This window comes from Oryza glaberrima, chromosome 11 (assembly GCF_000147395.1).
Source record: "Oryza glaberrima chromosome 11, OglaRS2, whole genome shotgun sequence".
NCBI classification, from domain to species: Eukaryota; Viridiplantae; Streptophyta; class Magnoliopsida; order Poales; family Poaceae; genus Oryza; species Oryza glaberrima.
In genome coordinates this window covers 19,582,041-19,716,171 of record NC_068336.1, presented here as the reverse complement: position 1 = coordinate 19,716,171, position 134,131 = coordinate 19,582,041, and the positions used below count along the sequence as shown (strand labels likewise).

Here is a 134,131-nt window from a genome sequence, read left to right as displayed (position 1 = left end):
ATTTTGGTCACCGGTGAGTTCGCCGTCTCGTCCGCAACGCGTAGGTGTCCTCCGTTTGCGCCACCGCGCCGTCGATCACTGGCGAGCACGCGAGGCCGAGCCGTCGCCAGTGATGACGTCATCGCCGACGTCATCGTTGCCATCCGCCGTGGTCCGGTCGTGGACCGGCCGATCTCGGACGTCCGTTTCCGTGAACCGTCGCCATGCACCCGGTCCACCATAAACCCGACCTGCTGACGCAATAAATCCCTTTTCCTTTTCAAAAATAATTCATTACTGCGTCATAATTCAATTAAAATCCATATAAATGATTTAATCCGATTTAATCTTTGAAAATTCATAACTAATTCATCTTAGCTCGGATTTAGTTGGTTCAAGTCTCTAAATTTTTCTAAAATTGAGATCTACATGTTAAAAATATCCACATGTACTGTTCATGCTTGTTTATGTACTGTTTTGGTGATTTTGTTCTTTTCTCTTTAGATTCCGACGTTCCCGGAGAGTCCGAATTTGCAGGAGAAGACTTTGAGGATTTCCAAGGCCAGCAAGGCAAGTCACACAGATCCCAAACAACCCTTTGAGTATGTTGATCCCGTTTAAAGCTATTGTTTCTATTCAAAGTCTGCATTTATTTTCGAATGTAATTGGGTGGAATTAACCTATTATTTGTTATGGCCCTTTTGTTCTTGATTACTTTATTCCTTGATACCTTGGGTTATTATAACTTGACTAGTTGAGTTTTATATAATGGTTTAACTAGATATTAGGCATAATTGCTTAGCCATGCTTAGAAACATTAGCACACTATTGGGATAACTTATGCCTCACTATTATATAATGATGGCTTAATGATACCTCATGAAGGTTAATCATGAATGGTTACTTAATTAATTTGTCAACTAAAACTTGATAATGGTGGGTTGTGAGCACATGGTTTTGATGGTCGTGCTCATGACAATTAAGGACCGGTTCACGATTTTCGGTTGTGAAACATTTACCGCGCCAACCACAAGCCAGCATGGGCAACGACTTTACTTTCTGTATAGTATGGTTCATAGTAGAGCACCAGACTGTGAAGTGGCGGAGATAAGCCCACGGGGGTCGCTGGGGAGTCCATACCTTGTTTATAAGGGGGTGATTATGATCCGGGAACGGTGCACTGCTTTGAATTGTATTATATAGAGGGTATTGTCATATATTTTCATATTTTATTTTTAAAAGATAGTAAAATGGGAGCATAACTCTACTCCTCTTATAATATTTATTATTTTTTTAAATTCCGAATTTACATTTTATATTTTTTTTACTTCTACATGGACTCGAACGACAATTGTTAGGAGGTATTGTTAAACTAAAAAAGAGATTGTTTTGATGTTAGAAATGGTTGGCTAATGTGTTTTAGGCACTGTTTAGTTCCCACATAAAAATTTTACACCCAGTCACATCGAACGTTTAAACACCTGTATAAAGTATGAAATATAGGGTGAATAATAACTAATTACACAGATTGCGACTAATTTGTGAGACGAATTTTTTAAGATTAAATGCTTCATGATTTTATAATTTGGTGCTACAGTAAATATTTGCTAATAACGTATTAATTAGGCTTAATAAATTTGTCTCGCAGTTTACTAACATATTCTATAATTAGTTTATTTTATTAGTACCTGAACATCCCATGCGATACCGTATATAATACCCGATGTGACACGCAAAAACTTTACACACCTGTATCTAAACATCCCCTGGAAAAATATGTTTTTTCTATTGAAAATAATAAATGGATAACTCAAAAGATTATTGTTTTTTACTGTTTTGAAAAAAAAAGCAAGTGAGATATTGGATCGATCGCTGTACCTAGCGCACAAAAGTTTTGAACAAAGCTGACCATTAAATAATCCTTAGATTGCTTGCTTAATACTCCCTCCGTATTTTAATGTATGATGCCATTGACTTTTCGACTAACGTTTGACCATTCGTTTTATTCAAAATTTTCGTGCAAATATGAAAATATTTATATCATGCTTAAATAACATTTGATGATGAATCTGGTCAGAATAAAATAAATGACAATTGCATAAATTTTTGAATAAGACGAATGGTCAAACGTTGAATAAAAAGTCAACAGCGTCATACATTAAAATATGGAGGTAGCAGTATAGTGATTACCCATAATAAGAAGCAGTAGTTGTTAGTAGTAGTAATGGTGCTACATTTAATACAACTAAATAGTGTCAAATATCCGGCATGACATGGATTAAAATTTAGTGCTGATCACCTTAGTCATTGAAATATTTATTACTGAAACTTGTATGTTTTTAGACCCTATGAGAACATAAAAAAAAATACAGATGTACCCTTGAACTTCTATGACCCACATGTCAGCCCAACCCTTCTCTCACTGATTCGCTTCTCTCCTCCCCCATCGAACGCATCGATGCGGCGCAGCCCTCTCTTCCCCGTCCGAGCGGCGCCGCCCTTTTCCCCTCCCCACCATGTCCCCTTCTCCGGCCGCCAGCGCGCGTCCCCGGCACCGCCGCTAGAGTGGATCGAGGCGGCTCCGTCCCCGGCCGCCACCGTAGCCGCGGATTGAGGCGGCTCCCTCCCTGGACGCCATCGCAGGCGTAGATCGAGGCTGCTCCTTCCCCAGCCGCCGACGGCGGGCGTCCATGGCCGCGTCGAGTCCTGATCTTCTATGGAGCTTATGCACGTGCTAGCATCGACGCATCCTCCCCCAACAGCCTCTCAACTCCTCTCCGGATGGTGAGCGCTTCAGTGATTCTTTTTTTTATTTTTTTAATGATTTTTGCATTTCTGGAATGTCGGCTTAATCTAATCCTGTTGGACTTAGATAGGATGTGCCAGTCCGTTTTATTTCGCGGACCTTGTTCTGCATGTACGGACTTCATCCATTAATAGCATATCAAAACTCATAATCTCATCTGTTGCAAAATTTACCGATTCCTACATTCTCAATATCGCTTTGATTCTCCATGTTTGACCTTTTGTTGTCAACTCACTAATCTTCTTGTATGCCATAGTGATTCCAGCAAGAACAATTCCTGGGTGCCTTTTTGATTGACGAAGTGGATTCCGGTGAGAACTTCTGGCTTGCAGATTTGTGGCGTGCTGGCGAGAAGTTTGAACGGCAAGAACCCGGTGAAATTGCTAATTTGTGGCGTGCTTGTTGATGATCACGGCGACGGTCACTGCAAGAAGTTTTTTTTTTGGCTTGTTGAAGATTTCTGGTTTGCTTTGGTTAGCTTGTTGAAGTATTTATTGACATGACAAGTACTTATACGATTCGGAAACGGCAAGAGTTTGATTAGAGTTTAATTAGGATTGGTTTGTCTTTCAATGTTTCTAAAAGTGGTGTGAACATGCGGATTCCCAAAACATTGTCAGTTTCCAATGTATTGTATGACTCGGTTTTCCTTATTTTCATTTTGACTGATTGTCCGATTAATCTTTTTTTTCTTCAGTTTTTAACTAATTCTAATCCTAATCTAGTTCTATTTTTCTTTTTCCTTATTTTTTTGGATTAATCTTATTTTCGTTTTGACTGATTGTCCGATTCATCTTCTTTTCTCCTTTCTTTAGTTTTTAACTAATCTTAATCCTAATCTAGTTCTATTTTTCTTTTTTCTTATTTTTTTGGATTAATGTGGGAATTTCTAGGTCGTGAGAGCGAACGTGGAGGTTTCTTTTTCTATTATAGATAGATAGATAGATGGTTATGGTAAACACAGCACGATATAACACACCAGGTGCTATGAGCGCATAGTGAGTAAAATGAGGAAATTAGAAAATTGGGAAGATACGTAAAACGAGATAAGCTATTAGTGTGTAATTAATTAAGTATTAATTATTGTAAACTTGAAAAAATAGATTAATATGTTTTTAAAGTAACTTTTTTTATAGAAAGTTTTTCAAAAGACCACGTGAAAAACGATGCTCTTTTTCTTCTCTTTGTGCTGCTCTCAAACGCATCATCAAAGGATGACATACAAGACGCATCATCACGATGGTGGTGTTGCAGATCGAACACAATCGTCGGTCGGTGTAGCTATCCAATCAAACTGTTAATTAAACGATAGGCTATGTTCCTCCCCCTTCTTTCCCAACTCACTTTCGCTAGTTTTTTTCGCGAGCACGCTTCTCAAACTATTAAACGGTGCGGTTTTTTCAAAATAAATAAATTTTATATAAAAGTTGTTTTAAAAAATCATATTAATCTATTAAAAATGACTAATACTTAATTAATCATGTGCTAATGAACGCAGCCTAGGAAGAGAAAAAGCTTCAGAAAATATACCAGATGTATGTTGGATATCATGTGAACCAGAAGGAACGCTAATTTCAATATCGTAACAAGCACACTGTTAGGACATCTACAATGTAGTATAAAAGTAGTCCATAGGGAATAAACTATTCCATTCAGCCACCTAGTAACATTATGCAACTAGTCCATAGCAAGAGAATAATAAAAGATACCCATAAGCATATGGGCTGCCCATAGAGAATAAAATATGTTATTTGTCTCTACTTTCTCTCTCCTCCTAATTCTACTTTCTATCTATATACATTGTGAAGGTTACAATAGTTAAAGCTCATATATGTGGGTCCTATCTATATGGATTGGTTTTGCTATATACATTGGTGTAGCCCTTAGCACTACAAACATCATGCTACCAATTGACACAGAGGTGAGCTATTCCATTTTCTGAACAGGGAAAAAATGCAGGTATATGGAAGCAATTTAGGAGGTGCATAACTCGTTTGCAGACAAATATTATTTAAACTGACCAAATAATTTAAATCTATCTATTATATACTAAAAGTCCATTAAACTTCCTACAAGCGCTCTCAAGTTGTCTCATCGCGCTCTAATAAATTAGAGAAAATCCTAGAAATTCTAAGAAAAAAGCAAAACATCTACTCCTTATTTTTCACTTAAATTAGTGGGTCCAATATTATACACCGTTAAATGAAATTGATCATAAAACAAACAAAATGCTATGGGTCCCACCTCTCCTCTCTCCGGTGCGTTCTCCCGTGCACAGGTGATCAAGTACGTACATGGGTATGTAGTACGTACGGCTCCCTCCATTTTTATTCATTTTTTTCTTCTTTTTTCTATTTATATAATTGATATATATTTTTTAAAATTTTAAAAACAAAAAATATACCATCATATAACTTTTATAAACATATGTAACTAATTAGCGCTACAATCTTTTTTTTGAACGGAAAACGACACAAGAGTGCGCCTTTTCAAAGGAGAAAATACAACCCCTAAGGGTAAAGCAAAAAAGATTTTAAGCTATAAACTATACAATGCGTGGGACGAATTCGCGCAATCTTTTTGCCCCTGCTAAGGCCCACAGGCTAGCCTCCTCTTTTATTTTTGCTAGGAGAAGGCCTATCGCCATCTCTTTGTGATCGAAAATCCGCCGATTTCTCTCCTTCCAGATTTCCCAGACTACTAGTAGGATGAGGGACCGAAGGCCATTTTTAAGGATGTTGGGGGTATTTGCTAGGCTTTCCCACCATTGGCGGACTGACCGGGCTTCCTCCCACTGGGACGGCTCCAATTGATGATATCCCACCCATCCGGCAACGTGGTGCCAGATTCTCTTTGTGTATCTGCATGTGGCGACAAGATGCAATCCCGTCTCAGCTTCGCAACGACAGAGGGGGCAATGGCCATTGTTCTGCCAACCTCTCTTATTGCAAGTCGGTCGGACGTCCAGACTCTATTCTAGATGATGAGCCAGGCATGGAATTTGCATTTCCCCGTGGCCCATGCTTTCCAAATCAAAGAGTTGAGGTTTGTACTTGGCGCCCCCAAGCACTGTGCATGATAGGCCGAAGAGGCTGTATAATGGCCATTGCCTGTGAATTTCCAAACAATCTGATCCGGCTCTTCACTGACTAACTGCACATTCTGGACCGCTTCCCACAAGCGGACCAGCTGTTCCACTAGATTGACTGTGATGGTTGAGCCTGCGTCGAAGATCAGGTCATGCACCCATGCGTCGTCCTCTTTCCCTTGGTGTAGGGACTTTTTCCTATTTTTGGAGATCGCGTAGACCAACGGCATAAGATCTTTTGGCCTGCGCCCATCAATCCAAGCGGAATCCCAGAAGCGTGTCATATTCCCATCACCGACGGTTATCTTTGTTGAGGCAGCGAAGAGGTCTTTGTCGATTTCATCACAAGGCGTGTCCAAACCCACCCATGGCTTGTTCGGATCTTCCATTCGTGCCAAAGCCATCGCACTCTCAAGGCCCTTGTGAATTTTTCTAGGTTCAGGACTCCCAAGCATCCCTGGCTAGTCGGCAAGCACGTCTTTGTCCAATTGACCTTGCATTTTCCTCCAGTGATATCGCCTGTGCCAGCCCAGAGAAAACAACGTCTCTGCTTATCAATTTGCTCCAGGGATTCTTTCGTCACCTTCAAGGTAGTCAGGAGGTAGATTGGCTACGCTGAGAGCACAGACTTGACTAGCGTAGTTCTTCCAGCTGCTCCCATGTTTTTCCCCCTCCAACTTGCGACCTTTCCTAAGATTTTGTCAAAAACAGGTTGCAAGTCCGTCTTCCGCAATCTTCCAAGAACTAGCGGGAGGCCCAAGTATTTTAAGGGGAAACTTGCCATCATTGCTGGGACACCCTGTAGCACGTCTGTCAGATCTATGTTATCACATCTGATTGCCGCAACTTGGGATTTCTGGAGGTTGGTAACGAGCCCAGTAGCTATACCGAAATGGTGTAGGATGTCCGCAAAGGCCGTGACATCGTCTCGGGTGGGATTAAAGAAGATGACAGCATCGTCCGCATACATCGAGGTCCGCAACCGAGTCGTTCTTCCTCGCAACTTTGAAATTGCGCCCAGCTCTGTTGCCTTGGAGAGGATGCGCTGCAGAGGGTCGATTGCCAAGATGAAGAGGAGCGGCGAGAGGGGGTCCCCTTGCCGAAGTCCTCTTCCATGTTTGATCCGCCGCCCTGGTGAGCCATTGAGGAGGACTTGAGAGATGGAAGTGGAGAGTAGGGCCGCCAGCCAGCCTATCCACCTGGTTGGGAAGCCCCTGTGCTGCAGTAAGGCCATAAGATAATCCCATCGCACCGAATCGAAAGCCTTTGTTATGTCCAATTTGAAAAGCAACATTGCTCGTCTCAGTCGGTGAAAACGTCTGGTCATGTTTCTGACGAAAAGGAAGTTGTCATGAATGCTTCTTCCTTTAATGAAAGCACTTTGGTTGACCGGGATCAAGGCGTGCATATGGGACCTCAGTCGTAAAGCAAGCAGCTTGGAGAAGATCTTGGCAATACTATGAATTAGGCTAATTGGCCTGTAGTCCGAGACGCCGTCGGCCCCATCCTTTTTGGGGATTAGGTCGATGTTTGCTGAGTTGATTAGGTTCAGGTGCGTACATCTGAGGTCATAGATGGAGTTGAAGACCAGGAGGATGTCCCCTTTGATGATATCCCAGCAAGCTTTAAAGAAGGCCCCGGTGAAGCCATCCGGTCCCGGTGCTTTCACCAAGCAAAATAAATCTGTGTAGGAGATTTCGAGATATTCCAACTTGGAAAGGATGCTGCCACCCACGTTTCCTAACCAAAGGCATCTGTTTAGGGTGCTGGGTGCTGCGACTGAGAACCTCAAGGACGACAACTCGGCAAGGAAGAAGACGGGCTACAAATCGAAGGCGGAGTTCCAGATTACGCCAAGGCAAGGGAGAAGCGCATTAGTAAAAGCAACACTAAATACTGAATTTTTATTATTTATACATATTTTTATTAAAATATTTACAAAAATAATTTTTTTGTTTCGAAAATTTACAAATCTAATCGCCTGCCGCCCTGTAAAGGGCGATTTTTAAAAATCGCCCTCCCAAAGGGCGGCAAGGGACCTAAATGCAAAACTTTTATTTGTGTTCAAATCCTTTCCACCGGTTTTAATTGTTTAAAAACTAATAATGCTTATTCGATACTCCAAATGATTTTAAATGGAAAAGTGATAAACTACAAAGTTATAGATCTCATCAAGATCTACAACTTTTATATAAAGTTTATCTCCATCCAATGTCGTTTGAGATGTAGATCTGAGATTTTTTAAAATGTATTTTTTATTTTGTAACGAATATTTGAATATCTAAAACATCTTAAATGAAAAAGTTGTTAACTACAAAGTTGTAGATCTCCTTAAGCTCTACAATTTTGATATAAATTTTTATTTCATCTGACTTTATATAATATAATTTTAAATTATAAAATCATAGAGCTAATAAGTTGTGCTGAAAAATTTGCATTTAGGTCCCTTGCCGCCCTCTGGAAGGGCGATTTTTAAAAATCGCCCTCCCAAAGGGCGGCAAGCGATTATATTTGTAAATTTTCGAAACAAAAAATTATTTTTGTAAATACTTTAATAAGAAAATGTATAAATAAAAAAAATTCACCGTGTAATGTCTTGGGCTTGGCCCGTTCTGTACCGAGAAGAAAGTCTAGGCGTGAGTTGGAACCTGGTGGCGACGGTGGAAATCAATTGGTTCCATAATCTATCCTTGTGTTCTTGTGTTCTTCTGAGAATCGAGAGAGAAGGGAGAACCTAACAGCATCCTTTTCTCTAGAGCATTGACCCTCCCATCGTTTGCTAAAAAGGGCTGGGCTAATTTAATATCACACTGTCATGCAAAGGCAGCCTGTAGAATTAGATTAGCTGATTAGGTCGATTTCGCGGTTTGGTGTGAATCACTCCCTGATTGGTTGTTAACTTCAGACATCTCAAAATTTCAATATATAATTTTAGCACATAGCATGGGTATGCATCAATATTGAAATCACACAAATACACTACTGTGTACTCCTACTTAGGTGTGTGGTTGTTCTGAGAAATACAACAATAGAACAAAGACATGATCTGATGGGCAGATCAGGAAATAGCTACAAACCAAGCAGTCACACACTCACCCTTCACATTACATTACAACGAAATACTCCAACATAACATCAGCATGTCTCACATCTTCACATGTCGGATGACATCGAGAGAGACTCTTTGATGGCACGCAGTTCATTGATGACATCTCCGGCTTGCGTTCTACTCGATGGCAATTCCTGAGAGCAAGACAGCCCAAGTCTAAGCAGTGAAACAAGGCATTCAGTAATACTGCTGCATGGCGAAACATCTCGAGCCTGAAGCCATTTCTCGGAATCCAAACCAAGCTTCCTGTCAACAACATCCATCAGTCTACCATGTAGACCCGGTTCAACATACTGACGGAGGCTCAATCCAGTTCTGAATGTACTATCTGCCGGCCGCATCCCGGTTACTGTTTCCAACACTAGAATTCCATAACTGTAAATATCTCCATGTGTCGAGGCAATGTTCCCGACACCATACTCTGTTTTCCAGAAATAAAAATTATTTCATAGTCATAAAACATTAAAGAGAAGAAAACAAACAAAAAAATAGATTTGCTACGGTCGAAAAAAAATATCTCGAGATTCTGATACCTCACGGTCACGGTACCAAATCGTTTCCTGATCGTTGGATCTAACAATGCAATGATCGAAAACTATTTAGTACTGTGAGGTACAAGTATCTGTATCTTCAGGTATTTTTTGTAGGACCAGAGCAAATCTAAAAAAAACAATGAAAGGAGGTAGACATAAACAGTTTAGGATTAACCTGGTGCTGCGTAACCAATTGTCCCCCTGATTCCCATCGAACTTGTTGACTGTTGCATCAATGAGCTTCCCTCAACAAGTATTCTTGCAAGTCCAAAGTCTCCAACATGAGCTACCATATCAGCATCTAACAACACATTGCTTGATTTAATATCACAGTGTACAATAGGTTCAGGGCCATGGAAGTGAAGATGGTCCAATGCACATGCAACATCAAGTAATATGGTCACTCTCTGATGCAGATTCAATTGCCTTTGCTCTGCTTGATCATTTGTTTCAGGGTGTAGCCAATCTTCCAGACTGCCATTGGGCATGAAGTCATACACAATTGCTTTGAAATCATTCCCTCTGTTATCGATGCTCGAGCAAATCGTAACTATCTTGACAAGATTCCGGTGTCGAGTATTTCGTAGTGTTTCGCATTCGGCCGTGAAACTCTTGAGTGCCTTTGGAGTTTCCAGCTTTAGTACCTTCACGGCGACAAGACTTGTGATTTCACCATCTTGACTATCAAATTCTCCTTTGTAAACAGAGCCAAAAGATCCAGAACCCAACAAATGGCTGGACGAAAAACCATCCGTTGCTTTTACCAGCTGCTTGTAAGTGATCATTGGGTGGCCTTGCATGGATGTCGTTGCAGGGACTTCTTTCTTTCTTCTCTTATGACAGGTTAGAAGCATGTAGAGTAACGAAAAGACGGCAAGTGTCGAAACGAGACAGATAACAACCACTAACAGCAGAATTTGATGTTTCTTTTTCTTTCTTGATTTTAAGGAACACGTCGGAAGATGTAGTTCAGGTATGCCACCGCAAATATGGGCATTGCCTTGGATGTAAATTTCAGAAGCATTTGCAAAAACACCATTGGTTGGCACTTCACCGTGGAAGCTGTTGAACGAAAGGTTCAGCGAGTGGAGCAGAGGCATGTCCCCTAAGGACATAGGTATCTGACCTGACAAATTGTTGCCTGAGAGATCAAGTGTGTCCAGACCTTTCAACTGAGTCAGAGCTATTGGGATGCTACCATTTAAGAAATTGTTTTGCAGGAAAAGATGCTGCAGAAGTTGGCATTCACCAATGGTGCTAGGGATCTCACCCGATAATTTGTTCGAATCAGCATGGAATTCGACAATATTTTTAAGTTTCCCTATTTCTTTTGGTATTGATCCCTCCAAGTTATTATGGGACACATCCAAAATTTCAGAGAGTGCGGGAATGCTAAATATTTCAATGGGAATTTGCCCTATAAAGTTATTGTGGTCAAGATTTATTTGAAACAGCTTGGTCAGGTTTCCAAGTGTGCTTGGTATTGTACCACCGAAGGCATTAAATTGGACCTCCATATTAGTTAGTTGTGTAAGATTACCGATGGTCAATGGGAGAGAACCAATTAACTTGTTGTTATCTACAGTGAGACGACGTAAATTTTTAAGCTTGCTGAAGGAAGAGGGAAGGGATCCTGTCAAGGAGTTGTTAGCGAGAGAAAGATATTGTAAATTAACGAGATTACCGATATCTCTAGGTAAGCTCCCTGAAATTTTGTTATCTCTAATGGAGAGAGTTACAAGCGAAGAGGAAAGATTGGAAACAGAATCAGGAAGGACACCACCAAATTTACAACCTCCCAGTTCCACTTCTTGAAGATTGGAGCAATTTGTCAATGCCGTCATGAATTTCCAATCATTTGTTTCTTCAGCTTCCAAAAGAGTTTCTGGAAGCTCTAGTCTCTGAAGATTTCTCATCCTTCCAATCTCCGGTGGAACAACACCGCTAAAAGAGTTTAAACCAATGGTAAATTTTGAGATGCTGGAAGCATTACCAATCGATGCAGGGATAGGACCATGAAAATGGTTGTAGTACATGAAAACCTCCTTCAGATTAGGAAGATTACTGAATGCATTTGCAGGCAGTGTACCAGTTAGGTTGTTGGACACGACTTCAAATATGGTGAGAGAGGAGATGTTCCAAATAGGATCTGGGATCGCTCCACTTAAGTGGTTGAAGGCTAAGCTAAGGAAAGATAATCTGCGCAATTGGCCGAAAGACGAAGGGATGGAACCAGACAGCATATTTTCAGCCAGTGCAAGATTATAGAGGCCGGTGAGCTTGCCCAGAGATGAAGGGATAGAACCAGACAGTGTATTGTTAGTCAGCTCAAGAACGAAGAGATTGGTTAGATTGCCCAAAGCATCTGGAATCTCACCCGATAGGCTGTTGAAATTCAGTACCAGTTGTTGGAGCCTGCTGAGACTGCTGAGTTCCGGGGGTATCTTGCCGGACAGGTGGTTGTCGCTGAGGTCCAGCGTCCTGAGGAAGGACAGGTTGCCCAGCGACGGCGAGATGATCCCGGAGAGGTCGGACGAGTTCAGCAGCAGCTCGACCACCCTGTGTGGGTGCCGGCGGCCGCCGCACACAACGCCCACCCATGTGCAGTGCCGGCCGTGGCCGTGGTCGGACGTGTTCTTCCAAGATGCCAGCGACAAGCCCCCCTGGTGTAGCAGGGATGACTTGAAAGAGAGCAGCGCGAGTTCGTCGCTGCTGCTCGAAGGGCAGAGCAGCAGCGCAGAGAACAACAGGACGAAGAGCAATAATGGGAGTGATATCATCGTGCAGAAGTGCAAGGCAAGACAGCGAGAGATGTTGGTTTAGCTCATGGACTAGACAGATTATATAGAAGAAAAAGTGCTCACGCGAATTCTGAAAGAACACACGCAAACGGATGGAGTATTAAGAAGTTCAAGTGATAACTTGCAAAATTTACAATGAGAGTGGGTGGGATGACAGATTTACTGTTACCACCATTATTTGTTTTAAAGGAGTATGCATGGTACACACAACACGATATTATTACACACCAAGGTGTAGCAGTCGGTCTTCTCGTCAAGTCTTCTGCGCGAGCAGGTACTATGGTAGGGACTCTATGCTCTTTGTCCCTAGATGCCATACAAAGATGCATCGAACACGGTCTCGTCGTCGGCACTTCGGCATGGAATATATGTAATGATTATGCTAAACAAAGCACGATATAACACACCAAGTTGTAGCGGTCGTCTTCGTCAAGTCTTCTATCCGAACGAGCAAGTGCTATGAGAGCATCCAATGCCGTGTTTGAGAAGAAAGGAATAGCGAAGATTGACAAGATACGTAGAACGAAATAAGCTGTTAGTGTATAATTAATTAAGTAGTAATTATTTTAAACTTAAAAAATAGATTAATATATTTTTTAAAGAAACTTTTCTATAGAAAGTTTTTTCAAAAAACACACCATTTAACCGTTCTGAAAACATACGCGTGAAAAACTATGGTTTTTCTTCTCTTTGTGCTAGCGGCTCTCAAACACATAATCAAGAATGGGAAAATATATAGTGCAAACCACATATACATATGTAATGGAAACTTGGAAGCTATCGTTGGATTGAGAAATGGATGTCCGATATTCGTCCACGTCAACATGAGTTAAAATTTAACTCTCATTAAAATTTTAACTCATAAGTGAATCTGCGAGTTAAATTTTTTCTCTTGGTGACGTGGACGAATCTTGGACATCCATTTCTCGATCTAACGGTAGTTTCCAAGTTTCCACCACATATGTGGTTTTCACTACGTATTTTCTCATCAAGAATAACACACAAGATGCATTATCACGATGGTGGTGGTGCAGACACTGCTGGACTACTAATCTTTGCTCGATCGGCAAAAACAACAAATATCTCGGATGTTTAACAAAATTTTTGGTGAAAATATTTTGGTTATATTATACAAATCGAGGAGATCTAAAAGGTTAGCAACTTCATCCCCTATTGATGCAAGGTGAACATTTACATTTCTAGCTATGTTTATATCCATTATTATCTCAAAAAGATATATGGAAATACGATGAGAGAGAAAAATTGTTTAGGGAAAATTAGGGTACTTAATAAAATTATAAATATTTGTATAAAATTGTTAAAAAGAGACAACAAAGGGCAAATATAGAAAATGAAGAATAAAAATAGAAAACTAAGTCCATTTGAAAATCTTTAAAATAGTTAGAAATAAGTAGAATGCATTAAAAATATGTTTAGAACTTTTAAAAATAATTAAACAAGGATAATACATGGAAAAATATATTTACAATTTATTGAGACAGATAAAATTTATAAATAGTTAATCATGACTCCGATTAAGTCCATTTAAAACTCGTTAAAATCGTTAGAAATAAGAAGAATACATTAAAACCGTCAGTTTTCAATTTAATTATGATATTTTAAATTATTATATGATTATTTAAGTAGTTTCACTTTTGTGGACTTCCTTTACAATTATTATCTCCTAATGTAGATGAATCGGCAATGGATGTACACCGCAGAACGACGGTCGAAGGAGTTTATTGATGACGTGCATTATTTTTTGAGTGTGGCCAATGCCCACAAGCCTAAGGGTTTTATATGTTGTCCATGCAAAAGTGCAAAAACCAGAAGGAGTATTCTACATCTAAGAAGTCTTCATATCCACTTGTTGGAATCGGGATTCATACCTGGCTATAATTGTTAGACCTTGCACAGAGAGTTAGGGGTTGCAATAGAAGAAAATGAATAAGAAGACGACAACATTTCAGACCGGGCTCAATATGATGGATTTGCAGAAAATACAATAGGCGAGGCGGACAGAGCTGTTGAAGAAAACGGCGGTACGGAAAATCTTGGTCAAATGTTGTGCGATGTAAAAAATGACTGCAAAAGTGAAAAGTTGGTCTAGAAATTGGAGCGGATGTTAGCATACCACAAAACGTCCTTGTACCCAGGTTGGGAATAGGAGCACAAAAAGTTGGGTACCACACTGGAATTCTGACAATGGAAGGCAAAATATGGTGTGACTGACAAGGCATTTGGCGAGTTATTGAAACTCGTAAAGAATATTCTTCCCGAGGGAAACGAATTGCTCGAAACAACGTACGAAGCTAAAAAGGTAATCTGCCCTCTCGGACTGGAAGTACAGAAGATACACGTATGTCTGAATGATTGTATCCTCTATCGCGTTGAGGAGTACGAGAACCTAGAAGCACGCCTGGTTTGTAAGGCACTACGATATAAGATTAGACGAGATGACCTAGGTGATGTTGACGGACATCCTTCGAAGAAGAGAGTTCCTGCTATGATCATGCAGTATTTCCATTTAATACCACGGCTAAGGTGTTTGTTCAGGAACAAAGCGCGTGCTAGAATGGTGCGCTGGCACACATAAAAACATAAACAAGACGGGATGCGAGACACCCTACAGATGGGTCGTAGTGGTAAAACATCAATAAAACATTTCAAGACTTCAGAAAGGATGCACGGAACATAAGGTTCTGTTTAAGTACGGATGGCATGAATCTATTTGGAGAGATGAGCCGCGATCATAGCACTTAGCTGTGACCATGTGTATCTACAATCTTCCCCCTTGCACGAAGCATAAGTAGATCATGATGCCGATTATTATTCAAGGCGCTAAAGTGAATAGCTGTGATGCGCCACCGCCTCCCATCTCGCCACCACTGTTGCCTACGCCGGGACGCCGCCCGACCACCGCCACGCGCTACACGGAGAGGCGAGAGAGAAAGAGAGAGAGAGACGAGGCGATAAGGACGAGACTGATATATGCGTCGGCCTGGATTGGCTCGACTCGACAGCTAGGCTCGGTTTGGATAGGTGCCGGTTTTTTTAAAAAACCGACACATATAATTTATTATTGGTGTCGGTTTTAAAGAAGAACCGACACCTATATTATATTAAAGGTGTCGGGTTTTTTTAAAAAACCAGCACCTATACTATAGGTGTCGGTTCTTCTTTAGAACCGGCACCTATAGTTGCTTAAAGGTGTCGGTTTTACGTGCTTTGAGTCCACGGAGGAGGGAAAAGTATTATAGGTGCCGGTTTTAGCTGTTCCGGCACCTATAGTGCCGATCTCTATGAGGTTTTTTTACTAGTGTTGACCAGTAGATAGTAGCGATCTCTCAACACCTAAAGATTCTTCTTCAGGTGATCGAGAATACGCCTACACCTGATCTTCGACCAGTAGATCGTAGCGATCTCTCACTACCTCTGCGATTTGTTGAGTACAACTATATATCTGGTCTTTGCCTAGTGTGGTGGTTGTCTCATCATCTACATCAACTTCTGTAAGTTTTATATGTGCAATATTTGTCTGTTGATCCCCTCTTATATCGCCTCATCTTGAAGGCAGTCCTATTGTCCCTTTACGCTGTTCTGACAGGCCTCCGAGAAAACTAATGGAATTTCGGCTGGGGACGCCTAGAGCAGATAAGGTCTTGTCAGATTCTAAGAGCCGAACGAACATGTAAAACCTGGTCATGTTAAGAGCACTAAATGGTTGCGTATTAACCAATTTGTGTAATCGGAAATTGATTTTTCCAACTTCATGGCTAGGGGCTAGGATTTGTCAGCTTCAGCAAGGTTTGTTATAAGATTCAAGCTGTCTTTGTGGAAAATGGCAGCTGGGGCCTAGGAAGAGTACCAAACTCCGTTTGCTGAGGGCAGCTCTAGCAAGAGTACTCTTTTATTGTCACACACAGATTCAATTTATTTCATTTTTTCCATACATATGATAGCATGTTACCCTTGAGCATTCGCTCAGGGGCTATTGCTATCTAACAACTTGTTCTGAGTATTGATTTCAGGGAAGTCATATATCGGATCAATTAAGTCAGATTTCAAGGCTTTGTCGCAGATCTTGGACCTTCTCGATTATCCGAGAACGGTTGATGGAGCTCGACAAGGAATACGGAATGAAGCGACGGTGTACCCGCCGAGATGAAATTTCTTTACTTCAATCCAAATTCTCAATTATAGTAAGACAGGAGACTTAGTGGTATGTTCTGTAACTTCTCATTTAACATCGAAGATTATCCTATACAAACCCAATATAGTGCCTACAAAGGCCGATAAGAGGAATCTAGCATTATCTCTAATTTCACCGAGAACAGTCAAGCGAGCGCGACAATAGTTGCTCTAAAGTCTTCGGTCGAGAATCTCAACTCGTTCATTTGCATTAAAGTCGGGCTACTGTCAGGGTTATGGATACCACATACCCAATAGTAATCGACTAAGCTCGGCGAGGCCCACCACATACCAAGTCTTATACGGAAACATACCTCATATATAGAAGGAGTTCCGGATAAGGAAGGACAAAATAGAGTTCTATATAGAAACGACAAGTACTACTCGGATTGTATCCATATTGGTCTCCCTAGTTCTACTTGGACAAGGGGAAATCTATGAGTCTAAATCCAAGCCCCCATAGGAGGAGAGGGGACACACAACATAGAAGCCACAAGACACAAGCCAATACGCCGCCAAACATCGACATCTGAGATTAGCCTAGACACACCCCATCCGGTACCTGCAGAGGCTGGCAAGAGGGATCTAGCAATATCTCTAATCTTGTCGAGTTCACATTCGAGGAGAAAGGCTACCCCGTCGTCGACTACGAGTTGGTGTTCGTGCCGCCAAGTCGACAACGGCTAGATAGGTTATCCCAATTGTTGTATTCTGTGGTTTTCTATATCAATCACATATAAACAGGATGTAGGGCTATTACCTATCAGATAAGGGGCCCGAACCTATATAAAAATCCCTATCTCCATCTCTTTTACCTCAATCTCGCATATACCCTGATACCGATGATCCCCATACCATCCAAATACCCTAGTCGTGACTATCAAATGTCGACAAGCTTATTATGGAATTATATTTAAATGCTGCACGTTGTTGCACCAAGTATATTGGAATTGTTTCACTAAGTAGATCGAAAATATTTCAATCGTTTAAATCGGGCGCTGTTTCACCTTATATAAAAACAATGTTTCAGCAAATAGCGAAAGAATGTTTCAAGTCACTGCAACATTTGATCCATACATAGTGAAACATTACAAGTACACTAGGTGAAACATTTTTAGTGGAATAAAAAATGAAACGAATTCCCTTAATAAAGGGTTTCCATAATATATGGGTAATTTATTGCAAAAGAATGTTTCAATTCACTGCAAAATTAGATCTATACATAGTGAAACATTGTGAGTACACTAGGTGAAATATTTTTGGTAGAAAAAAAATGAAACGAATTCTCCTAATATAGGGTTTCCAAAATATATGGGTGATTTGTTGCAACGGAGTATGTGATGGGGACACGTGGCAGGTGTTTACAACGGCACACGTGGTGCGTGGTGGGGTGGCGTGGCATGTGCGCGTCGTGGGGCGGGGGAGCGCTTGATTTTTGCTCCCCCCGATGGTCGACCGATCCCTGGTGTTTTCCCCATCCTATGCACTCACGATTAATTGTCACTGCGACCTTTCAACAAGCCAGAGTTTCTTAATTAATTACTTGATGCACACACGATTAATTGTAATTGGAGAAGAAATGAGCAAAGCTTAGTGTAGTATACACTGAATGCAGCTGAGCTACGCGTGCAATCGAAATCAGTATAGTACAAAAATCTGTACCATCACAAGAAATTAAATTAGCACTATATAAGCAGCTGCCTCCTCTGTTATTGCAGCGGCTTGGTATTTTCTGTCTCCAAATTATGTCTCAAAAGTGTGACCGTATTTTGCTCCTTCCATAGCATATCCAGGTCAGGATCACTATTAATTGTGTCAAAAACTCCAAATCCATGTAGGCTGTCTTCCAGATAATTTATTCCAAGATATATAGATCGGTGATTTTATTCATCTCCACAGACAATACTTCACTAAATTTACTTATGAAACCAGTGTACCAAACAAACATGTCAACCCTGGGTCTCTTTGGATATTTTTGGGCCATTGCTAGTAAATTTCAAAGTGACCTTGGTATAGCTCCTCTTATATTGTTGCTTGCTAAATTTAAAATATATAGGCGTCCAAGATTTGTGATGTTGTCAAAGAAAATCCCCACCGAATATGTTATGACTAAGCTCCAAAAAATCGTAGGTTCACCAAGTCTCCAATCCATGATGGTAATGTTCCGTAGAACTTGTTCCATGCAAGATCTAGAAAGACCAATGTCGAGCTGCTTTGCAGTGATGATGGGAACTTCCCAGAAAAGTTGTTGTTACTCAAAAGTAGGAAAACCATCTTGGGCATTTGAAAACTCTCATGAAGTTCTCCATCCAAAAGATTGTTGGATAAATCGAATGCAAGCAAGCCATGCAATTCACAAATAGATTCAGGAATATGACCAATGAAGTAATTGGAGGATAGGCGAGGCGAGATCGATGACTTTCCCCTCCACCACCGCACCGTGGGGAGCGCAGCCACAGGGAAGGAAAAGGGGATCGAAGTGTACTGGCGTTTAAATCGCTAATTACATGATTAGCAACAGTGTATCACAGCCTTAATGCTTACGAGCCGTTGGATTTGGTGTGGCACTTGAGGCCATGATCTGGACCATCGGATTCAACTTAGGTGAATTCGGTGAACCGGTATGTCTTACTCTATTCCACCAACCCTGCTCTGAATAATTTTTTCTTCAGTTAACTCTGAATCTCCATTTCTGAACTTCCTTCCTTCAGTAGCTTTGCCCAAGAGGAAGTATAGAGTATCTTCAGAGAATTGAGTCATTTCGATCGAACCATGTCACGATGATGGCGATCGAGGGTGAATCGTGAAGAATTCGGCCTTGCCATGGGGCAGGCATGCTGCTTCGCCTCAATTGATTTATAGCAGTGGAATGGATGAAATCCATGAATTGTGTAAGTGTGCCATGTCAACAGAGGATATCTCAGGAACAATGTGATTTGAATATGCAGAAAAGAAACAGTACAAACAGATACGGAAACTGTTCCATTTTAGATAAACCTGTTATCCGTTTATTGAAAACAGTTGAGATGAAACTAGAGGAGCAGAATTGAGCAACAGACGAGCTCAAATCATCATTCTGATTTCAGAAACCATGGGAGGTTTGGGAAATGGAGTGCTTTCACTCAATGTACTGGTGCTGGATTTTTGTATACTACATCCCATGTACTAAAGGTCGTCAGAAGAAAATCAATTAAGCATTAGAGAACATTTATTTTCACATCACCGACACGAAAACAAAATAATTATACAGACTAACAGAGTTTTTGAATGCTTCTCCTTCATTTATTCATTTCGTGTAACAGCAGACGAACCAGCATATGACTTGGATATTTAATTTCTAGTTGCCTGACTAGCAAACCTAGCCCATGTAACAACCACAAACACATATGCTTTATCATATAACTTGTCAAACTGACGGAAATAAGCAACTCTCCATGATGTTCTGAACAGTATAGCACAGAAAACCACCCAAAGGCCGACCACAAATCCTGACACGAGTCCAAAGTAAAAGAACATTCTTGACTCTAAATCATTCACGCTTGTCTTTTGACTGTCATGCTCTGCTGCGTTATTGCCTGAACAATTCCTTTCAAAAGGAGGTCCGCATAGACCACTGTTTCCATCATACATGGATTGTTCATTATCATAGAGTGTGTCGAGTTGGCGTCCCCACGGTATTCTTCCTACAAGATTGTTATATGAGAGGTCCAAGTAGCTTAAAGATGTTAGGTCTGATAAGCTTAGTGGAATTTCACCAGAAAGATTGTTCCTTGAGAAATCAAATGATTCTAATGCTTTTAAGGCCCCAATATTCTTTGGAATTCTCCCGCTCAACTGATTCCATGATAAATTTAAATTCACCAACCCATTGAGAGAAGTTATTCCGTCTGGAATCAAACCTGTTAAGTTGTTTAGTGACAAATCAATGCCAACCATATGAAAAGCTCCATTAGCAAGATACTTGAGTTCTTGATGCTTTATCACCAGAGACAAAACATCTAGTGACGAATCACGTACCCCAGTATTGTACCAATCAGTCCCAAGTCTTTCCGGATGTTTTGAGGTCATTCCAATTAAATTTGACAAAGACAGAGGAATTGATCCAGATAAGTTGTTGCCTGCTAAATTCAGAAGTTGAATTTGTTTAAGATTTGTGATATTGACTGGAATATCTCCATAGAACATGTTATGGCTTATATGTAGTAATCTCAAACCAGCTAATTCTCCAATCCATGTTGGTATTGTTCCTTCCAACTTGTTCCATGAAAGATCTAGGAAAACCAATGTTGAGAAGCTTTGGAGCCACGATGGGAACTTCCCTGAAAATATGTTGTTACTTAAGAGAAGGTACAACAAGTTTGGCATACTGGGAAGTTCTCCATAAAAATAATTATTTGACAAGTCCAAGTAATGCAAGTTTTGCATGTTAGAAATAGATCTAGAAACATGACCAGTAATGTAATTGGAGGATAGAACTAGCACTTCGAGGTTTGGAGCTCCAAATTCAATTGGCAAATGTCCTGAGAAGTTGTTCATGGAGATGTCCAAATTCATAAGATTTTTCGGTAGCAATGGTATCTAGCTAGTTAGTCGATTGAGAGATAGAAGGAGTGACTCCAAACTAGTTAGATTCAGAACACCTGGCGATATAGTTCCACTTATGCTGTTGTTAACAAGTGCAAGCCATTCTAAGCTAGTCAAGTGCTCCATCATATTTGGCAGCTCTTCAGTAATATTATTGTCATCCAAAGACAAGATTGTCAAAGTGCTAGAAGAACATTTTGGCAATTTGTCTATAAACTCTGTTATGTTTCCATTAGAGAGACTGTCAGCAAGTAATAGTAATCTCAATTCACAAAGGTTTTTCAAGTCCACCGTCATGGTGGCTAAGTTGCCATTTTCACTAAAATATAGCTCTTGGAGGGACGTCATTGCTCCTAATGCATCCGGGAATGGACCATCAAGATAGGTTCCGTCAAGGGAAAGGTATTTGATGCCTTTTACCTCCCAAAACCAGCAAGATGCAATTGGATGACAAAAATAGTTCCATGAGAAGCTCTTCAAGTTTAGTTAAGTTTAAGTGTGCAAGGGATTGGTTTGCACTTTGAAGTGAACACCCTCTAAGGTTGAGAACCTTCAGAGATGGAATCATGTTCACCACAAGAGGCCAATCAGTTACTGTGCTGAGATTTACTCTCTCCATGTGAAGGTACTCGAGCTGTTGAAGATGGGTTAACCACGAGATATCAGTTGAGTACATATCTGGCATGAAACCGAGGCCAAGGTGTCTCAATTTTGAAAGGTTACCAAGCTGAGGTGGCACTCCACCTGACAATAAGGATGTCCGAGTGAGGTCAAGATATCTTATGTTCTCCATTGAACCCAAGAACTCTAGGGCACTACTTGTACCAAGTGGATTGCCAAAGTCGTTATGTGAAACATCAAGCTCCACAAGTCTTGTGAAGGTTTAGTTGTGTCATCGATTGGCTTCTGCCTGGAAGCGAGCATGGAGGGACTCTAGAGATGGAATATTGCTGATGACAAATGGCCAATCTACTGCCATGCTTAGTTTTATATAATTCATGTCGAGATATTCAAGGAAATGCAGATGAGCTAACCAAGAGATATTTGTCGCATGCATATCTGAAAACCAGGAACCAAGGTCAAGTTGTCGCAAGTTGGAGAGGTTTCCAAGCTGGTGGGGCACTTCACCTACAAGTAGTAAAATCTGTGTTGGTGAGGTCAATAACTCAGTTAAGAGATATTCCAAACTTTGGAAGGGTTGCTAAGCTGATGTGGAAATGTACCAGTGAAATCATTGGACGAGAGATTCAGATATCTCAAGTTCTTGAAACCACCCAAGAAGGATGGGATAGAACCACTGAACAAAGTCCAGCTGAGATCGAGGTACTCCAATTGTTCGAGGGAAAGCAGAGAAGGACTTATCTGGTCATCCAAAAATGAACCACCAAGATCAAGCTTGGCGACATGGCCGGTTCGGTTGTTGCACGTGACGCCTCTCCACCGGCAGCAGTCTTCTTCTTCTTCCTGGCCTCGTCGCCATGACGCGAGGAAGTCGTCGTAGTCGAAGTTGATGCCTTGCTTGAAGGCCAGCAGCGCGTCCCTCTCATGCGGCAAGCAGCTTTCGCCGGTATCATCTGGCCGGAGCTGCTGCTCTAGTGCATGGGCGGCGCCGGCTGTGGCTGCTGCCGGCGGGGAGAAGCAGCAAGCAGCAGAAGCGGTGGCTGCCACGACAAGCATCACGATGCGATATTAGGGCAGTCCCAACCCATAACACTAACATGGTTTCCATAAACTCCACATCATCAAGAAACTAGTACTAGGCACTACTCTTCCAATACAAGCACCACTATTTCATACTTCAATTTAATGCTACTTATCTCACATGATGTCTTGGATGTTGTGTAGACATGGTTTTCTTCTCTTTCCTCATTTATTCACTTATAAGACATGGTTTTCTGCTCTTTCCTCATTTATTCACTTGCCACATCATTTTTTTTCTAGTTGGCAACTTATTTAATACTATGGACACCATCCTAACTATTGGGTTGGGAACGCCCTTAGTGAGCGCAGCTAGCTAGCTTGAGAACTGAAAGGCGCAGAAATTAAGATGAAGGTGAAGAAGCAAGCACCTCAGCGTGGTATATATATATTATGATTATAATTATGCTACACACAGCACAATACTGTCGACCATTAGTGGCCCAATGGCGATGTAACAGCATGCTGTCGACCATTGATTAGACAGACGAGGACCCCAATTTAATCGGATGCTCAGCGTGGGCTTCCATATGTGGGTTATCACTTTTAATTTTCTCTTTATCATGTACTCCCTCGTTCAAAAAAAAAAAAGCATTCCTATCATCCCAATACAAATTTATAGAGGAGTAAATATGACCAAAATATTCCTTATTATTGAAAAAAGTATTAATGGTGATAGGTAGGTAAAGGATATTTAAGGGATAAAGCTTTCTCTTTTTATATGCTGGGAGTAGGTGGGATGGTAGAAATTGTTTTTTTATAGGACAAAATTTAAACTACAGAAGTTGACTTTTTTGGATGGAGGGAATACTAATTAATCAAAAGTTAATATGAACATCACATTATTTATAGCACACTTGCTCCAATCCAACAAAACTCCAAATTAACACCCCTCCCGGCCGCCATCGGAAGTATAGCGGTAGAATGAATTACATTCCTAAACTAGAAGACCAGACATTTTAAACTCTCAACTTTTCAACCGGACGAATTACCCTCAACACTATTTTGGGTAGGCTGCCTTACGTAGCATTTCCAACTTGGCAAAAAATATATTAAAAAATAATCGGCCCATCTATCAGTGCTCCATATATCTCTCTCTTTCCGCTTCGTAGCGAGGGCAGTGGGACTATGGCGGTGCTAGAGTGGGAAGAGGTTGTGTAACATCCCGGCCTAGGGCTTAATAGAATTAATAGAATACTAGATGCAATCTCTTTTCCGGAAGCCGATCTCCAAAGAACTCTGAGGTTAAGCGTGCTTGGTCTGGAGCAATTTTGGGATGGGTGACCGACCGGGAAGTTTTTCCCGGGTGCAGGCCGGGAGCTCCTTCACAACCTCTTCACAGCCGCTGCAGCCGTGGCGATGAGCTGTTGGGCATGGCCAGTGTGCGGCTGCGCGATGACGGAGGAGAACCCTGACCGCCGGTAGCAACAACAGTAGCTAGCTGAGTTCGTGGAGCCCCCTTCCTCCCTTCCCGCTCAAATTGGCCCTCACCGCTGGCGCTCTCTCCTCTGCTCACCAATAGAGAGGCAGAGTAGAGGGACAAAAAAAAAAGCAGCGTGACAAGTGGGCCCCACCAGTTTTCATTTATTTTTGCTAATTGTATTGTCGCGCGTCTGCCACGTAGGCTGAAAACACTCCAGATCGATTGAGTGGGGTAATTCATCTGGATTTACGAGTTTGGGTGTCGAATGTCCAGTATTGCTGTTTGGGGGAAATCGTACTACCGCTAGTTCAAGGAATAATTTGGACTTTTTCCTTGTTTATATCGATCTACTATTCTAAATATCACGCCGTTGAGAAATTATAATAGATCTGGTTGAGCTCTATGTTATATATATAGGGCATGTCTCCATCCGAGGTCATTTGAAAAAAAATATTTTTTTAAAAAAAATAGATCTCATCACTTGTAATGCATATTCAGATGTAAATGATCTCTATTGAAAATATTGTTAGCTATAAAGTTGTAGATATCGTCAAGATTTATAACTTTTATATAGGGTATGTCATTCGAGATTGTTTGCAAAATTCAAAAATCTAAATTTTTCACTCACCCAGGAAGAGGTCATAACTATCACCCGTCAGAGATAATGTTATCTTTTTTTTGCGGGGAAAGAGATAATGTTATCTGCGAGACGTGTGGTAGTTAAGACCCATCATAGTCGAGTGGTCTCATCTATGACGGCTCACAACACTAGCACCGATCACAAAATAGCATATCATCTATGACGGGCCATAGTTTGTGACCCATCATATAAAGCATGTCATCCAACGAATCAGAAGCGAAGCCAGCTAAAAATATCGTCGGGGTCATCTCCATTACATAGTATAGAAAAACATGGATCGAAATAGTGTTTTAGTAGAGATTTTAGGAATTTCATCGTGGTCGTCCGACCCCGACGAACAGGCCTAGCTCCGCCCCTGCCAAGGACAGGTTACAACTACGACCTCTCACATATTACCTCACATCTATGACATACTTTTTCAACAGTTATATCTTAAACGGGATATTTTTTGATCCGTCAAAGATGAGCTATCTCTACCGAGCATGGATGTTCGGATCTATACTAGTGATCTGTAAAATCAAAGTTGTTTTTTATTATTATTCTGTGATGAACAATTGGGCATTGGAGATTATTGGTTTTGTTATTTGGAATTTATTCTCGAAGTGGTTTTGGAGATGATTGGAATTCACAGGTGAATCTACAGGAAATCGCTGTTATTTCATGTGACCGGTCAGACCGGGCAGGTGTTGCCGGTCAGACCGGCAGTGATCGAGCGGTCGGACCGGCCAGCCCGTGGTCTGACCGGCCGACGCTGTGTCGGTTTCTCGGTTTCGGTTTCGGGTTGTTTATTTGGATATCCGTGATTATTTCATGATTATGGCTTCTAGATGGATACTATACGTATGTAATACTGTTGTTTGCTACTAATGAGTCAAGTTGGAGATAGCTTGGTCTCGGAATATGGTTTCTTTGTTTGTTCCATGTGTAGGTGACTCGATGTCTCGGGAGAGTATTTGTGGTGATGGACCGGGAGTCGGCTTGGGGATAAGACGACGTCCGTGGTGGTCAGAGATCATGCGGGATACTACGGCTAGAGTTGATGCACGTGGTTGATGGAGATTCCATATGGCATACGATGGAGTTATTGTGTACGTATGGGATGCGGAGTCGAATTTGGAAGGAGTCCAAATTTGGTACGATTGGTTATGTAAAGTTTCTTTCTTGTACTAGAGGGTTCCTTAAAGTGTTTAGGACTCCTAGTATGAGTTTGGTTCGTGGCTTTAGGCTGCCTACCTCGGGTATAAATAGAGGGGGAGCGTGAGGCTTCCTGGTATCGCTTTTGAGAGCAATTGAGTTGAGTTTTGAGTTAGGTTTCGAGTTTAGTCGAAATTTTTGTAAGGAGTGTTGTTGGTGCACTTTGTAAACACAGAGAGAAGTAATAAAGTCGTCATCCACTTTAAGAGTTCTTCGATGTGTGTTTCACCGGGTTTCGGCGGTCCAACCGGCGACATACCGGCGGTTAGACCGGTGGCATCGCGGCGGTCCGACCGACGGGAGTACGGCGGTCAGACCGGCGGCGGCAGCAGGCATGGCAGGCGATCTCGGCGGTTCGACCGATCGATCTACATCGGTCAGACTGACGTGTTCCAGGTGGTCAGACCGGAGCAACAACTTCGGTCAGACTGTGATCCGTCGATTTCGAGGGTAACTTTTATTTCCGCTAAAAGTTTTCGGTTTTTGGGTATACCAACCATTCACCCCCCTCTGGTTGGCTTAGTTCTTGCTATTCGATCCTACAAGTGGTATCAGAGCCTTGTTTTCTTCTTTGGATTTTTATCGATCTAGAGTTTTTGCCATGGCTACTCCTGCTAGGTTTTCAACTAAGCCTCATGTTTTCGATGGAACGGATTTTTCTCATTGGTGTAGTAGGATGCAATCTTACATTATGGCTGAAGATTATGATATTTGGAGAAAAGTTTCTCATCCTTATGTGATTCCTGAAGCTACTAATACTGCTGCTGAAAAAACTGCTTTTGAACAAAATTGCAAAGCTCGCAATATTCTTTTGAGTGGTATTTCTCGTTCGGATTATGATCGTGTTGCACATCTTCGAACTGCTCATGAAATTTGGAATGCTTTGAGTAACTTTCATCAAGGAACAAATAACATAAAAGAACTTCGTCGTGATATTTTCAAAAAGGAGTATATTAAATTTGAGATGAAACCTGGAGAAGCTTTGAATGACTATCTTTCTAGGTTTAATAAAATTTTGAGTGATCTTAGATCTGTTGATTCTTCTTATGATGCTAATTATCCACAATCTGAGATTTCTCGTCACTTTTTGAATGGTCTCGACATGTCTATTTGGGAGATGAAAGTTACATCTATTCAGGAGTCTGTTGATATGTCTACTTTGACTTTGGATTCACTTTATACAAAATTGAAAACACATGAGATGAATGTTCTTTCTCGAAAAGTTGATTCTAAGTCGACTGCCTTGGTTTCTTCTACTTCCTCTTTGGATGTTGATGCTTCTTCATCTAAGCCTTCTTTTCTTGCTGTTTTTAACGCCACATCCGATGATCAACTCGAACAGATTGAGAAGAAGGATTCGGCTTTGGTTGCTAACCGTATTGCTCGAGCTATGAATAATGCCAGGAACAGGAAAAGAGGTGGTCCAAATCGGTGTTTTGAATGTGGTTCAATTGATCATCTTCGTTCGCATTGTCCTAAGCTTGGGAAAGGCAAAAGAGAAGACAAAGATGGTGAGAGGACAAGCAACAACAAGCCCAACAACAACAAGCCGCAGGGTTCATCTCAAGCGAGGAAGTTCAAGGAGAATCTTAGGAGAGCTTTTGATCAAGTCTATGCCGCTTTTGAGCCATCAAGTGATATAGATGGTGAGAGTGGAGATGATGATAAGGGAAAGAACATCTCCAGTGTTTGCTTCATGGCGCGTGGTGAATCGGATATTGAGTATGAAGATCATGAGGTAAGTGCTTTTGAAGAAGCTATTAATATCTTGAGTGCAAAAAATATGAAGTGTGAGAAGATGTATAGAAAATAGGAATTTATCATTGAATCTCTTAAATCTGAAATTGATAGATTAAAATCTCTTATTCCTAATGATGATGATTGCTCAAATTGTGAGGTTTTAATGAATGAGATTTCAAAAATTAGAGATATTAATGCTGCACATGATTTGAAAAATAGATATTCTCTTGCTTGTAGTTTTGCTTTGCATACACGCACTTTGGATGTGTTGTTTTTAACTAAAAAGTTGTTGCAAAAATATCAAATTGCTTTTCATGCTAGTTTGATGTATAACATGATTTCTTCTAAAAAGTTAAAACAACCTCATGATGTTTTGGATTGCTCAACATGTAATTTGAATAAGATGAAACTAAAAGATGCTTTAGGTCGTGTTGAGTACATGGAAGATGTTGTGAAAAACAATGAAGTGCTTTCTTACCCCAAGTGTCGTAAAAGCAAAGGTGTTATGGTAGATTGTGAAAATTGTGCTAATTTGGAAAAAGAGGTTTCTTATTTGAAAAATTCTTTGCAAAGATTTTCTATTGGTAAAAAGAACCTCAACATGATTTTGGATCAATCTAAGGTTAGCACACATAATCATGGTTTAGGTTTTAATCCATATGCTCATAATTCTAGACATCCTCCTGTTGTGTTGGGTGTTGATGCTAGAAGTGGTGAGATTTTGGTTAAACCTGATGCTAATAAAACTGTGTTTAAAACTGTTGGTATCATGTCTACTGTGAATGCATCTTCTTCAAAATCCAATGTCGTGCATGCAAAACCTCTTGTTTCTGCTTGTGTTGCTAAATCCACTAGTTCTAACAATGTGTCTAAACAACGTGAAAAATATACTTGTTCTTTTTGTGGCAAAGATGGACATATTGTTGGTTTTTATTTCAGATTAGCTCATAAACAGAAAAAGGAGAGAGAGATTGCTTTTGCAAAATCAAAGTGGCAAAAATCTGGTTTTCCCTCGAGGAAACCGGTCAGACCGCAGTGGGTCCCGCGGTCGGACCGGCGACCGGTCAGACCGGCTACTGTGCCTCGGTCAGACCGAACACCGGTCAGACCGTCTGTGAAGCCTCGGTCAGACCGGCCTCGAAGGAATTTTTCTGAAAATTCTAAAATTGATTTTGCACGTGGATATATGCCTATTGGATCTACTGGTCATATGTCTCAATACTGGATTCCTAAATTTTTATTATCATCTAACCCCAGTACTGAGGCTTTGACTTCTACTTGTGTGTAGGCTTTAGTGGCAAGGAAGGAGAACGTGTGGATTGTGGATTCCGGTTGTTCGCGTACATGACTGGTGATAAAAATTGGTTCTCCTCCCTCAAGAAGGCATCCAAGACTGAATCAATTATCTTTGGTGATGCTTCTACAAGTGCCGTTCTTGCTACAGGTTTGGTAAAGGTAAATGAAAAATTTGAATTGAAGAATGTAGCTTTAGTTGAGGATTTAAAGTACAATTTGCTTTCGGTTTCACAAATTGTTGATGAAGAGTTTGAGGTTCACTTTAAGAAAACTGGAAGTAAAGTTTTTGATTCTCGTGGTAATTCTGTGCTGAATATTTCTCGGTATGGAAGAGTGTTTAAAGTTGATTTTGAAAATCCTGTTTCAACTGTGATAACATGTTTGGTTGCTAAGTTTGATAAAGATGTGATGTTTTGGCATCGTAGACTTGGACATATTGGTTTTGATCATCTCACTAGGTTAAGTGGTTTGCCTAAACTTAAGAAAGATCTTGATTTGGTTAGTACACCGTGTCGTCATGCTAAGATGGTTTCTACTTCACATGCTCCTATTGTTTCTGTGATGACGGATGCACTGGGACAACTATTACACATGGACACTGTTGGTCCAGCTAGAGTGTAATCTGTTGGAGGAAAGTGGTATGTGTTGGTTATTGTTGACGATTTCTCTAGATATTCTTGGGTTTTCTTTATGGCAACTAAGGATGAAGCTTTTCAACACTTTCGTGGTTTGTTTCTTCGATTGAATCTTGAATTTCTTGGTTCTTTGAAAAGAATTCGAAGTGATAATGATGGTGAGTTTAAAAATGCTTCCTGTGAACAATTTTGCAACGAAAGAGGTCTTGAACATGAATTTTCTTCTCCTCGTGTTCCTCAACAAAACGGTATTGTTGAAAGGAAAAACCGTGTTTTGGTTGAGATGGCTAGAACAATGTTGGATGAATATAAAACTCCTAGAAAATTTTGGGCTGAGGCTATTAACACTGCGTGTTATATTTCAAATCGAGTTTTCTTGCATTCTAAACTTGGAAAAACTTCTTATGAACTTCGATTTGGTCATCAACCCAAAGTTTCACATTTGCGTGTTTTTGGTTGCAAATGCTTTGTCTTGAAATCTAGAAATTTGGACAAGTTTGAGGCACGTTCTACTGATGGATTGTTTCTTGGTTACCCCGTACATACTCGTGGCTATCGTGTACTTATTTTAGGGACTAACAAAATTGTTGAGACTTGCGAAGTTTCTTTTGATGAGGCTAGTCCAGGTACTAGACCCGATGTTACAGGTACACTGTCACAGGTTCAGGGGGAGGATGGTCGTATTTTTGAAGACGAGAGCGACTACGACGACGACGACGAGGTCGGCTCGGCCAGTCAGACCGGGCGCCAGGCCGGTCAGACCGCCGGCACACCTCCGGTCAGACCGGCGCAGGATGTGCGGTCAGATCGGCCAGGGTCGTCGGCTGAGTGTTCTGTTGATGCTGATCGAGATGGTCCTCCGAAAATTACTACTTCGACCAGTACTGATACAGAACGTGGATCAACTTCAGAAATCACTGCTCCTTTGTACATTCAACGACGACATCTGCCGGAACAAATTATTGGTAATATAGGTGAGCAGACTACAAGGTCTAAGGTAACGACTCATGATGTTTATGCAAATTCTGCATTTGTTGCTTCTTTTTAACCTAAAGATGTGTCACATGCATTAACTGATGAATCGTGGATTAACGCCATGCATGAAGAACTTGAAAATTTTGAGAGAAACAAAGTTTGGACTTTAGTTGAACCACCTTCTGGACATAATATTATTGGAATCAAGTGGGTTTTCAAAAATAAACAAAATGAGGATGGTTTGATTGTGAGAAATAAAGCTAGACTTGTTGCTTAAGGTTTTACCCAAGTGGAGGGTTTGGATTTTGGTGAAACTTTTGCTCCTGTTGCTAGAATTGAGGCAATTAGACTTTTGTTGGCTTTTGCTGCTTCAAAAGGTTTTAAATTGTATCAAATGTATGTTAAAAGTGCTTTTCTAAATGGTTTTATACCGGAGGAAGTTTATGTCAAACAACCACCAGGTTTTGAAATCCTGATTTTCCCAACCATGTTTTTCGATTGTCTAAAGCTTTGTATGGTTTGAAACAAGCTCCTTGGGCATGGTATGATAGGCTTAAGAACTTTTTGCTTGCGAAAGGTTTTACAATATGAAAGGTTGACAGAATGCTTTTTGTTCATAAGCATGGTGATAATCAACTGTTTGTTCAGATTTATGTCGATGATATCATCTTTGGTTGTTCAACTCACGCTTTGCTTGTAGATTTTGCTGAGACTATGCGCAGGGAATTTGAGATGAGCATGATGGGTGAGTTATCGTACTTTTTGGGATTGCAAATTAAGCAAACACCTCAAGGTACTTTTGTGAACCAAACAAAGTATACGAAGGATCTTTTGAGACGGTTCAAGATGGAGAATTGCAAGCCAATTTCAACACCAATTGGTTCTACAGCTGTGTTGGATCCTGATGAAGATGGTGAAGCTGTTGATAAAAAAGAGTATAGAAGTATGATTGGATATTTGTTGTATCTAACTGATTCTAGGCCAGACATACAATTTGCTGTGTGTTTGTGTGCACGCTTTCAAGCTTCTCCTCGTGCTTCACATCGTCAAGCGGTCAAGCGAATAATGAGGTATTTGAATCATACAGTTGAGTTTGGAATTTGGTATTCTACTTCATCTTCTATATGCTTGAGTGGATATTCCGATGCTGATTTTGGTGGTTGTAGAATTGATAGGAAAAGTACTAGTGGAACATGTCATTTTCTTGGTACATCATTGATTGCATGGTCTTCTAGGAAACAATGTAGTATTGCTCAATCAACTGCTAAATCTGAATATGTTGCTGCTGCTAGTTATTGTTCAAAGATTCTTTGGCTTTTATCTACTTTGAAAGATTATGGTCTTACTTTTGAGAAAGTACCTCTCTTTTGTGATAATACAAGTGCTATTAACATTGCTAAGAATCCTATTCAACACTCACGCACAAAGCACATTGATATTCGTTTTCACTTTCTAAGGGATCATGTTGAAAAAGGAGATGTTGAATTGCAGTTTTTGGACACAAAGTTGCAAATTGCTGATATTTTCACTAAACCTTTGGATTCTAATCGCATTGCTTTTCTTCGTGGTGAATTGGACATAATTCATCCTTTTGGAATGGTTTGAGGGGCAGTTTGTACCTCATGGTTTTGTCAAGCAATAATATGATAATGAGAAAAATTGATAAAAGAGAGCTTTGTTTATGAATATGGTATTTTCTTGTGCATGCTAGCAATACTTTGAAGGTTTATTTGTCTCTAGTATAGTTTGTATGTATTCTAGTCTTTTCATGAGATTTAGATTTTGCTCTTAAGGGAGATGATGCATGACACTTAAATTCTATACTTGAATTAAGAAAATATGCAATGTTGATGCTAGCATATGGTTTGATTTATAAATGCTCTATATATATGCTTTATTGATTTGTTATTCCTCAAATAGATTTAATTGCTCATTGTGTAAAAGAGAATAAAAATATGAAAAAAATGAATACCGACTCCTTGGAAACAGTCTTGACGACAATGACATATTCGATGTGAGCAAAATAATGGGTGCCGAATCCCTGGAAACTGTCATGATGACAGGGACGTACCCGGAATAAAAAAAGAAAAATATGAGCAAAAAGGCTCAAGAAAAGAAAAAGTTAAAAAATTCTCTTTGTTATTTTGTGCTAAAGGTTATTTGAGAAAGAGTGATAAATGCAATAGGTATATGTGTTTAGTGTTTATTCTTCAACCTATGTGCTTGTTAAGATGTTGCATTATAAGTCGTATGAAATCATGAATTTTGATTGTTGATTCATGCTTAATTGTAAAATCTTTGGTTTATGGTTATACTTTAATGCATGCTTGTTATGTTATAGATGGGTTCATCTTCTTTTTAGTGCAACACATGACTTGATATGCTATATGTATGCTAAGCTCTTGAACATTAATAAACATAATTCCTATGCTTGATGAAATCATTGTCAAAAGGGGGAGAAGTAATGTGAATTTTTTTTTTGGAATTTTGGTGAATTTTTGGAAAGTTGTTGAGAAGAGCATGTTTTTGGTTCAATTGGGATTTTTTTTGTTTTAAAAAGGTGGAGAAGTATTCTTTTGGATTTTCGAGCACTTTTGGATTTTTAAGCACGATGTGTACGTTTGTACGAAGTGTGCTTTTTACCACTTTTGTTTTTATTTTTCCAAACACCAAAACATTTTTAAAGGGTTTGCCAATGTGTTCATCAAGGGGGAGATTGTAAAATCAAAGTTGTTTTTGATTATTATTCTGTGATGAACAATTGGGCATTGGAGATGATTGGTTTTGTTATTTGGAATTTATTAACGAAGTGGTTTTGGAGATGATTGGAATTCACAGGTGAATCTACAGGAAATTGCTGTTATTTCATGTGATCGGTCAGACCGGGCAGGTGTTGCCGGTCAGACCGGCGGTGATCGAGCGGTCGGACCGGCCAGCCCGCAGTCTGACCGGCCGACGCTGTGTCGATTTCTCGGTTTCGGTTTCGGGTTGTTTATTTGGATATCCGTGATTATTTCATGATTATGGCTTCTAGACGGATACTATACGTATGTAATACTGTTGTTTGCTACTAATGAGTCAAGTTGGAGATAGCTTGGTCTCGGAATATGGTTTCTTTGTTTGTTCCATGTGTAGGTGACTCGATGTCTCGAGAGAGTATTTGCGGTGATGGACCAGGAGTCGGCTTGGGGATAAGACGACGTCCGTGGTGGTCAGAGATCATGCGGGATACTAATGCTAGAGTTGATGCACATGGTTGATGGAGATTCCATATGGCATACGATGGAGTTATTGTGTGCGTATGGGATGCGGAGTCGAATTTGGAAGGAGTCCAAATTTGGTACGGTTGGTTATGTAAAGTTTCTTTCTTGTACTAGAGGGTTCCCTAAGGTGTTTAGGACTCCTAATATGAGTTTGGTTCGTGGCTTTAGGCTGCCTACCTCGGGTATAAATAGAGGGGGAGCGTAAGGCTTCCTGGTATCGCTTTTGAGAGCAATTGAGTTGAGTTTTGAGTTAGGGTTTCGAGTTTAGTCAAAATTTTTGTAAGGAGTGCTGTTGGTGCACTTTGTAAACACATAGAAAAGTAATAAAGTGGTCATCCACTTGAAGAGTTCTTCGATTTGTGTTTCACCTGGTTTCGGCGGTCCAACCGGCGACATACCGGCGGTTTGTCCGGCGGCATCGCGGCGGTCCGACCGGTGGGAGTACGGCGGTCAGACCGGCGGCGGCAGCAGGCACGGCAGGTGATCTCGACGGTTCAACCGATCGATCTACATCGGTCAGACCGACAAGTTCCAGCCAGTCAGATCGGCGCAACAACTTCGGTCAGACCGTGATCCGTCGATTTCGAGGGTAACTTTTATTTGCGCTAAAAGTTTTCGGTTTTTAGGTTAACCAACCATTCACCCCCCTCTAATTGGCTTAGTTCTTACTATTCGATCCTAGATGATCGACTACTTGACAGTAGTCACAGCTGACGTCTTTCCACCGGCAGCAGCCTGATTGCCCTGCTGCAGGTTGCCACGAAGCGATCGAGGAAGTTTCGTGTGTCGCTGGTGATACCGTGCTTGAACGGCAGCAGAGCGCGGATCTCTCATGCATGCGGCCAGCAGCCGGCACCATTTGGTCAGTGTACGTTCCAGCAGTGCACCGGCGGCGATGACGGAGAAACAGCAGCACCGCGGTTCCTACCTACTAACTTGGCAGCAAGAACTTGGCAGTTGATCGAGCTACGCGTGGCGGAAGAGTGAGCTAGACTGACAAATCCATATCCTATCTTACTATAAAATTATCCCCCACTAACTCCTTAAACTTAATATACAAAGATGCCACATGGTCATTCACTAACAAGATGCCACATCATCATCCACTAATTAACAAGATGCCACATCATCATCCACTAATAATCATCACATTTAAACATCATGCAAACATGCTATATCTTTATAGTTTTTATAATTTAAGAGCTTTTCAAATACAAACATGTTAAATTATCATCCAACATAATTCACATAATATTTCAATGTATATCTTTATTATGTTTTATGATATCCTATATACTTATATAGTTCACCCTCTTTTAGTTAGTGCTTAAATGATTAATCTATGGTCCAAATTATCTTTTTTCTTTTTTCTCTAATTAAGTCATATCACATCAATTGTTTTTAGCCTTTAGATGATTAATCTACGGTCCAAACTATCTCCCTACTTTTCTTCTTCCATAAAGTCATACCACCTTACTTTTTAAGTTTGAATCACCATTCTGCATACTATTTAAATTTAAATTATCATAAACCACATTAATTTACTTAATATGATGTTATACAGCTATCTTACACGTTATTTTTTTATTGTTATCATACTAAATTTCCGCAGCAATACACGGGGTTTCACCTAGTATTAATTGTTTATAAACACACTAGCTAGATGCCAGATTTTGCTGTGGAAAAAATAAACTACTAGAAACAAAATGTATAGATATCTGAATTGACTCGCCCGGCCGTTCGCTGGCAGAAAATTGCCTACCGTGAAAGGTGGGCACAGAGGCCCGGTTCAGATCCTGCACTAAAATTTTTCACCATATTACATCGAACATTTGAACAACTGTATGAAATATTAAATATAGGCTTAAAAAAATAACTGATTATACAGATTGCGACTAATTTGCAAGACTGATCTTTTAAGCCTAAATACTTCTTGATTTGACAATGTGGTGCTACAGTAAACATTTGCAAATGACGGATTAATTAGGTTTAATAAATTCGTCTCGCGGTTTAGTAACGGATTCTGTAATTAGTTTTTATATTAGTGCCCGAACACCACATACGACACCCTATATAATACCTGATATAACACGCCAAAACATTAGCACCCTTTATCTAAACACCCCTACAGTATATATACTCGTCGCTAGCTCTGAATGTGGCTGACCCATGCGAAGCTCATGCGACGATGGGCCACGGACAACCAACCAGTCATCACACATCCAATCGGCCAATGCACGCTCGCAAGTCGTACCGGCGTACCCAATACGTTCGGCTTCCCGTCTCATACAAATCAAGGGTTTGAACTTTCTGAGTAGTATAAGTAAAGTCCGGTGTTCAAGTGCTAAATTTGGAAAATTTTCAAAATCCATCGGAAATCTAGAACAAGATTTTCAAGTGCTAAATGGCCATATGTTACAACGAAATTCAAGAAAGAGAACTTAATCATACGTTGTAAGGCCTATATACATATAGAATTTATTAGAATAACTATCGATTCTCCGTCCACCGAGTTTCTCGCCACCGCGCCTTGCCGCCGTCGCTTCTCCTGAGTCCGCCGCCTCGTCCCCAGCCACCGCGCCGCCTCCCGCCTGCTCCCGGCCGCCACCTTGTTGGCGGCAGCGCCGAGCCGGTCGCCTCTCATATGCCCCACGCACTCGATCGGAGGAGAGGAGAGAGAGAGGTAGGTGAAAATTTTGAAGCGAGTGAGAGGGAAAAGAGAGAGGTATTTTTGCGTGCGGACCACTTAAGAGATCCTCCTGTGAAAATAGACTCATTTTCACGTGCGGTCGACTTAATAGGCCCACACGTGAAAATCGATTTTTTCGTGCGGTCCTCTTAAGGAGCTGCAGATGAAAATAGAGGATGATTTTCGTAGACGTGACCAGTTACGACCTGTCTGCAATCTAAAAAAATCCTTGTATAGAAAAATCGTTTTTATAGGTGCAACCGGCCCAACCCAAGCATCAAACTCAAAATACAACAGAACATCGGAATTGTGGCATATCCTGGTGGCCAGGCTTGGCACCTCAGCGATCTATCTCTGACTTCCCTTCTTCTTCTACTAGGTGTCCTTGGCTTTCAAAACATTCTAGTAATTTATATCCCCTTGCTTCTGTTAAAGTTTATACCGAATACGTGTATAAAGTTGGTTATTATTTAGGACTTAGAGTTTTAATAGGTGTAGGGTAGAGATAGAGTCGGACTTTGTCTTAGTCTCTTTCTTAAATAGAGATGCGGACATGTTGTAACCACATGGTGACTTAGCTTAGGCGAGAGAGAACGGACGCAAGCGGCGTCTTGCCAAGGGTTGTTTTAACTCTGATATGATATAATTATGTTGGATCGGGGAGGAATGTCCGTAATTAGTGCCCCAGAGTTGTAGGCTACGGTTGAACTCTGTTATCAAATATCGTGCCTCATTGTCGTCACCGGTGTGGATCTTCTATGGATTTTCATTCGCGTTTAGTTACTGATGGTGATTTCAAGCCGGTTTGATAACAAGTGGTATCTGAATATGCCGGAGCTTTATGGTAGACATACGAGGGAGGTGGTTTACAACGCAACAACTACATAGGATGTCAAATGACGGACATGGACACATGGTGGAGCACGATAGCGACCAACGGAATTTGATCAGTTGAATCGAACACTTCAGACAGTGGTCTGAACTGTTCAATGGTTGCTTTCAACAGAGACGACTAGACGTGGTGCTCGGGTTAATGGTGGCGAAAGTGATTGACGATCCAATTGGTGCAATTAGATACTTTGGGCGAGTGACTCGAACTTTCTGGTGAGCTACTTCTAAGTCGTCATACAGTTATAACAGGATCGTCTCTCTGTTCAAGAGAGAGCCTAGGATAGAGTATAACTCTAACTCTACCCTACACCTATTACTACTCCCAAGTCATAAACAATAACTACTTCGTACACATATTCAGCACAAACTCTAGCATCTTCCTCTTTCTCAAGTATGCTCAGAATATGTTCCTGTGATTCAGTGAAGTAGGTTTCTACTAACAAGGAGTGAACTCATAACCACCAGAACAGAATATAAGTGAACATGCTCTGAGCATGCTGATCCTCGATTCCTTGTAGCTCAGGAATCTGTGATGTAATGTAGGATTGACACTACAAATTGATCTGAAAAGAACAGCAGGTTAATTTATCACGACTGACTATTCAAATTAACAACCTACAACGAGATACAGATTAACAACGTACAACACTATCGGTGATGGAAACACAATGCATTTCTAGGACTCCGCATGGATCGATGGGCGTAGACCGACCTCATGCCGCTAGTCTATGCGATCTCTAAAAAGGAAGGAAAGTCCTTACGCCAAGGAAAGAAGAACTACACTTGGGTACAAGATTTGACCCTCGAAGCAAACCCACCAATCATAGTCAACCTCGTTGACCACCTAGTCGCCTTGTGGGAAGCGGTTCGGGGTGTACACCTAGATGACGAAGAACCGGACCAGATTGATTGGAAGTTCACAAGCCACGGGCGTTACACAGCCTCCTCGACCTACTGCACGCAGTGTTGCGAGGCGCCTAGCACAAGCTTCAACTCTTGATTTGGAAAGCTTGGGCGACAGGGAAATGCAAATTCCATGCTAGGCTTATCATTCAGAACAGGGTCTGGACATCTGATCGGCTCGCGATCAGAAAACATTTATTTATTATATTACTTCAATGCAAACTAAATCCTCAAACCTAACAGAAGCTGTAAAATGTTCATCCACCATCATATATAGGAAACCTGTGCTCTTACTCTGAAGAAATGGCAGTAGCATGAACAGTTCTAGTTAACTTGCAGCTTTCATTCCAGTTAGGCTACCCCAATTAACAACCACAAGCACATATACTTTGTCATAAACACTGTCGAAGAGGCGAAAATAAGCAATGCTCCAAGTTTTCACGGACAGCAGGGAAAAGAACACAACCCAGGAACCTACCACGAAACCAACGCCACAGCCAAAGAGGAAGAACATTTGGTCATCAGAATGTAGTTCGGGTATCTGCTGATCACCATGCTTTTCTTTAGAAAGATCACCATTCTTGGATGTGCTATTGCCGGGGCAACTCCTTTGAAGAGGAAACCCACAAAGACCATTGTTACCACTATACATCAATGGGTTATACGTGTACAGTGTTTCAAGTTGCCCGCCTGATGGTATTGGTCCTGTCAGATTGTTGTAGGACAAATCTAAAATGCTTAAATATGTTAAATTTGATAAGCTGGGAGGAATCTCTCCTGAAAGATACTAAAACCTTGGTATTTAAGCTGTAGTCTCTTGGTTATTACAGACAGTTTACCAAGCCTAAGTCGATAAAAATGAATTGAGCCTGGAGGATATGGATTTGCTGCACTATGTTCATATACCATAGCAGTTAGTGTCGAAACATGAATTTGGCAATAATAAAAGGGGTAGCGCACGAGACCTAAAAGTGGATGGATGCGGAGACAAGAGATTTAGACAGGTTCAGGCCCTCTCAATGAGAGGTAATACCCAACTCCTGTTTGGGGATTTGAATCCGCCGAGTGTATTATAGATCTGACGATCTAGTTGTCTCATGCCCCCTAGAGGGCCTCCTGCCCACCTTATATAGGATGGGGGCAGGATTACAAGATAGAAACCTTAACCAACACGGTATCGGTTTCCTAAATCTACTTTACAATCTTATCAAACCAGGACTTTAGGCCGTTCCATAATATACAGGGAAACGTAATACCCAAGTCATGATCTGTTACATATTCCATAGATATAAGTTATCCCCTATAACTAGTCGGATAACCATGCCGTGTGGGTATGGGGTACCCATAATCTCCACAGTAGCCCCTGAGACCTTCACAGTCGAAAAGATAATCTTCTCTCGAACTAGATTACTCCAAAGCCAAGTGCTTCAATCATCTTCGCCATGATCTCCCGAGTACTTTTTCCAAATCAGAAGACTGTGGAGGGCTGAAAAAATAAAGTCAGGTGCATCGACTAGATGCACCTAATAGGTGTTGCCCCCGACTATATGGTTAATTGAACAAACCAAGCATATAGTCAAGGAATAAATAATCTAACCAACCGAGTGGTTTCGATAATTGTAGTCAACCAAGTGACTTAATATTAATATATAGCATATGCGGTGTGAATCCCTGAATAATATGATCCAAGTGATATACCGACTGCTTTGTAAAATATGATGCGTGCAACCTAAAGTCGACTACATCATTGAAAATTCACATAGCAAAACAGCTATAAAGAAGCTTGTATGTTGTGAATAAAGAAATTTCTAAAGTATTGGGCATACGCCATGCGCACACTGCTTTAACAGATGTGCTTAAGTCCCTAAAAGACACATGGTTTCACCACACCTGAAAATATATGGCATATGTGGTGTAAAATCCGAGTAAAGAAACTCATAAAGGATTTACCAACCGCCTGGAAAATGACCACAATATATAATCAGCCTAAGCCATAATATTGGTCAATAAAAATGCACACTTACGTGGCAAAAAGCAATGATATTATATCTAATCAATTGCTTAAAAACCCAAACAGCACCTTGACTTTATATAAAAAAGTCAGCGGGACAGCTATATAAAGCTTTACTATTTGACACCTATTAAGATGCATTGTACCAACTCCTAAAAAGTTGAGTAACTGCGGTATAAAAGGATTTTAAGGTATTGGGCACTTGATCACGCGCACTTTGGCCTAAGCAAAAAGTGCCTAAGTCCCTAAAAGAATGTGATAGGCCACACCTGAAAATATGGGCTGCAGACATATTTGGCCTAGGCCAAAAAATATGCCTTCGACACCCTTTAAAGGATGACGCATGTAACATGCTCCCGAGTAATAAATCTTCCGGGTGATATAGACCAAGTGTAGCTCATATGAATAGCTTCTGATCTAAGTGATTATCCCTTATGGGATACTCCAAAATAGATATAATAATTGAATCCTGACTGACGCAAGTATTCGGTTGATAACCCTTACGGGGAATAATAAATAGTCCAGTCTTTGAGCATAGAAAATAGAACCATGATTATGAATTCATGTTGCACCTATCCGGAACAAGTCCAAATTGAAGGTATGATACTTGTGTTTGAGCTAGTAAGCCCTTGAGCATATAGCTTGTCCTTCTGTCGTAGTCACAATTGTTCATTGATGGTAGCTGATACAGTTGGTATATAGACAAGACGACCAATATAGAGATAATATTGCCCACCAGAGGTGGCAAAAATATTGGTGGTAGTGAAAATAGTGATACCAATCAAAAGTAATGAAGGCGAAGAAACCAATCGGCGGCAGACAGATCAACTAACAATGAAGATGAAGGCGCCCAGCGATAAAGTTGTGTAGCCATGGCAGCGAAATAATCAGTCGGTGACAGACGAGGCAGATCAAAGGCGATGACGAAATCCACCAATCATGAAGATGAAGAAAATAGTCGACGACGACAAACGCAACCAACATGATGAAGATGACAATGTCGGTGATCCAGTCAATAGCAGTGTAGCAACCAATGATAATGACGAAGACGCTCATCAGCGTTTGCATAGTAGGTCAACCGTGAAGGCGAAATAACAAGCCGGCAATGACGGAAGCAACCGGAGGCGAAGACGTAGTCATCCATTAGCAACGGCAGAGATGTCAGGGCCAATGAAGTAGATGTGCTGGTGATGAAGTCAGTAACAATAATCCATCAAATTGGTGTTATAGCTGTTGCAGATGCTTCACTTGGAGGAAAGTAGATGATGTTGTCCAACCCGTCTAAACCGAAATATTTAAAGTTGTTGAAGTAGAATGTCTGCTCCGAAGCAAAGATGAAGATAATGACTCCTGGAGTTGACTCGTTGGCTGATTAATTGATTTCTTCAGCTTGACATAAAGCTTGTCGAATTTTGAGCCATGTATTTGTGTAGCCCCCGACTCTTTGATTAGTTGGAAAACAACTGAACATAGAGTCGAGAACTGTAGCTTCTTGTCGTCGAATAGTCATTGCTTGATTGAAGATATGTGTTGAAGATGTCCAACTAGAAATTCTAAATATTGGAGAGCCACTTGTTGTAGTAAAATAACACGGCATCGCATGCCAAGATGTTGAGGTTCACAAAGACGTCGTGGTTGGTGAAGTAGCAAAACTTGCGAAGTAGCAGCAATAGAGTTTGCCAGTGCCGAAGATAATAAAGATGAAGTCGCTCCACCATGATGACAAAGTTGCATAGCTGTGATGAATTGAACACGAGTCGGCGGCAACAGAAGCAAACTAGTGGTGAAGACGCGCAGTTGTGAAGATAAAAGCACCAATCGGCGGCGGCATAACCAGTCGGCGACGGAAGACGATGATGTCCATCAGTAGTGGTAGCGGTATAAACCAGACGTAGAGGCGAGGGCACTAGTCAACAGCAGACGAGATGACCGGCGGTGAAGAAGATAAAGTCAATCAACACTGGCAGAATCATGCAGCCATGGAAGTGAATAAACTAGTCGGCAGCAGATGTAGACAGCTTGCGTTGAAGATGATAATGCCTATTAGCGGTGACGGCGACGTAACCGGCCGTGAAGAAGATAGCATCAGTTGGCGTCATAACAGGCCAGCTGTGCAGGCGGAAACACCAGTCGGGGGCGGACGAGGCGGCCGATCGGTGAAGAGGTAGACGCCCAACAAAGGCGGCATAATAGGCCAGCCGTGCAGGTGGAAACACCAGTCGGCGGCGGACGAGGCGGCCGGTCGGTGAAGACGTAGACGCCCAACAATGGCGGCATAATAGGCCAGCCGTGCAGGCAGAAACACCAGTCGGCGGCGGACGAGGCGGCCGGTCGGTGAAGACGTAGACGCCCAACAACGGCGGCATAATAGGCCAGTCGTGCAGGCAGAAACATCAGTCGGCGGCGATGACGGCAAGCCGGTGATGATGTTCTAACTGATCCATTCCTGGAGCGTAAGAGATAAGCTTAAAGCCATGAATCCCTTTTGTGCATATCTGGATCTGGATCCTGCAGAACAAACATATAGCATGAGTAGTATCTGATATAAATATAATACTCGAGGAAAATTCAAACATTTTAAAATGTTTATAAATATGTATTTCTCCTCTTGTCAATCTTGATTTCCCCGAAAAGATGACTCTTTACGTTTAAACACTCTGCCCGACTAGTCATAGCCACCAAGCACCGGGAGTCGGCCTAGGCACTTCCCAAACATGCATATGAGTGACATGAGTTTGTCATTAACGGAACAAAGTTTCACGAATCAAAATTTACTACTCGGGTACTTTTGCAATTGTTAAGAGAAGAAAATAGATTTATCTTATCTCTATGCTTTTGATTTATTCTGAATAATACTTAGCACCTTGCGTTGCTCGGTCCATCCAACGAGCCCCCGGGTGCTAGGAATCGGCCCAAAGGCAACTATCCATCAACAAACCAAACGGAAAGTATAGGAAGATAGAACTCCATAACTCGATAGGCACTTTTGTACTCAGATTATGTCGCAAGCAATCAAGATAAATATTATAAAAAATATTTAAAAAATATGATATAACATCTTTAGCCCTCGACTCACTAGTCAACGGCAAACCAGTTGATGTAGTGAGGCAGAGGAAAAGGAAAATATCATATAAAGAATAAAATAAATGATGACTTAGCTTTTTGGTATTCTCCTTAATAACAGCAGAGGTGGCCGATGTGAGAACAAAATCATCCATCAATGGTGACGAAAACACCAACCATGTAAGCAGCTGAGGCGACCGATGGTATAGGTAAATAAATAAATGCCCATCAACGGTGGTGTGACCACCAACCGTGGAGGCGAAAACACCAGTCGGCGGCGGTGAAGGCCAACCGGTGGCGAAATCGTAGACACCCATCAACGGCGTGTGACCAACCAACCGTATAGGAAGGACACCAGTCAGTGGCGATGAAAGCAGGCCGGCAGTCAAGTCGTAAACGCCCAACAACGGCGAAAAGGCCAGCCGTGTAGGCGGAGACACCAGCTGTCAGTGAAGTCCACCAACCGTTGCGGTGAGAAGAAACCAGTCGGTAACAAACGAGGCGACCGACGGTGAAAATAATGTCGCCATCAGCAGTAGTGAACCCCACCAACTGTGGAGGAGAAGGCACCAATTTTCAGGTGCTGCTCTTGACTCGTTGCAGCTGAGAAGGAATTATTCCAAACAAATAGTTTGCATGAGGCCTTTGGCTCTTGATCCGACTCGGCCGTCAATGATGTTTTGGAAGCTGTAGTGTATACGTAGCCATATTTCCCAATCGTCGGATATATATCAATGTGTGCAGGTTGCCAATATGCACGACTCGATGTGTGCATGCACGTTGATTTCTCAGGCTAACAGAAACAGGACACGATATGGAGGAGAAATCACGCGCACAATGAATATATGCTCCAATTTCACAGAAAATTGCTCCCTTCGTTCTGCATCTGGCTGCTTGTGCTAAATCGGAATCAGGCCGAGTAAATAATAGTTGTCGGATCCGACAGTATGGCAGAGACTTCGGTGGTGACTGACGCCCTGTTGTAGATCGATTTGATATCTAGGCTCGTAGGGCACGCTGACACCGATTTGGATTAATAATTGAATCTCGCCGGAAAATTTGATACGAACAAGAAAAGACACCGGCAAATAGGGATGTAGATTAATATCACCGAATTGATTGAGCTAGCTGAATGACGATAGCTGCAGCCTTTAAGGAAGCCGATGAGCCGACGAACACGGCGATGAGAAATTTGACCTCACGGACAAAGTTGATTGATGATAACAATTCCTTCGATCAACAAAGGGAATGCACTGATCATATTAATCGGGGATAATCTGTTGGTAGCTCCGGACTGTTTGGCCAGATTCCCATGCACGGTCATGCGTGTGTATATCAGATGGTAAAACAGACTTGCACGCGATTGGTTGTGGAGGCTTCTGGTCTTCCTAATCAAGGAAATAACTCAGCGGCAGCGAAGATTAAATCCATTAAAATTGCCGAGATTAATCCTCCCAATCTGGAGCGAAGAAGCCAATAACTTCAATTTCTGATGATCAGGGGACCACTCGACGACGGACGTCCGGTTGACTGGCTTGATCCAGTCGGAATTGTTTTGGCAACGATCGCTCCAGCCTCTAGTTGAGAAAAACTTGCCCGAGATGAAGGTGACGCTGGCGGCAGCCACCGGAGATTGAATCTGACGACTCGTTAAGTAAATTGAATCTGACGACTCATGAAGTTAATTCCATCACACTTCTCGACGGAAAGCTCGACGCAACCCCTACCTGGCGCGCCAACTGTCGAAACATGAATTCGGTAATAATAAAAGGAGGTAGCACACGAGACCTAAAAATGGATGGATGCGGAGACAAGAGATTTAGACAGGTTCAGGCCCTCTCAATGAGAGGTAATACCCTACTCCTGTTTGGGGATTTGAATCTGCCGAGTGTATTATAGATCTGACGATCTAGTTGTCTCATGCCCCTTAGAGGGCCTCCTGCCCACCTTATATAGGATGGGGGGCAGGATTACAAGATAGAAACCTTAACCAACACGGTATCGGTTTCCTAAATCTACTTTACAATCTTATCAAACCAGGACTTTAGGCCGTTTCATAATATATAGGGAAACGTAATACCCAAGTCATGATCTGTTACATATTCCATAGATATAAGTTATCCCCTATAACTAGTCGGATAACCATGCCGTGTGGGTATGGGGTACCCATAATCTCCACGGTTAGATTCGATAGGTATGGAGGTATCATACCAGATAACCGATTTTCCGCAAGATTCAAATGGCGAAGAACTCCTAGTCCAGTGATAGAGCCTGTAATATGCCCATGGAACATGTTGTTGTTCAGTCGTAGAAACTGCAGCCATGTGAAATTCCCTATCCACATTGGCAACGTTCCAGAGAATTCATTCCATGCTAGATCCAAAAAGGACAGAAAAAAGCATCTTTGCAAAAATGATGGGAACTTGCCAGAGAAGCAGTTGTTACTTAACATAAGAAATTGCAAATGTTTCAACTCAGCACATTCAGCAAGGTCCCCTTCAAAGTGATTATTGGCCAAATCTAACGCATAGAGACTAAGGTTACAGATCGATTCCGGAATTCGACCAGTGATGTTGTTGGAAAATAGAATCAACGTATCTAGCATTGGAGTTTCAGACAAATTTGATGGCAGATTACCTGTTAAAGAGTTGCTTGAGATGTCCAAGGTGATAATGTTTCTTGGCAATGAGGGTATTTCGCCGGTAAATTGGTTTGAACTCAGATAGAGCTGTTCCACTGACATGATCTCCCAGTTTGTTGGCAATCCCCCACTGATCTGATTGTTGGAAATGTCCAAATATATGACCTTTGAAAGGGAGTTGGAGAACCAATCTGGAAGCTTGTCAACTATAACTGTGCTTGTAATATCAAGGTAAGAAAGATCCACCTGCCACTGAAGCCATGCAGGAAACATAGGACCCATCTGCAGGCAGTTTGTAAAATGTGCTTCTTCAACCTAAAGGGAGGTGAGCCCAGCACAATCTTCAATTTATTGTGAGACAAGTCTATATACTCTAAGCCCTTTAGACCAACAAAGTGTTCATCTGTGATGAGGCCATCCAAGATATTGTTGCTTAGATCCAACCTGGTCAAGTTACTGAGCATACTGATCTGGGATGGCAGATGCCCTGTCAGTTGATCGCCAGCAAGATTAAGGTCCCTTAAATCAGTAAATTTCCCAAAAATACCTGGCAGAGGTCCAGTAATGTTGTTCATGGACAAGTCAAGGATGACCAAACTAGTCAACTGCCCCAACCAATTTGGTAGGATTCCTGTGAACTGATTCCCTCGCAAAGACAGTTCCTGCAATTTGCTAAACGCGCACTGTGGCAAACTCTCAATTAGCTCAGATATGTTACCGTATGAATATGACTCTCCGAGTTGTAGGATCCTCAAATTGCACAGGGTGGTCAGATTTGTTGTTTTCATGGTCATTTCATTTGATGATAATACTAGAACCTGGAGTGAAACCATGTCTCCGAGCACATTTGGAAATAGGCCATGCAAGCCAATAGCATCAAGGTTGAGTTTCTTGAGGCTCGTTAGGTTCCAAAACCAACAAGACTCGATTGAGTCCAAGTAGTTGTAGGAGAGGTCAAGCTCCTCAAGATTCGTAAGGTTAAGGTGTGGGAGGGATTGGTTGGCACTAGTGAGTGAGCAACCACCTAGACCAAGGACCCTCAAAATGGAATCATGTTCACCACTTGAGGCCAATTGACCACTGTACTGAGATCGATTTCCCCCAGGTTAAGGTGCTCTAGCAAAGGTAGACGTGTCAACCAAGAGAGATCCGTGGAATACGGTTTGGTTGCATCTAAGCTTAATGAAGATTCACTGAAATGTGACATGCCAGAGATGTCGAGATACCGTAGTTTTGAAAGATTACCAAGCTGAGGAGGCACCTTGTCTGAAAACGGTATTCCAGAGAGGTTAAGGTATCTTAGGCTCCTCACAGAGCCTAGGAACTGTTGGAAATATGGTCATATATCGGCATATTTTAATCCAAATTATTAAGACAATAATCATAATCATGGCATGAACAATGTGGGGTGATCTAATGACAACATGTAGCATAACCAGTAACATGCTTAAGGTATCATGAGCATCATGCACATACCCATACCAAGGACGCAATTGACTTGCGACTAGCATGACTAACAGCGGTATCAACAAATGAATTAACAACAGGAGGACATACCCCGAGAATGGCCCTCCGCTGGATTGTGAGGCAGAATTGCCTTTGTTGGTGTTGACGTTCGCAACGGCTCCGGCTCCCGGCGCGCCATCTCCAGAGGCAGCAGCGGCGCCGGCGGCAGCTCCGGCTCCAGGCGCAGACATGGTGGATGAACTGAGCAGTCGTGCGGGAAGCACTCCCCAAAAACCTGATTACCCGCCTACCCGGTGCATATCTCAGGCGAAGGTATGGTTCTGGAGGCCTGCACCTTCCGATCTCTCGTGCGCGCAAGCGATCAGAAGCGAGGAAGCGAGACAGCACAGGCGCGCGCGGAGGAGGAAGAACACCAGGGAGAAAAGCAAGCGAATCGTTCTGATCAGACTAGCGGCCTCCTTAGATAGCAGGAGAGATCCCGCCAGTTGCAACACACGCGTCGTGGGATCGTGGGATCGTGCACGCGCCGTTACGGAGGCAGTCGTGGGAACGTGGGATCGTGATTGCAAAAGAATAGAGACGTGACGTGACACACGCCCGCCAGCCACGCCTCACCTTGTCCTCGGCCCGGCCCGGCGCGCGCGCGCGCGCGTGGCTTTCCGACTCCCACCTCAACCGGTCAACAGGGAGCCTCCAATAACTCCCTAGTTAGGTTGAGATACTCCTCGCTTAAATCCTGAGGTGGTATTATTATCCTTAACACTTATTATGGGCCTTTGAGATTTTAATAGAATAAATCGAGTCTAGCCCAATTATTCTAACAATCCCCACCAAATTTCAAGGCTCAGAAGAAATGTTCTCAAGGTTGTGCCTGTTTGATATACCAGTGTTTTGGTGGAGACTGTTAAGTTGAACTTCCACCTAGGAAATGAGCTACATCAGACCACAACTGAACACTGGACTATGCCTCGAATTGTCAGTCTTGTGTGATCAGGTTTCACTCAAACCCTTAACTGGTACTGGGCTGCCGTTCGCATCCCCTCTGTTTGGAGCATATAAGTCAAACTCCAGGCCTTTCATGAGTATCTAGAGATCGCCCAAACCTCATAGATTGTGACTAGCAGTCGAACTCATATAGGTGTGTTCCTTCTGAGATGTTCTGCAGGTCAACATCTCTGCTTGGAAAAGCCACTCGGATCACATTAAGGTATAAGCCATCCTACCATGCAGAAAAGAAGAGAAGTACATCATGAAAATGAGCCTTTTTCAAGGGTCTCTTCTCTCAATCACACAATAGTTTGTTTCGCCATCCAAATTCACGGGATCTCCGATCACAATGGACAGGTTTCCACTATTGTGCAACCTTAGGTGGGTATCAATCCCATTTCCATCAATGCACTGTCTATCACATTACGTGGTAGCCCCTTGGTAAACTGATCTGCCAGATTTCTAGCCGTTTGGACATAGTCCAATGCTATCACTCCGGAGTTTTTCTGCTTTCTGACAGATTTCAGTCTTCTCTTGATATGACTAGATGACTTCATGTTGTCCTTTGAACTGTTCACTTTAATAATCACTGTTTGATTGTCACAGTTCATTAGGATAGCTGGCACTGGTTTTCCAACCACCGGCAAATCTATCAGGAGTTCACAAAGCCACTCGGCCTCAACTGTCGTAGTGTCTAGTGCTGTAAGTTCTGCTTCCATTGTTGACCTCGTTAAGATGGTCTGCTTGCAAGACTTCCAGGAAACAGTGCCACCTCCAAGTGCGAACACATATCCACTTGTGGCTTTTATCTTATCAGCATCAGATATCCAGTTTGAGTCACTATACCCTTCTAGTAATTTTGGATACCCGGTATAGTGAATTCCATAACTCATAATGCCCTTTAGATAGCGCATTACTCTTTCCAGAGCCTGCCAATGATCATCTCCCGGATTTGAGACAAACCGGCTCAGCTTGCTTACAGCAAATGAGATGTCAGGCCTCGTTGCACTAGCCAAGTACATCAATGAACCAATTATTTGGGAGTATCTCAGTTGATCCCTTGCTATTCTTCGGTTTTTCCTTAATAGCACGCTGGGATCATAAGGAGTAGAAGCTGGCTTGCAGCGACTATATCCAAAGCGACTCAAAACCTTGTCCACATAGTGGGATTGCACAAGTGTAATCCCACCCTCATCTCCTCTTTATAGTTTAATGTTAAGAATAACATCAGCCTCTCCCAAATCCTTCATTTCAAAACTCTTGGACAGATAGTCCTTGACCCCCTCAATCACATTGAGGTTGGTCCCAAAGATCAATATGTCATCGATATATAAGCACAAGATCACTCCTTTTCCCCCACCATAGTGATAGTACACACATTTGTCAGCTCCGTTCACAACAAAGCCTGCAGATGTAAGCGTGGTGTCAAACTTCTCATGTCATTGCTTAGGTGCTTGCTTAAGGCCATACAAGGATTTCAACAATTTACACACCATTCTCTCCTGACCTTCTAGTACATACCCGTCTGGTTGATCCATATAGATCTCCTCCTCCAGCTCTCCGTTTAGGAAAGCTGTCTTAACGTTCATCTGATGGACGAGAACACCATGAGAGGCTGCCAGAGCAAGTAGTACTCGAATCATTGTCAAGCGAGCAACTGGTGAGTATGTGTCGAAAAAATCCTTGCCTTCCTTTTGGGTATAACCCTTGGCCACAAGCCTTGCCTTGTACTTTTCAATTGTACCATCAGGCCTAAGCTTTTTCTTGAAAACCCATTTGCATCCTATAGGCTTGCACCCATATGGACGCTCAACGACTTCCCAAGTATCATTAGACATAATCGAGTCCATCTCACTGCGTATTGCTTCCTTCTAGTAGTCAGCGTCAGGAGATGAATATGCCTCTTCTATGGTTCTTGGGGTGTCATCCACGAGGTATACAATGTAGTCATCTCCAAAGGATTTTGCAACCCTTTGTCTCTTACTCTTACGAGTATCTACAATGTTGTCCTCCTCAGGATTTTCCTCAGGCGTTTGATCATTGTGTTCTATCGGTGCAAAGTGCTTATGGGGCATGACAGTTTCTTGACTAGAAGTGCTAGGTGTATGTTTCATGGGAAATTCATTCTCAAAGAATGTAGCATCTCTGGACTCAATAATTGTACCAACATGCATGTCGGGTACTCTAGAGTTTACTATTAAGAATCTATAACCCACATGTGAATAGCATAACCAAGGAACACACAATCAACAGTATTTGGTCCAAGTTTCCGCTTTTTGGCTATAGGTACATTTACCTTGGCCAAACAGCCCCATGTTCGTAGGTATGAGAGATTTAATTTCTTCCTTTCCCATTCCTCGAATGCTGTTACTTCCTTATGCTTCATTGGAATTTTATTCAGGACATGACACGTAGTCAAAACTGCCTCACTCCACCATTCCTTGGAAAGCCCCGCAGTGTCTAACATGGCATTCACCATCTCAGTTAGAGTACGGTTCTTTCTTTCGGCCACCCCATTTGATTGGGGTGAATAGGGAGGCGTCCTCTCATGAATAATTCCAAACTCTTCGCAAAAGGATGCAAACTCATTGGAAAAATACTCCCCACCTCTATCAGACGTTAACCGTTTGATTTTCCTTTCAAGTTGGTTTTCTACCTCGGCTTTATAGGTCTTAAAGAAATGCAATGCTTCATCCTTTGTTTTCAATAGATACACATAACAAAATATAGTGCAATCATCTATCAGTGTCATGAAATATTTCTTTTCCCCTTTAGTCAACACGCTGTTCATTTCGCACAAATCGGAATGAACAAGTTCTAGAGGTGCCAAATTCCTCGCCTCAGATGCCTTGTGAGGCTTGCGAGGTTGTTTCGATTGAACACAAGTATGGCACTTAGAACCTTTGACCAAAGTGAATTTTGGAATTAAACTCATGTTAGCTAAGAATAGAGAGCCGCCTAACACATTTATTGGATTCAAACACAAGTCTAAAACCTTCTCTACACAATAGAGAGCCGCTAACAAGATTCTTCTTTATTGAAGGGACATGTTGCACGTTCTTCAGCTGCACGGTCTTTCCCGAAGTAAACTTCAAATCGACCGTACCAACACCATGAACAGCCGCAAGCGACCCGTTTCCCATCAACAAGGAGGAACCTCTCCCGACCTGATAAGAAGAAAACAGAGAAATGTCAGCACACACATGAATATTAGCACCAGTATCCACCCACCAATCAGGTGAGTGAAAAACAAAGAGAACTGTAGGTAATATTTTACCGTACCACGATGTTCCTCCGCCCTCGCTAATGACCATGTTGGCAGACTTCCTGTCTTTGCGCTTAGAACAGTCCTTGGCCCAATGCCCAGACTTGCCACACACAAAGCAGTCTCCCTTTGCCTTTCCCTTGCCTTTCTTCTTAAAGTTGGTTGCAACCTTGGGTTTGACATCAGGCTTGACTTTCTTGTTGTTGTTGCGGGATACATGAGGGTTCTTCTTCTGTACCATATTGGCACTAGAACCTCCCTCAACCTTTTTGCCCCGGTTGTCCTTTGCCCTCGCCTTCTCCTCAACACCCAAAGAGCCAATGAGATCAGAAACACTGATCTCTTGTCTCTTGTGCTTTAGAGAAGTGGCAAAGTCTGACCAAGAAGGTGGCAATTTGGCAATAATGCCACCCGCCACAAACTTGTCCGGCAACTCACAGTTGTTGTTCTCAAGTTCCTTAGTCAGCATCTGAATCTCATGAGCTTGTTCTACTACAGAACGGTCATCGACCATCTTGTAGTCATAAAGCTGCTCCATGACATACAGCTCACTGCCGGCGTCAGAAACTCCGAACTTGGCCTCAAGTGCATCCCACATGTCCTTCCCGGAAGGCATGTGCATGTACACGTCCACTATGTTGTCAGCGAGTACACTGATCAATGCTCCACGGAACAGTCAATCCGAAGCCTCGAACTTAGCCTCTTCCTCAGGAGAAAGAGGTGGTTCACTTTGTTTGCCCCGTGAAACATAGAAGCATTGCATCGCTGTCAACCACAATAGTGCACGTGCTTTCCACCTCTTATAGTTAGAACCATCAAAAGTATGTGGTTTCAGTGCAGCAGCAAAGCCAACTACCGAAAATGACCTATCAGGTTTTTGGATTGTTGGAAATATGGTCATATATCGGCATATTTTAATCCAAAATATTAAGACAATAATCATAATCATGGCATGAACAATGTGGGGTGATCTAGTGACAACATATAGCATAACCAGTAACATGCTTAAGATATCATGAGCATCATGCACATACCCATACCAAGGACGCAATTGACTTGCGACTAGCATGACTAACAGCGGTATGAACAAATGAATTAATAACAGGAGAAGGACATACCCCGAGAATGGCCCTCCGCTGGATTGTGAGGCAGAATTTCCTCCGTTGGAGTTGACGTTCGCAACGCCTCCGGCTCCCGGCGCGCCATCTCCAGAGGCAGCAGCGGCGCCGGCGGCAGCTCCGGCTCGAACGGCTCCGGCTCCCGGCGCGCCATCTCCAGAGGCAGCAGTGGCGCCAGCGGCAGCTCCGGCTCCAGGCGCAGACATGGTGGACGAACAGAGCAGTCGTGCGGGAAGCACTCCCCAAAAACTTGATCACCCGTCTACCCGGTGCAGATCTCAGGCGAAGGTGTGGTTCCGGAGGTCCTGCTCCTTCCGATCTCTCGTGCGCGCAAGTGATCAGAAGCGAGACAGCACAGGCGCACGCGGAGGAAGAACACCAGGGAGAAAAGCAAGCGAATCGCGGAGGAAGAACACCAGGGAGAAAAGCAAGCGAATCGTTCTGATTGGACTAGCGGCCTCCTTAGATAGCAGGAGAGATTCGGCTAGTTGCAACACACGCGTCGTGGGATCGTGGGCCGTTACGGAGGCAGTCGTGGGAATTTGGTTGCAAGTTGCAACACACGCGTCGTGGGATCGTGGGCCGTTACGGAGGCAGTCGTGGGAATTTGGTTGCAAAAGAATAGAGACGTGACGCACGCACGCCCGCCAGCCACGCCACGCCCTCGGCCTCGGCCCGGCGCGCGCGCGTGTGTGGCTTTCCGACTCCCACCTCAACCGGTCAACAGGGAGCCTCCAATAACTCCCTATTTAGGTTGAGATACTCCTCGCTTAAATCCTAAGGTGGTATTATTATCCTTAACACTTATTATGGGCCTTTGAGATTTTAATAGAATAAATCGGGCCTAGCCCAATTATTCTAATAGGAACTCTGGGATAGGACCCTCTCCGGCTATCCTGAGAAATCTCGGGAGAGCTTGGAGGTTGTTCTCCGTTAAGAGTAGGAGAAATAAGTTTGGCATTCTAAAACAGAGGGGGAAGTTCTCCGTCAATTAAATTATTTGACTAGTCCAATATATACAAGTTTTGCAACTTGCAAACAGTAATATGATTGCAGGACAGTATTAGATCTTTAATACATGGAGAACCAAATTTTTATGGCAAATTCCCTTACAAGAAGTTCATGGAGACATCCAATTTCCGGAGTCTTCTCGGCAGCTCTGGTATCTGCCCAGTTAGTTTGTTTGAATTGAGAAATAATGAATCCAACCAAGTCAGATTCTGTATACCTACTGCTATAGGCCAGTGGCGATTTTAAGGGGTAGGCTCCATCAGGCTCTAGCCTACCCTCTGATTTTTGCAAAAAAAAAATTAATAGATAGCTCAATCTTCAGGGAAAGCCATGGCAGAGTTCTTGTGGGGAAGAAGATGACCAGCTACGAAGCGGCAGCAGGGCAGCGCTCGAAATAGAGACGAAGCGGTACGCAGCGCAGCGCTGGAAAAAGATTAGGCCCAAATGCTCAACTATGGCCCAGCCCAGAGACGAAGGCAGAAGCAACGCCTGATGCGGTGACGCCCCCAATTCGGCAAGCCAATTCCCCAACCCTACCAGGTGACGACGAGACCGGGCGGCGGCGGCGGCTGCGTTGCGAGTTGCGACGGGCGGCGGCAAAAGTGAGCAGCAAGGGCGCAACCGCCGAACGGCCGAAGGCCGGCCGCAAGCGGCGGCACCGATGCGGCGTGGGCACTGCCGCACTGGGTAGGCCATAGGAAAGCAGCAGCAAGGCAGCAACTAGCAGAGCAGCATGCGCTAGCGATCCAGCCGATCCAAATCCAAGTGCCGAGCGCGCCAGCGCGGTGAGTCAATCACTGTCATTCCATCTTTTATTTCTTTTGATTTAAGCAGCATCAGCAGTTAGATGATGGGATTTTAAAGAATTGAGCCTCACTATTTGATAGTTTGATTCATTGATAGATTAGCGATGGAGAAGAAAACAACATTGTTAAACTTTCAACTGATGAGAGTAAAAATCAACCAAAAAGGCCTCAAATATTCAAAAAAATTGATGATGATGCAATCATGAATAGATTTCAAGCATTGAAAACCCGCAGAATATCATTGCCTCGTAATTCAATTGCAGGTATTTGTAGACTAGTGGTTGGCCAAATCTTTTAGTTATTTTTTTTACTTTCCTATTGTCACTAATTTTGCTATTATTATATGCATAGGTGGCTGCTCACTTTAGATGGTTGATGCCTTGATGCAAATATGCAATCACTCATTTCCCGTTGGCAAGGTACTTCTATTTCATCGTTTTTTTAATCATGTATGTGTTGAAAAACTAGTGTAACGGTAGTTTTCATGAACTTAGTACTTTGAGGTTGAGCCTATCCTCAATTTCTATCCTGGATTCGCCACTGGCTATAGGTCCACTAATGCTGTTGTTTTTAAGATTGAGAAAGCTTATGCTCTTTAAGTGAGATATCTCATTTGGCGACATTCCAGTCATGTTGTTGCCTTGCAAACTCAAGTATTTCAATGGGCTTAAATAACATCGTGGCAACTTCTCAACAAGCTTCGTTATGTTCCCAGATGATAGCCCCCCATCAAGTAACAGTGTTGTCAATTCACAAAGATTTTGCAAGTCTACTGTCATTGTGGCTCTGTTACCGTTATCGAAAAAATATAGCTCTTGGAGGGACCTCATTCCTCCTAGTGCATCAGGAAAGGGACCATCAAGATAGGTTTGAGAAAGGTCAAGGATCTTAAGGCTTGTTACTTTCTGTTGGCGGATGGCATGAGGCCCTTTGACTAAATCTGCCGAAACCCGTGGCGAAGGCTATGGAGCAAGAACGGCGTGAGGCAAAGAGTCGTACGAGTGCCTTGCCAGGCTAGAGGCGTCTCGGGCGAAGGGTGCAAGGCGAAGACTATCTGCCGAAGGAAGACGACTTCGCCATGGCAAGTTCGCCCCCGCGAGGGCCGAGGAAGCCTTTCCGGCCCATCAAGCCTAAGGCCTACAGGGTCGGCGATCGCCAGACGACCCATTAGGGGCCCATGAGCCCCTATAACATTATGTACCCCTGTAAATGTCCCTTTTGTGAGGGTAATCATGTAAATTCCCCTATACAACCTAAACCCTAGTAGTAAGAACCTGTAATGGGGTTATAAATAGTCCCCTAGGGCCATGTAATGGGGGGATCCAAGAAGAAGAATTCAAAAATTCAATACACTTCGTTTCCTTCCAACCACTGTTGAGTAACCACGTCCTTCGACGTATGCAGTTGTCATTTCGACAACACTTTCCAAAACCAACCTGATGCGATTGAATGGCCAAAGTGGTTCCCAGAGAGATCAAGCTTCTCAAGTTTTGTCTGGTTTATGTGTGTGAAAGTCTGGTTTGCACTTGAAAGTGAGGAACCCGAAAGAATAAGAACCTCAAGGGATGGAATTGTGTTCACCACAAGAGGTGATCGATATATCATTTACTGCGCTTAGGTTTACGCTGCTCATGTCAAGGTACTTAAGTTGATGTAGATTGGTTAACCATGAGATATCTACTGAGTACATATCAGTATCCATGAAACCGAGGTTAAGGTGTCGTAGATTTGAAAGGTTACCAAGCTGAGGAGGCACTCTACCAGACAATATGGATGTTTCAGACACATCAAGATATCTTATGTTCTTCATTGAACCAAAGTACTCTGGGACATGGCTGGCTTCAACTGGATAGCCAAACTTGTTAATAGAGACATCAAGCTCCATAAGTTTTGCGAGGTTTCGTTGTGTCAATGACTGAGTTTTGCCTGGAAGCGAGGAGCAAGAAAGATGGAGGGCCACCAAAGATACCCAAGTATCACAAAGGTGGAGCGACAAGGAATCAGGGTAGTACAACCTACACGAATTAGTGCGACTACTGGGTAGGTCCGTCGGTTTGGCACGCAAACCGAGGCCAAGCAAGTTAACGTGTGATTCTAATAAAGCAAGTTGCAAACAAAATAATAATGATTTTCTAATTATAGGGGCAATTGGTCAAAGGGTGACTTGCCTTGCTCAAGGTCTTCACGAAGCTTCACGAATCTTCCAGAAATCCACGATTGACGAAAATCCGGTAACTGCAACTATACGCAAACAATCGAAATCCTAAACAAAAGACCAAAAGAAAGATCCTATTTAGACTAATTAATAGTTCCATTGGATAGATCTCAATTTTACGGAATTATTGGAAGTGGAACGGAATCAATCGGTGTTACGAATCGGGAGATATGAATTTTCTAAGGATTATTTGATTTTCTGTCTAAAGGAAAAGGAATTATTAATTCCCTTGAAAAAGATAATGGAGGAGGGACCGGAATCAGACTTTTAGGCCAAGCGTGAGGCGCGGCCCAAGGAATTTGCGTGCGCGGTCGAGGCGAGTGGGCCGGCGCGCGGGAGTGACGGCCCACGGCCGAGCGAGGCGCGGCCCAAACGGACAAGACGCGCGGCAGGAAGCCGGTGGACCTCAGTCCACGACGCGGGGTCCCGGGATGGGGCCCACCTATCGGTGGCCAGGTTCACCGAGGAGAGGTTTTATGCGGCGCCGCACTAGGGTTTTGGTGGGTGCGGTTTGCACGGGGTGCACCGAGAAAGCCAAATGGCGGTGGGCCCACTTGCAGCCGCACGGCTCTTGTGGACCGCCTGCACCAAAGAAAAGGGACGAAGGGGGCGCTGACCGATCTTGCTGACCCGGTTGCGACCAATGTGGCGCCGATGTGGCACCTACGTGGCAGCTACGTGGACTGGCGAGAGGAGAACGAAGGAGGCTGGCGGGGAACGGACAGCGGGAGGCGGCGGAGTTCACCGGAGCTCGACCTCGACGTGACGTCTTCGGCCAAAGGGAGCACACTGGTGTGAAGAGGGATACGAGAGGAATCGATCCGAAGGCTCTAATTCGCCGGAAGGAGTTTGACGGCGGCGGATTTCGACGGCGATCGTCGGCGGTGAGCAAAGGGGATACAGCGGAGGGGAGACAAGGATTCAATCCAAGGCGACGAAAGCATCTCCGGGGTTCGAGGGACTCGTTCCCGGGCTCGGATGGAGTGAGGGGACTACGAGGGAGGCTGGCGACCAGCGGCGACCTCCGGGAGCGGGCGGCGACGGCGGCCATGCCGATCGGTGGCGCCGCTAGGAATTAGCTCCTACGTGATCGGGGCGACAATGCCGAGCTATCTAGCGAGCTAGGAGAGGTCAAGGGATGGGAACGGAGGGACTACCGCGTCGGGAAGAGGCGCCGGAAGATGGCCGACGGCACGGGGCGTCGGCCTCAGGCCGGGGAAGAGGAAGGAGATCGAGGGCGCCCGGAGTCCTCGTCTCGCGTTCACGCATGCACTGGCCTCCGACGCGTGCGACGGGCGAAGAGACGAAGGCAAGAGGTGGGAGAGGCGGCAAGGCGTCAACAATGGCGCGACGGGTGTGAGGCGAGCGAAAACGAGAGAGGAAGGGGTTTGGGGTGGCCTGGGTTTTACACTGTTTCAATTAAGAGCGAAATGCAAAAGTTCTATCTTGTTGTTAGTATTGCAAGTTTATGCAGCAGATGTTGCAGTCATGGCATAGAACAAATAAATGTATATATGACTATATGAGCACAGAGCTCTTCTAGACTTATGGTAATATACACTGTTAGCCTCTTGCCTTTAGTTCAGGAAGCTCAGAAAAAACAAATCAAGAGGATAACCTTATCTGGAACAAGAAAACAATATATGCTAGCTCTGATGACGGCTGATTATTACAAATTATCCAGTAATATTGCGTGCATTACAGCTGGGTTCTTTTTTAGGGAAAACAACATCATGAGCAGGTTCAAAGGAGCCCTGACAAGAAATCCTATCTTACTACTATAAAGTTATCCTCACTAACTCCTTAAGCTTAACATGCAAAGATACCACATCATCATCCACTAATAAGATGCCACATCATCATCCACTAATCCACTAATTAACAAGATGACACATCATCATCCACTAACAATTATCACATTTAAACATCATGCAAACATATTATATCTTTATAGTTTTTATAATTTAACAGCTTTTCAAATACAAACATGTTAAATTATCATCCAACATAATTCACATAATGTTTCAATGTATATCTTTATTATGTTTTATGATTTCCTATATACATATATAGTTTATCCTCACTTAGTTAGTGGCTAAATGATTAATCTATGGTTCAAATTGTCTTTCTCCTTTTTTTTTCTCTAATTAAGTCATATCACATCAATTGTTTTTAGCCTTTAGATAATTAATCTACGGTCCAAACTATCTCCCTTCTTTTCTTCTTCCATAAAGTCATACAATCTTACTTTTTACATTTGAATCACCATTCTACATACTATTTAAATTTAAATTATCATAAACCACATTAATTTACTTAATCTGATGTTATCTAGCTATCTTACACGTTATTTTTTTTATTTGTTATCATACTAAATTCCCGCAGCAATGCGCGGGGTTCCACATAGTGTTTTATAAGATAAGGACAACCAAATTTTAAGGTAAAGACCCTCACAAGAAGTTCATTGAGACGTCCAATGCCTGGAGGCTCCAACATTTAATTTCTTTAAATTTCTTCAGCTTTCTATACTGTTCTATAGGCATTTGAAACGGCATTTGGCTATCCACATATTCTAGCTTCATTGATACCTTATTGCACAAAGGACTGAGTTCTGCAAAGTGCTTGTCCTTCAATCTTTTAATCTGTTGATGTATATAAAAAAAAAATCTGTCGAAAAGGCTACATGAATGGGAGTACTGGAATTCAAAAATAAATCTTTTCAATGAACTTTAGGAAGGCGTTTCTAAAATAACATGAACATTGGAAAGTTCCAACAGAGTGCAGTTTGATATAAATCCTCTTGCCAGTCACCTGTACCTGGACGTCCAGTTTGAGCAGTGGAGTCTACAAATACTGCATCAAGAGCAAGGCTGTCAAAATTTAACAAAAAGAAATGGAAGTCATCAAATATCAAGCCAGCAAAAGATAGCGAGGGATGCCACTAATAAGTGGAAAAATTGCTGTATATGTTAGAGTTCGTGTCGAATATGTGTACGTAGTCGGTTACAGTTTAGGACTTGGAGTTGTAATAGGTATTATGACTAGAGTATGAGTCGGACTCTATCCTAGTATTTCTCATAAATAGAGGGTCGTGCCTATTGTAACCGCATGGCGACTTAGCATAGCGAGAGGGAGCGGCTGCCGGCGTCGACCGGCTGTGAGTCGTTGTAACTCTGATATACTGTATATGTTGGATCGGTGAGGAGCGCCCATAATCAGTGCCCCAGAGATGTAGGCTACGGCTGAACTCCGTTACCAAATATCGTGTCTCGGTGTCGTCATCGTTTTGGATCTCCTATGGTGTTTTCTTCCGCGTTTAGCTATCAATGTCGATTTCGGGGCTGGTTTTATAACAAGTGGTATCAGAGCCTGCGGGAGGTCCATGGTAGAGGCGCGATGGAGGTGCCCCACACTGCGTAGCTTGCTTGTAATGTCCAGGGAGGGGCATTGGCGCAAGGTGGAGCACGGCGGCGATCAACGGAGTCTTGATCGGTGGATTGAACACTTCTGGCGGCGGCCAGAACCGTCGATGGCTGCTTTCAACAGGGAGATGACTAGACGTGCTCGAGTTGATGGCGGCGGAAGCGATTGGCGATCCAATCGGTGGGTCGGACACTTCGGGCGGGTGGTCCGGACTTTCTGATGAGCTACTCTCGACAAGGAGATGTGCGGCCGCACGCTCGGACTGATTGAAGCTGGAGGCGATCGGCGTTCTCGATTAGTGGATTCGAACACTCTGGGCGGGGTGGCCCGGGCCTTTCGATGAGTTGCGTTCGACAGGTAGACGGCTAGACATAGCGCTCGGGTTGTTTGGCGGCTGGGAAGACGACATGCGACTTGTCGACTTTGGCTCGCGACTAGATTGATGGCGTTCAATTGGAAGTCGGAGGGGGTGGATCCTGTAGGCTGTTTTGGAGGTGTTGACGAGGTATTTGCACTTCAAAGGCGGCGTATTAGCGATGGATGGCAGGACTAAGCCTAGGGCATCTAGACTGTCATCTGGTGCTGGTTCCAACCCTAGACAGGTCTAGTTCAACTGTTTCTAGCACAAATCAAGAAAATCACGATGACAACAGATCAGTGGCACTAGTCATTGCTGTAGTCGGCAAGTGGTGTTTGGCGGTGGTGCTAGGTTCCGCTGGAGATACGAAGAAGCCTAGAAGGTCAGGGTCGCGGCGGTGTGCGCGTTTTGCGTCGAAGCCGAGCCGGCAGCGGAGATCAGGGTGATGCCGAGAAGGAGCGGGCTGAGCTAGGACGTGCAAGGTTTGGTGTTTCGTGATGCAGAGGAAGACTTGGCCATGGAGTTATGTATGTGTCGGTCACGGCATGGACACGACCGAAGACAAGCTGGATGGATACCGCGTTCGACACAGGAGGGAGTTTGATACGGATTCGATTTGGACTGGAAATCGGACACGTTGTTTTCCCAATAAACGCACCACGGGATTGCGACAAAGCAATCGAAACAAACCACAAGGCATGGGCGAGATCTTACCACCGATTTCGTGGGCAGCGTGGTTTGGGGCGGCGAGTTCACGGGCGGCTAGAGGCGTCATTGCAGGCGGCATGGTACTCGGTGGCGTCCGTCGGAGCTCGAGCAGGGGCTTGCGGCGGCGGTTACCGGCGTGGAACCGGAGCCGGACTTTGGCGACGGCCGCTCCCAGGTGCGGCAGGCGACGCGCGGCTCTAGGGCTGGATAACGAGCCAGCTCGTCTCGTTAAGGCTCGGCTCGTTTGAGCTCGTTATCTTAACGAGCCAGCTCGGCTCGGCTCGTTAATGTTAACGAGCTATAAGGCTAGCTCGGCTCGGCTCGTGAGCTGGCTCGTTAGGCTCGTTAACGAGCTATATCTTATTAATATCATATTAATAATTTCAAATTTAACATTTTATTATATATTAACATAATAATAAACACTAACTAATATAATACTTACTGAATATGAATAGTTTTGATGTAACTAAAAGACTAAGCACTAGTCAATAAATACTAAGTTCATGAAAATTTGGTGATATTTTATACTAACGAGCTAAACGAGCAGCTCGCGAGCTAGCTCATTAAGCTCACGAGCTAAAAGGCTAGCTCGACTCGACTCATTAAGACTACGAGTTTGAGTCGATCCGAGCCGAGCTTGCTACGAGCCCATCCGAGCCATGAGTTTCGAGCTTTTTGTCCACCCCTAGGCGGCTCCTCGCGGGGTCGGCGCAGGTGACGGCGGCAGGAGGCGGCGGCGCCACAGGCGGTTTCCGAGGCAGGCGGCGGTGTTTCTTGCGGGGCCGGTGGCGCAGAGCGGCGGCGTGAGGAGCAGGAGGTGGCAGCGCATCGGGAGATGGGGAGCGAGAGAGGGCCGAAGGAAGGAGAGAAATCGATCTGATTCCTTTGACCGCTCGGTTTGACTGGTTTTTTGACCCAAAAATAAAACCGAACCGGTTTTTTTGGAGAAAAAAGGGGTTGGTTTTGTCCGGCTGGTGACTGTGCAAGTTTAGTCGGTGGGTCAATTAAATCATGGTAGATCAATTTACTCAGGGCGACAGCTGATCAAGTTGATTATCGTTGATGGCGGCGACGGTGGTTTCCAAATTTGAGGTGGTGAAGTTCGATGGCACCAGGAATTTCGTTCTCTGGCAGATGAGGCTGAAGGATCTGTTGGCTCAGCAGGGGATATCCAAGGCTCTTGAGGAGACGATGCCGAAAAAGATGGATGCTGACAAGTGGGATGAGATGAAGGCGCAGGCAGCTGCAACAATACGTTTGAGGCTCTCGGATTCTGTCATGTACCAGGTCATGGATGAAAAATCACCAAAGGAAATTTGGGACAAGTTGGCAAGCTTGCATATGTCCAAGTCGCTGACGAGTAAGTTGTATCTCAAACAACAGCTGTATGGTACTATGGTTTGCAGAGGCAAGAGGAGTCAAATCTTAGGAAGCACGTGGATGTCTTCAATCAGTTGATTGTGGATCTAAGCAAGTTAGATGTGAAACTGGATGATAAAGACAAGGCCATAATTCTTTTGTGCTCGCTTCCACCGTCTTATGAACATGTGGTGACTACCCTGACGCACGGCAAGGATACTGTCAAAATTGAGGAGATAATTTCGTCGTTGCTTGCTCGAGACTTGGGAAGATCAAAGAAAAATGAGGCAACGGAGGCTTCTCAGGCTGAGAGTTTGCTGGTCAAGGCAAAGCATGATCATGAAACGAGGGTGCCGAAGAGCAAGGAGAAGGGGCACGGTGCTATAAGTGTCATGAGTTTGGACACATAAGGAGGAATTGCCCGTTACTGAAGAAGAGGAAAGGTGGCATTGCAAGTTTAGCAGCTCATGGTAATGATTCAGATAGCAACAGTCATGAGATTCTCACAGTGTCTAACGAGAAGTCTGGAGAAGTGTGGATGTTGGACTCAGCTAGTTCCTATCATGTGACATCAAAGCGGGAGTGGTTCTCTTCATACAAATCTGGTGATTTTGGTGTTGTTTACTTGGGCAATGACACGAGTTATCGTGTTGTTGGAGTGGGCGATGTCAAGTTCAAGATGTATGATGGAAATGAAGTGCTACTTTCAAATGTGAGACACGTGCCGGGACTAAGGAAGAGTTTGATTACGCTTGGGAGCCTACATGAGACAGGTTGGTTGTATCAGGTGGATTCTAATAGGAAGATCATGAATATCATGAAGGACGACAAGACTATTATGACTGGTGAGAGGACAAGCTCATGTTTGTACAAGTTACAAGGGAGTGCTGTTGCAGGTGGAGTCATGGAAGATGGGTATGCTGGTATTGCTGTGCACAATCCTGAAGGCGGCGAGCCTAGCGTAGGCTCATTGGGCGGCTCGGCGTGAGCGGCGGAAGAACCAACTCAAGTCCTGGTACACGGAGGTTCAAGCAAGTAATAGATTCAAGTTGGCGTGACATATTCGCCAAGGTGGAGTTTGTTAGAGATTGTATCGAATATGTGTACGTAGTTGGTTACAGTTTAGGACTTGGAGTTGTAATAGGTATTAGGACTAGAGTATGAGTCGGACTCTATCCTAGGTTCTCTCATAAATAGAGGGACGTGCCTGTTGTAACCGCATGGCAACTTAGCATAGCGAGAGGGAGCGGCTGCCGGCGGCGACCGGCCGTGAGTCGTTGTAACTCTGATACACTGTATATGCTAGATCGGGGAGGAGCGCCCGTAATCAGTGCTCCGGAGATGTAGGCTACGACTGAACTCCGTTACCAAATATCGTGTCTCGGTGTCGTCAACGTTTTGGATCTCCTATGGCGTTTTCTTCCATGTTTAGCTATCGATGTCGATTTCGGGGCTGGTTTTTTAACAAGGGTTGCCTCTAACAAGTGGAAAAATTCCTGGATATAGCATTTACATAAATATAAGTACAACCGTCATGCTGCTCCAAACCTTATGAAGGTTGCTGCTGCTGTGAAATGTTAAATCCAGGAGCTTGCCAGGCCGTTTGATCAGACTGTTGGTGTCCTTGTGTCTGAACACGTCTCTTTGTTTGTGAATTTAGAATACTGACATTGGTGGAGAAACCGTTTGTAGTCCCGGTTCGTAACCCCCCTCTAGTCCCAGTTGTCCAACCGGGACTACGAATCCGGGACTAAAGATAGCGATCTTTAGTCCCGGGTGAAATAACCGGGACTAAAGATCAGTGTACCATTTTTTTTATTTGCATGGCCCTGTTTGCTGCATGGTTGATTATATATATATATATATATATATATATATATATATATATATATATATATATATATATATATTACAATACATATATATGCATATATATAGAATACATATATATAAATATATGTATGTGCGTATGTGTATATGTATAAATACATATATTACACACATATTTATAATTTAAAGCACTTAACATTTTATGTGCATATATGTTACCAAAATATATATTAACACTAAAGTAAATGTACGTACATATATAAATATATATATATATACATGCATGTATAGTACAATTCATTTGCTCACTAGCTATAGCTACGACTTCGACGCCGGCGTTACGTCAGAAGAGGAAGGACCGACGTTATGAATTGTCGATCCGTCGTAGTAGAATTCACCATCGGGATTAAGGACTTCTTCATTGATGAACCCCATTAGTTGTTCTTGATAAAATCCTTGTGTGGGAGATTTTCCCTCATGTGAATACGCTATCATTCGAAAAATAATGACATATCAATATATGAAATTAATAAACAACTTAACAAATCGATACACAATGAAATTTTGAACGGTTTATGTATACGTACATCGAGCTCTCGTGTGGTGTATATTTGGTTTGATAGGCAGTGGGCATACTCGCATACGTAGTAGCCGCATAAGTTAGTTCCCTGGTCCTGCTTTGCACACTACATGAGAAACGATGAGAGATTTAATATACTCTTTATATTAACTATAATTATAGATTCAATTCAATATAATTTTGGATCATGCATGTACTCACTAGAAAATAAAACCTTCGTCAAGTTTTTCTTTCCAAGTCCCGCGGACCAATTGACGGAACCGATCCCAAGCCCTACATGTGCAGTTGCAAGCTATGATTAATTAATTATTACCCGAGATCAACATAATAGCAACAGAGTCCCGCGACTTTGGAATAGATGGCATTATATTACCTGTCTATCAGTTGGAAGACCTTGTCAAAAACCTTCTCCTCTTTATTCATTGAGTCGTACACAGTGACTCTGCATGCGTCCAAGTCGAAAAATAATAGGACCCAGTGGAATCTGGAATATGCGTGAGATGATATAAATATCAGAATGTACATGTTATATGTATGGGAATGAAATTTGTTCGAATGACAATAAAAACTCACTCTGTGTTGTACGGCAGTAGTATGAACGTCTTGAAATGCTGCTGCGTTAGGAGATGGACGAGATTGTCCTTTGTGTCTTTCTCGTACTTGTCGATCATTTCGGTGTTGATTTTCCGAGGGTCGATGAACCCAGTATCGTAAACCCCCCGCCGTCGGGCCCTTTGAATCTCCATTCTACAACGATGAAAGGAAATTATTATTGCTTACATATATGCCAGGAGCTAATTATTGAACGAAACAAATCGAACTCAAAGATACTTACAAAATCCATGCGCTCAGAAGAGAGACGTTGAGGGCGTCCAGATGGTACAGATCGAAGACATCCTTGAAATGGATCCATAGAACATCTTCTCCTTGCAAGAAGTCGGGGTTTCTGATCCTCGCTCCGAACATCTCTCTACCCTTGGTGCTCATTTCCATGTACCGTTCATGGAATTTGTACATTTGTGTCAGTAGGGACTACAGCTGCTCAGGCCTGACAAGCGGTTTACCGAGTTCAAACTTATAAGCCACTTCCGCCTTCGGGATTGGTGCGCCTCCAACCAACTGAGCCACAGTTAGACCGGTGTCCGAAATGAAATCCGTTATGCCAAAGTCTTCGCCGGTCACCAATGGCTTGACCTCTTGGTTTGGTTGTTCTCCAAGTTGAGGAACTGGTTTGGACTTCTTGTAATAGGCTTTCCTAAGTGTTCGGTCATAGTCCGATAGCTTTAAGGCCTCCTTGTTTGTGGTGGACATTCCCTTGAAGAACTTCTTCACGCTCAGGTCAATAGGTATCTTCTTTTCAGGACTCCGAGGCTTGAGTTGCCTCTTCACTTCTCCTGCCACATAAGCGTCAAGCTCCTCTTGACTGCAATAGTACGGCGGCTCCTTGTTTTTGGTGGCGTCAACTTTGGCCTTCTTCATTGCCCTTGTGCTGGCAGGAGGTGGAGCTTAGCGAGACCTTGTCTTGGGAGGTGCAGGCGAACACGGTGGAGGTGGAGGTGGAGGAGGCGGAGGAGCTGGAGGAGATGGTGCAGGAGGAGACGGCGGAACCGGCGGAGATGGTGCACGAGACGCCGCTTGTCGCCCAGGGAGGATGATGTAGCGCTTGCACCATAGTATAATGGCGTGGCTTGTGTCTCGTAGATGCGTCTCACCGTCTCCTCCTGGGTAGTCCAACCCGAGGTCCTCGTACGCGGCTTCCACCAGCTCAACTTCGACCCTCGAGTATCCTGCTGGAATCGGCCTGCAGTGGTAAGTCCCTAAAATGTCCGTTGGGATGGCCATTCCCGACGCCACCATCACGTGATGAGAGGTTATCTATTAGTAATCAACCTAAGCAGCAACTTGCGGAACGTACAAGTCAAAAATCATAAAACTACGAGCATACCTTGATTGATAAGTTCTTGAAGGGAATATGCTGCTCACATGGTGTCTGCTAGTGATCTCATCAACGAGGCAGGTGGTTTCGTCCTGGGTTTGCATGGCGTCCATGCTCTGTGATCCTACCTGCCCCGTTGAGGCGCAGTTGCTACGATTGCCTGATGGGCTGACCATTGGAGGAGGTATGTACGGCTGGGGATCCTGGGACCGATGTGCTGCCATGCGTTCATCCACCTTCCTTGCCACCTCCTCTTGCATGCTGAGCTCGTAGCTCGATACCCTGTACTCAAGATCTGCAATCTTCGCCTCGGTATCTCTCTTGCTCCTCATCCAACTCCTGTACGTGTGGATGTCCTCCTTGAATCCAATCTTCCAGGGAATCATGCCTTTCCCTCGTGTTCGTCCTGGATGCTCGGGAGTCTGTAGGGCGAGTGACAGCTCGTCCTTCTCTCTGTCGGGTCGGAACGTGCCCGTTAGTTGATTGGCAGCTTCGCGTATCTGATCGCTGAAGACCAGGGAGCCATCAACTGGGTTAAGCGTTCCACCGTGAGCATAGTACCAGAACTTCGATCGATCCGACCATTTAGCGGTGGCCGGTTCTATAACCACCTGACCCTAAGTGGTGATGGTACTTCTTCTTGGCGGCGTTTTCCTTGTTTTTGACCATCATCGCTTGCCCTTGTTGCCCTGTCTTGTAAGCAATGAACTCGTCCCAATGATCCCTTAGCTTTGGGAATACGTCGAAGTTCGGTGTTAGTCCCTTCAGGATGTATTTCTTGTACAGATCTCCCTTGAAGCTCTGGAACTGTTCGGCCATTTTCTTACGAGTCCAGGGTTTCACTATGTTCTCCGTACCCGCAGGGAGCGTGAATGTCTCGAGCATTATGGTCCATAGCATCTCCTTCTTTGATTCCGGGACAAAGCTGTCATTATCCCCGCGTGCCCTTGTTCTGCGCCAGTACACCTTGCTGACAGGCATGTTATCCCTCACAACCCAACCGCTGTGGCGTACAAAATTCTTGGCTGCTTCTGCCGGGGCACTAGGTCAGCCGTCTGTGTCCACCTCAGTTATGACGTGCCGACCCTCTATCTTCTTCGCGGCACCTCGTTGTCCGCGTGCCCTTTTCTGTCCAGCGGAGGGATGACTTCCACTAGCCTCCTCCTCGTTCCCCTCCGCATCCCTCTCCACGTTCCCCTCCTCGTTCAAGTACTGGTTTGGATCCTCGTTCCCCTCTTCTTCGTTCTAGTACTGGCTGCTTCCCACTGCGATTGTATCGTACAATATCTGTTCCTCATCGCGATCAGCCAACTGTTCATAGAAGAAATATTTGCTAAGCGTAATATTAAAACTCTACTAATCTTGTATTAAAACTCAAATAATCATATATGCTAAGTCTAAGTGTCGTGTATTAGAACCCTAGATAATCATATATGCTAAGTCTAATTAAGTTCCGTATATTAAACCTCTAATAATCTTATATTAAATCTCTAACAATCTCTAACACTCACATATGCTAAGTCTAATTAAGTTTCGTATATTAAACCTCTAATAATCTTATATTAAATCTCTAACAATCTCTAACACTCACATATGCTAAGTCTAATTAAGTTTCGTATATTAAACCTCTAATAATCTTATATTAAATCTCTAACAATCTCTAACACTCGCATATGCTAAGTCTAATTAAGTTTCGTATATTAAACCTCTAATAATCTTATATTAAATCTCTAACAATGTCTAACACTCAAATATGCTAAGTCTAATAATCTGATAATCTCTAACACTCACATATGCTAACTCTAATAATCTAATAATCTTATATTAGAAATCTAACAATCTTATATTATATCTCTAACAATCACATCTTTACATCACTTGTCTGCGCGAATTCCTTCGAGGGCTAGCTACCACTTCGGCTTGAGGGACGACGACGACGACGTCTTCTCTGCAACATGCAAAAAAAATGTATTAGTCTAAACGCAAAGGAACATATATTGTATTTCACGTTTTCAAGTATATATAATCATATATATATATGCTAAGTTCAACAATAGTTTAATTATCTCGTTCGTACACGTTTCGCTCGCGCTCGTTCTCACACTTTTAGTAAAAGTGCATTCACGTTTCAATCACGTTCGTTCGCGTTCATTCACGTTTCAGTCACGTTCGTTCGCGTTCGTTCGCGTTCGTTCACGTTCGTTCGCGTTCGTTCGCGTTCGTTCACGTTTCGTTCACGTTCGTTCGCGTTTCAGTCACGTTCGTTCGCGTTCGTTCTCGTTCGTTCACATTTCGTTCGCGTTCGTTCGCGTTCGTTCACGTTCCCCTCCGCATCCCTCTCCACGTTCCCCTCCTCGTTCACGTTCGGGCGGCCGGGGCGGCAGCGGAGCGGCGGCGTGGCGGCGCAGCGGCGTGGCGGCAGCGCATTGTGGCAGCGTGGTGCGGCGGGGTGGCGCGGCGCCGTGGCGAGCTTGAGGCGGGGGCGGCGGCGGGGACGCGGCGTGGCGAGCTCGAGGCGGGGGCGTCGGCGTCGTCCCCGTGGCGGCGTTGGCGGTGGCGGCCGCGTGGAAGTCGGGGTCAGCATCGGCGGGAGGTGGAGGAGGGATCGGCATCGGCGCGTCTACGTCGGCGGCGGCGTCGGCAACGAGCTAGGTGGCCGCGGTTTGGAGAGAGAGAGAGAGATCGAGATCGAGAGAGAGAGAGAGAGGGGCAGCGGCGGCTCTCACCTGAGAGATGCGGCGGTGGCGTCGGTGGCGGAGGCGGCGAGGACCGCGAGACGATGGCGGTGTCGGCGTGGGGATGCCCTAGGCAGTGGCGGCGAAGGAGAAGCCGATCGGAGGAAAAACTTCTAAGTGTTGGTGGAGAAGACGAGGGCGCATCGGGAATATATATACCCCTAGATCTAGATCTTTAGTCCCGGTTGTTCTCACCAACCGGGACTAAAGATATTTTCCCGCTATTTCCAAATTCTTTTCAAACCCGGTTAGGGTTAAGAACCGGGACTAAAGATAATAGCACTGAATATTGAATTTCGTTGCATATGTGTTTCTAAAATAGTAAATAATGCATTAAAATTATTTAAAGTCGAAAAATTAATGACAAAACCTTCGAAAAATTATCGTTGTCTATAGTAAATTAAGTGGATAATATATAATAAGCACGTGAATGATTTAAAATTGTTAAAAATTCTAATAATCATATATAATTAGCATATGCATGATATTAAATTGTTAAAAATTCTAATTAACATATGTAAATACCACATGCATGATTTAAAATTAATAAAAATTCTAATAATCATATATAATTAGCATATGCATGATATTAAATTATTAAAAATTCTAATTAACATATGTAAATCCCACATGCATGATTTAAAACTTTTAAAAATTCTAATAATCATATATAATTAGCATATGCATGATATTAAATTGTTAAAAATTCTAATTAACATATGTAAATACCACATGCATGATTTAAAACTTTTAAAAATTCTAATAATCATATATACCTAGCATATGCATGATTTAAATTTGTTAATAATCATATATAACTAGCATATTCAATACATCCAAAATAGTTTACATCGTGTACAAAACAATTACGGCAATACATCGGCGGTGATGGTTCTCCTCACTATTGTTCCTTCCTTGTGATCGCTACGTGAGTTAGGGGTGTCTTCATTTGATAGGAGGATGCTAGGGTCAATCGTCACCGTGAAAGGGGGTTGCCCATCAAACTGATCGTAATCCTCATCAGTCTTGTCCTCTACTCCGACGATTTTTCTTTTGCCTGGGAGAACCACGTGGCGCTTCGGCTCATCAGGCCCTTTGCCCTTCTTTCCTTTGCTAGACATGTCCTTCATGTAAAAAACTTGCGTTACATCATTGGCAAGGACAAAAGGTTCGTCCGAGTATCCAACCTTGTTAAGGTCAACCGTTGTCATCCCACTGTCATCAATCGTTACGCCTCCGCTAGTCAACCTAACCCATTGGCACCGGAACAGAGGGACCTTGAGAGGTCCATAGTCAAGTTCCCATATCTCCTCGATGGCACCGTAATACGTGCCAGTGGTACCATCGTGTCCCATGGCATCGATACGAACAACACTGTTCTGGTTCGTGCTCTTCATGTCTTGGGCTCTTGTGTAGAATGTGTACCCATTGATCTCATATCCCTAGAATGTCGCAATCGAGCCAGATGGACCCCTCGCCAGGAAGGCCAGTTGTTGGTTAATCGTCTCGTTACCCATGAGATGTTGTCGCAGCCACGCGGAGAAAGTATCAATGTGATGCCGTGTAATCCATGCATCGGACTTACCGATGTTTCTGGTGCGAACTAGAGCCAAGTGCTCCTTGATGTAAGGAGCCACCAATGAAGATTGTTGCAGAACCGTGAAATGGGCTTTACGGAATAAATTGTTGTCTACCGTTATTATTGCTTTCCTTCCGAGAGTCCCTTTTCCCCGTAGTCTCCCTTCATGGCGTGATTCAGGTACCCCGATTGGGCGAAGATATTCAATAAATTCTACGCAGAATTCAATGACCTCCTCTATTCCATACCCCTTGGTGATGCTTGCCTCTGGACGAGCACGGTTACGAACATACTTCTTCAGAACGCCCATGTACCTCTCGAAAGGAAACATGTTGTGTAGGAACACAGGCCCGAGAATACTGATCTCTTTGATAAGGTGACAAAGCAGATGCGTCATTATATTAAAAAATGAAGGTGAAAATATCAACTCAAAGCTGACAAGACATTGCACCACATCATTCTAAAGGGCTTCTAACCTATCCGGATCGATGACCTTCTGCGAAATTGCGTTCAAGAAAGAACATAGCTTTGTTATTGTTGCCCGGACATTGTCTGGGAGGATACCCCTTATTATAACTGGTAGCAGTTGTGTCATCAACACGTGACAGTCAAGAGACTTTAGGTTTGTGAACTTCTTCTCCTTCGTGCTTATTATTCGCTTTATATTTGTGGAGTATCCAGATGGTACGTTGATGCTCTCCAAGCATTGAAACATACTTTCCTTCTCTGCCTTGCTAAGAGTGTAGCTGGCTGGACTCAAGTAATGGTTGCCTTTCTCCTTTGGTTCCGGGTGAAGGTCGCCGCGTTGTTCCATATGCTTCAGATCATTACATGCTTCCAGTGTATCTTTCGACTTTCCATATACACCTAGGAAGCCAAGAAGGTTTACGCAAAGGTTCTTAGTGAGGTGCATCACGTCGATTGCGTGGCGGACGTCCAAGAATTCCCAATAGGGTAACTCCCAAAATATGGAGTTTTTTTTCCACATCGCCGCGTGACCATCTTCGCTCTCTATAGGTTGGCTGCCAGGCCCCTTTCCAAACACTACTTTAAGATCTTTCACCATAGCAAACACTGTTTTCCCGCTGCGATGTTTAGGCTTCATACGGTGGTCTGCCTTATGTTCAAAGTGCTTGCCTTTCTTCCGTACCGGGTGGTTTGCAGCAAGAAATCGATGATGACCCATGTACACAACCTTCCTACAGTGCTTAAGATACGTACTTTCTGTTTCATCCATACAGTGAGTGCAAGCCTTGTACCCCTTGTTGGACTGTCCGGATAGGTTGCTAAGTGCAGGCCAATCGTTGATGGTTATGAACAGCAGCGCTCGTAGGTTAAACTCCTCCTGTTTGTCCTCGTCCCACACAGGGACACCTTCCTTCTTCCACAACAGTTTATGATCTTCGACCAGTAGTCTTAGGAACACATTGATGTCGTTACCAGGTTGCTTGGGGCCTTGAATAATAATCGGCATCATTATGTACTTCCTCTTCATGCATAGCCAAGGGAGGAGGTTGTAGATACACATCATAACGGGCCAAGTGCTATGGCCGCTGCTCATCTCTCCAAAAGGATTCATGCCATCCTTACTTAAACCAAACCGTATGGTTCGTGCGTCCTTTCCAAAGTCTTTAAATTTTCTGTCGATGTTTCGCCACTGCGAACCATCGGCGGGGTGTCTCAGCATCCCGTCCTGTTGACGTTCTTCAGCGTGCCAACACATCATTCTAGCATTCCCCTTGTTCCTGAACAAACGCCTTAGCCGTGGTATTATAGGGAAATACCACATCACCTTAGCAGGAATTCTCTTCTTCGTTAACTGCCCGTCAACCTCACCTGGATCATATCGTCTAATGTTGTATCGTAGTGCTTTACAAATAGGGCATGCTTCTAGGTTCTCGTACTCCTCACCGCGATATAGGATACAATCATTCGGACATGCGTGAATCTTCTGAACTTCCAGTCCTAGAGGGCATACTATCTTCTTAGCCTCGTACGTTGTCTCGGGCAATTTGTTTTCCTCCGGAAGAATGTTCTTGACGAGTTTCAATAAATCGCCAAATGCCTTGTCACTAACACAATTTTTTGCCTTCCATTGCAAGAACTCCAGAGTGGTATCCAACTTTTTGTGCCCCTGCTCGCAACCTGGGTACAACGACGTTCTATGGTCCTCTAACATCTTGCCCAATTTATGGGCCCCCTTTTCACTTTCGTAGTCCTCCTTGGAATCCTGCAACATCTGACCAAGATCATCCGCAACGTCGTTATAATCAGCATCTCTGTCCTCCTCGCTCGTTTGATTTCCTTCAAATCCAGCGTACTGAGCAAAGTCTGGAATATTGTCCTCTTCTACTTCATCTTCTTCCATTTCAACCCCTTGCTCTCCGTGGGATGTCCAACAATTGTAGCTTAGCATGAACCCCGACTCAAACAAGTGGAAATGAATAGTCCTGGATGCAGAATACTCCTTCTGATTCTTACACTTATTGCATGGACAACAAATAAAACCCTTCTGCTTGTTAGCTTTGGCCACTCTCAAAAAATAATGCACGCCGTCAATAAACTCTTTGGACCGCCAGTCAACGTACATCCATTGCCGATCCATCTACATGAAATAAAAAAAAATCATACAGAAATAATCATTCGTACAATAATGACAGTCATACAATAATGATAAAATAATCACAAACTCTTTCAATAGTCATACAATAATGACATATCATTATTCATACAAAAATTATAAAAATAGTCCACCAAATAATTCTTATTTATTATTTTTGAAGTTTTAAATTCTTTTAGTTTTCAATTTAGTTTGTTTTCTTTTATTTAAGATTAACTTTCACTATATTTTCCTACTCAACTATTTTATAAAACCTTCTTTATCAAATAAACAAAATTTCTATATATTCTTTCTTTTCCCACACAAATTTTCTCTCTCATCAACTTACAACAAAATTTTAGAGACAAAAAAAGTGTGCAAAACATAGCTCCAAATGTAATATGACCAAAAAAACATTGGAGGATGAAGTTGCTAACCTTTTAGGCACCTCCGATTTGTATATAATCACCAAAGTAAATTCACTTGAAATTTTGGCATGACCTCCCCTCTTTTTTGAAGAAATTTTGAAGCTTGCTCGGGCTGAAGGAGGAAGAAGACATATATATAAAGGGGTGGGACTTTAGTCCCGGTTGGTGTTACCAACCGGGACTAAAGATCGACGGGATCTTTAGTCCAGTTACGATCTTTAGTCCTGGTTGGTATCCCGGAGGGGGGGGGGCTGATAAGCCCTGACAGCATTTGAACCGGGACTAAAGACCAACCGGGACTAAAGATCAAATATGCCTGTTACCCTTTTTAACCGGGACTAAAGATGATCTTTAGTCCCGGTTTTTATTGCAACCGGGACTATTGTGGAAATAGCCCGACCGACGAAAGATGGTTTCTCCACTAGTGTGATAATCTGCCTCTCGTATTTAGGGATTTTTTCTGCAAGAGCAGGCAGAATGTCGCCCTTGTTAATTTGCAGGAATCACAGTATGCGCTCCAACATTTCTTTAAATTTCTTCATCTTTCCATACTGTTCTATAGGCATTTGAGATGGCATTTGGCTATCCACATATTCTTGCTTCCTAGATATCTTATTGTACAGATGATAGAGTTCTGTAAAGTGCTGGTCCTTCAAGTTCCTCACCTGCCAGTGCATAAAACATAACATAAACAAATTTATTCGAAGCTTATATGGAGATGAACACAGAAAAGGAAAATAATCGATGAATTATGTATCCTTAGGGAACGACTTAGAATCGGGCGCCCGATAGGGAGGGGGGAAAATCAAGCGCTAACGTCAGCATGACGTATGTCGGCAAAACCACTTTAAACTACGTTTTCTCTTAAATTATTTATCCAAATCATGATTTGATTGCACCATTAAATTCGTTGTAATTAAATCTTTAAAACAAGACAACACATGGATATATTTCGACGAAAATTTTTTTAGCTTATTATTGAATTATTTTTAAATGTTGCACGATGTTCCACCAAGTATATTGAAATTGTTTCACTAAGTAGATCGAAAATGTTTCAATCGTTTAAATCGCGCGTTGTTTAAATCGCCCGATCCCCCCCCCCCCCCCCGCGCCGGTCGCCCGAGCAGCAGTATTTTCATTATCGTTAAGTTGAGAAATATGACAGTGATAAGATTTCTCATTAGCAATTACCCCATCCGTCACAAAATATAGCAACCTAGGATTGGATGTGACACATCTAAGTACTATGAATCGGGCAGATTCATAGTACTAGGATATGTCACATCTGGTCCTTAGGTTGCTGTATTTTAGGACAGAGGTAGTACATACATAGGATTCAAAAATAAATCGACATTTGTTAAATGAATCATGGTATATTCGTTCAATTTAATTAGTTTAATGATCAAGGAAAATGCTGCAAAAGAAATTTTATACCATGTGCTCCAGTCCCCGCACATAGAGATTCCCCATCTATATCTTAAATACTGCTAGAGTACAGCACATCTACATGCCATACTAGTAGTGCATCAATGTACCAAAAATTCGATACAACTTTATTCGTTTCTATAACAAGAAAACACAGGAGTTGGTGGAGAAACGACCAAAAAAGAAAAAGGAAGGAAAAAGGAACCGAGGGACAATGGGGATTGGAAAACGAGTAAAACTATTCTAAAACTCAAAATCGTGCCAAATAGTTGTTGCCTTAGTTTTCACCATGCTTAGGCTGTTTATTAAGTTTGTGGTGCGAGTGTTTAGTGTTAGTATATTTGATATTTTAGATATTGTGTACGCTCCTTCATATTCGAGGAAAAGAAAGCTCAAGTTTATGTCTTGTTTCGTTTTCTTTTAATCTAGATCAGGATGATCTCAGCTTCTTTATTTTGGAGCTTGTTTATTATGAACTCTAGAGAAGTCATGATGAATTAGAAGCTTGGGAGAGCCAAAGTGATTTTAGCATGCCTTACCATTTGATACAACTACTCTTGCCAATCACCTGAACCTGAATGTGTTGTTTGAGTAGTGGAGTACGTAGATGGCACATAAATGTCAAGGTTGTCAGCACACAAAAAGATACATTAGTGGCGATGTTATCAAATACTCCCTTCGGGTCGATAGTACTTGTCGTCATATATAAAAATATCAACAATTGAAATATTTTTTAAAAGTAATCATATTTTAGAAATTATTCATAGTCAAAGATTTTAAACTTTGACCTCACCATTATCCAAAATGACAAGTATTATCAATCCAGAGGAAGTAGCAAGCTACAAACGGCATGAAAAGGGATGGCATCGGCGAGTGAAATCTGCTCATGCTTATAACTGGAAAAAATTACAGAGAGAAGTGACCAAAGGAAAGATTGCAAAAAATTTACTGCACACCTGGAGAGGCCTGCGGTTGCTGTGGAATGTTCGAGTTAGTAATTTGCGTAGATGATTGGTGAAACTGTTGTTCTTGTTTGCGCACAGGCTGCCTTCTTTGTGAACTTATGGCATTGATAATTTGCCTCTCGTATTCTGGGATTTTTTTCCCAAATAGTAGGCTGAATGTTCTCCTTTTTAATTTCCAGGAAATGCAATGCGCGCTCCAAGAATAATTTAAATTTTTTCATCTCTTCATAATGATCTATTGGAATCTGAGGTGGCATGTGTCTCTGTAGCTTTTGAAACATCTCATCTCATTGCATAAATCAGTGAGTTCAGTAAAGTATTGGTCCTTCAAGCTCTTAATCTGTGGATAAATAAAGAGATACACACATAAATTTGTACAAATTTTCAGTTCCAACTTTACATGCAAAATTAAACAAAAAGCGTAGAGTTAGGTGGCAAACAGATCAAAAGGAAAGGAAGGGAAAAGTAAATGAGGGGAAACAGGAAGTTTTTTTTTTTTTTTGAAAAAAGAATACTTAACATTCTCTAGTTCTTCTATCAACAATCTAGATCCATGTGAATTGAAAGCTTCAGAGTGCTTAAGGGATTATAACATACCTTACCATGTCATATATCTCATCTTGCAAATAACATTGACCTGGATGATCAGTTTGAGTAGTAATGTGCATAGTTGCTGCATAAAAAGAAAAAGATTGTCAAAACCTGAAACAAGATACTTTGATGAAAAAAAAGAAGGCGTCAATAGCAGGCTAGTACAACATAGAATGGATGCCGGTAGCATGTGGACTTTTTTGTGCCTGCTATCGAAAAACTAAAACCACAACAATGAACTAAAGGTCAGATTGCAAAAGTTATGCAGAGTAGCCTTTACAAAATTACTGCGACTTTACACGGATCAAAATTCGAAAGCACGTTTGATGAAACGTAGGCACAGATCAACTTACTACTGAATGGAACTTCTTGAAGGCCGCACTGTGCCTGAGTATATTGCATTTGTTCATCAATGTTATTTTGTTGCAAGAACATCCCGGCTGAAGTTTGAAAGTTTTGTTGCACTGAAGGCTTCTGTTCCATCCCCAATTCTTGCTGCAGTTGATTCGACTGAGACTGGAACGCTGCCATAATATGCTGCTGTGATTGATGTTGCTGGTTGTGCTGAGACTGAGGTTGCATCAAACCCATCCATTGCTGGTGATCATGCAGTGGGTGCTGAACCTCCTCCATCTTTACTTGTTTTCGCATATGCATCCGTGGAATGTCAGAAACAATTGGCACAGTTTCAAGAAGCTGCTGCTGTAGAGTTGTCATATTAAGATAACCCTGGGAGTCCAATTGTTGTGACTGATGCAGGGACATGGAACCATTTGACTGAACCATGGAATCTTATTTAAGAGTTTGTTGTAATCTCTATTGTATTGGATATATAAATACAATCGCCCTCCCACGTTGGGTCGTGAGGCGTCTCATAATTCTCTACATGGTATCAGATACCGGTTTCCTTCTACCCTAATTCGCCGCTTCCTCTGGCCTTCGCTTTTTCCGCGTTCGCTTCTCTTCCGCTGCCCACGCGACTTCCGCGTCCCCACCACCGCGCCGCGCCCCAGCGATTTCCCCTCGCGATCTCGCTGCGCCCCAGCCCCACCGCGCCTTCCGCGTCCCCACCGCGCCACGACGCACCGCGCCGCGCCCTCGCTCGTTCCGCGCCGCGCCCTGCCTGCATCGCGCCGCGCCGCGCTCTGCCCCCATCGTGCCACGCCGCGCCCTGCCCTGCTCTGCTCATGCTGCGCCGCCTTCTGTCTTCGCCGCGTCGTGATTATTCTGCCTCTCTGCCATGTCTACCGAGTCCACCTCCTCTTCCACAACCTCGGGAACAATGGCATCTACATCATCCAGCTCTACTCCATCTTCTGCTGCCAGTACCGGGGATTCTACTGGCTCGATCTTCGTCAACCCGTATGCCACCGTCAACGTCAAGACTCACATACCAATTACCCTGGAGCTCAAGCACCCCAATTTCAACAAGTGGAAGACCTTCTTCACTTCTATGTGTTGCAAGTTTGAGCTCCTTCCTCACATTGATGGCACTGCACCCCCTCGTCCCGACGACTCGACTTGGGCACAAGCCGATTGTTGTGTTCGGGGCTGGCTGTTCGGCTCCGTTTCCGATGCTATCCTCAACGTCGTTATGGAACCTGACCAGACCGCCCGCGACCTATGGCTCGCCATCAACGATCTCTTTCAAGCAAACAAGGAACCCCGCGCCATCTATCTCAGTCACGAGTTCCACTCAATGACGCAAGGTGACATGCCCATTGCCGTTTATTGTCAGAAGGTGAAGACTGCTGCCGATGCCCTCCGCGACGTCGGCCACCCCGTCACCGAATCTCAGCTTGTCCTCAACTTGCTGAGCGGCCTCAACTCTCGTTTTTCGAGCACCGCCGACAACATCGCCAGCGCCCCTGTTCTGCCCTCCTTCGCCTCGGCGCGCAACACCTTGTTGCTCAAAGAGCTGCGAATTGCCAATGCACACAAGGTCCAGGCTGAGACAGCCATGGTGGTGGCTGCCTCCTCTGCCAATGCCTGCACTTCCGGCACCTGTGCGTCCTCTTCTTCATCACAGTCTCGTGGCGGTGGCTCCAACAACGGTGGTCGCCGCAACCAGCGACGCTACAACGTTGGCCGGAACAACAACAGTGGTGGCGGCAATGGCGGACGACAGAACAACAGCAACGGCGGCGGCTATGGCAACTTCGGGAACAATTTCCAGCAGCAGCAGCACCAGGCTGGGCCACGACCTACCGGCCCATGGGTCTGTTTCAATCCATGGGCTGTGCAGCAGCAGCAGTCTCCCTGGCGTCCCAGCAACAGTGCCGGCCTGCTGGGCCCATATCCTCAAGCACACACGACATTTGCAGGCCCATATGTCTCTCCACCAATGCCGGGCTTGCCACCAATGCAGCAATCTCAGCCCAATTGGGATCAGGCAGGTCTGATTGCTGCCCTCAATCAGTTGTCCGTGCAAAGTCCAAGTCCTTGGGTGCTTGACACAGGAGCCACTTCACAGATGTCCTCTACCGACGGTATTCTCGTTACTCGTCTTCCCAATTCCCATACCTTCATTGCCGTTGGCAATGGTCATACTATTCCTGTTATTTGTCGTGGCACTTCTTTTCTACCTATAGGAACCACTAAATTTGATCTTAAAAACATCCTTGTCGCCCCCTCTTTGGTTCGCAATCTACTTTCCGTTCGTCAATTCACTCGTGACAATAACTATTCCATTGAGTTTGATGAGTTTGGTTTTTCTGTTAAGGACCTCCGTACCCGGCGCGTGATTCTTCGCTCCAATAGTCGTGGTGACCTCTACACTCTACCTACTGCTGCACCTGCTATTGCTGCCCACAGCTTCCTGGCCCAATCCTCTACCCTGTGGCATCGTCGTCTTGGTCATCCCAGTTCAGCTGCTATTCAGACTCTCCACAAATTAGCTATTCTTCCTTGTACTAAGATAGATCATAGTTTGTGTCATGCGTGTCAGTTAGAGAAACACACGCGTCTACCTTTTTCTCGGTCTCAGTCTAGTACATCTTCTCCTTTTGAGCTTGTTCACTGTGATGTGTGGACCTCTCCTGTCTTGAGTACTTCTGGCTTTAAGTATTATTTAGTGGTGCTGGATGATTTTAGTCACTTCTGTTGGATGTCTCCTCTTCGCCATAAGTCTGATGTTCACCAGCATATTGTTGAGTTTGTTGCTTATGTTACGACCCAGTTCGGCTCTTCCATTAAGTGTTTCCAGGCGGACAATGGTACCGAATTTGTTAACCAAGCCACTACCTCGTTTCTCGCTAGCCGTGGAACCTTGCTTCGCTTATCCTGTCCTTACACTTCTCCTCAAAACGGCAAAGCTGAACGCATGCTTCGCACAATCAACAATTCCATTCGCACCCTACTCATACAAGCATCCATGCCTCCTTCTTACTGGGCCGAAGCTCTAGCCACAGCCACATACTTACTCAATCGAAGACCCTCAACTTCCGTCCACAACAATATTCCGTTTCAAATCCTGCATCACAAAGTTCCTGATTATTCTAATCTTCGGGTTTTTGGTTGCCTCTGTTATCCTAATCTTAGTGCCACGACTCCTCATAAACTCTCTCCTCGATCCGCTGCTTGTGTTTTTCTTGGTTACCCGGCTTCTCACAAGGGCTATCATTGTTTGGACATTTCTACCCGTCGTGTTTTCATCTCTCGTCATGTGGTTTTTTATGAACAGACATTCTCGTTTGCAGCTATTCCCCAAACTGCTTCTTCTTATGATTTTCTTCTACAGGGTGTTTCTAAAGCGGTAGCTCCGTCCTCCTTGGACGTCGAGCATCCGCGTTCTCTACCGGTCGCTCCCTCTCCTGAGGTCGAGCCGCCGGATGACTTGGGCGGCCCTGATATGTATCGGCTTCTTCTCCATAATAGAAGGCTACAATCATCGCAAGCTCCAGAACCAGCTATATTGGCGCCTTCCAGTGCATCCTCTGGTGCCGATGCTAGTACTACGGGCGGGAGCATGTCTTCTTCATCACCAGTGCAAACTATATCGAATTCTTCTATTGCTCAGCCGCCTGCCTTGCATGGTGTTGCTTCTGCTCGGCCGCTGATCTCTCCATATCGCCATACGTATGTGCGTCGTACTCAGCCTGTGGCGGTTCATGGTCCTATACGCACCACCAGAGCTTTTCGAGCTGCACAACATACACAGGATCAACAGCGTCATGCTATGGTAACTCGCTCTCAGACCGGCAATCTTTGTCCTGTCTAGCGCTTCAATTATACCGCTATGCAGACTTCTGTTTCGCCAGTTCCTTCCAATTATCGTAGTGCTTTGGCTGACCCTAACTGGCGTGCAGCTATGGCTGATGAGTACAAGGCTCTTGTTGATAACAACACTTAGCGTTTGGTTCCTCGACCTCCTGGAGCTAATGTTGTAACCGGAAAATGGATCTTTCGACATAAGTTTCATTCCGATGGGACTCTTGCTCGACACAAGGCACGATGGGTTGTTTGTGGCTATTCTCAACAGCATGGGATTGACTACGATGAGACTTTTAGTCCAGTTGTTAAACCTGCTACTATTCGTGTTGTTCTCAGTATTGCTGCCTCTCGGTCTTGGCCTATCCATCAGCTTGATGTCAAGAACGCATTTCTCCATGGCAATCTAGAGGAGATAGTGTATTGTCAGCAACCATCTGGTTTTGTTGATCCTTCTGCGCCTACTGCTGTATGTTTGCTCCAAAAATTGCTCTATGGTTTGAAGCAGGCTCCTCGTGCTTGGTACCAACGGTTTGCAACATATATTCGTCAGTTGGGTTTCACATCTTCGGCATCTGACACTTCTCTCTTCATTTATAAAGATGGAGATAATGTTGCATATTTACTTTTGTATGTTGATGACATCCTGCTGACTGCCTCGTCCACTTCACTTCTTCAGCATATTACTGCTCGCCTACACTCGGAGTTTGCAATGACTGATCTTGGTGACTTACACTTCTTTTTGGGAATTTCTGTCACTCGATCTGCAGACGGTTTATTTCTTTCTCAGCGGCAATATGCTGTTGACTTATTGCGGCGAGCTGGTATGTCGGAGTGTCATCCTACTGCAACACCAGTTGATGCTCGATGTAAACTTTCTGCTACAGATGGAGCTCCCGTTTCAGATCCTACGGAGTACAGGAGTCTAGCTGGGGCTCTTCAGTACCTTACTCTCACACGGCCTGAGATAGCTTATGCAGTTCAGCAGGTATGCTTGTTTATGCATGATTCCCGTGAGCCTCATCTTGCTCTAGTTAAACGGATTTTGCGTTACATCAAGGGTACTCTACACATTGGTCTTCACATCGGAACTGCACCAGTTGACTCTTTGACAGCTTATTCTGATGCTGACTAGGCGGGTTGTCCTGATTCTCGTCGTTCCACATCAGGGTATTGTGTTTTCCTCGGTGAAAACTTGGTCTCATGGTCCTCCAAGTGACAGACCACTGTCTCTCGATCTAGTGCTGAAGCTGAGTACCGTGCAATAGGACATGCTGTTGCCGAATGTTGCTGGCTTCGACAACTTCTTCTTGAACTACATATTCCACTTGCTTCGGCCACTATCGTTTATTGTGATAATGTTAGCGCCGTCTACATGACCGCTAATCCTGTTCATCATCGTCGGACGAAGCATATTGAGATTGATATTCATTTTGTTCGAGAGAAAGTTGCTTTAGGACAAGTTCGTGTTTTACACGTTCCGTCCTCACATCAGTTCGCAGATATCATGACCAAAGGCTTGCCAGTTCAGTTATTCACTGAGTTTAGGTCCAGTCTTTACGTTCATGATGTTCCTCCCGCTTTGACTGCGGGCGGGTATTAGAGTTAGATTAGATTTGTATAGATTGTATCCGTATATAACTCTTATTTAAGAGTTTGTTGTAATCTCTATTGTATTGGATATATAAATACAATCGCCCTCCCACGTTGTGTCGTGAGGCGTCTCATAATTCTCTACAGTGTGTTCACAGAAGCATCATGTTGACCAATTAACTGACACTCTTGTACATTTGGCTTGTGGCCAAGTAACTCTTGTTGCTCCTGTTTGAATGAAATGTTGGGCTGCTGTATCGGCTGAACACCTGAACTTGTCGCGGTGGAAGCTGCCGATGGATGTTGCTGCGATCCTGTCATTCGCCATGGTGCAGCATAAGCATTTTGTGAAGCTTCTTGTGTGAAGCCATTGATCATAGTGTTCTGTGGCATGCCTTGAAGAATCGAATAGCAAGAACTAAACCAACCAGAGGAGGGGTGAATGGTTGGTATACCCAAAAACCAAAAACTTTTAGCGGAAATAAAAGTTACCGTCGAATTCGACGGAGATCGGTCTGACCGGAGTAGATTAGCCGGTCTAACCAAAGCGTAGCTGCCGGTCTGACCGGTATAGATATTCCGGTTGGACCGCCCAGGAATCCCTGCCGCACCTGTCGCCGCCGCCGGTCTGACCGCCGCGATGCCGCTAGTCTAACCGCCGGTGTGTCGTCGGTTAGACCGCCGAAACCCAGTGAAACACAAATCGAAGAACTCTTAAAGTGGATGACGACTTTATTACTTCTCTCTGTGTTACAAAGTGCACCAACAGCACTCCTTACAAAAATTTCGACTAAACTCGAAACCCTAACTCAAAACTCAACTCAATTACTCTCAAAAGCGATTTCGACTAAACTCACGCTCCCCCTCTATTTATACCCGAGGTAGGCAGCCTAAAGCCACGAACCAAACTCATACTAGGAGTCCTAAACACCTTAGGAAACCCTCTAGTACAAGAAAGAAACTTTACATAATCAATCGTACCAAATTTGGACCCCTTCCAAATTCGACTCCGCATCCCATACGCACACAATAACTCCATCGTATGCCATATGGAATCTCCATCAACCACGTGCATCAACTCTAGCCTTAGTATCCCGCATGATCTCTGACCACCACGGACGTCGTCTTATCCCCAAGCCGACTCCCGGTCCATCACCGCAAATACTCTCCCGAGACATCGAGTCACCTACACATGAAATAATCAAAGAAACCATATTCCGAGACCAAGCTATCTCCAACTTGATTCATTAGTAGCAAACAACAGTATTACATACGTATAGTATCCATCTAGAAGCCATAATTATGAAATAATCACGGATATCCAAATAAACAACCTGAAACCGAAATCGACACAGCGTCGGCCGGTCAGACCGCGGACTGCGCCGGTCTGACCGCGCGATACACGCCGGTCTGACTGGCACACACTGCCCGGTCTGACCGGTCGCATGAAATAACAGTACCTGTGATTCACCTGTAAATCCAATCATCTCCAAAACCACTTCGTAAATAAATTCCAAACAATAAAACCAATAATCTCCAATGCCCAATTGTTCATCACAAAATAATAATCAAAAACACCTTTGATTTTACAATCTCCCCCTTGATGAACACATTGGCAAACCCTTTTAAAATGTTTTGATGTTTGGAAAAATATAAACAAAAGTGATAAAAAGCACACTTCGTACAAATGTACACATCGTGCTCAAAAATCCAAAAGAAAACTTCGCCCCCTTTTTAAAAGAAAGAAATTCCCAATTGAACCAAAAACAACATGCTCTTCTCAACAACTCCAAAAATCCATCTTGCTTCCTCCAAAACTCATCTCTTCTCCCCCTTTTGACAATGATTTCATCAAGCATAAGAATTATATTTATTAATGTATAAGAGCTTAGCATACATATTGCATATGAAGTCATGTGTTGCAATAAAAAGAAGATGAACCCATCTATAACATAACAAGCATGCATTAAAGTATAACCATGAACCAAAGATTTTACAATTAAGCTTGAATCAACAATCAAAATTCATGATTTTATACGATTTATAATGCAACATCTTAATAAGCACATAGGTTGAAGAATAAACACTAAACACATATACCTATTGCATTTATCACTCTTTCTCAAATAACCTTTTAGCACAAAAAAACAAAGAGAATTTTTGAACATTTTCTTTTCTTGAGCCTTTTTGCTCATATTTTTGTCTTTTTTATTCCGGGTACGTCCCTGTCATCAAGACTGTTTCCAGGAATTCGGCACCCATTATTTTGCTCACATCGAATACGTCCTTGTCGTCAAGACTGTTTCCAAGGATTTGGTATTCATTTTTTTCATATTTTTTTATTCTCATTTCACAATGAGCAATTAAAGCTATTTGAGGAATAACAATTCAACAAAGCATATATATAGAGCATTTATAAATCAAACCATATGCTAGCATCAACATTGCATATTTTCTTAATTCAAGTATAGAATTTAAGTGTCATGCATCATCTCCCATAAAAGCAAAATCTAAATCTCATGAAAAGACTAGAATACATACAAGCTATGCTAGAGACAAATAAACCTTCAAAGTATTGCTAGCATGCACAAGAAAATACCATTTGCATAAACAAAGCTCTATTTTCTCAAGTTTTCTCATTGTCATATTATCGCTTGATAAAACCATGAGGTACAAACTCCCCCTCAAACCATGCCAAAATGATGAACTATGCCCAATTCACCACGAAGAAAAGCAAAGTGATTAGAATCCAAAGGCTTAGTGAAAATATCAGCAAGTTGCAACTTTGTGTCCAAAAACTGCAATTCAACATCTCCCTTCTCAACATGATCTCTCAAAAAGTGAAAGCAAATATCAATATGCTTTGTGCGTGAGTGTTGAACAGGATTCTTAGCAATGTTAGTAGCACTTGTGTTATAACAAAAGAGAGGTACTTTCTCAAAAGTAAGACCATAATATTTCAAAGTAGATAAAAGCCAAAGAATCTGTGAACAACAACTAGCAGCAGCAACACATTCAGATTCAGCAGTTGATTGAGCAACACTAGATTGTTTCCTAGAAGACCATGCAATCAATGATGTACCAAGAAAATGACATGTTCCACTAGTACTTTTCCTATCAATTCTACAACCACCAAAATCAGCATCGGAATATCCACTGAAGCATATAGAAGATGAAGTAGAATACCAAATTCCAAACTCAAGTGTATGATTCAAATACCTCATTATTCGGTTGACCGCTTGACGATGTGAAGCACGAGGAGAAGCTTGAAAGCGTGCGCACAAACACACAGCAAATTGTATGTCTGGCCTAGAAGCAGTTAGTTACAACAAATATCCAATCATACTTCTATATTCCTTTTGATCCACAGCTTCACCATCTTCATCTGGATCCAACACAGCTGTAGAACCAATTGGTGTTGAAATTGGCTTGCAATTCTCCATCTTGAACCGTCTCAAAAGATCCTTCGTATACTTCGTTTGATGCACAAAAGTACCTTGAGGTGTTTGCTTAATTTGCAATCCCAAAAAGTACGATAACTCACCCATCATGCTCATCTCAAATTCCCCACGCATAGTCTCAGCAAAATCTACAACCAAAGCGTGAGTTGAACAACCAAAGATGATATCATCCACATAAATCTGAACGAACAGTTGATTATCACCATGCTTAAGAACAAAAAGCGTTTTGTCAACCTTTCCCATTATAAAACCTTTCGCAAGCAAAAAGTTCTTAAGCATATCATACCATGCCCTAGGAGCTTGTTTCAAACCATACAAAGCTTTAGACAATTTAAAAACATGGTTGGGAAAATCAGGATTTTTAAAACCTGGCGGTTGTTTGACATAAACTTCCTCCTGTATAAAACAATTTAGAAAAGCACTTTTAACATCCATTTGATACAATTTAAAACCTTTTGAAGCAGCAAGAGCCAACAAAAGTCTAATTGCCTCAATTCTAGCAACAGGAGCAAAAGTTTCATCAAAATCCAAACCCTGCACCTAAGTAAAACCTTGAGCAACAAGTCTAGCTTTATTTCTCACAATCAAACCATCCTCATTTTGTTTATTTTTGAAAACCCACTTGGTTCCAATAATATTATGTCCAGAAGGTGGTTCAACTAAAGTCCAAACTTTGTTTCTCTCAAAATTTTCAAGTTCTTCATGCATGGCATTAATCCACGATTCATCAGTTAATGCATGTGAAACATCTTTGGGTTCAAAAGAAGCAACAAATGCGGAATTTGCACAAACATCATGAGTTGTTACCTTAGACCTTGTAGTCCGCTCACCTATATTACCAATGATTTGTTCTGGCGGATGTCGTCGTTGAATGTGCAAAGGAGCAGTGACTTCTGAAGTTGATCCACGTTCTGTACCAGTACTGGTCGAAGTAGTAATCTCCGGAGGACCATCTCGATCAGCATCAACAGAACCCTCAGCCGACGACCCTGGTCGGTCTCACCGCACGTCCTACCCCGGTCTGACCGGCCTGGCGCCCGGTCTGACCGGCCGAGCCGACCTCGTCGCCGTCGTCGTTGTCGTCATCGCTCTCGTCTTCAAAAATACGACCATCCTCCCCCTGAACCTGTGACAGTGTACCTGCAATATCGGGTCTAGTGCTTGGACTAGCCTCATCAAAAGAAACTTCGCAAGTCTCAACGATTTTGTTAGTCTCCAAAATAAGTACACGATAGCCACGAATATGTGCGGGGTAACCAAGAAACAATCCATCGGTAGAACGTGCCTCAAACTTATCCAAATTTCCAGATTTCAAGACAAAGCATTTGCAACCAAAAACACGCAAATGTTAAACTTTGGGTTGATGACCAAATCGAAGTTCATAAGAAGTTTTTCCAAGTTTAGATCGCAAGAAAACTCGATTTGAAATATAACATGCAGTGTTAATAGCCTCAGCCCAAAATTTTCTAGGAGTTTTATATTCATCCAACATCGTTCTAGCTATCTCAACCAAAACACGGTTTTTCCTTTCAACAACACCGTTTTGTTGAGGAAAACGAGGAGAAGAAAATTCATGTTCAAGACCTCTTTCATTGCAAAATTGTTCAAAAGAAGCATTTTTAAATTCACCACCATTATCACTTCGAATTCTTTTCAAAGAACCAGGAAATTCAAGATCCAATCGAAGAAACAAACCACGAAAGCGTTGAAAAGCTTCGTCCTTAGTTGCCATAAAGAAAACCCAAGAATTGCACATGTTCAGTACCACAGATGTCTCTGGCTGACACCAGGCAAGCTCTGACAGAGACTATTAATGACTGGAATGACTAGGATAGCTGCTGAGTGAGTTACCGAGACATAAAGAGGATAGCTAATGACTGTTCTTGATTAATGCCTGGTAGAGGGTGTCCAGGGTACTGCTTCTGAAAATACTAGGTGAAACCCCGCGCATTGCTGCAGGAATTTAGTTTGATAACAATAAAAAAAGGGGCAATTGTGTTCTGCCCTTGCTTTACATCTCAATTGTGATTTTACCCCTGGTTTTTAGGGTTTGTGATTTTGCCCCTGCTTTTTTGAAACGAAGCAGCTGCCTACCCCTAGTCTGTTAACTGATGGTAACGGTGTTAAATGTGTGGTGAAAGGACAAATATACCCCTGGACATGTTTTGGCTTGCACAGGATGAATGTTTCAAGTTAATTTTGATCAAATTTCATATGGGACCTAAATGTTCACAAATTTTGTAAAAGTTGACAGAACACAATATTTTGATAGAATTTTCGCAATAATTTGAACAAAACGATGTCAAAACACAAAATTTTTGACAATTTTGACAGAAATTCATCAATAATTTGAACACAAATTATAGAAGATAATAGCACACTATCAAGGACAAAATTTCAGCAATAATTTCGACACAATTTCAACAGATATTTCCAACATTTCACATATAACATGTGCTAGCATCACAAAGTAGCACAATTCTGAACAGCGCACATTAATATCCAACAAAAGCCAGCTAGTAGGGAGCAGTACGACATAGTCAACATAACTAATACAAATTACATGGCCATTAAACAGTACATGTCCAGGAAAAGTAAAGTAGTAGATGCCTATTACATATGGAGTTCAAATATCACATTGAAGGACCAAACAATTCAGCTAGCATCCCTCCCTTCCCCTTCCCCTTCCCCTTCCACTTCCACTTCCACTTGCACTTGCTCCTCCTCTTCCCCTTCCCCTTCCCCTTCCCCTTCCCCTCCCCCTCCCCATTCCCCTTCCCCTTCCCTCTGTTGGTGGTGTTTCTCCTCCCATATTACTTGCACTAGAAGCACTTGATAAGATGGAAGTGAAAATGTGTTAATAAACAAGTTCTTATGTATGTAAAAAACAGCAAATAAAGAGTAAAGATTAATGACTCACACTGATGGCTGAGTGACAATTGGTTCACTGCTGCCCTCTCCTGTTTGCCTCCTTTTTTGACTAGCTGTGAGACCACCTTGGCAATACTTTGCAGTATGGCCTAGCTCATGACATTCACTACATTTTCTTTTCTTACTAGTACCAGCCTCTTCAGATCCTTTGATCCTAGAAACTCTCGGTCTCCCAGGTTTCCTTCTCAATTTAGGCTTCTTGATTTTATAGCCTAGATCCACACGTGGCCACCGATGCTTGGATGTCATTGGACTGAAAGTACCTGCATATGTATTTTTTTAACCTCTCAACAGAGTAGTACTTATCCACAAAATCATCCATCTCTACCTCCCTACTCAGCTTTGCAATGAAAGCTAAAGCATGATTGCATGGCTTTCCAGTTACTTGCCAGACCCTACAAGTACATCTTTGTTGCTCCAAATCCACTGCATGCCTAATAGTGGCCACAGTTACTTCAGCTGTCCCAGCTCCACATATTAGCACCTCATGGTCCTTTATAGTCTTGCTTTGAGCATTTAGAGCCTTGGTAATGGTTGGGATTATCCTCCCCTCCATCTTACTAGCAATGTTCCTTCTGAGAACAAAATTTGCTTATGATCATTTGCCTTATAGTGTCATGCATATCAACAATCTGCCTATTCTTGGTTTTTGACACCCAACTATTGAAACATTCAGAGAGGTTATTGTTAATGTAATCTACCTTGCACGCTTCAGAGAATTTGCTTCTACTCCATGTATATGGATGGTTGTCATCTAACCAGACAAGTGCTGCAGGACACTTCTCATTTATCTTGTTCATGTGATAGGTGAATTTCTCAATTATGAAGCTCTTGGCAGCTGCCCACATATTTTGAGCAAAGAGAGGACCATGAAACTTCTTCTTCATGTTCTTCCACAGATGCCTCATGCACTCCCTATGTTCCACCCCTTGGTACACATCATCCACAGCCCCCTCAATTCCTTTTCCTGCATCTGTGCTGATGACCAAACCTGCATGATCACAAAGGAGTCATGTTAGTAACTGCATGGTGGTACATGAAAGATGAAATTTGTAAGTTGAACTTACCTTCAGGAGTACCTATGGCTTTCTTCAAGTTCTGCACAAACCAAGTCCAACTTTCCTTAGACTCTGTCTCAATCACTCCATATGCCACTGGAAATAACCAGTTGTGACCATCTATTGCAACAGCTGATGCCAACTGACCTCTAGACTTTCCAGTCAAATGAGTGGAGTCCATAGCAATATATGGCCTACAACCTTGCAAAAACCCATCACTGCAAGGTTTAAGAGCAACAAAGAACCTCCTAAAACATACATCACCATTGTGCTCTTCAGTGTCTAGCTCAACAATACTGCCTGGTACTGATCTCAGAAGCTCATCTCGATAGGTAGGTAGCAAATCATAGCTGTCATCCCACTTCCCATTTATCATATCAAGTGCTCTCTCTTTGCCTCTAAAAACCCTATCATATGGGACATCTATCTTGTATGTCTTCTTTAACTCATCGTGCAACTGCTTTGGTCCCAATGTGGGGTCATCCCGCAACAGGTCCACCACACGATCAGCCACCCATTTATTTGTGGCCATTGTATCACCACACTTGTTGAATGAACCACAAGTGTGCTTTGGACCGCTAGTCTTAACCTACAACCATGCATGAAAACACACAAAACGGAGTTTTTGTTAGTAATTCTCATTTCATCTCAACAAACAAAAATAAAACTAAACATACAAAATAGATCAAAATTTACCTTGCATCCTATGTACTTCTTGCTTGTAGATGCAAAAAATATCCACTTGCAACCTTGTTCTGCTCTTTTGCAAATGGCCCTAAATCTATCCTTGTCTTTCTTTATGGTCTCAAAAGCATGATCATTCAAGATTGCATGATGAGTAACTGCTGACTTACACTGATCCACATCTGGGAATACCACACCAACATCAATACATGGCTCATGAGCATCATATGAAAATATAGGAACATCATCATCATCAGTGTCATCAACTATTTCATCATCAGGATCAAATTCAGGGTCAGAGCAATCAGTTTCTGAGTCCGATGATGCAGCCAAATCGGAATCATAGCTGCTTTCACTCATTGCCTCAAGTAAATCAGTGTCAGAGCATATATCCCCATCATCAACACCTACTGCCTCCTCATCATGACCCTTTCTTTTGGATTTTTTGCCTTGCTTTTTTGTGGCTCTCTCATTAGTGGCTCTCTCACTTGTGGCTCCCTCAATTGTGGCATAACCAGTTGTGGCTCCCTCAATTGTGGCTCCCTCATTAGTGATTGCATTACTTGTGGCTCCCTCAATTGTGGCTCTCTCATTTCTCACTGAAGGATGAAACCTACGCTTTGTGGGTGAAAATTGCAATGGACCATCAAAATCATGTACTTCAGCATCAATGCATACTACCCCATTCTCTAGGTTCAGTTTAAACCACTCTAGTAGATGTTCATCTGATTTTATCTCAATAGAGGCATTGCCCAACGAACGCCACAAAGTCATATATTGCTTAGATCCCCACATGTAGTGTTCAGCTATGAAATCAACTAATTGTAGTAGTGAATAGTTATGCATGTCAACATGCTGCGTTGGCAAGGTTTTGCCCTAGAGGTAGGTCTTTTGCCCTCCATCTGACAAGCTGAAATATGACCCCACTCTAACAACTACTTTCAGTTCGCTATGAATCGGCCTACAATAACAAGAAACCAAATATACAATTAGCTAATTCGTCCAAAAGACAATTAGCTCATTCACCCTAGGAACCTAAGTGCATCCAGATCTATTACCCAAAAGACAATTAGCATTGAAAACATTTAAATACAGAGCATAAATCAGGAGCTTCAGTTGGTATTCACAACAAATCAGGAGCATAAATCAGGAGCATTCACAACAATCTAATTCAGGAGCATTAGGAGCATTCACAACAATCTAATACAGGAGCATCAGGAGCATTCACAACGATCTAATTCACAAACACAAAAATAGAAGGCAATACCAGCTGGCTTCTTCCATGAAAATCTCCTCCATGGCAAGGATTTCCTTTAACAGTGCCATCCCGCCGCCAAGCTAGCTTCCTGCTCGCTGCTTGCTAGCTCGCTGGCTGCGGCGCCGCCGGCCGTGGCGTCTCCCTGCGCGTGCAACACCGCGTGGCCACGCCTACGGAACCGCCACTCTTCGGCCGCGGGGCCGCCGGCCGCCGGCCGCCGCGTCTCCTGCATGTGCAACGCCGCGGGGCCGCGCCGACGGAGCCGCCGCGCTGACGCGCCGACGGAGCCGCCGTTCCCTGCGCTTGCACGCCGCGCCGACGGAGCCGCCGCTCCTCGGGGCCGCCGCGCCGACGGAGCCGCCGCTCCTCGGGGCCGCCGCGCCGCGCCTGCCCGCGCCGGACTCCCCCGCGCGCTCGCCCGAGCCGCCGCTCCTCCCTGCCGCGCGCCGCCGCCTGTCGCGTAAGCCGCCGCCGCCACCGCTTGCAACCCAGGAACTAGGGTTCTCGATTGGATCGGGAGGACAGAAGGTTTGGGGATTGGGGCAATTTGGTTGTTTCATTGAAGAAGGGTAGAATAGTCATTCACAAATTATAATAGCATTTTCTTTCTTCGTTTAATTCGGAAATCCCGGGCCCACCAAACAACTGTCCAAACCAGGGGCAGACGGCTGCTTCGTTTCAAAAAAAGCAGGGGCAAAATCACAAACCCTAAAAACCAGGGGTAAAATCACAATTGAGATGTAAAGCAAGGGCAGAAACACAATTGCCCCTAAAAAAAATAACACGTAAAATAGCTAGATAACATCAGGTTAAGTAAATTAATGTGGTTTATGATAATTTAAATTTAAATAGTATGTAGAATGGTGATTCAACCGTAAAAAGTAAGGTGGTATGACTTTATGGAAGAAGAAAAGTAGAGAGATAGTTTGGACCGTAGATTAATATCTAAAGGCTAAAAACAATTGATGTGATATGACTTAATTAGAGAAAAAAAGGAGAAAGATAATTTGGACCCTAGATGAATCATTTAAGAACTAACTAAGTGAGGATGAACTATATAAGTACTTATATATAGGATATCATAAAACATAATAAAGATATACATTGAAACATTATATGAATTATGTTGGATGATAATTTAACATGTTTATATTTGAAAAGCTCTTAAATTATAAAAACTATAAAGATATAGCATGTTTGCATGATGTTTAAATGTGATAATTATTAGTGGATGATGATGTGACATCTTGTTAGTAGATGATGATGTGGCATCTTTGCATGTTAAGTTTAAAGAGTTAGTGGGGGATAACTTTATAGTAAGATAGGATACCATATGTATGTTGAATATCACGTCGACAAGAAGGAACACTATTTTTGAATATCGTAACAAGCACAGAGAAGCACTACAAGCATCATGCTACCAATAAAATTGACGCAGAGGTGAGCTATTCCATTTCTGAACAGGTAAAAAAATGCAGGTATATGGAGGCAATTTAGGAGGTGAACTACTCATTTGCAGACAAATACTAGTTAAGGTGACCAATAATTTGGATTAGCAGAAAAGAGCTCATAAGCATCGTTATGATACATGGTAATTAAAAGATCATCGAAAAAAACATTGAAAAACAATAGCCTTATATTATGGTACATGGGAAGGGACGAAGGTGGAATGAGTTTGGAGAAATTTATACTACCTCTGTCCCAGAATATAAGTATTTTTAGAGTTAGACACGGTTATTAAGAACGTAGATAGAAGTGAATGATGGAGGGTTATGATTGGTTGAGTAGTGGCGGCTTGTTTGGCAACTTCAAGGAAGGGGATTGGGAGTTTACACGAGGGATTTGATGGTGAGATTAAAATGGGAATTTGATTTTTCATCCCAACCTCTTATTTGGTAGAGGTGGTAGAAATTGATAGGGAGTTTAGTTGGAGATTAGGTCATTAATGAAAATGGATGGCTGAGATTTGTTTAGGCGAAGTAAATGAGGAATTCCCTCCCAATTACCTGCCCCTACCCAGGTATTAAAAAGGAGGGAGTTCATTCCTCAATTCCCCATCCCCATCCCACCAAAATTCCTATATCCCCCAACCAAACAAAACAGTTAATAGCCTCATTCCTCTAAACTCCCAATCCCTCCTAAAAACTCCCTCCAACCAAGCAGGCGGTGGAGGTAGTTGGGAAAGGTGAATGGTGGAGGGTTGTGATTGGTTGGGAATAGAATATTGGTGGAGAAGGTGTTATATTTTGGGACAAATCTTGAGGACTAAAAGTAGTTATATTTTGGGACGGAGGGAGTAGTAAATAACCAAACTTAGTAGTATAGTACAAAAGAAAACGATTAGAAATTGTAATTGTACTTAATGAAATAAACTTATAGGTGGATTGGTTTCCTAGTTAATAACTTGGTACTATATCACGTAAACCATTGTCACAGTTCACTAGTAATTTTTTTAAAAAAATAGAATTTTTGAGAAGAGAAAAAAACAGAGCTCCAGATACGAGTCGAGCTTGGTGACGGTTTTTTTTCCCTAGATGGTGGCTGAATGGGCGATCGATGAGACACAAAGGCTATTTGGGTTGGAACCCTCCGCACGCAAAACGGAGTAACAAATTAAAGCATGGTTAATTAAATATTAACTTAAAAACTTGAAAAATGAATTAATATGGTTTTTTACCGTAACTTTTTCTATAGAACATTTCTAAAAAAAAAGGAAAACAAGGGAATGATGGAGGTTGGGAAGACACCACCAAATTCACTAGGCGAGTTCTCCATGATTTTTTTTTTAATCCAAAAAAAGTGAGAAGAGGGAGGGGATGATGAAGAACAGAAGAAGAACTTGGAGGCGTGGATACCACATGCCGGACTGGAGCCAAGTCGCCGGAGCCGCCGTCCGTAGTTTTCTATGCGTGCAACTTCGCTCCCGGATCGATTGCTTACGTGATTTGGTCAGATTGGATGAACTCTCTGGGGCACCTCCTTCGGAGTTCGGAGCATGAAGGAAGGAAGGAAGAACTCTAAAGAACCCAACAGGGGAGATGATGATGGGATAACAGGGGAGGGGGGTCGTCCCTCCCTCCCTTCCCCCCTGAAAATTTTAAACACATCAAGTGGGCTCCGCTATGGGGGTGGCTGCTGCGCGACCGATCGCTGGCGCCGGAGGCCAGCGATCAGAAATCATGCCCGCACGCGGTTTCCTCGTGTAAAAAAAGCAACGCTGCGTTACGCAATTAGTCGTGGGTTCTTCGTAAATTTATAATCAATTTAAAAATAAGTGTGAAAAAAATAAAAAATATATTACACTAAAAACTATTCATATACATAGACTTTATATATATATATGTGTGTATATATATATATGTATATATATATACATGTATATAGGAAAATTATATCCTACTACCGAGAGTAACTACTCCTGCTCTATCAACCGTACGCTTTGTTCCAAGATCTGCGCAGCTTTAAGCTAATTCTTTGGAGTTCCCATTAACGGGTTAGTGTGTAATTAGATCCGTTTAGGTTGCTGGCCGCTATTTGGTTGGGATTCAAATCATTTTAAATGCATGTTAATTAGTTGCTCAAGTTAAATCTGTTTGAAGCCTGGATTAGTGCGTTCTGCGCGTTGTGCATGTACTGCCCCACTTGCGTCAATCAACCGATAATCGAGAAGAAGATGTTCAAATTACTTTCTGCTCCCGGTTAACATACTGCCTCTAGAAAATTACTTTCTGCTCCCGGTTAGCATACGGCCTATTTTCTAGTTTCTGCCTTTCTGCTCCCGGTTAGCATACCGCCTATTTTCTAGTTTCTGCTCATTTTCAAGGTTTGGAGGAGCAGAACATATCGATGATGAGATTCAATTACATGAGCAGAACTTGATTTTTGAGGACCAGAAAATGCGCTTGTATTGTTTCTGCTGAGGCTTTGCTCTAATAGTAGATTGAATTGTTTGTGAAGGAACAGAAACTATTCTGTTGCATATTCAGATTTTTAGGAACGATTAGCTTCTGCTGCATGAGCATGCATACTTCTGTTATGCAGATTAGTTTCTGCTATTTTTTTCCTCTGTTGGCCGTCTAATTAATTTATACCTTCTGCTGTGGCCAGGAGCAGAAAATCAATTTGTAAAGAGCAGAACATCAACAATTGCATGTGCCGCCCGTATATATAGCATGTCACCAAACAGCTGATGTTCTGCTCCCCTTCAAATAGAATTGGACGAGCAGAAGCTAGCTATTCTGTTATCCTATCCATAAATTTAGGAACGGGAGATTAGTTTTCCAGCTGCACGCGCATGCATAATTCTGTTATGCAGATGTAATTAAATTCTTACCAAAATATTTTCTTCCACTAACTCGGCTGTACATATCATATTCCCATACATCTATACAGACAGAAACTAAACTCAGCAGAAACTCGGTTATGTTAGTAATCAATAGGCAGAATATGTACTGCCGTCAAAAACAGATATAAAGAAAAAAAGGTGGGTGTTTTGCCCTAACCTTCTTAAAGCAGAAGATTTTCTGCTCGTCATGCATGTACTGCCCATCTATATAGCATCATCAACCAACTGAAACGAGCAGAAGGTGATCCCACAACCTTCTGCCTATATTAATTTCCACAAAGAACCTTCTTTTTATATAACCTTCTGCCCTATCCGTCTATATAAATCTTCTTCACCATCTATATATGGTTATTAATTTCCATAGGGAATGAGCAGAAGGTGATCTAACCTTCTGCCTAGCTTCATATATGAAGATGGGATTCAGTTACATGAGCAGAACATAATGTTGTTTGCACCTAATCACCTATTAGCTAGGGAGGTCCTGCACGCACTTGATATTCGAGGAATTTTTTTCCGTTGATGTTGTGTCATTTTCTGTTTGAGACGCTGATTTTTTTCAGTTGAGTTCTGCCATTTGTTTGTTGAGATGCATTTTCTGCCGGGGATTTTTCTTCCGTTTGATGTTCTGCCGTATTTAGTTAACATAGTTAGTTTGAGAGGCAGAAACTCCATGCTAGAAGTTAGTTTGCATGCAGCCGTTAATTAAGTGATATATTAAAATAATAAACTATTTAATTAATTGTTTAATCTAGTGATTTATTGGATCCTTGCTTATACCAATAACCCGTTAAGGGCAAGGAGTAGCTACTCCCGGTAGTAGGAAATAGGTGTCCTATATATATATATATATATATATATATATATATATATATATATATATATATATATATATATATATATATATATACACTGACCCATCCTATAGATTCCTGGTTCTCAAAGCTGAGATAAATCTTCAAAGATTCCGGAACCTACCCACATACAACCATGAAGAAATATCTCTCCAAATCATTATACATCATGGTCTTGTGAATTCCATCTATGCAACCCTCGATCAGATCCTTCAATCTGATTTAGGAAACGCTGTGAAAGATGTCTGCAGGAGACTTGGACATGGAAGATACAGGATTATCTTCTCCTCAATACCACCAAAATAGCGTGCTGAAGTCGCGGTGATCCCGAACGGTGTGGTGGTGTTCTGAAGTCGCGGAGTTCCCGAACCTTTGATCGGTTGCCCGAAGTCGCGTTGCCTTGTTGAGCCGCAGAAGGCGTTTGTCGGCATAATTCGTTGACTGGGCACTTATCAAAGGCAAAGGTTGAACTTAATTGTGGGAAATATTCCCTGCCGTTGACTGGAATACATCATATCCAAATAGGTTGATCATAATTGTGGGAGATTTCCCCGCTGTTGACTGGTAACTACCTACCTATCTTCTTATCTTTTGTACAAGATGTCTTGGTTGGTTAGATCACGAAGAGCCACTGATCGATCTGTAGCCTCGTGCAGTAGCGAGAAGTCTGTTGGCACTATGTCGATAAAGAATGCTTCATCTATATCTTTTGAGGATATTGAGAAAAGTATTTCCAACTGGAAGATCCCTAAGGTTAATATTAAGGAAATATATCATGTAGGTACTTTTTCGTTACTTAGTGACTACTATATTAAAACAATTGAAAAAACTATTCCAATTAGTTCTTTGCATGAAACCCTGCATCTTCTTTCAGAAAGAGAAGTTTGGCATAACGAAATGAGAGAACAGAGGAGGAATATTTTCTTCTTTGACTGGTACGAGAATAGCCAGATTATACATTTTGAAGAATTTTTTAAGACCCGGAAGAAAGGAAAGGAGGTATGTAATGAAGAGAGAAAACAAGAACATGACAAGTCAGTAATTAAGGTCTTTTCAGATTGTGGGTCAACCAGTGAAACGCATATTACTTATTCTCCTTTTAAACCTACTCAACAATCTCAGGATATCAGAGGAAAAAATTGTTTTCTAGAAAGCACTTATGAGAAATCCATAGAGAATAAATTCCTAGGATATTTAGTAGAACAACAGAAAACTCAAGATCTATCCCCTAAACAACAAGATTCCAAAACAATTCCTATGGAACCCATTATTCTAAGAAGTCATGAAGAGTCTTCTTCCCACTCTCAATTTGAGGTATCTAGACCTCAATCTGAAACCTATCTTTTGCCTTATTCTTATCCTATTACAACTATAATTATTCCAACTGCCACTCCAAAAGATAAGGTAGCCAAATTCTTTGATATTCCCAACAATTTTCCTAATACTAATGACCAGATGTCTAATTCCTTGACAAAAATCCAAGCGTCATCTTACAATAAATTGATGCTCCAAAAAGAAGTTTCTTCCCTGTATAACAAAATCGACTCTTTGGTAAATAGAAACTTCGAGAGTCCCAGATATGAGGATAGGAATGCTTATCTATATGCAATCTTGGATGTGAGATTAGTATGTGACAATTGGATGGCAATCCAGGTTGTTAATTTTTTTTTTATTTTTATATTATTATGCAAACATAAATGCAGTACAGGAAATAAAGACAAGCTGTAAATACGAATTATGTACAAGATATAAAATTAGATATTTAGAACATAGTAGATTTATATAGAACGGTCCAGGTGTTCATTCATATACCTTGATAGGTTGAAGGTAGATCCTACTGAAGATTACACCAAGGACTTGGTACAACACGTTCGTAATTATACAGGTACAGGACTCTCATAAGGACTCTTACATAGACTCTCACACTTAGACTCTCATGAGTCTTTTATTTAGGTTATACTATAGTACTAACACTTAGATGGAGTGGAGTGGAGTGTGATGGCTGGTGGAGAGGTGAGAGGAATGGTTGAGTGAGATGTGTTGTGTGTGGAATGCGATGCCTCTGAAATGTGATAGTGAGCCCCTTATATAGCGCTCGGTAGAGAATCTTCATGATATCTCTTCTTGAATTCAAAGAGTTCATGATATCCCTTTAGACTTCATGGAGAGAATCTTTGATGATGACGCTTTTGACCTTCAATAAAGATGTCATAATATCGCCTTTTGACCATAGACTTATCTTATCTGGAATAGTGTAGATTCCTTATCTTGAATAGTGATCTTTGTCGGGGATGACAAGATCTTTATTCATTATCTTCGTTGATTATCATGGGTGCTGATTGCACCGTGTCGATCTCTGATGGCTCTGTTTTCTGAAACCACTGAGCCAGGTTTCTGTAGTAACTTTTCTTGGAGCATTCATTTCCAAAATCCGGTTTAATTATGCGCCCTGCTCCCTTGAAGTATTCATAACTTTGGTTGTAGAATTTGCTGATAAAAATCCTTGTGATCTTGTTTTGGAAAACCAGCTGATATTCATAATCTGTGGTGATAGCTTCTTCAATTTCTGCAGCTTCAGAAAATAATCTCCAATTTTCATGATTGGCAATTGTTGTATATATTTCTTCCTCTTCATCCGATAGTTTGCTAGGACCGTTTTCTTGAAAATTAAATTGTCCATTCATGATATATATATAATGAATTGCTGGACGAACAGGTGGTGTGAATTTTGGTGGTATTGAGGAGAAGATAATCCTGTATCTTCCATGTCCAAGTCTCCTGCAGACATCTTTCACAGCGTTTCCTAAATCAGATTGAAGGATCTGATCGAGGGTTGCATAGATGGAATTCACAAGACCATGATCTATAATGGTTTGGAGAGATATTTCTTCATGGTTGTATGTGGGTAGGTTCCGGAATCTTTGAAGATTTATGTCAGCTTTGAGAACCAGGAATCTATAGGATGGGTCAGAGATTGCCTGATCATCTAGCCTTAAGAGAGGGAGCATATATATGATTACTCGTATGGCTGGGTTTCTTTCTTTCCCTTCTAAGAGATCAAAGAAATAATCTTGGAGTCCAAGGAATATTTTCATTTGTCTCTCCGTAAACTTTTGCCAAACAAGATCGAGGATGTCTTGCCCAAAGCAGGATAAAGTTTGCTCCGTTTTGAAGCTTAATCTGGGTTGGAGATTTTCGTATGTAGTGCTCATGGGATTTTGGCTTTTAAGTTTCTTTTGGCAAGAATCTTTGTAGGCACAAGATCTACATGGTGCTTTTGGCTGGGTCCGGAGTATATATTGTGGAAGGAATGAATTGGGATGATTATGCAGTATGTATGGTGTTTGGGGAATGGTATCATGCCTTTTTGTGGATGATGATGGTTTATTATGTGGAAAAGATTGCAATAGGTTATTGATATTTATGTGGAAAGCAACCATGCTTGAAGCAGGATCTGTTGAGATCAAAATCTTATCTGAGAATACCTTGGTATTCTTATCTGTTGCCATAGATTGTTCAACTTCCATGGGAAGTTTATCTTGGCCATCACGGGATTTCTCCTCGCGATAATCTAGTAACCTCTCCTCATGATGAGGGATATCTTGTATTTTAGACATTTTTTCTGTTATCTTTTGATCTGAGGGCACGAAATTTTTGAAATAATATGCCAGGCCATTTAAGGCATGAGCTTTTTCTTTTTTGTTTTTTGTCTGCCACAAGAGGTTTAATAACCCTTGTTGTAGCTCTGTTACTCTGAAATTGTGATTAAATCGTTCTCCATGGCCTCTGGGCAGTTGGGGCAGTCTCCATGAACTCATATTTGTGAGCCATTCAGACTTCTGTGAAGCCATTTCCCTACATATATATTCAAAATCTTTAGTAGCTTTTAATAAATATCTATCTTCCCATGATGTCTTACCTGGCAAGTCCATAGATTTTGGAAGATATGATGGGAAAGAATTGTCATGTAAATATATTGTATTCACAACTTGTTCTCTTTTGGTCTGAACAAGCTGGTCAAGAATCTCATCTGTGTTAGACGAAAATCTTAGGCTCACCTGTTTGCCCATTATCTTAAATTGAATATCTTCGTTTGTGACTAGGAAAGGACGAATAAGTGATAAAAATGGTGTTCCTAAAATAACATCTTGCTTAAGATTTTTAACGAGTAGGAAAGATGTTTTAATGCAAACTTCAGATATGCAAATATAGATTTCAGGGATTTGATATTCTACTGTTAAAAGTCCTCCATCTGCCCCACGAATTCTGTGGGCGGCTTTACAAAAATATTTATGAGGGATAATACCTTCTCGAATGCAATTGACATCAGCACCAGAATCAATTAAAGTAATATGTTGAAAGTAGGATCCGTCTATAAAACGATACATAACTTCTGTGTACCATTTTTGCTTCATATATTTTTGAATGGTTCCAACAACATGATCATCTTCTTGAATTGGTTCATCCTTTTCTTCCATATGGAATCCTTCTTTTGATTCTAACATGTATAGACGCTTTCTTATTTCTTCTAAATCTTGTTTCATAATTTTTTGGTCTTCGAATAGGCTGATCAAATCTGGTTTCTCATTTTTCTTTTTGTGTTCATCTAACCTTTTGAACACTTCATCAATAGAGAGGAATTTGCTCTTTTGAATATCCTTTTTTAGTTTATCCTTATCAGTCTTGACTCTTGAAAGGAATTTTTCGAGGACTCTTCTTTTTTCTTCTGGATCTTGAATGGTTTCAAAAGTATCGAGAACAAATTCTTCTAAACTGGTTAAAACGAGTATATTTTCATAAGACTCTTCTTCTGAATTATCTGGCTCATAACAAGAGCAACCACTGTCTTGGCAACAATTAATCTCTGCATTTTTTTCTTCATCTGAACTTGAGTCATTGTCTATATTATTTAGTATTGCTTCAAGTTTTTCTTTAACGTCTTCTGATTCTGAATCTAACAAGGCTTGGATCTCTTTTTTAACTTTGGATTTGAAACATCTGTTAGCTATGTGTCCTTTCAAGCCACATTTGTAACAAATGGTTTCTTTGCTTTCAGTGTCTTGTGTTCTTATATTCTTATTGTAAATTCTTTTTGGTTTCCTTTTGGTAGCTTGAAAGCTCATCTTGCTTTTATCATTTGGTTTTGTCATGGGTTTGGAATGGGTTTTTCTTTTTCTATAGACATAAGGATCTTGAAAACCAAACTGATAGCAAAAATCTCCCATTTCTCTTTTACCAAGAATCCTTTGTTTTTTGAGTTGATCCTTGATTTTTAGGTCATTGCAAAGCTCAGCCCCTACTAATTGTATCTTTTGTGTGATTTTTCCAATATCTAGATAGTGATAATTTATACTCCCTCCCCCTTCTTTTCTTAGGGAATTTCTAACCTTTTCAGCAAATAAAGGTGGTAAACCAGAAATATATTTTTCTTTCCAAAAGTCTTGATTAGGTTCTGGTAGGGTATATAGTTTTGACAAGAAAGTATCTATATACCATCTAAAATCTGACATTGTTTTACATTTTAAATTTATCAATTGTTCTCTATTTTTTTCATAGATATCATGATAGTTTCCGGCAAAGTGATAAATTATGTTATAGATTAGAGTGGCTAAGGCATCAGAAATGTTACCGGTTGGATTCCCATTACCATCTCTATCAGGCAATGGCCTTCCTTGATCATCCCTTTTAACTGCGCAAAGAATCTCCTGTCTTTGAGTTTCATTTAAATAATTATTCCACCATCCTTTTAATTGACCAGAAAACCCAATGACAATCATATTGGCAGCTTCTCTTTCTTTGTTTCCATTAGCTATGCAGGCATTAGCATACATAATCATTTGATGACATAAAGTAAAGATTTGATATTCAGTAAAGCCATCTACGTTCCATTCTACAATTTCTTTGCCATTGTAATAAGTCATATTTTGAATCTGAGGCATTTCCTCAAACTGTAGGTCTGCATAAGTTGGTCGAGGGTAATAATTCCTAGTTGTGGAAGTAAGAGTAGAAGGTTTAAAAATCTTGTTGACCATATCATATTTCTCATTATCAGAAATCTCATTGATGTTTTTATTTACTTTTAAATTATTTAGTTTTAAGGCTAGCTCATTGACTAGTTCTTCAGAGATTGCGGGTCCAAAAGCCTTTTGTTTTCCAAGTTTGATGTTAGGATCAATTGTTGGGACAAACATAGGACTAACAGACTGAGAACTAGAAGACTGAGAATTAGAGGGAATATTTATCTTTACCTCAGGTCTTCCTGTTTTGTAGCCTTCCATAAGGATTGTCTCTATTCGATCTGTTTGTTGACCAAGAGAACGTAGAGATATATTTGCATAATTTTGTTGTTCTACCAAATGTCCGATGTGTTCAACCTTTGCTGTTTCTCCATATGTATTTTTAGAAATACTTTATAGTGGACAAGCTTTTCCTCCATTATGAGATAATTGAATGGATTCAAATGGAGGATGAACAGAGTCTACCTTGTCTCCCATTCTGTAGAAACCTTCTTGATAACAGTTAAATCTTCTGCTTCGGATTTTTGCTCTTTTTTCATCATGTTTTTTCTTTTGAAGAATTCTTCGAAGTGTCTGACTTGGCTACTTTCATACCAATCAAAGAAAAAGACGTTCTTCCTTTGTTCTCTCATTTCTTTGTGCCAAAGTTCTCTTATCTTTAGTCTAAATGGTTCATCGACCCTTTCAAAGTATCTTTTCATCTTGGGTCGGTTCTTTTGAAGCCTGAGTTCTTTTTTAAGCAAATCTTTATCAATTTCAAACTCATCTTCTTCTATGGCAATAACAAAGCCAACATCAAGCTCGATAACATTGATATCGAAGTCTGAGATTGAAGGTTCGTCGGAGTTGTCTTCATAGGTAGCATAGACAACATTTTGAGGTTTTGTCCTAGGCCTAGAATCTAGACTGACAGAAGGTCTAGACTGGAGAAAGGCTTTTTGTTTTGAAGCAAATGTTATCTCAACATCTCCGTCTGGTGTTTCAATCAAGGATTCCCATGGATGTTGAACAATCTATGGCAACAGATAAGAATACCAAGGTATTCTCAGATAAGATTTTGATCTCAACAGATCCTGCTACGAGCATGGTTGCTTTCCACATAAATATCAATAACCTATTGCAATCTTTTCCACATATAAACCATCATCATCCACAAAAAGGCATGATACCATTCCCCAAACACCATACATACTGCATAATCATCCCAATTCATTCCTTCCACAATATATACTCCGGACCCAGCCAAAAGCACCATGTAGAGCTTGTGCCTACAAAGATTCTTGCCAAAAGAAACCTAAAAGCCAAAATCCCATGAGTACTACATACGAAAATCTCCAACCCAGATTAAGCTTCAAAACGGAGCAAACTTTATCCTGCTTTGGGCAAGACATCCTCGATCTTGTTTGGCAAAAGTTTAAGGAAAGACAAATGAAAATATTCCTTGGACTCCAAGATTATTTCTTTGATCTTTTAGAAGGGAGAGAAAGAAACCCAGCCATACGAGTAATCATATATATGCTCCCTCTCTTAAGGCTAGATGATCAGGCAATCTCTGACCCATCCTATAGATTCCTGGTTCTCAAAGCTGACATAAATCTTCAAAGATTCCGGAACCTACCCACATACAACCATGAAGAAATATCTCTCCAAACCATTATAGATCATGGTCTTGTGAATTCCATCTATGCAACCCTCGATCAGATCCTTCAATCTGATTTAGGAAACGCTGTGAAAGATGTCTGCAGGAGACTTGGACATGGAAGATACAGGATTATCTTCTCCTCAATACCACCAAAATTCACACCACCTGTTCGTCCAGCAATTCATTATATATATATCATGAATGGACAATTTAATTTTCAAGAAGACGGTCCTAGCAAACTATCGGATGAAGAGGAAGAAATATATACAACAATTGCTAATCATGAAAATTGGAGATTATTTTCTGAAGCTGCAGAAATTGAAGAAGCTATCACCACAGATTATGAATATCAGCTGGTTTTCCAAAACAAGATCACAAGGATTTTTATCAGCAAATTCTACAACCAAAGTTATGAATACTTCAAGGGAGCAGGGCGCATAATTAAACCGGATTTTGGAAATGAATGCTCCAAGAAAAGTTACTACAGAAGCCTGGCTCAGTGGTTTCAGAAAACAGAGCCATCAGAGATCGACACGGTGCAATCAGCACCCATGATAATCAACGAAGATAATGAATAAAGATCTTGTCATCCCCGACAAAGATCACTATTCAAGATAAGGAATCTACACTATTCCAGATAAGATAAGTCTATAGTCAACAGGCGATATTGTGACATCTTTATTGAAGGTCAAAAGCGTCATCATCAAAGATTCTCTCCATGAAGTCTAAAGGGATATCATGAACTCTTTGAAGTCAAAAAGAGATATCATGAAGATTCTCTACCGAGCGCTATATAAGGGGCTCACTATCACATTTCAGAGGCATCGCATTCCACACACAACACATCTCACTCAACCATTCCTCTCACCGCTCCACCAGCCATCACACTCCACTCCACTCCATCTAAGTGTTAGTACTATAGTATAACCTAAATAAAAGACTCATGAGAGTCTAAGTGTGAGAGTCTATGTAAGAGTCTTTGTGAGAGTCCTGTACCTGTATAATTACGAACGTGTTGTACCAAGTCCTTGGTGTAATCTTCAGAAGGATCTACCTTCAACCTATCAAGGTATATGAATGAACACCTGGACCGTTCTATATAAACCTACTATGTTCTAAATATCTAATTTTATATCTTGTACATAATTCGTATTTACAGCTTGTCTTTATTTCCTGTACTGCATTTATGTTTGCATAATAATATAATAATAAAAATAAAAAATAAAAATAAAAAATTAACAACCTGGATTGCTATCCAATTGTCACATACTAATCTCACATCCAAGAATGCATATAGATAAGCATTCCTATCCTCATATCTGGTGACTAGACCCCTAGTCACTGCCCTGGGCTAGAGCTGGTATCAAAGCCAAGTGCTCGTAACCTCCCCAAGCCATCTTCTCCGAAAGGGGTGGGAGAGGTCGGGTGGCGTGTTGAAGTCGTGGTTGTGTTCTGAAGTCGCGGAGTTCCCGAACCTTTGATCGGTTGCCCGAAGTCGCGTTGCCTTGTTGAGCCGCAGAAGGCGTTTGTTGGCATAATTCGTTGACTGGGCACTTATCAAAGGCAAAGGTTGAACTTAATTGTGGGAAATATTCCCTGCCGTTGACTGGAATACATCATATCCAAATAGGTTGATCATAATTGTGGGAGATTTTCCCGCTGTTGACTGGTAACTACCTACCTATCTTCCTATCTTTCGTATAAGATGTCTTGGTTGGTTAGATCACGAAGAGCCACTGATCGATCTGTAGCCTCGTGCAGTAGCGAGAAGTCTGTTGGCACTATGTCGATAAAGAATGCTTCATCTATATCTTTTGAGGATATTGAGAAAAGTATTTCCAACTGGAAGATCCCTAAGGTTAATATTAAGGAAATATATCATGTAGGTACTTTTTCGTTACTTAGTGACTACTATATTAAAACAATCGAAAAAACTATTCCAATTAGTTCTTTGCATGAAACCCTGCATCTTCTTTCAGAAAGAGAAATCAATTCTATAAGAGCTAAACATCAATATCACTACCTTCACTTTGGTCTTATACAAGTTGCTATCAGATCCTTGACTAGAAAGGGTTTGAACGTCTCTGTTCTGGCTTGTCTAAGAGATTGCAGAAATAAAAGGCTCAAAGATTCCTTACTTGGCATGGTGGAAGCCAGCCTCAGTAATGGCCCTATTTATTTTAACACCTTTCCCGATTTTTCTGTATCCCTCTCAGACACAAATATCCATAAAGTTCTCACTCTCAACTTACAAACATCTGGTTATGAACTAGAACCAGGGAGTGAGAACATCTCCGTTACCTACAGAGTTTACTACAAAGCCATGACAACTTTAGCACCTTGTGCCAAACATTATACACCAAAAGGCCTAACCACTCTCCTTCAAACCAATCCTAATAACAGACGTACTATCCCCAAAACCCTGAAATGGGATGAGATCACCCTGCCTGAGAAATGGGTTTTATCTCAAGCTGTTGAACCTAAGTCTATGGATCAATCAGAAGTCGAATCCTTGATTGAAACACCAGACGGAGATGTTGAGATAACATTTGCTTCAAAACAAAAAGCCTTTCTCCAGTCTAGACCTTCTGTCAGTCTAGATTCTAGGCCTAGGACAAAACCTCAAAATGTTGTCTATGCTACCTATGAAGATAACTCCGACGAACCTTCAATCTCAGACTTCAACATCAATGTTATCGAGCTTGATGATGACTTTGTTGTTGCTTTAGAAGAAGAAGAATTTGAAATTGACAAAGAATTGCTTAGGAGAGAAATAAGACTCCCCAAAAATAGAACTAAAACTAAAAGATATCTTGAAGAGGTTGACGAATCATTCAGAATGAAGATAAGAGAAGTTTGGCATAACGAAATGAGAGAACAAAGGAGGAATATTTTCTTCTTTGACTGGTACGAGAATAGCCAGATTATACATTTTGAAGAATTTTTTAAGACCCAGAAAAAAGGAAAGGAGGTATGTAATGAAGAAAGAAAACAAGAACATGACAAGTCAGTAATTAAGGCCTTTTCAGATTGTGGGTCAACCAGTGAAACGCATATTACTTATTCTCCTTTTAAACTTACTCAACAATCTCAGGATATCAGAGGAAAAAATTGTTTTCCAGAAAGCACTTATGAGAAATCCATAGAGAATAAATCCCTAGGATATTTAGTAGAACAACAGAAAACTCAAGATCTATCCCCTGAACAACAAGATTCCAAAACAATTCCTATGGAACCCATTATTCTAAGAAGACATGAAGAGCCTTCTTCCCACTCTCAATTTGAGGTATCTAGACCTCAATCTGAAACCTATCTTTTGCCTTATTCTTATCCTATTACAACTATAATTATTCCAACCGCCACTCCTAAAGATAAGGTAGCCAAATTCTTTGATATTCCCAACAATTTTCCTAATACTGATGACCAGATGTCTAATTCCTTGACAAAAATCCAAGCGTCATCTTACAATAAATTGATGCTCCAAAAAGAAGTTTCTTCCTTTTACAACAAAATCGACTCTTCGGTAATCAGAAACCTCGAGAGTTATATTACCAGAATCATCGATACCTCTTTCTACAACATAATCAATGATCCTAAAGGAATTACCAGATCAAAATTTAGATTGTTCCATAATGTTCTCTTCTCCAAGATCTATATCCAACCCAATCCAAATAAAACACTTTGTTACCATTCTCAAACCGAAAACTCCTTTAAAAGAAAATCTCAAAACCAAATCTCGGCTGAAGCCCTATGCACAAATAATGAAATCTTAGTCCATAAGCAAGATCTTTTTGGAAGCATATTTGTTATTTCTGATACAAATCAATTTGGCACTTTTAATCCTGAGGAAGAAAGGACCAAAAGAAAACTTAAGATTAATGACCTCTTCCAAGAACAAAATTATACTAAAAAAGAATTAAGAGACTTAAAGGGTAAAATTCGAAGTCTAGAATTACAAAATAATAGTTGCATGGGCCAAGATGAAGTGGTTGTCAACCCCATCAACTGTTATGTTAAGCAGAAATGGTATGCAGAAGTAAGGTACAAATTCAATGATGGATTCCAATTCAGCTATAAGACTTTAATTGATTCAGGAGCTGATGTGAACTGCATTCGTGAAGGTATTATCCCATTCAAATACTTTGAAAAATCCTCCCATAAAATTCATGCTGCAGATGGAAATTTACTAAAAGTCAATTACAAAATCCCTTCTATTCATGTTTGCATAAATGGAGTCTGCATTAAAACTTCCTTTTTGCTTATAAAAAATCTAAAGCAAGGAGTTATTTTGGGAACGCCATTCTTATCTCTAATAAAACCCTTTATTGTTACTGAAAAAGGTATCCAGTTTAGAATCAGAGACAAAAATGTTAAGTTAAAATTTTCTTCCAAACCCGAACAAACCATGTTAAACTATTTAAAGGAGATCATCACACAAAAAGAGCAATTTGTGAGTGACATATCTTCTGAAATAAAAAATGCTAGGATTTCCCAAACCCTTAATGATCCAAGGTTTCAAGAAAAAATTATACTGTTAGAAAAAAGGTTCATAAAAGAGATATGTTCTGATTTCCCATCAGCTTTTTGGCATAGGAAAAAGCATGTTGTAGGTCTTCCTTATATCTCTAATTTTAATGAAGATAAGATTCCCACTAAAGCAAGGCCCATTCAGATGAATAGTCGACTTTTAGAAATTTGCAAGCAAGAAATAAAAAACTTGCTAGACAAAGGCTTAATAAGGAAAAGTTCCTCTCCTTGGAGTTGTGCAGCCTTCTATGTAGAAAATGCTGCTGAAAAAGAACGAGGAGTTCCTCGGCTAGTTATCAATTACAAACCTCTCAATAAAGTTCTACAATGGATAAGGTATCCAATACCTTATAAGCATGACTTAATACGAAGGATTCAGGGTTCAAAGATATATTCTAAATTTGATATGAAGTCTGGGTTTTGGCAATTCCAAATAAAAGAAGAGGATAGATATAAAACTGCCTTTACTACTCCTTTTGGTCATTATGAGCGGAACGTAATGCCGTTTGGTTTAAAAAATGCTCCTTCTGAGTTCCAAAAAATCATGAATGAGATTTTCCTTCCCTTTACATCCTTCATTATGGTTTATATAGATGATGTTTTAATATTTTCCCAATTTGAGATAATGGGCAAACAGGTGAGCCTAAGATTTTCGTCTAACACAGATGAGATTCTTGACCAGCTTGTTCAGACCAAAAGAGAACAAGTTGTGAATACAATATGTTTACATGACAATTCTTTCCCATCATATCTTCCAAAATCTATGGACTTGCCAGGTAAGACATCATGGGAAGATAGATATTTATTAAAAGCTACTAAAGATTTTGAATATATATGCAGGGAAATGGCTTCACAGAAGTCTGAATGGCTCACAAATATGAGTTCATGGAGACTGCCCCAACTGCCCAGAGGCCATGGAGAACGATTTAATCACAATTTCAGAGTAACAGAGCTACAACAAGGGTTATTAAACCTCTTGTGGCAGACAAAAAACAAAAAAGAAAAAACTCATGCCTTAAATGGCCTGGCATATTATTTCAAAAATTTCGTGCCCTCAGATCAAAAGATAACAGAAAAAAGGGCTAAAATACAAGATATCCAGATATGACGCTTTTTATTCTTATCCTCAAAATTTAACAACTTGTTAAATATAAATGCAGCCAAATTTTTTATATCCAGGATAATATCTAATTTTAACAACCTGGATTACCATCCAATTGTCACATACTAATCTCACATCCAAGATTGCATATAGATAAGGCAGTGACTAGGGGTCTAGTCACCAGATATGAGGATAGGAATGCTTATCTATATGCAATCTTGGATGTGAGATTAGTATGTGACAATTGGATGGCAATCCAGGTTGTTAAATTTTTTTATTTTTTTTTATTTTTATTATTATATTATTATGCAAGATGGTGGGATAAGTTTGCAATCACACCAGTAATTGAAGGAAGAAAGTTTCGAGTCAAAAACAAGAAATCTCATGTGGCTCAATTAAAAGAAGATATAACAAGAAAATTATTAAAGGCAAGACCCGAGTTGACAAAGGGAGAATTGCAACTTCAAGTATATGAAACTATGTTTAAAAGATTGGAAAAATCACCAAACTCTAGTTCTACATGCAAAAGTCTAGACGAAGATATGGTACAATGCAGCCAAATTAAGCCATCTTCGCCAATACCTCCTTATTACTCAATTAAGCAAGATAATGATTCAGATGAAGGAATATCAGATTTCAATCCAACACACATTTAGTCAAGATATGACGACAGTTCTTGTCACCAAGATAATGAGTAAAGATCTTGTCATCCCCGACAAAGATCACTATTCAAGATAAGGAATCTACACTATTCCAGATAAGATAAGTTTATGGTCAAAAGGCGATATTATGACATCTTTATTGAAGGTCAAAAGCGTCATCATCAAAGATTCTCTCCATGAAGTTTAAAGGGATATCATGAACTCTTTGAAGTCAAAAAGAGATATCATGAAGATTCTCTACCGAGCGCTATATAAGGGGCTCACTATCACATTTCAGAGGCATCGCATTCCACACACAACACATCTCACTCAACCATTCCTCTCACCTCTCCACCAGCCATCACACTCCACTCCACTCCATCTAAGTGTTAGTACTATAGTATAACCTAAATAAAAGACTCATGAGAGTCTAAGTGTGAGAGTCTATGTAAGAGCCCTTGTGAGAGTCCTGTACCTGTATAATTACGAACGTGTTGTACCAAGTCCTTGGTGTAATCTTCAGAAGGATCTACCTTCAACCTATCAAGGTATATGAATGAACACCTGGACCGTTCTATATAAATCTACTATGTTCTAAATATCTAATTTTATATCTTGTACATAATTCGTATTTACAGCTTATCTTTATTTCCTGTACTGCATTTATGTTTGCATAATAATATAAAAAAAAAATTAACAACCTGGATTGCCATCCAATTGTCACATACTAATCTCACATCCAAGATTGCATATAGATAAGCATTCCTATCCTCATATCTGGTGACTAGGGGTATATATATATATATATATATATATATATATATATATATATATATATATATATATATATACATATATATATACACATACATATATATATATATATATATACATGCATACATACATACATACACGATAACGCTACATGGCACCTCTGACGCGCTAGGAAATAGCTAGCGCGCCTCACAGGAGACTCTTCCCTCCGTATTTTCCGTTTTTTCTCCTCCTGCCGCACATCCCTCATGCACTCATCCAGTGGTAAAAAAATTACTTGCCTTTTTCCGCATCCACATGCATCCATCGTTTCCCCGGTTTTCTCGTTTTAGTTTCTTAAGTTGCGGCATTGACTGGTCCTCCCCGGTTTCAGTAAAAAAAATAATTTCCTTCCTCCTATAGTCCTACTACGCATGTATCAATTGTCCAGTAAAAAAAATCACTGCTTCAGTAAAATAACTTGCTTCCTGCTCGGCATTCATCCATCGCTCAAAAGTAAAAAAATCACTATAGGATCACTATCTTCTCTCTCTGTTTCATCCATAGTAGGAGTAATTTATTTACTTGAGGTTTATTTCCTCCTGCTGTTTCCGGATTTTATGCTCCTTTCAATTCGTACCCACCCATCCATCCATGCACAGTTTGACTGGAGTAAAAAGTTTGTACATGGTGCTTTCTTTTCCTTCAACTTTTCATCAATAGTAATTTTTTTACTAGAGAGTAAACGTAAAAGTTTACTGTAGTAAAATTTTAACTGAATCCAGTCCTTTTATAATTTAGCAGTATATTTTCTTCCGTTTGCCATTTTTATTCAGCTCGAGAACAGAGAAATGTAGATGGTAGTAATAACTTATTTGGTAAAAATCTCTCCAAAGTTAGTAAAATTTTTACTCCCATATAGTTCTCACATTAATTCTTCTACTTGCATATATTTTGTGAGTTTTCATAGTAATATTTTTACTCGGATATATTTTCCTCGTAGTAATATTTTTACTCGTATGTTCTCATAGTAATATTTTTACTCATGTCCTCATAGTAATAATTTTACTCATGTATTTTACTACATGCTCTCTTTTACTCCCGTGAATTCTCATTTGTTGCTTCATTTATCTTACAATAATATGTGAAATAGCAATATGTTACCGTTCGTTTTGTTACCTTGAACCATGCAAATTTGATTATGAGTAAATAATACAAACATTGTAGAAGTCACTATGCGGGTGAAAAAATTACACATCAAGCTAGCCCACAAAAACAAGAAATATGTTCTTCTGGGAGTGAGGAAGAACAGCTGGCCCAGCATTGGATAGCCGGCGATAGTAAGCATCTATCCTGGCTTGCTTCACTACGCGACGACGTGGTCGGCCTTGACGCCGTGCGTCCCAGGCTCCTAGCCCATGCATCGGTTGACCCATCACCATCGCACATCACCAGCCATGCGCCATAGATCTGACCTGCCTACAGCCCAGGTCTGAGCCAATAAAAAATTATTCTGTTTTTTATGCATGGATTTTGATAATGGGTGGTAGTCATATGTAATTTAGAAAAGTAGTACATACTCTGATACAGAATCACCATAAGATATTCCATTCAGATAACAGCCCTAAGAATTGAACAACAATTCACAATCGAAACCAAACATCCCCTAGTTCAGATTAATGAGCTCGTAGGATGCTAGCAGCGGCAACTAAACAAAAGAAGGTAATCACATTCTTTACTAAAATGCAAATGTTGATCATGTGGATTGTGAACCGTTGGCGTATGCACGAATAATCAAGGTCATTTGTCAATCAACCTTGGGGCTGGGGCTCAGCTTGAGGAAGTCCTCGGCTGTCTTTGGGTGCTGGCAATCTACAACAAAATCAATGAGCAAATGTAAGGCGATACTGTTGCAAATTAAGACCGCACCATCGAAGAGGAAACATATATTTGTTCTACTGGTAAGAAGAGGGTTGTTGTTACCCACCCCTTTGATTGAAAGAGAGGAGATAAAGGAGAGCACAGCTAGGGACCAACATGAGAGGTGACACCGGTGTTGGTGAGGACCCAGCTTGTAGATGTGGAAGAAATTGACGAGCAGCAGGTGTGGCCATGCACTGGCAATGTCAGCCATCAGTGCCAGATTTGCCTGGAATCCAGGCATAGCACAGGGACAGCCAACATCCAGCCGCAACATGAGGGGAACGTCGCCGCCTACAAACGCCTCCTCCCATGGCGGCGATGGCCAGGACACCACACTGGCGCCCGTCGCCCATGGCTAGACCATGGGAGCGACACCGCCCACAACGCCGTCAAACGCCTCCTCCCATGGCGGAGATGGCTCGGAAAGCACACCGGCGCCCGTCGCCCATGGCTAGACCAGGGGAGCGACAACGCCCACAGCCATCTTTGGCTTCTCTCGTCGCCATCCTTCCGATCCGGTAGCCCTGTGTTTCCTCAACATCTTCTTCGTCGCCGGTGGCCGCTGCCATCAAGCCCTCGCTGGCAAGCGCGCGGTGAAGGAGTCGTCATCCTTTCCTCTGCTGGAATCACGGTTGAGGCTGCCGTGCCGTAGATCCCAAAAAAATGGAGTAATTGACGGAGGAAGGAATGGTTGGATAGGATTTCCTACGGTATAAATACTCATATTTTAATCAAGTAAAAATATAACTGAACATCTCAATATGCAAGAGGGTAGCTGCACATGGCGCGTGAGTAAAAATTTTACTACGCACCTTCCTGTGTCTCTCATCCAATAAGGTAGCGCTTTGTGTTTTCGTTCGCGAGTTAAAAAATTACTGAACATCTTGATGTGGTGGGTGGAGGATGGAGGGGAGGGCTTACGCTGAGACGTGCCATTTAGCTATATGGCACGCAGGGTGCCATATAGTAGTTCTATATATATATATATACATTGCTAACTTTGTACATATAAACTATGTGTATATAAATATTTTATATAAAATATATTTAAATTTGAATTTAAATCGAGTATATAAACTTTCATAGTATGAACTTTAACCGCACAAAAATTTTAGATGTGTAAACTTAAAATGTGTAAACTTACTAAAATAGGAAATTAATATGGTGGCAAAAAAAAAGAAAGCAACGTGGGAACTGGGAAGAGAGGCCCACCAACTTATCGCTTAAAATATATTAAAATTTGAATTCAAATTTAAATCGAGTATATAAACTTTCATCGTATAAACTTTATATATATAAACATATATAAACTTTAACAGTACAAACTTTAGATGTGTAAATTTAAAATGTATAAAATTACTAAAATAGAAAAGCAATGCGGTGAAAAAAAAAGAAAGCAACGTGGGAACTGGAAAGAGAGGCCCACCAACCGATCGCTATCCACTCCCTCACGCGAGCAATCGCTCATTAGGATTCTCGCTCCGCTACTATACTACTATTTTATTATATACAAGTATTGGTTCCTGTCTTTTCCATTAAAAATGCTAGATGGCGGCCGGAAAGGCTAGTGGCTTGTAAGTTCAGTGATGTTGATCCAATGGGCTGCACCACGGTATCCTGCGTGAGGCTGGATTTTTTTTACATTTTAATCCTTTTTAAAAACTTATCTAAAAAAACTTATTTCAAGAATGGAAGTTTTTTTTTCCGCCAATGACTCTAGTGTTTGGAAATCCTGTTGGGCGGGTGATCGCTCCCAGCGATCACCCCCCCTGCCCCTCTCCTATAGTATATACTCCTCCCTCCTCTCCCCCCTTCCTCCTCCCCTTCTTCTCTTTCTACTACAGTACACCACACAAAATTTTTTAAAAAACAAAAGTTAGAAAAATTTATGTATAGAAATACTATATATAAAAAATTTGAATTCAAATTCAAATTTGAATTGGGCATGTAAACTTTTGACTTATAAACTTTGGATCTATAAACTTTAGGTGTATAAACTTTAGATGTATAGAAATACTATATATATATATAATATAATATTTGAATTCAAATTTGAATCGGATATTTGAATTCAAATTCAAATTTAAATCGGATATAATTCAAATTGAAATTTGAATCGGATATATAAACTTTTGACTTATAAACTTTAGGTCTATAAACTTTAGGTGTATAAACTTTAGATGTATAGAAATACTATATATAAAAAAATATTTGAATTCAAATTCAAATTTGAATCGGATATATAAACTTTTGACTTATAAACTTTGGGTTGCCAAACTTCAGATGTGTAAACTTGAGGTGTATAAACTTGAGGTGTATAAATTTACTAAAATAGAAAAGTAATACGGTGTCAAAAAAGGAAACGAAGGAGGGAGGGGGGAGGGGGGTAGCGAATCTGATCGCTAACCCCATTAGCGGGCGATCAATTGCCCATTAGGGCTCCCCTCTAGTGTTGAGGGCTTATTTTTATAAAACATTTACATTTTAACCCTTTTTAGAATTCTAGTTACATATGGGTCCTCGATGCTAGTGTCGTTTGTTAAGTTTTTCCAGAGATTTATTTGTAAAATAAATTTTTTAAAGGGCTAAAATATAAAAGAATTAGCTCCGGAAGATGACCAGTCTTCTCATACTTTTGCAAAGTACTCCCTTCGATAAGACATTTTTCCATAGTAACAAATCTTTTAGTTTAACCAAGTTTATAGAAAATTTAGAAATATCCACAGCACCAAATTAGTTTCATTGAATATATTTTGATAGTATGTCTCTTTTGTGTTGACATGTTGATACATCTTTTTATAAACTTAAAATGTTTGACTAGAAAAAAAGTCAAAGCATCTTATAACACTCTTTTGTGTCGAAAATGTTGCTGAATCTTTTATAAACTTAAAATGTTTGACTAGAAAAAAATCAAAGCGTCTTATAACATGAAACGGAAAGAAATACATACCCCAAAAGCCCAAGTATGTAAAAAAGGAAAAAAACTCTTGGGAAACGGGGGAAAAACATTATTAATATATCATGATGCGCGTTTGATGAGTTTTATATTTCTATGGAATATCGTCTTGTTATATTTGTGGTATTTAAAAAAATTATGTAAGTTGGTTACCCATATCTAAAATCCTTGATATTCCACTAGACTTCATTCCAGATCAGTATGATTTGTTAAAGCAACTTTCGTATAGAATTTTTTTGCAAAAACACACCGTTTAGCTGTTTGAAAAGCGTGCGCGCGAAAAACGAGGGAGATGAGTTGAGAAAGTTTTGGAAAGAACTCAGCTTAGTCTCATTTCAGTTAGTAGTTCTTTAGTTTGTAAGCCCAGCTCAACAGAAAGTAATTAGAATGTTTAGTCTTTCAGGGACTACTTGATTTAGAATTTTTCAGCCAATCGTAGTTGGTTATTTTGCACGCAGATTAAGGGAGACTATAAGCCCAGAAAAGCTGATGAAGTTTACAGCGCAAAACATCTGCCCCAGCTCTTCTTGTTCTGCTTTCATCTTTCGTCAGGTACTGTAGCTGTTCGACAACATTCAGAACAGAGCTCTGGTAGAAAGAGTGAGTTCAGGATTTAGGTGGTGTTTGGATCCAGAGACTTAACTTTAGTCCCTATATTTAGACACTAATTTAAAGTATTAAATATAGACTACTTACAAAACTAATTATATAAATGAAAACTAATTCGCGAGACAAATTTTTTAAGCCTAGTTAATCCATAATTAGAGAATGTTTACTGTAGCATCACATAGGCTAATCATGGATTAATTAAGCTCAATAGATTCGTCTCGCGAATTAGTCCAAGATTATGGATGGGTTTTATTAATAGTCTACGTTTAATATTTATAATTAGTGTCCAAACATCCGATGTGATAGGAACTTAAAAGTTTTAGTCCCATCTAAACAGGGTCTAAAGTCTGAAGGGCGATTTCGGACACACTACACAACTGTACCAGTACAAACATATATATATATATATACATCAACGTGGATCTATGCATCATATGCATTTAGGGTACTTGCTCTAATAAGCTCCATACATGACAAAAAATAGCAATAGTGCGACTGGATGGACTCCAGATGCACAATATATCTTAATACAAACTCTTTGCATTTAGCATAATGAATGCCACAATGCGACCGATTAGTTGTCCGGGTGACATCCATTATGCTAAATGCAAAGAGTTTCTATTAAGATAGAGAGACTCCAGATGCTCAAGAGCAAGCAAGGTAAGATCAAGCTCGAGGACGTGGCCGGTTTGGTTGCTGCAGAAGTGCAGATGACGCTTTTCCACCGGCAGCAGCAGTCTGATTGCCTGGCTGTAGGTTGCCATCAAGCGAAGAAGTTACAAGTGTCATTGACGACGGCTTGCAGAGAAGCAGGCCAGGGTTGCCATGAGCAGCAAGAACTTGGCAGCTGTGCTATGGCTGCGTTATTTGGCTCTGTTTAGGGGAGCTTTAGATTCTGAGAAGCAGCTGTTTGGTAGCCAGCTTTTAAAAATCTGGAAAAACTCTGAAACCCAGTTTCTCCAGCTTCTGGCTTCTTAGTTTATTTTTCAGAATCTGTAACTACAGATTCTCATAAGCTGTAGACTGTTTGGGGCAGCTTCTAGCAGAAGCAGCTTTTGGGAAAAGCTGCAGCTGGAAGAAGCTCTCCCAAACAGGGCATTTGCTAGAGTTCCTAATTCCTCACCCTCGTTTTCCACGCGCACGCTTTTCAAACTACTAAACGGTATGTTTTTTTAAAAGAAATACGAAAGTTGCTTAAAAAATGATGTTGATCTATTTTTTTAAAAAAAATAGCTAATAGTACTTAATCAATAACATGTTAATGCGAACATCGTTTTACGTGCCGGGAGGAGGAACATGACCTATCTATGATGGTAGTGAGCTAGACTAAGATATCCATACTGTTCTTTTTTTTTTCTTTCGTAGGAGGGTAAGCTTTGCCTCATATATATCTATCTATCTATCTATCTATCTATCTATCTATCTATCTATTATATACTAAAAGTCCATAAAACTTCCTACAAACACTCTCAAGCCGCCACGTGGTACTTCTACAATCGCTCCTAGACCGCCACGTGGCAATATCTAATCTCACCGTTGATTTTCACTTAAATCGGTGGACCCGATAATTTAGACCATTAGATTAGATTAGTTGTATTTTGACACCCTAATAAATCAGAAAAAATCCTTAAAAACTAAACTCCCTTCGCCAAACCCTCCTGGCTGTCCCCACACGTGCCTACGTATGTAGCAGGTACGTTTGCCTCCATGTGCACAATCCAGTTCCTCCCCCATTCTCTATTTTTTTTTCTAATTAGATCCATATCATAATTTCTATTCTATTCTTTCTACTACTATTATTATTATTATTATATAAAAGTCTATTAAACTTCCTACCAACGCTCTCATGCCGCCACGTGGCGCTCTAAAAACACTCTCAAGCTGCCACATAGCACTGCAATAAAATAGATAAAATCTTAGAAATTCTGAGAAAAAAAACCTAACCCTCGATTTTTATTTAAGTTGGTAGACCATTAGTTTACACCGTTAGAATAGATCCATTATAAATAGTAATCTATCCCTTCTAACTTACCTACCATGTAATACTTACCTAAAAAATATTGGCGGAAATAAGCCAAGAAGGCATACGTGCGTACAGAGTTAACCACTACAAACGAGAAAAGAAGAAATGATATACAGCATAAAAGAAAAAAAAACATACTGCATATATACGTACTACGTACTACTGGAAAAAAACATTGTTTTTCAAACTGGATTTTCACTTCCTCTGTATTTTTTATGACGGCGTTAAATATTTAGTTAAACTACCGAAAGAAAACAATGATTTAAATTAGATTTTCTATTATACTTCCTTTGGATTTTTTTTAATTTTAGTGAAGGTGGTAGTATAAGAAAAATATATTACTTCATAAAACATGCACACCCAAAAATAGATCTATAATATAATATAAAATATCAAATGAACGTATTATTTCACACTACAATTATTGAGTATAGATAGATTTTATTTGCATCAATGGGCCTACATTGATAGTTCAAGATGAAATAATGAGTAATTAAAATATTACTCAGGACATTTGTCATAAGCACCTGTAAAAAATGTATTGTTTAAAAATATATCACATTTTTTTCTCGCAAAATAAAGTCAGGATTTTAGCCGTTAATGACTCAATCTATGCTTTTGATTTGTACATATTTTTTAAGTGTATAAGTAATAAATGTAAGGTTGATTTCTAAAGTACTTATTGGATTGGCTATCCCTCATTTATCTTGAGCATGTTCTCCGAACCAATAAACTGTTGGTGTTTTACAAATACTTTCTATACATTTTTTTAATATATATATATATATACATATTCATGTTTGTAATATTTAATACTTAATTAATCTTGCGTTGATGACCTATATCGTTTTTCATGCCTTGCCTAAGTTCAACCAATTAGATCGAATGTAGCCTAAGTAGGAGATAAATTAGATTATTTACTATAAAATTTAAAATTAAAGAATCAAGTTAACTACATTATTAAAAGATTCTGCCTAAGCTCAACCAATTAGATCGAATGTAGCCTAAGTAGGAGATAAATTAGATTATTTACTATAAAATTTAAAATTAAAGAATCAAGTTAACTTCATTATTAAATGATTCATTACTTTGGATCATATATATTTTACGGACTAGCTTTTGTTCACTAATTCATACATTTTTAAGAAAAAAGCAAATAAGTTTTGTCGTCTTTCTCGCTATTTCTTAGCTATTAAACTAAAATAGAAACAATCAATAATATTGGATTTTTTTTTTTTAGAAACACGACACGCGCACATCCTGCTCCTTTGAGTACCTCTAAAAGACTGAGCCAACACATTTTGAGAATGACGATGTCACCACAGGCGTCTCGCTGTCGACGGGTACGCCACCTACCATTGAAAGAATATTTAGCCGTAAATGCGAGCACCCGTATCAAGTCTAGGACTTGAACCAGGTAGACAAGTTACACCACAAGAAACCTAACCAATTGATCTGTGCTCACTTCACAATAACATTGGATAATAAAACAACCATAATTTTTAAGCTATATAACTGGAATACTTTTATGCCTTTTAAACCAGTGAACAATTTGTTATAACTGTTAGATCTATCTTATATAAAAGTTAAGCATGTATTTATGGTACATGACATTTCCAAAATATTACTACGCAATTATATTTCGTCATTATCATATTCATATTAGGTTGCATGGAGCCTCTCACCCACCCTACATGAAATGTTCATAAATGGATCACCTCTCAAACTATATCAATCATATTAGCTTCTATAAACCCATACATTTAGTGGAGCTTCATGTCCCACCCAATTCATCTTTAATTGAACAGTTATAGATATGTAATTAAAAAACACCTTTCTTTACTTTCGTTGACATGTTTTCCAAAAAAAAATATATGTTTACCTTATTTTCAAATGATAAAGAAGATTATAAATAATTGCTTATAGATATTACTTAAATATGATATAATATAAAACTAATAGGTTACTAACTTAGCAATTAATGCTGATGAAAATAATTTATGTACAAATCACGTCAGATGTTCTCCGTTTAATATTTCGCTCTTATACTTATCTCAAACTTAGCATAGGACGCATGCCCGCGCATTCGCGCGGGCTACCTTCCTAGTTGATAGAACAAACATCGTCCTCCCATTTTTGCGTGCGGGCATCTTAAGAGCACTACGCGCGAAAATACTCTCCCTTCTTTTACCCTCTCAACACTTCAAAAATTTCATCCTCATATCCTCCCTCCAACTCTCTCACCTCCTTATCCTTATCCTCACCTCCAACTGTCTCTCCTCTCTCACGTGGCAGTAGGCGGGTGGCTCGGCAGCGGGCGATGGCGGGAGGAGTGGGGCCCCGCCGCCGACAACGACGATGAGGTGACCGGGAGCGGCGCCATTGGCCCCGCGAATCCGCGCCGCCCCCGCCGACGAGGACAAGGAGGTGGCCGGAGCAGAGGCGGACGGCGGCCATCGAGCTACAGCGGCAACTAGGGTTTCGATTTTTTCACAATTTTTATTTTCTTTTATAGTTTTTTATTTTCGCGTGCGGATGACATAAGCACCAGCATGCCAAAAAAGAAGTCTGAATACCTGATGGATAATTTGCCCGCAACTATAACTATTTTCTCTCTTGCCCAGGCTTTCATTCTTTACACATAGAACATTATCGTTGTGTCCTACTCCGAACTATGTCATGCTCGTGCAACAACGAGTCAAACCAGATGCTACAGTAAAATCGATCTATTAATTGCGTTGATCCGCTGTGCTACTCGCATGAACAGTGACTGATCCGTGGGTTGCCATGCTGAAAGCTCTATACAGCTTCCAAGCAGCCTTGATATTTTTTTCGTTCTAAAATTTAGCTATTTTTGGAGTTCAAATTTATTCAAAATATAACTATTTTCTTTACCTGTTTGGCTATTTCTTTATCTCAACCAATCACATCGTTATTTATTTAATTTTTTATCTACTTTCTTTTTTAACCGACCATGGTTTTTTACCAGTCAATTCCACCTATTTTTCAGTTCATCTGAAAATCTCTAAAAACAAAATATTTATATTTTGAAACAGATGAAGTAGGTTCATTGTTTTGCCAAAAGCAAGTCGTATCAAGGACACGCACACTGTAGTGCAGCAATGGCCAGAAATAGATATGCCAGCAAAGCCCATATACCATCAAAAGAAACATTCATTAGACATTTCTTCTTAGTACAACAATATGCAAATATCCTGAACAGTCTCCAAGGTTTAGTTCTTTCCTCCACTTTCCCAACTTCTACCTCTTGTTTTTCACACGTACGCTTTTCAAACTACCAAACGGTATGTTTTTTTAAAAAAAATTCTATAAGAAAATTGCTTTAAAAAAATATTAACTTATTTTTCAATTTTTAGCTAATACTTAACTAATCATATCCAAATCCACCGCTTTGTTTTGCGTGTTCTCATTGGACCTTACAAGTGCAATTCTAAAAGAGCCCAAAACTCACAATAACAAAGGCTGCAACCATCTGTGCCCACCTTCTGAAGGCATATCTCCTTTTTTTTCCCCGATAAATTTATTTAAGAGAGTTCATCTTCATGGACACAAATACAATAACAATAACATGTTTAAGTTACACTCTCTTCATATACTTTCCCTAAGGAATTATGATTGCCAGTCTTGACAATACAACATCAGGTTGGATTGCATACACACACTATATAAGATATTCCAGCCATGCCATCGCCCATCGACCCCTTCATTTATCACCATATGCCATGCTCATGCACGCCTCGTGGAGTGAAGATGACGACAGTACTCTCCAAGAGCCCAGATAGGGAATAAGTTGCGGTAGTTGGGGTAATTAAAGAAGAGGCATGCATTGAAGGCTCCAACATGTTCCTAATTAAGAGCAGGTACAATAGCAAGCTATAAACTAGTTGCAAACATATTTTAAAAAGATAAATAAGGAGAGAGATGGACAGCGGGCTACAGATTTGTAGCCAGCTGTAGCACGGACTCCAAGACGCAGTGTGTGTATGACAGATAGGACCATGTATTAATAGTGTAGTATATAACTATTGAATTAATGAGCTACTAAATTGGCTATAGATGAATTGGAGCTGGTAGTTGGCTACACTATGAAACTTGCTCTAACATCAGCAGAACAAGCAACACAAGAGATAAACCTTTAATGGTCATATACCAACATTATCTAAAGTTCCAAACACATGTAACGCTGAAACATCTTAGTTCAGAGCACCCTAGGAGTTTGGTGATTTAATTAGGTACGTTCTTTTTCAAGTCTCCAGAGCAACCACTTGAACATGGGATTGTATGTCCTAAAATCCTTGCACAGAAGGTACCATATGGTTGTTCATTTCCTTACTACAGCCAAACAAAATAATCTCATAGAAGCCCTATATTTGTCTAATGTGAATGTTTGCCACCCTAATGTGGCTCTGCTCGCTAATGGAGGTTCCCAATCGGAACAGTATGCACGGAAAACGGAGCGGTCTATTAGCACGTGATTAATTAAGTATTAGCTATTTTTGTTCAAAAAGGATCCATATGACTTTTTTTAAGTAACTTTTGTAGAAAAACTTTTTTTACAAAAAACACACCGTTTAGCAGTTTAGGAAGCGTGCGCGCAAAAAACAAGGCAAAGAGAGTTGGGAATGAGCACTTACGAACAGAGGCTATGTATGGTGGCTTGGGGATTCTTAGTTTGGAATATACGTGTTGGGCTCTTAGGAGGTGTTTGGATCCAGGGACTAAACTTTAGTCCCTGTTATATCTGATATTAGCCACTAATTTGGTCAGATAAATGGTTGCAGGGTAGGGCCACTTCAGAGTTCGCCCCTAGCTTGTTCAAGTTGATTGCTAAGAAGGTTGTAAAACGACATACAGTGGCTCAAGCATTGGATAGTCAAACATGGATCACATATATAAAAGGAGTTCATTATGCAGGTGATTAGGGACTATCTTCCGATCTGGGATTTAGTGTGCTTGGGGTAAACTTGCAACAACATGATCCACTGGATCAGCACCGTTGGAGGTCATCAGGATTTCGTTTATACTCTAGCAAATCAGCATATGAGATTCTCTTTGTCAGGGACTATCAGATTAATTTGCTCCATGGAGGAGGATTTGGAAAAGTTGTCACCCCTGAAGTGCAAACTTTGTCTGTGGTTCACGGTAAACAATCGCCGTTGGACGGGCAATCGCCTGTCCAAGCGAGGATTGCCACACCCGGCTGCCTGCCCTTTTTGTGATCAAGCTGAGGAGATTGTGCAACTTATTTTGTCACTTGCATTTTTAGCCAGCGGGTGTGGTCATTGGTCCTTCACAGATTAGGCTTCATTGGCCTCACGGCTCACGCCAACCCATGACACACGCCATTTCTCAAGCTGGTGGTCCTCACGCCAACCCATGACACACGCCATTTCTCAAGCTGGTGGTCTATGCCAGTGAAAGACACCCACAAAGAAAGAAAAAAAGAAAGAAAGAAAGAAAGAAAGAAAGGGCTAAACTCGCTTATAATTTTGGTGGCATGGGAAATTTGAAAACACAAGAATGGTTGTGTTTTCAATGGTTCAATTCCAAATATGTCAAATGATGCTTCAATAAGTAGCATATGAAGGCGCTCTTTAGTGCTTAGCAGGAGCTTTTAAGCTCTAAGAGGTGTTGGCTAGGTCGATAGCCCTTGCGGCTTTAAGTGGACTTGTTTAGTGTCTTTTAGTTTTTTAATGTGTGTTAGTGTTTAGGGTCGGGAGTTTCCGGACTCCCCTCCCTGTGTGTAAATTCTTCTTTCTTATTAATGAAATGTTGTGTATATCTTCCGTGTGTTAAAAAAAGGTCCTGCTCCAGGGAGCCCTAATCAGAGAAAGGGGATGAGAGAACAAAGAAGATGGGAAATATCTATCAGATTCCCAAAACCAAATTGAATCCCTAACTTTAAATAGCTCGATTGTACAGAGCTGGCCAACCTCCTAACAAACAAAATTTATCTCTAAACACAAGTATAATGTAAAGTTTGATCGATGTAGCCATCCCATGTATTGACCATAGTTAATATCAGAGAAGGGGGATCATGTTCCGTGCGTACGCGCCGGCAAAGGAGGCGGCACGCACTTTGGAGGCCCTAATAGCGCTTAGCGCTTTGCTAATGGCGCTTAGCGTAGTTTTTTTTTCTGGTTTTTCTTTTTGGATAAAAATTTGCCATGCATCTGTTTCTTCCCTTTGTTTAGTTGACTAAAACAAACTTCCAACTCATATTTATTCCGGATTTAAAAACTTTCAAGTCTAGATTTGAACTCAGATTAAAAAATTTTCAAGTCAAGATTTGAATATTTTCAACTTAAATTTTAAAATTATCAACTCAGATTTTGAAACTTTCAAAATCATGATTTGAAAATTTTCAAGTCAGATTTGAAAAAATTCAAGTCAAGATTTGAAAACTTTCAACTCGAATTTAAAAACTTTCAACTAAAGATTTTGAAAACTTTCAACTCAGATTTAAAAACTTTCATCTCAAATTCAAAAATATTCAACTTAAAATTTGAAAACTTTCATCTCAAATCTTAAAAACTTTCAACTATTTAAGTCAAGATTTGAAAACTTTCAAGTCAAATTTAAAACTTTCATCTCAGACTAAAAAATGTTTAACTCAAATTTGAAAACTTTCATCTCAAAACTTAAAAACTTTCAACTCAAATCTTAAAAATTTTCAACTCAAATTCAAAATTTTCAAAAAAAAATTAAAGATGAAAGATTCAATTTCTAAAATAAAAAAGAGAAGAAATCGGCACAAAATGTTTACGGCCTCCCACGACGGAAAAAAATAGAAAAAGGAAAAAAAAAGGGAAGAGATGGCTACGCGATGGCGTGGGTCTTACATGGGCCAGGAATGTGCGCCGCTTACGCTAATAGCGCGTACGTGCTAATTAGCAATCGCGTCAGAGAAGCTGGGTGAATTAAACCCCATTCATGCCATATGATACATCGTATATATATCTTTAAATTTTTATTCTGTCCTTCATTCCATAAAATTATTGCTCAGACTAAAATGAACTCAGTTCTCCACGAACGATACAAAACATAACCCCAGAATCCCAGCAAAACTTAAATGCGAACTTACTTGTTGGGGGAACTCTCCTGTTTCCAACTGCATATTGATTAATTCTTTTGCAGCACGATGCAGTGGTGCTGGATCCCGCTCCATCTGACATCCAAATGGTTATAGAGATCATTCGATAAAAAGGTCATTCCTATCAGAATTGAATTGAAAATAAACAAAACACACCTGTCCTGCACAAATTAAAGCTAACATTGCCCAGGCAGTATTCACTGCATGAGCTTGATCATCTTTAATGTTTACGTAAACCTGTTTGGTATCATAAAAAATAAAAATCAGTGACGAAATCTTCCAAATGGATTTATAAAAATTTGCACCAGTCCAACTTCTTCCCTCATAAGATTTCTTCCAAATGGAAGCAACTCTTGTTGCAAATGAAAAGGAATAACTCCAACATGCACAACAGATCAAATGGATGAGCTTGCCTATGTTCAAGCCCCAAACTCAGCAGGGTGCTTAGGCTATGTTCTTCCTCCTCATTTCCCAACTCACCTCTCTCTTTTTTCACGCGCACATTTTTCAAACTGCTAAACGGTGTATCTTTTTGCAATAGTTTTATATACGAAAGTTATTTTAAAAAATCATATTAATCTAGTTTTTTTAAAAAATAGTTAATATTTAATTAATTATACGTTAATGAGCCACTAGGGTTGTGAGTGTTCGCTCCACAATACCTTCCGTAAAGGCCAGGAGTACTCCTTTAAAAAACTATGGTAATCAACCCACCGCTATGTATCCTATATGCCAATTATCATAAAACTTCCAACAAAACGAGCAATATATGTTTATTCAACCACAAAAATTCAAAAGGAATGATATAGCGAGCTAGAGATTAAAAAAAAAAAAAACCTACCTTAGTAATATTAGAGACATAACTTTCTCCCCACCCACCAGTATCGAGCTGCTTTGATAATATAAAGTCGCATGCTTTCCTGATGGAAGAACTATTCTCATATGTTCTTCCAGCAGCAATTAACCCTTTTACTGAAAGAAAGGCCCCATAGGTGAAACACACACCCCAAGTGCCTAGCCTGCCAAATAACCAAGTTATTGTGTTACAAATTGTTAAAATAGAAGAGAAAAATTATCCAAAGACAGAAAGTCAGTATATGTGGTGCTCTTGTTACAAACCATGAACCATCTTCGCCTTGTGTGCTCTCAATAAACATCGCTGCGTTTCTGACACATTTTTCTATCTCTTTAATACGGTAACTAGGGTGTAGTTGTTTGAACAGCACCAGAGCTTGAAGCACAGAGGAGGTGCATTCTGGAAATCTGCCAATTCATATGGTATAAAGTGATCAGTTACGCCAGGAGTTATTTCTACAAAGGGAAAAGGGTGTTAATTATTAGGATTTTCTAAGCACAATGATGCGCTCAGCACTTACGGATAATCAACCACTATGTTTGGAAAACTCTCACAAGGACTGAGAACCTAGGTTATATAAAAAAAACATGTCAGGACTACAAATCGCATGGCCATAAGAAACATACTGGTGATTGACTAGTTCTTCAATATAAGTGTACTGAAACATACAAGATGTGCTGAATAAGTTTCCCAAATTTGAAGTGCATGAATCATGCTGGTGTTATTTTAACATCATAAATTAGATTGATCGTGTCATGATGTAGGCACAGGCATGGAGTTTTCGTGATGTTATTTATAAAGTTGTTGCTGGTGTTATTTATAAAGCATATCAATCAGGGCATTAGTGTGCAGAAACTCACCTCTATCCAAGAATAAGTTCTTTTACATTCATATGTAGAAAGGGTACCATCTTTGTTCTGCAAGGAGAAATGAACACATTAACCAGATGATTTTCACATCTTAAAACCATGGCAGCGAGAGAGAAGGGAACTATATGCATGGCAGAGTTACAATCACCATTTTTAGGATTTTTTACATTTTGGTTACATAAAGTTGGCAACAAGTTGCGTAGGTTATGAGCTTGGATTTTTTTTAAACGGAAAACAGCACGAGAATGCCTTTTCATTGAATAGAGCAGAAGAAAATACAACCTCTAAGGGTAAAGCGAAAAAAGAGAGAGGTCACCGTAAGCTATGCAAAATGCGGGACGAACTCGCGCAATCGTTTAGCCCCTGCTAGAGCCCAAAGGCTAGCCTCTTCTTTGATTTTCGTTAGGAGGAAGCTCGTTGCCACCTATTTGTGGTCAAAAATCCGCCGATTTCTCTCTTTCCAAATTTTCCAGACAATTAGCAGGATGAAGGATTGAAGTCCCTTTTTTGGGACATTGGGCATATTTGCTAGGTTCTCCTACCGCTGTTGGACTGACTGGGCTTCCTCCCATTGGGCCGGCTCCATTTGCTGATAGCCCACCCATCTAGCAACGAAATGCCAAATCCTCTTGGTGTATCTACACGTGGCGATAAGATGCAAGGCCGTCTCAACTTCACAACGGCAGAGAGGGCATTGGCCGTTGTTTTGCCAACCCCTGATCGCAAGCCGGTTGGATGTCCAGACTCTATTCTGGATGATGAGCCAAGTATGGAATTTGCATTTCCCTGGTGCCCAAACTTTCCAAATCAAGGAATTGAGACTTGGGCTAGGCGCCCCACAGCACTGCACGCATGGTAGGCCGAGGAGGCCGTGTAACGCCTGTTACTTGTGAATTTCCAAGCAATCTGGTCCGGTTCTTCATTGTCTAAGTGCACATTCCGAACCGCTTCCCACAGGGTAACTAGCTAGTCAACGAGGTTGACTATGATAGGTGAGTTTGCTTCAAGGGTCAGATCTTGTACCCAGGCATCATCCTCCTTTTCTTGGCGTAGGGACTTTCCTTTGTTTTTGGAGATCGCGTAGACCAGCGGCATGAGGTCTTTTGGTCTGCGCCCATCGATCCATGCAGAGTCCTAGAAGCGTGCCATGTTCTCATCACCGATAGTTATTTTTGTTGATGCGGCGAAGAGATCCCTGTCAATTTCATCGCAAGGCATCTCCAATCCCACCCACGGTTTTGTCGGGTCTTTCCATTCATGCCACAATCATCGCAGCCTTAATGCCCTTGTGAATTTGTCTAGGTTTAGAACTCCCAGGCTGGTAAGGTCAATTGGAGCTTGGATTTGGGTTTCACAGCTGCACTCATACTGAGTTCCAGAAAAGGCTATTAGCATATCACACCCCATTGTTTGGCGTGTAAGATTCTTTTAACCTATCTTCGCTTAGTACACCTAATAACAGTAAACAAAACCATAATTTTTCACATAATAATGAATTGGGGCTAGTCTGCAAGGAAACTACAAGATCATGTTTAATAGCTGTGCTTAAATAATTCCATACCACGAAAGATAGGAGGCAATCAACAGCATCATGCAGCCTTTCTATTTCAATTGGATCCCCGACCACGTTGCTAGAGATCTTTTCCAGTAACAGTACAGCCTGGAAATGAGATTATGTAAGATTTCAAGAGTAGACAAAATAAAAATTTATGCAGAACTGGCAACAGATCGTGATCAAATTTTTGTATAAGCATGAGCTTCTTGGGTGTGCTATCACTGATTAAGACTAGGTTAATACGATAGTACAACCTCCGTCCCAAAATATAACAACTTTTAACCATTAGGATTTGTCCTAAAATATAACAACTTCTCCACCAACATTCTTTTCCCAACCAATCACAACCCTCCACCATTCACTTTTCCCACCTATCTCCACTATTCATCCAATTACAACCCTCCACCATTCACTTCTACCTACTTTCTTAATAACTGTGTCCAACTCTAAAACTTTTTATATTCTGGGATGGAGGGAGTAGTACTTATTTGACCGTTTCAAGGATTAATTAATTATTTGCCTCCCTTGTTTCAATGGTGCATTAGTAAAAAAAAAAAAAGAAGAAGAAGAAAGAACATAATGACCTTCAGCGCTTCTGCTGTAGTGTCAGACACAGCCCATCCATTGTCTGCTGACGAAAGAGTCCATGAACCCTTTGATCTATGGCGATGCCAGTAACTTTGGTCACCAGGATGATTCCTCATAATCTTCAAGAAAGAACATGCAATTTATGTTGGATCACCTTATGCACTAGTTAATTTATAAATTTAAATTATTAAAGTATAGACTCTGAACCTGAGAATTTTTCATGAACTCGTGGGCTCTGCTAACAGTTGAACCATACTCATTTACAAGATCAGTAGCACAAAACGCTTGAATTATAAATGCTGTTTCCCAGCTCTGGCAACCATCATATATCTATCATTCAGATAAAAATCTGTCACAGTTTTTTTCTGTTTCCTCATGAGATAAAACTAGGAAGCTAGCCCACGCATCTGTGCGGACATGTATCAAATACTGTGTCTGTGTAGGAAACATATATATAATGGCAGAATATCAACCGGATAACACCTACAGCGCTTCAAAATAATTATTTCTCCATAAATTTTCTTCATCAACATTGCTGGTATAAATTGTCAAGTTGTTTGTTAGCTTTAAACTATCCAGTATTTACTTCATACCTATAAGAAATTAATTATAATATTTTTCATTATCTTGAAAGGAGGTTGACTTAGTTTGTTTAAAACAAATGTCTAACAAATTAAGTGCAAATTTAAAATAAGGTGCTTTTCCTTTTAAGTTGAATGTTTAGATGCTCTATTTTGTAACAAATCCTAAAAAAATATTATTGTCAATAAATGTGTTTTATTTATACCATAGAGCTGCCCCTCCTTCTAATTGGTTCATATACTCACGTAATTTTTACATACTTACATATATATATATATATGTGTGTGAGTGAATAAAGAAAAGAGATCAACATACCTTCTTTTTTATATACTTAATTTAGTTTTTATTTAAAGTCCTAAAATATAAATTCAATAGTAATAAATATAACTTTTAAATTAACCAACTACTTATTGTCTTAATATGGCTTATATATGTAATAATACGTGGAGAAATTCATAATGCGACGGTATATGGTATAGGATAGATTGAAGGATATTAGTATGCAAACACTTAAAAAATGGTTATGGCTAGAATAGGCAATGTTTGTTCCAATTAAAGTGAAAAGTAAAAACTTTTTTTATGGTATTTTCTCCAATTAGGTAATTGACCAAAAATGAAAAAAAAAACACACACACTTCCTCTTCCATCCCTGTCGCCGACGGTGATCAAAGCCATTCAAGCCACCACCGTTTTGTCTCCAAGTCCAGCAGCAAGAATGACGTCGTTACGCTGCAGTAGCGCACGTGTGCTCACTGTCACCTCCGAGCGCAATGGCGGCCATCGATTGCCGCCCGCCGCCGTCCAAGCCCATCATGACGCGCCTCGGCAAGGACGCCGCCACCTCTAGGGATGTAAGCGGGGCGGATAAGCGGTTTTTTTAGCCCGCTTATCTCACTTCTGGTTTATTTTTTCTTTAAGTTTTTTACTACCATGTGAGAATTGAACTAGCAAGCGGGTTTTATGCGGGTAGCGAGACTATCCACTTGCATCCCTAGCCACCTCGCTGTACACCATCTCGGTCAGCGGCGGCGGTGCGCCGCTCGTCGTCAACCTTGCCGGCCAGCTGCTCTGGTCGACGTGCCTGTCAGTGCACCGCACCATCCCCTACAGCTCCAGCGTATATAAGGTCGCGGATCAGACCGGAGCCGGGTTTTAATCTCAACCAAATCAACGGCTTGGAATATTGGATCCACTGAGTTAAATGAAAATTAAGGGACGGATTTTATTAACGCCACATGTCTGTTTGAGAGTGTTTTGAGGATTGCCACATGGCAGCGTTATATCGTTTTAAGAAAGTTTAATGGACTTTTAGTATAGGAAAATGTACGAATTACCCCCCTATCAATCGCGGTCGTCCGAATTACCCCCTGAACCACAAAACCGGATATTCTTCACCCCCAACTATATAAACCGGACGAATTACCCCCCTCGACCACATCCGAGGTGGTTTTGCTCTACATGACGTACGCGTGGCAGTCCAGTCAGCATTCTATATATATATAAAATGTGGGACCCACCTGTCATACGCTCACTCTCTCTCACTCTTCCTCTCTCTCTCTTCTGTCTCTCACTCTCCTCACTCTTCCTCTCTCTCTCACGGTCAAAGGCAGGCGAGAGCAGCGGCTGAGGGCGGCGGGCGGCGGGCGGGGGCGGAGGCGGCTGGGGGCGGCGGGAGCGGAGGCGAGGCCGTAAGCGGGCGCCGAGGCCATGGCTGGCGGGCGCGGAGGCGAGGCCAGCGGTGGGCGGCGGGCGACGGGCGGAGGCGGCTGGGGTCGGCGGGCGACGGGCGGAGGCGGCTGGGGGCGGCGGGTGCGGAGCCGAGGCCGGAGGCGGACGCCGAGGCCGCGGCTGGTAGGCGCGGAGGCGAGGCCGGCGGTGGGCGGCGGGCGGTTGGCGGCGGGCGGGGGTGGAGGCGGAGGCGGGTGGCGGGCGCGGAGGCGGCGGCGGGCGGCGGGCGCGGAGGTGGCGGGCGAGGCGCGGAGGCCGGCGGTGTAAGGCAGCGCGCGGGGCGGGCAGTGGACGGCAGACGCCGTCGCGCGGGGGCGCGGGACGCGGAGGTGGGAGTGGCCGCGAAATGGTGCTCGACGGCGCACGCAATGGTGCTTGACGCGGAGGTGGGAACGTCCGAATGTGGTCACCGCCGGCCGCGAAATGGTGCTCGACGGCGCGCGCATCACGAAGCTCTGTGTGTCCTACCATGCCGACCCCGGCGGCGACGGAGACGGTGCGGCACGGCGACGACGGCTCGTCCCTTCGCTGACGAGGAGCTGCTGGCGACCTCGGATGGCTCCACCGCGCAGGACCACGACGACGACGACGCTGGAGCCGCCGCGGGCTGCCGTGCTCGCCGAGAGGGAGAGAGAGAGTGAGAGAGAGAGGGGAAGAGGGGGGAGAGAGTGTGTATATGACAAGTCGGCCCCACTATGTTTTAAAAATAAAAATG

General features: G+C 41.5%; 4 protein-coding genes and 1 long non-coding RNA gene across 8 annotated transcripts in view; 1 reads left to right on the top strand and 4 right to left on the bottom strand.

Annotated features, from left to right (window-relative positions):
* Window positions 1–8,795: 8,795 nt before the first annotated feature.
* On the bottom strand, window positions 8,796–12,469 carry LOC127754818 (receptor kinase-like protein Xa21). The gene is made up of 2 exons (XM_052280415.1): window positions 9,691–12,469; window positions 8,796–9,403 (listed from the first exon to the last, which is right to left on the bottom strand). The coding sequence occupies exons 1-2, from the start codon at window positions 12,293–12,295 to the stop codon at window positions 9,027–9,029; spliced, it is 2,982 nt and encodes a 993-aa protein (XP_052136375.1). The 5' UTR covers window positions 12,296–12,469; the 3' UTR covers window positions 8,796–9,026.
* A 9,158-nt stretch (window positions 12,470–21,627) lies between these two features.
* Window positions 21,628–53,144, bottom strand: LOC127755772 (receptor-like protein EIX2). The gene is made up of 4 exons (XM_052281426.1): window positions 52,991–53,144; window positions 22,315–22,752; window positions 22,166–22,219; window positions 21,628–21,641 (listed from the first exon to the last, which is right to left on the bottom strand). The coding sequence occupies exons 1-4, from the start codon at window positions 53,142–53,144 to the stop codon at window positions 21,628–21,630; spliced, it is 660 nt and encodes a 219-aa protein (XP_052137386.1).
* A 1,355-nt stretch (window positions 53,145–54,499) lies between these two features.
* On the top strand, window positions 54,500–78,402 carry LOC127753975 (uncharacterized). Of its 2 annotated transcripts, XR_008012736.1 has the most exons (4): window positions 54,500–54,786; window positions 54,905–55,070; window positions 55,159–55,226; window positions 78,043–78,402. It is a non-coding gene; the product is annotated as an uncharacterized LOC127753975 (long non-coding RNA). The 2 variants fall into 2 exon arrangements; XR_008012737.1 differs by lacking the exon at window positions 54,905–55,070.
* Window positions 78,403–90,295: 11,893 nt separating this feature from the next.
* On the bottom strand, window positions 90,296–91,837 carry LOC127755770 (uncharacterized). The gene is made up of 4 exons (XM_052281424.1): window positions 91,490–91,837; window positions 90,803–91,382; window positions 90,495–90,726; window positions 90,296–90,395 (listed from the first exon to the last, which is right to left on the bottom strand). Exons 1-4 carry the CDS (start codon window positions 91,835–91,837, stop codon window positions 90,296–90,298), a joined length of 1,260 nt encoding a protein of 419 aa, XP_052137384.1.
* Window positions 91,838–123,646: 31,809 nt separating this feature from the next.
* LOC127754440 (achilleol B synthase-like) overlaps window positions 123,647–134,131 on the bottom strand; it is a 17,268-nt gene continuing 6,783 nt past the window's right edge. Inside the window, exons 9-18 of one of the 3 annotated variants that reach the window (XM_052279977.1) lie at window positions 131,314–131,436; window positions 131,103–131,225; window positions 130,525–130,623; window positions 128,955–129,011; window positions 128,615–128,661; window positions 128,358–128,501; window positions 128,080–128,257; window positions 127,395–127,475; window positions 127,230–127,313; window positions 123,647–123,991 (exon numbers count right to left, since the gene is read on the bottom strand). In XM_052279977.1, the coding sequence (XP_052135937.1) occupies window positions 123,872–123,991; window positions 127,230–127,313; window positions 127,395–127,475; window positions 128,080–128,257; window positions 128,358–128,501; window positions 128,615–128,661; window positions 128,955–129,011; window positions 130,525–130,623; window positions 131,103–131,225; window positions 131,314–131,436 (1,056 nt within the window). In that variant the 3' untranslated portion in view covers window positions 123,647–123,871. The remainder of the gene's footprint in view (window positions 123,992–127,229; window positions 127,314–127,394; window positions 127,476–128,079; window positions 128,258–128,357; window positions 128,502–128,614; window positions 128,662–128,954; window positions 129,012–130,524; window positions 130,624–131,102; window positions 131,226–131,313; window positions 131,437–134,131) is intronic. The other 2 variants (XM_052279978.1, XM_052279979.1) reach the window with 2 other exon arrangements.

Bases quoted from the DNA above. Each gene is read 5' to 3' on its own strand.
- LOC127754818 (XM_052280415.1), bottom strand. From the start codon at position 12,295: ATGATATCACTCCCATTATTGCTCTTCGTCCTGTTGTTCTCTGCGCTG. The intron at 9,404-9,690 runs GTTAATCCTAAA...TCTGGAAAACAG, and splicing joins AATTGGTTACGCAGCACCAG to AGTATGGTGTCGGGAACATT.
- LOC127755772 (XM_052281426.1), bottom strand. From the start codon at position 53,144: ATGGCGCGCCGGGAGCCGGAGCCGTTCGAGCCGGAGCTGCCGCCGGCG. The intron at 22,753-52,990 runs GTATGTCCTTCT...TTGTCGTGGCAG, and splicing joins AGCGGAGGGCCATTCTCGGG to CCACCGCTTCTGCTGCTTGC. The intron at 22,220-22,314 runs GTACATTTCCAC...TACTACTTGTAG, and splicing joins CTCGTCCAATGATTTCACTG to GTGAAGTGCCCCACCAGCTT.
- LOC127755770 (XM_052281424.1), bottom strand. From the start codon at position 91,837: ATGAGTGAAAGCAGCTATGATTCCGATTTGGCTGCATCATCGGACTCA. The intron at 91,383-91,489 runs GTAAATTTTGAT...GCATGGTTGTAG, and splicing joins AGAAGTACATAGGATGCAAG to GTTAAGACTAGCGGTCCAAA. The intron at 90,396-90,494 runs GTTAGATGACAA...ATGTTTCAATAG, and splicing joins TGTCCTGCAGCACTTGTCTG to TTGGGTGTCAAAAACCAAGA.